The sequence below is a fragment of the Podarcis cretensis genome, assembly GCF_951804945.1.
Source record: "Podarcis cretensis genome assembly, chromosome: 6".
Lineage (NCBI taxonomy): Eukaryota > Metazoa > Chordata > Lepidosauria > Squamata > Lacertidae > Podarcis > Podarcis cretensis.
In genome coordinates this window covers 15200077-15344255 of record NC_137175.1, presented here as the reverse complement: position 1 = coordinate 15344255, position 144179 = coordinate 15200077, and the positions used below count along the sequence as shown (strand labels likewise).

Sequence of the window (144179 nt, the reverse complement as noted above, 5' to 3'; positions counted from 1 at the left end):
GCTATGACCATTCCCTATACAGTGGTACCTCTGGTTGCGAACAGGATCCGTTCCGGAGGCCCGTTCACAACATGAAAAGCCCGCAACCTGAAGCGCCGTATCTGCGCAGGTGTGTGGCATGATTTGGAGCTTCTGTGCATGCACAAAGCGTGATTTAGCGCTTCTGCGCATGCGTGAGCAGCGAGACCTGGAAGTAACCCTTTCCGGTACTCCCGGGTCGCCGTGGGACGCAACCTGAAGAAACGTAACATGAAGCAAACATTGTTAGATAATTGGCGTAGCTAATTGGTTTACGACCCCAATTAGCCACAGCTTTAAGCGATCTCAGCCCGGCACGTTTCCCTCTAGCTGTGCCTCCTGCTGTTCCGATCCCTCCTTCGCCACGAAGTGCAGAGTAAATAAACACAGCGGAGCTGTTGCTTCCCGGTGTCAGCTTAGAAGCTTCAAACACACCCAGGCGTCTGTGTGTTTATATGACAGTGTTTATTCAAGCAGTAAAACAATAAATCAGCACTTTACAGTCTTTCCCTGGACTGCTAGCGTTCATGGCTACCGTCTCCCTCGAAAGAGACAAACAGGAAGTGGAATCAGACCACTCCCTCAGTCACGCCCCAGGAATTGAGGGACGTCACACAGAACTCTTTAACCCTGTGAGTTCTGAAACCATTCACAAACATAACATGAGGTATGACTGTAGAAGCAACTTGCCTTCTGGAAACCGAGGCAAAGGACTTTAATACTAGTGAAAATGCAGCTCCACTTGAGAACTGAGGCAGGATATTTCTGGGAGTGGGCAGTTTGTTGTTTTGAGAGATGCAGCTCTCCCTCTGAGAACTGAGGTAGTACCTTCCCAGGAGAGGGCTATACCACCTTGGACAGTGAAGGTGCGTTGCACTTTGGCACATATTGGTGACTTTCCATATGAGGATTGAAGTTGTGTGTTCCTGGGAGAGCAATCAGGCTGCATAAGGCCTTTGGTTGTTCCGTAATGGGCAGGGGATGAGGCCATTAATGCTTTTGGTTGCTTAAAGCTTGACAGCTTTGTTATTTTCTTCTTCTTCGGCAGGCACTAAGTAAACCTTTGCTTCTAGCCTCTGTCAAACAGAAGAACTGCTTTGTCAGTGGATTCGTGACAAGCTAATTACAGAGATAATAAATCTCAACAGAAATGAATATTCAAATATACACGCCATGCCCCCCCCCCTCAAGTGTACATTTCAGGGAACACATTCCAATTCTGGAAGCTGTTTTCTTTATATTACACACATTCACACGTACAGAAATCCTTTCAGTTTTCTTTGTGCCCTGTTAGGGTGAAGGTAGGGTTGTTCCGAACCCCTCCAGACATAAATCCCATCAGCGGAGACCCCACTTAAGAATATCTGCGAGTTCATGGAAGCGAAGGCTCAGAAAAAGCTCAATATGGAGGCCAATTGGCCGAAATATTGGGAAATTTTGGAACAAGACGGAGACAGACTAAAATTGCAGAGTTTTGAAAAATTAAAAAATAGAGTGCGAGATTGGCTTCAATATTACCAGATAATGGAGGCATATAATTTGGACAAAAAAATTGGCTTCCAGGTGGAAAAATCAAAATTGGAAATAGAACTGTTAGATCCTAAAATTAAGAATTTGTCAAGAATGTATAACTTGCTGTTGAAATGGAATACTCAGGATGAAACGGTGAAATCTGTTATGATTAAATGGGCACAAGACGTTGGACATAATATTATGATGGCTGACTGGGAACAGTTATGGACCACAGGTATGAAATTCATGGCATGTAATGCCCTACGAGAGAATATAATGAAAATGATATATAGGTGGTACATGACACCAGTCAAGCTTGCAAAAATCTATCATCTGCCCGATAATAAATGTTGGAAATGTAAAGAGACCGAAGGTACATTCTTTCACCTTTGGTGGACGTGCCCAAGGATTAAGACCTTCTGGGAGATGATCTATAATGAAATGAAAAAGGTATTTAAATATACCTTTCTGAAGAAACCAGAGGCCTTTCTCCTGGGCATGGTCAGCCAATTGGTGCCAAAGAAGGACAGAACTTTCTTTATGTATGCTACAACAGCAGCAAGAATACTTATTGCAAAGTATTGGAAGACACAAGATTTACCCACCTGGGAAGAATGGCAGATGAAGGTGATGGACTACAGGGAACTGGCGGAAATGACTGGCAGAATCCGAGACCAGGGAGAAGAGTCGGTGGAGGAAGATTGGAGGAAATTTAAAGACTATTTACAGAAACATTGTAAAATTAATATCTGTTAGAAGGATGTTGGAATAATATTATATGATTTTAGCAGGAATGATATAAAGGATTTGGGAATAACTGACTGTTAATTGGTGAAAGGAGGAAAAGTAAAATTACATTATATTAAGACAATTTACAGGACCAAATTTTTAAAAGAGGGAAAGGATTTGCTGAAATGGATATTTGACCTAGAATACAAAAAAAGGGAGGTGTGAGGAGGTCAAGGAAATAAGCTAATGAAAGATTAGTAATGAGGAGATCTGATGTATTTTTCTTTGCGTTTTTGTTTTTGTTTAATGGGTTTTATTTCTCTGTTTTTTTCTTTTTTTATATTGCGATGTGTTGTTTTTGTTTAATGTGGTATTTTTACTTTTTTCTTTTTGTAATTTTTGAAACTTTAATAAATATTATTTTTTTTAAAAAAAGAATATCTGCGAGTTCAGTGAAATGCCAGAAAGGGAATCCTACACAAAAGGCGTTCTCAACTAAGTGGAGAGCCTAAGCCAGGGGTCCCCAAATTAAAGCCCGCAGGCCAGATAAGGCCCGAGGGACTCTTTATCAGGTCTGCGGCAACCCCCACCGCCCGCTCTTACCAGTGCTGCGCTGCATGGCTGCCCACTTCCGGGTCGGAGGAGCACTGGAAATAGCTTGTGCACATATGCAAGCATTATTTGCACATGCGCCAGCATTATTTGCGCATGCGCAAGCGTGGTTTCCAGTGCACATCCGGGTCGGAGGAGATCCGTGCACATGTATACAAGCTATTTCCGATGCTCCTCCGACCCGGAAGTGCACCGGAAACAGCGTGTGTGCACGCGTATGGGCACACGCTCTCCCGCCCTCCGGCCCGCCACAGGATTAGCACTGGAGACACCAGTCCGAGGCACGATAAGTTTGTTGACCCCTGGCCTAAGCACATACTGCTGGGTGTGCAGACACACCCCTTTCAAGATGTCACACACAATTGGGTGTTACTGTTAAATGTTAAGATACCACAGGAGGTGGGAGCAGTGGGGATGAGAACTCTGACTCCATCCCAACCCCTCACCACCCTCCAACTTAGGAATGGTCATCTTGTGAAGTGGGTAGCCTTTTGTATTTGTTGTGGGACGTTTTTGCAGTCAAACCAACAATTCATGCTTTGCCAGATGGGCACATGAAGGGGCTGAAGCTCACAGAGCTTTCCTGTACAGATTGCTGGAGAGAGAACTCTGTGAGATCACTTCCCTTTGTCTGTCCTGGCAGGAAGTTGCAACATGACTTCCTTCCTTCCTGCCTCTCTCTCTTTCTTCATCATGCTTCCAATTTGAGCTCTGCAGCTCAGACACCATTTTTGAACTTACATTTTGTACTTTTGTAACTTGGATAGTAGTTACAGACTTGCCTTTATTTTACTAATGTCACTCCTGCTTTGAGACCTAGATTATGTAAGTACACACCTCTTTTATTTCTTCACAAAACAATGTCTGTGTGATTGTTGTTTTAAGCCTTAAGGGGAGAAGGTGGGTAATACTAGGGAAAATCTAGTCTGCCTTAAAGCATCCTGGATTATTGTTTCTAGAAGGTTAAATCAACCTTGTCTTAGCTTCCAAGTTTAAGCTGCTAAGGATGATATTTTGCTGATCTCACTCATGTGAGCAAGGAAGGATAATAACTAATCAATATATCCTCTTCTAGTGTCTAAACTCATTCCTATGCTTGTGAAAGCTCTTCATCATTTTACAGCCCCGGGTGCAACAGAGCAGCTTAGTGGTGCATGGGGTACATGTAGATGATAGCCCAGTTCTCCAACACTACACTGCCTTTCCCCACCTCAGCCCCTGCTGCCTGAGGCAGCTGCCTCACTCTACCTAATGGTAGAACCGGCACCGTGTGCCCTGACACTATTATATCCCTTTCCTGTGTGCATCTCGCCTGTGGCAGTAGATTGCAAATGGGAGATAAGGTCTTTGTGTATTGCATAACATTCAGAAAAGCATCCCTGTATTCTTTTATACATCCATAGGTGGGATACAGGTCACAACTATAGGGTTGAGATTTTTGCTCACCATCATTTTCATCTTATTATCATTACCACCACCTGTTCAATGAGCTTTGTTTGGGTTATTTTGCTTTATGTGGTTGCAGATACAATCAGCCAGCTTCTTTAAAAGCCCAGCTGCAGAGTTTATTGTATTTTTCATATTTATATAAGACGCCTCTCATTCTCTTCCGTTAGGCACCTGAGCAATTAACCGAAAAACAAAACATCAACAATAATTATCTTACTTAGCTTAATGCCAGGGAGACAACATATATGGAAGGAACAACTGGGGCAGGCCAGACATGCCATACTCTGCCTTAATTTTCAGGAGCTCGACTGGGCAGTACTAGCATTTCAGGGGGAAAGAAAGGTGGCCTGTGATTAGGGCTGGATACACACCAGACCTTTGAAAGAACATTTGATGCACATTGTTTCTGCTCAAAGAATTCTGGGCACTGTAGTTCAGCCCTCACAGTTATAATTCCACGCAACCCTTAACAAACTACAGTCCCCAGAATTCTTTCAGGGGTTGGGAGGATGTGCTTTGAGTGTACATATGTTTCCGAGCACAATTCAAAGTGTTGGTGCTGACCTTTAAAGCCCTAAATGGCCTCGGTCCAGTATACCTGAAGGAGCGTCTCCACCCCCATTGTTCTGCCCGGACACTGAGGTCCAGCGCCGAGGGCCTTCTGGCAGTTCCCTCGCTGCGAGAAGCCAAGTTACAGGGAACCAGGCAGAGGGCCTTCTCGGTAGTGGCACCGGCCCTGTGGAATGCCCTCCCACCAGATGTCAAAGAGAAGAACAACTACCAGACTTTTAGAAGACATCTGAAGGCAGCCCTGTTTAGGGAAGCTTTTAATGTTTAACAGACTACTGTATTTTAATACTTTGTTGGAAGCCACCCAGAGTGGCTGGGGAAACCCAGCCAGATGGGTGGGGTATAAATAATAAATTATTCTTATTCTTATTCTTATTATAATACATAGTTTGTATGCAGCTTCAGCTTGTGTACACACAACTCATTTAAAGCCCATGACTTGCCCGATAGTCCTGAACTTGTAGTTTATCCCTCACAGAGGTACATTTCCCAGAACCCTCAACAAAGTACAGTTTTCAGGATTCTTTGAGGGGAAAATGTGCCTTAAAGGTCAAGCGCGTACCCAGTCCAAATCCAGAAAGCTGATACCTCAGAGTTTTAGCCACACTTTGGCCCCTTTCACGGCCTCCTGAAAACAACAGCTATGGGGACCACCACAAAAGATGTGGGAAGGTCCAACCCCACACCATCCCCCCTGTTGTTTGAGGGCTGGGACTGGGGAGCTACTTGGTTTTCCTCTGTGATTTCTGTAGAGAGTAGTGGGAAACATTCCCATTTGGTGAACTTAAATGCTACCTAACGGTTCCCCTGGGGTGAGAGCAGCACACTGCAGCCGTGACTAAGTACAAGTAATGCATCTTAAGGTGCTCTTGCCTGGAGCAAGCTGACCCGGACTGCAACATAGTGAGCTTACAATGGAGAGCTAATAATACCACACTCCCACTGTGTGCCCCTGTCAGTGTGTTGACAACATGGCCTGTCAACACCACGATTGTGTTGCCTCTTTGGAGTTAGCCTCGAAAAGACCTTGGTGAGACAGCCCACTGAAAAACAGAATCTGCAGGGGCTTCATAGGGACACTTCCTCAGCATGTTGTGTAGAAGCTCACAACAGCATGTTGTGAATATGGCACAAGGCACAAGACCTTTAAAGCACAATCAAAGCACATTTCCCGCCCTCACAGAATTCTGGGTACTGTAGTTTACCCCTCATGGAGTTAACAATTCCCAGTAACCCTTAACAGTCCCCAGAATTCTTTAAGGGACTAAATGTGTTTTAAATGTGCTTTATAGTCTGTGGGTGGCATAAGGCAAAACTCTCTGCGATGTGCAGAGGCACCAGCTTCTCTAGCTGATCGAGGGGGCCTGACACAACATTGTGTGAGGCCTGACCCCCTCAAAAAAATACATAGGGGCAAAACTGTCAGGAGTTCAGCCTACACTCGAGTAGGACCCTGGTAGAGACACAAGCCCGACTGGCATGTTCTCTCCCTCCTGGTCGATCATTCAGGAGCTTCATAAGCTTTCTTCAGCCCAAACATCACAGCGACCGATGCCAACAGGCATCGGCACACTTAGGGACCCACAGAGTTTGTGCATTTCACGTGACAGACCTCAGCACCTCAGCGTTTTGGCTAATCTACTTTAGTTACATATTTACACATGGAGCACTGCAACATGGCTCCCTCTCTCTCTAGCATCAGACAGCAAAGAGAATGAACAAAGGACAATAGTCCCACTTCACAGAACACAGTAACACCAACATCCTGTCTCTGTCACTTCCCACTCTGTGGAGTCAAAACATACACCGTAATGTGATAGACGAAAACCCCATGACTGCAAGCATGGAGCAGGAATTCTAACAGAAACTGCCTCAGCCCCTAGGAGTCAGTACTTATCGTGGCATGAGAGAAGTGTCTCACTTTTGTTATCTGTGTTCAGGCTTCTGGCTGAGTGGAAATGCAGTGTAAGATTTGTGTTAAGGAAGTGAACGGCCCTCACAGGACCTCCCCAACTCCCTTGGGAATGGTGTCATCTGTTGAACCTTGGCTACTGAATTCAGACGGTTGCCAAAGACTTCATAAGTTATGAATACAGAATTGATGCAGGGTTTCTCCTAGGCCGAGGGGAAGACTCAGATAGTGCTCAGTGACCTCCACTGTGCTGGAACACAACAGAACCATCAACCCAAGAGCATGAAGAAGGACCATTGAAATGGCTCCAGATTTTTGGCAAGCCTAGGTGCTCCCCAGTGATTATTTGGAGGACTGTCGGTGGGTGCTCTGGTGATCACACAGGGTCCCCGGATGTTTCACCCTGTGCCACCACTTTATTTCTCGCTGCCACCACCCAGGCCCTACCTGGGACAATACTGAGTCCAGTCAGGGTTAAATTGAAACATAAACTTTTGGTTATTTATTGCAGTTTAACAAGCATGTGGTTTCATGAAGAGTATCAGTCAATTACATTCATGGGGTGCCTATCCAGACCTATAACTTCCGCTACCTGCTCTCACTCACTAAACCACCTCTCAGATATTTACTTGTCTGCCTAGCCCCTAACTGTTCCTGACTCAGCCTATTTCGCTACACTAACTCAACCTATCCACAAACTCTATCCCAATTCACTCCCACTCCAACCAACCACCCAACTCCCAACGAACTCCTCACAAACTCCTCCCAGAGCTGGTTTTATAGTCCCTCTGACTCCACCCCCCTGGGTCCTGATTGGGTAACCTGTTTAACTATTTCACCTCCAGCACTCTCATGTTAACGTCACAGGTGCTCTCTCCACGTTGGGGCTATCTTGGAATTTAGAAGTACAATCGACTTGGAGATTCCAGAGTACTAGACTGATTTTATTTCAGGGCTTTTACAATGGGGCATATTTTGACACAAGAGTATTCTTGAGATTTGTTAACCCCTGAAAAAAAGGACCTATAACTGACAGCTCCACCCCACCCACCACCCACCGATATGCAAGCTATAATATTGCTAGGACCCTTTCAGCCCTTTAGACACTACAGGTAAAGTCAGTGTTCTTTGCGTTGTGCCATTTCATCTCTTTGATACTCAGCCCCTTTTCTTCTCCACCACTCATCTGTTAGGCCGAGTGGGGCACTGTCCCACCAAGCTCAGTCTGTCCCACCAAGCCAGCCCTCACCTGCTTGCCATCTTACTTACAAGCATAGAGGAGAAGTGAGGCAAAACTAGAATGAATTGGCTCTGCCTCTCATCAGCGCCATCTTCTTGCTGTTGGGCTCCCAAACCAGCCTCCACTGGACCTATTACAACTTCTGCTTAAATCGTTTTTTATTTCCATTGCTCACCCTTTGCCACACACATATGGTTCTTTCCTTTTCCTAAACATGGGTTGAAGGGTGGTGCACTTGTGTAGGCTCTGTGCAAGTGTGATGTGTGAACGTATGTTGGTTTGGGGGCAGAGCCTGGGAGCACGGCCCCAGTGCGCCCCTCCGCATGCTCACATCTGCTTACACTGGAATATGGCTCACAAGCACCAGAAGCCATGCGCCTATTAATGTCATGCTAATTAAAAGCAACAAATGCATTAGGTAAAGGTAAAGGGATCCGTGACCATTAGGTCCAGTCATGACTGACTCTGGGGTTGCGGCGCTCATCTCGCTTTATTGGCTCATCTCGCTTTATACTCTCCTTTATAGGGAGCCGGCGTACAGCTTCCGGGTCATGTGGCCAGCATGACTAAGCTGCTTCTGGCGAACCAGAGCAGTGCATGGGAATGCCGTTTACCTTCCCGCCAGAGCAGTACCTATTCATCTACTTGCACTTAGACGTGCTTTCAAACTGCTAGGTGGGCAGGAGCAGGGACCGAGCAATGGGAGCTCACCCCGTCGCGGGGATTCGAACCGCCGACCTTCTGATCGGCAAGTTCTAGGCTCTGTGGTTTAACCCACAGCACCACCCGCGTCCCTTAAATGCATTAACCAAATGCATTAACCCATGCTTAAAGCGCTACTTTGTGGAACAGTACCCATAGAGATCAAGATATGGGGAAGGGTTTAATATCTGTCCCTGACAGAAGCTGTTCAGCTCAAATATGGTGGCTGAGGAACACATAGGCTAAAGCCAACCTTCTGCTAAAACCTTCAGCTATTTCCCCCTGCTGCCTCCCCCCAGCCCCAATCCTTCCCCCACTCCCAAGTGGCCTGCACCAGCTTCTGATTGCCTTTCCTCCCCACTGGACTAAGCAGAAAAGTTCTCAAAATAATTGAGGTCAAAGAGCCAGCAGTCTCTGAAGCCATTAGAGGGTAGTGTAGCTGCGACCTGGAAAATAAATCCATTTCCAAATGCTCGCGGTATTAAAGGTTGCAGATGGAGTTTATGTGTTTGCGTAAACATTTATCCACTCCTGGCTCGGCTGATTTGCAGGGATATTCTACCTTTATGTGATCTGCACAGGTGATCCATTCACCGATGCCTTGTTCTTCCACTTCGCCTCTTTTCCGTGTGTGGTTCTTACAGGTCTCTAGGTGTTCGATTATGGCAGGGTGCACAGGTTTTGGGGGCCCTTGGGCACATTTGCAGACTGAAGAAACTGCCGTGGGCGCATCTCATAAGCACGGGCGCATGTGCTGGAACGATGCAGGTGCCCACTCATCCCCCCCCGGGGGGGATATGCCTGGAAATAAGTGTTTTTGCACCACCATCTGACCTAATCATGGGCAGGGGGTTGGACTTTATGGAAAGAGTAGCTGGGGAAGACAGAGTTAACCTTCCCTTCCTAGCCCACATCTGAAGTCTCTAGGAAAATCAACACACACACACACACTAGACAATAATTAGGCTTTGAAAAAATCCTTCTACTGCCTATAATAGGATGCTTCATTCAAGCCTAATTCCAATGCAGGGAGGAAAGGGGACCTTGCAGGTGTGAGGAAAGGCCTCTTTGGGTGCATGTTGGTCACTCATGTATGCCATGTTGGTCACTCATGTGTGCCATGTTGGTCACATTTTATGGGATGGAATCTCTCTCTGGTTTCATTTTTGGATTGTGATGGCCTTCTAAAGTCCAAGGTCTAAGGTCCAGCTATCTTGATGTGGCTCTGTAGAATATCAAATATAATTAATATTCAATCTTAATATGTAATAATTAATATATCCTCATATTAATAGCCATCAACATGGTTGCCCTATCTGTAACTAATTACAATTTCAAGAAAATGCATTTCTTCCCCTTTGGGAGGGGAAATAAAAGTTACCTGGAACTGTTTGTAACATGTAGTTTGGCCTTTACTCATCTCTTTGTGTAGAACCCAACACAAAACTGAATACCAAACTAAGAATCTGCCATGCCAGATATCTGGACACAAAGTTTCTTGGCTTCCTTCAAAATGCTGAAGTTGTGAAACACTATTAGGAGCAGAAAGTCCCTTTGGTGCAGGGTAATGTAATCAAGAAATCGAAATGTATCAGGCAGAAGAATTTTTGCTGTCATTTAGCTCTATAAGCATGATGTGCAGCCCAGCGATACTATCCAAGAGGAATTTCAATCATCTCTTTAGCAATAGCATTAATTACTGCAAGCACTTGACAGTCAATATCACTGATATGTAGGGTGAGGGGAGAGAAGAGAAAAACCAATTTCCTACGCAGACATTTTTAAAAGTCACCCAAGAAGACTCTTATGAACAATTTAACATTGCACATTATGTCTTCACCAGAGTAGAAAGAAATATCAGGGTAGACTGGATGTTTTTGGAGTCTCTGTAATCATTGCTTGGATTTCATTTAAATCAGGGATAGGAAACCCATTGCCCCCCAGTTGTTTCTGAACTACAGCTCCCATCATCCCTCGTCACTGGCCACAATGGCTGGGTCTGGTGGGATTTGGAGTCTGTCAGTATCTAGAGGGCCCCAGGTTCCCCACGTCCCATAATATTTGTAAATGTACAGGTTGAGTCTCCATGACAGGTACAGAGACATAAACACTTGGTTAGATCCTGCAGATCCCAAGGCAACAGCATTCCTTCCCCTGAAACCCTCCAAATCCAAATCAACTGGTCTCTCAGACAAATCTAAACTGCTGCGTATTGCACACCCCATGCAAAACTGGTTTGGAATCTCACCTTGCTGTAGAGTGGCTGCTCACTCATCACCTAGAAAGAGGAAAGACATCACCAGAAAAGGAGACGGAAGAAAATGGAGCGTTGCATAAATGTACATAAGCAAATTTAGAAAAAGTGCTAAATTTTTAATAGAAATACAAATCTCACCATGGTTTAGAATACATTGAGTCAGTGATAAATATCTATATATCTTTATCTAATCCATATCTACATGTGGTGGTAGCTCCATGGAGCTGTTCTTGGCTGTCACTATGACAGAGAATGGTCCAGCCAAAGTTAAGTGCTTTAAAGTGTTCAGAATTCACAGATGGATGGTTGGCTGCATTATGTAGCAACATTTAGGGCCTCAGGTGCCATGAAGTCCTTCAGTGCCATGAGTAGAACCTCAGGTTTCTAGGATACAATACATAAAGTATTTGGGGCAAGGGGCAGCATGAAGGTTCACATTTGTGGTATGAAAGTTGCAACAGGGTCTGAAGTTTCTAGTATTCCACATGTGCCAAATATTGTAAACTGCTTTGATATCTGTTCCTTTATTCTAAACAGCTCTGATGTTCTTGATGATGAAGTGTCGCAGTCTGGTTGGAGGCAGAGGAATAGTGGGAGGAACCAACTGAGCAACCCCCAAAGGAAGAAGGCTCAGAGCCCAGTAGTGGTGGTGGGACAACAATGAATGGTCACAGGGAAAAGACTGGGAAGAGGGGGTGTCAGAATCTGAAGAGGTAACAGGCCTAAGTGAGTGAGGAGAGTCTGTGGCAGAGAGAAGTCCAGAATCGGAGGCAGAAGCTGAAGTAGGAGAGGAGGGAAGCCAAGAGGCAGAGATGGCTCAGGCTGGTGAAGAATCACAGGTGTCTTTGCCTCCTGCTGTGACACGTTCCCCTTCCTGCTGGTCTCCTAGAACCAGGAGAGGCATGAAGAGGGCGGAGAAGTTAGCTTCACATAGGCACAGTCTCAGATTGCTTCGGGGGAAACCCTGGAGAGGAGGGGACTTAGGCAGTCTCAGCAACTCTTTCATGGGGGCAAGACCTGGAGGAGCTGAGTTGCTGTGCTCATTAGACCCGACACTCCTGTGCAGAGTCTGTTTTTGCTAATAAAGAGTTAACTCCAACTTGCTCAGTGTGATTTACTGCCGGCTCTCTCCTGTCATATAGTGGTATATGAAAAATTATGAAATACAGTTGACTTGTACCAAGGCCCTGCATGCAGAACCACTACTGAAGAGTCTGATGTTAATTCATTTCAGACCTTACATGCCCTCTGTATGGTCTGATGTCCAGCCCAAATAAAATCACATGGGGTTGGAGATGTCCCTACCTGGGACATTCAACAGGCAAATGAGATGCTCTTCCACTGAGCTACTTCCCTAATTAATGCCCACAGTCTGCTTAAGTAAAAGGCTCCCTTGTTGCAAATCAGAAATCCGTCAGGACGCTCTAGAATCATCCCAAATGAGGAAGCGCCAGGCCAGCTGCCCATTTCAATGCTGATACCCTTACCTGATGCCAAAGGAGGATTTGTAATCATTTGCATGTGACTTTTGAACATGTACATCTCTTGTTATTGCAAAAATCAGCTAGGAAGAGCCATTAGTTTCTGAGAGCATTGGTTGAGAAGAGCAACATTAGTTCAGAAACATTAATTTTGGACAAATGTTTACAATTAACACATAATTTCATTTCTAATCGAGTTTGGAATGAATACACACCACATCCCGTCCAATCCAGAGCATAAGAGAAATGATGCTAGAAATTCAAATCAGGCTACAGAAGGAAATGTCTCCCAGGTGACTAGTTTATGGTTTTCTTCTTTCCAGGAGTGGAATTAAATCCCTTTTGCAGGTGGAGAGTGGGCAAAGGTGGTTGTGATAACTTGCATAAGACCTCCAAAACTGTTATGCAACACACCTGGCTGGGGAGATGAGGGAGAAATTTGATCCTGTTCACATTTAAAAGTAAACCTACCAAAACACTACGCGAACCCAAACCCAGCCACACTTTGAAAGTCACACTTCTCTGAATTTTGCAATGCCGTTCTCCAGCCATGTAATGTGTAAAGAAAGAAAAAAGTATATATGGTGGTACCTCGGGTTACATACGCATCAGGTTACATACACTTCAGGTTACGGACTCTGTTAACCCAGAAATATTACCTCGGGGTAAGAACTTTGCTTCAGGATAAGAACAGAAATCAGGCTCCAGCGGCGCAGCGGCAGCAGGAGACCCCATTAGCTAAAGTGGTGCTTCAGGTTAAGAACAGTTTCAGGTTAAGAACGGACCTCCGGAACAAATTAAGTACTTAACCCGAGGTACCACTGTACTTAAGTGTGCAGAAAAATGTCTCTATTAGTCAAAATAACATACAAAAATGCATTACATTCTGGAAAATATAAATATTAGGGAAAATGAGGTTTATTTCCCACACCCCTCCCCTCCTCCCACTAATTTGGCCACACCTGCTGGGGGGGGGGAGGGAAACATTCCTAAGAGATGTGTGCTCACATGTGTTCTCCAGGATCAGCGGGAGCTGATACCAGGTCCTGAGTTGGCATGTATTTTGCTGTAGCTCCTGGGCTTCACATGGGCATCTGGTTGGCCACTGTGGGAAAACAGGATGCTGGACAAGATAGGCCTCTGGTCTGATCCATCATTCTCTTAGGAATTGTCTCTTCCTATACAAGCACCTTGGAGGGATGCGGGTGGTGCTGTGGGTTAAACCACAGAGCCTAGGACTTGCCGATCAGAAGGTCGGCGGTTCGAATCCCTGCGATGGAGTGAGCTCCCATTGCTTGGTCCCAGCTCCTGCCAACCTAGCAGTTCGAAAGCACATCAAAGTGCAAGTAGATAAATAGGTACCACTCTGGCGGGAAGGTAAACGGCTTTTCCGTGTGCTGCTCTGGTTCGCCAGAAGCGGCTTAGACATGCTGGCCACATGACCTGGAAGCTGTACGCCGGCTCCCTCGGCCAATAAAGCGAGATGAGCATTGCAACCCCAGAGTTGGTCACGACTGGACCTAATGGTCAGGGGTCCCTTTACCTTTATACAAACATGTTAAGAACTTTACTCAGACTCCAGGGCCAAACTTCATCTATCTCCTGTTAGATCTAGCTATCTTCTGAGGGTGAGAGTAAGAAAAGAGGCATTTCGCATCATGGTGTCAAGACCATGGTATGATTATGCCAGAAATGCAAACCTGCTCCTCCCTCTTTGCCAACATTGAAGCAGGCTTTGAAAACTTTATTTATAGAAGGGCTAGAGCAGGCTTTCTCAAACTTGGGTCTCCAGCTGTTTTTGGAATACAAGTCCCATCATCCTTGATCACTGGTCCTGCTAGCTAGGGATGATGGGAGTTGTAGTCCAACAACAGCTGGATACCCAAGATTGGGAAACCCTGGGCTAGAGACTTGCTTTATTTTTATTTTATTTTATTTGAAAGCTTAGAATCTGGCTTCCCTGTTCAAGGGTACCAGTGAAGCCCTCCATGGGCACTTGGTTGGTGACCCCCCCAACTTAATGGATCAGTCTCCCCTGAATTGGACTGGGTATTGAGAGAAATGAAGGCTAGAAACAGTGCAAGGGATAATAATAATAATAATAATAATAATAATAATAATAATAATAATAAATTTTATTTATATCCCGCCCTCCCCAGCCGAAGCTGGGCTCAGGGCGGCTAACAACAATCAAAACAATCCAACGAATCTAAAAACATTTCATTATAAAAATTAATTAAAATCAAATTTATGGCAACCAATAAGCAAAAGTCTGCAGATTGCCAGTGGAAGGGGGTCAGGCTGTGCCCTGACCAAAGGCCTGGTGGAACAGCTCTGTCTTGCAGGCCCTGCGGAAAGATGTCAAGTCCCGCAGGGCCCTGGTCTCTTGTGACAGAGCGTTCCACCAGGTTGGAGCCGCGGCCGAAAAGGCCCTGGCTCTAGTTGAGGCCAGCCTAACCTCTCTGTGGCCTGGGATCTTCAAGATGTTTTTATTTGCAGACCGTAAGTTCCTCTGTGGGGCATACCAGGAGAGACGGTCCCGTAGGTACGAGGGTCCTAGGCCGTATAGGGCTTTAAAGGTTAAAACCAGAATTCAGAATATTAGAATTCAACAATTCATTGTTTGTAACCACATTTCAAAGATAATCTCTTGGTGAAAAATGGATAGCAATAATTTGAGGAGGCCCTCAGATGCAATGGGTCCTAATTCTGTGCATACCTATGACTCTACCACTGCCCTGAGCAGGAGCCCAGGCTGCCTCTGTTACACAATTGGTCTAAAGTGCTTCTCTCTGCATCGGAGAGGGTCCCTTTTCTCACATCTCCTGAATGTCACTCTAATTTTGCTCTCCCTCAGTGGCTGACAGAGAACTTACACTCTCTGTTGGCAGAAACACATCGATTCTGTCACTTGGTACAAGGAGCATCATCCTTTTTCTGACGGTGTAAACATCTTTTTGTCCCCCGAAGGGACCAAAACTCTTCTGCAACCCAACTTGACTGACAACGTGACCTGGATCCGAAGGATTTTCTTCTGAGGAAAATCCACAGGGATGCTGTGCGAGGAGCGCTGAGGCAGAGGCTCTGTTTAATTCTTTGCTCACCTCAGCAGAAGTGCAGAGTGTCTGAGGAAATTCCTTGTGCCCCAGGAGAAACTCTTGTTAATCATGACCAGACTGGAGAAGCACTGCCTTTAGAGGAAAAGAGCAACGGATAAGGCTCCTGGGTGCTTTGGTGGAAAAGACAGAGCGGAATAGACATGATGGGTGCTTCCAGGTGACCTGTTTATTGAGCATTCATCCTGATTTGTTTGCAGGTTATATGTTGTTGGCTAGTTAATGATCATTCATTCTGATTTGTTTGTGGGGAGGTCAAACGAGGTTACATCAAGCAAGTGTTATATCCCAATATATATTTTCCAATCATGCTCCTTATTGCAAAAAGTCTTATGTTTTAGGGAAGCAAGTTTGTTGCACAAGACCTCCAAATCAATGGTAATTGCACAACCTGAATTATAAAAAGGTAAAGGTAAAGGGACCCCTGACTATTAGGTCCAGTCGTGGCCGACTCTGGGGTTGCAGCGCTCATCTCGCTTTAATGGCCAAGGGAGCCGGCGTACAGCTTCCGGGTCATGTGGCGAACCAGAGCAGCGCACGGAAACGCCGGGAACGCTGGAGCGGTACCTATTTATCTAGTTGCACTTTCGAACTAGTAGGTTGGCAGGAGCAGGGACCGAGCAACGGGAGCTCACCCCATCGCAGGGATTCGAACTGCCGACCTTCTGATCGGCAAGTCCTAGGCTCTGTGGTTTAACCCACAGTGCCACCCGCGTCCCAACCTGAATTATACTGGATGCCAAAATTAGAGGCTGACCATGGTACAAAGCCTACTAGAAGGGGTTTGCTTGAGATATGTCTATATATTAAGTCACTTCAGAAGAACCCTGCTAGAATATGCAGGTTCACCTAATCAAGCATCCTTGTCCCACTAGCCAGGTGTATCTTGTAAACGTTGGAATAGGAAGGGCTGGGGGAGAAATTTGGTTTATTCAGTGTTAAAGGTGAGCCTACATAATTGACTCTTTCCAAGGTGGGGGTTGGGGGGACACACAAACCAAAACACAGCCATCCTTTGAAATGTGCACTTCTCTGAATTTTGCAATGCAATTCTCCAGTGAAGAAATGTGTACAAAATTGCACATAATAAAGTGTTCATGAAAATAACATACCAAAATGCATTATATTAGGGGAAATTGCATGCAATAATGTCTGTATTAGGAGAAATTCACAGGAAGATGTTGAAGAATTTTCACGAGGACTTTTTTTTTTTTTTACAAAATCACAAACTTAATGTAGAAATGTGGCAAACTGAATTTTAGATTGCAAAAGTGAGCAATGGAGAGAAACAGAAATTGGTTCATCCAACCATACGAGCACAATGTAAAGCCTTCCTATTCTGACCCCCTACAAGTGGCATTCAGAGCTAAACTGCCTCTGAACATGCAGGTTCCATTTAGCTAATAACTCCCTGAAGGCCTTATTGTCCATGAAGTTGCCAGTCCCCTTTTAAACCCATCCCTGGGCTCAAGATCACTCAGTGAGCTTGGCTGAGTGACAAAATGAACCTAGGTCTTCCCAGTTCTAGTCTGACACTGCAACCATCACGCCATTCTGGCTCAAATGTGTGGGATATTTAATGCAGACAAACCAACAATTCATGTTTTGCCAGATAGGTGCTGAGGCTCACAGAGCTTTCCTGTAAACTTGCTAGAGAGAACTCTGTGAGATCACTTCCCTTTGTGCCCTGACAGGAAGATGGCATAGCCATATATGCCTGCCTGGACACACTTCTCTTTTCGCCACCATGCATACAATGTGAGAACACCCCTAGACTAAGTAACCAAATTACTATTTTGAGCCTGCTTGGACAAAACTGCTGTATTTGCGGTATACAAGAAGTATACTGAGTGAGTAAATGTTATTTTTAGCCTTTTCAAACTGTTTGTGTGTGACTGTTATTTTAATGAGGATAAAATAGAGTAATACCAGGAAAATCCAGTCTGTCTTAAAGTATTCTAGATTCCTAAAACTAAAAGGCTAACACTAGCCTATCTAAGGTTCCCTTTTAGGCTACAAAGGAGTGGCACCCTGCTGATCCCACAAACGTGAGGAAGGAAAGGTACAATCTATAAATATATCGTCTCTTGGCATCTAGTCACGTCCCAAAAGAATGCAGAGGAAGACAAGACAGCCACAACTACTCACAGCCCTTTCCTCTCTCATCCTATCACAATCAATGTTATCGCTCATCAGCAAACCTGCAAAGCAGGTGAAGAAAGGTGGGGCAACAGGTCAGTGATTAGCAGCACGGTCCTATCATTAGGCAGAGTGGAGCAGCCACCTCAGGTGCAGATAATTGGGAACAGGAACAGCAGCCCAGCTGTTCCTCCTGAGCCCCCTCAGCCATTTCGCTCTATGGCCTCACCTGGAATTGATATACCGCCCTATACTCAGAGGCCTCAGGGCAGTTCACAGTCTCAGGGTGGCTTCTATATGTGGGATGGAGAGGAAGAACACTTTGTCCTTTGCCACAGGTGGCAAAATGTCTTTGGCTAGCCAATGGTTGGACACAGTATCAGGTAGCTTTCTACTTTCCTATGCAATGGGGGATTGAGAGGTATGCATCTCTTTAAACATTTTGTCTGGTTTCAGTAAAATTAAAGGGGGCAGGAGAAGAAAGTGAATCCTGGGGAGGGAGGGGAGAGTTACATCAACTTTGAGCTAAAAACCTCATGAAGTAGGCCATGCGACCAGAGGAGTCAGCAAAGAGCTTCTTAAATCCGGATAGCAGAAACTTCTTTCCCCCTTGCCTGAAGCCAGGAAGCCTCCAGGAATCAGAGGTGATTAAATGCAGGCGAAGACAGCTGTGCAGAGAGAAAGTGAATCATAAAGAGATCTGTCAAGAAGCTGTGGGAACGAGGATTAAGCCCAGGCCTGAGGAGAAAGCTACAGAATTGGAAACTCTGCCCAACAACAGCAGCAGCAGCGGCGGAAAAAAGTTTGGGTTTGTGAGAAGGAGAGAAAGGAAAACACACACTTTGAAAAGACCAAAAGGAAATTCTAAGTAAGAGTCAAGAGACTGAAGTGTAGCTGCTTTCAAGTCAAAGTATGCACCTTCCAGCAAGTGCCAACTGGTGGGGAAGAGAGGAGAAACTCATTAAACTATAAAGAGTCCTGTGGCACCTTAAAGACTTGCACAACTTTATCTTGGCCTGAGCTTTTGTTGGAAAGCACCAACTTCATTATTTCCTGCAACTGTCAAGCCTTTCAGAATTCTCCTCCTCCTCCTTCATTAAATGGTAATTATCCACACCAGGCAGTTGTCAGTCATACTAAACCTCGGTGTTTATATTTCATATGCGTCTCTCACGTTTCTTTTTTTAAGGGAAGAAAGCAGCCAACACAAGCAGCAGCAGATGCAATTGTTCTCTTCAATTGGCTCTTCGTCTGCTACCAGTGGAGTCCTGGGTGATGGCCAACTTTTCAGCCAGCCTCTGTAGCAGTGGCTCCGTGGAGTTAGGGTGGTCACGTGCCCTCAGGGTCTGCAAACAAATAATCTTTAGAAAAAGTACTTAAATGGAGGAGGACCCCCATAATGGCCCAGTGGCTGAGTATACAGTGGTACCTCAGGTTAAGTACTTACTTCATTCCGGAGGTCTGTACTTAACCTGAAACTGTTCTTAACCTGAAGCACCACTTTAGCTAATGGGGCCTCCTGCTGCCGCCGCGCTGCCGGAGCCCGATTTCTGTTCTCATCCTGAAGCAAAGTTCTTAACCTGAAGCACTCTTTCTGGGTTAGCGGAGCCTTTAACCTGAAGCGTATGTAACCCGAAGTACCACTGTACTCATTGGCCACATAATTCTGACTAACTGTTGGCTGATGGGAAATAGAAAACAGGAGAGAGTAATGGAATGAAGTCTCCTAAGCAGGAGCACTCCATACTGGAACAGGCACTGTTTGTCATGAGTAGAAGGCACTGATGATTTCATCCTTCCTAAATTTGTCTAATCCCCCTTTAAAGCCATCTAAGCTAGCAGACATCACCATCTCTTCTGGCAACAAATGCCATAAGTGCTGTGCTGTGCAAAGCAGTGCTTCCTTTTGCCAACCCGGAATGTGATTCTTCTTCAGCAAGGCTTGTTCTTCCATATGACTCATAATCCTATAACAATGCTTTCCATCAAAGTATCTGGAAAGAGTTTTTGAACTCAATGGGCTATTAATTTCCTGGGCCTCCTCCCGTCTTGAATCTCCCTCCCCCTTTTAAAAAAACAAATGTTACATTGTCCACACGTTGTTTATTTTCATGTTTTGAAAAGCTCCGCCTGTAAATTCTTGCATATCAAGCAGCTGTTACACAAGAGCTGCAAACTGGGAACAGTTGTGTTCATGTCATTCAGCAAATCCTCATTCCATCGTTCAAATAAAGCATGTCACATCTACTGATTTCCAGTACGGATGGACCAGTTTTCCCATATGTGGTCACAAAGTGGTTCACACAACAATCACCAAAATAATCTAGCAATCAAAATGCATTTAAAAACAACAACAGCACAGGTAAAAACTGTTATGTGCTGAAGTTCTCACCCTGGGCCAGCAGGGGGATACTGTAGATAGTTATGCAAATGAAGGATCGAAAAGTGACGTTCAATGATTGGATAGTTTTGTATGCAAATGAAGGATCGAAAGTGACGTTCAGTGATTGGATAGTTTTATAAAGTTGTTACAGTAACGTGGTACTGGAGGTCTATATAAGCAGGCTGACTGAGCCCTTCAGCTCAGTTCTGTTCTGGCCTCTGAATAAACAAGAGCTGTTTGAAGAATCGCTTTGTCGTCTGATATGTTCACCCACAACTTAACAAAAAGATAAGACGAAAACATAGGAATCTGCCTTATACTTTGGTCCATCTTGCCAAGTATTGTCAACATTCACTGGCAGGGTTCTCTCCCAGACCTATCTGGAGATGATGGGGATTGAGTTAGGGACCTTGTGGTTGCAAAGCAGATATCCTAGCAGTGAGCCACAGCCCTCCCCTCCAGTTCAATAAATAGGAGCCACACTGCAGCAAGAATGCAACCCTCTGATCCAGAGCAGACTAAGAAAATCCACCAGAAGTCTAGGTGACATTTGTCTTGAGTTGGTCACAGAAACTCATCAAAGAAAGAGCCAGCCATTCAAACCTCTGGGGGGGGGGGTGTTCCATAGCTTTGTGTTTGGTGCATGCGCAACCACCAATAAGGTCCCCACATGGCCAACACCACTCTCAGTATGATATGCCCTCTCTGCTGGTATGGTGTTGTAAACAAAAATTGCCTTTTTCCCTTATGGGGTATCTAAGAGCCCATATAGAGTCCTTACATAGGTTCCCTATTGGTAGGAGAGAATAACAGAGGCCAACCAGAGAATACTGAGAAGCAAAGCAGCTAGTAAGCTTGTTCTTTATTGATCTGTTGCAACAGGGTGCTCCCCTCATCCACAGGAGAGAGGAGGAACCCCGAAAAATGGCGTGCAAGGCCTTATAAAGACTTTTGAAATTGCCACACTGTAGATCAACACCACCCCCAGAAATATCATACATACATCACAGAAGGGGTGTAACCCAAGACCTCAGATACATCACACCTACATCACAAAAAAGGCAGTCTAAAACAGAAATTTGAATATTGTTTTTCTCCTGTTGTTGTTTATCTCCTGTCTGGCAGGTTACTTGATTGGATTGCCTGGGGAGCCTGGCCATTCTTTTGTAGTGATAAATACCTAGTTCCTGGGCCAGGTCACAGGCTCACACCCTATTCATATCTTAAATGTGTCCTTGAGACAGGATTTGTGAGGAAAGAGACAATGGGGAGGTTTCCCACTTTGACCTTGCAGAGAAAACAGTTGGTCAGTTAAGGAATCAAAATGGTTCCAGGTTGGCCTTCCTGTGCTGATCTATGTACGTGCTTGGTTGGTACACTTATGAACATTACCATATATCTAAAACCATAAAATTCCTATCACAATGGGTAGAGGCGTTACATCAGACACATAGGTTCCAAGTCGTTAACACCTTAAATTGGGCCCAGTAATATATAAGTAGCGAGTTCGGATCCTACAGGACTGTTGTAATATGGCTCCACAACTGACAGTCAGCATTCTAGAAGTTGCATTCTGCACCAGCTGCAGAGTCTGGACCCTCGTCAAGGGCAGCTCTGCACAGAGTGAGTTGCAGTAGTAAAGATAATCATCTCAATTATCCCCACAGCTCTGTAAGACAGAATGATTATTCCCATATTTGAGATGCAGGGGTTGACTGAGAATGAAGGCTAGTGACTTTATAGAGCTGATACGAGATTTGAATTGGGGATTTCACAAATACTTATAGCTACATCACTTTGAGGAACTGCATTCTCTGTGTAAAGATAGTGTTCTGAAGTTATAGTTCTAGCACTGCAGAACAGCACAGGAAGGGAGCAACTTGAATGTGTGAAGGGAGAAACAGGAAATTTTGAAGGCAGAAAATGCAACAATTGACCAGAATAAAGAAGGAACTCTCCAAACAAAATATTACCTGGCTGGGCGATTGGATCACACAGTTCACTGCCATCAACAAGAACTATGTTGGGAATAAGGGGCTAACATGGAAGAACTGAAGTACAGTGGTACCTTGGGTTACATAAGCTTCAGGTTACAGACCTCGGGTATAGTACCTCGGGTTACGAACTTGGGTTAAGAACAGATATAGTACCTCGGGTTAAGAACTTTGCTTCAGGATGAGAACAGAAATTGTGCTCTGGCGGCAAGGCAGCAGCAGGAGGCCCCATTAGCTAAAGTGGTGCTTCAGGTTAAAAACAGTTTCAGGTTAAGAACAGACCTCTGGAATGAATTAAGTACTTAACCCGAGGTACCACTGTATGTACGTACAATGCACCTAAAAAAGCAGGATAAACGATCAGCCGGAACAAAGAGGCAATACAGAAGCAGGAACTCTTTTTACAGTCTGAGCCAGAGAAGAATTTCTGGGGGAAAGGGTGCTCAGTTCATAATTCATCCGAGCATTATGAGTTTGTATTTTGAACTGGGTCACTGTGAATGGCAGCTGCATCTTGACTTATTCCTCATCACAAAATCTAGCCTTTCACCACCTTTCCACAATATCAAAACAAACTTTGCCACAATGCTTCATTTTGTCTCTCCTTTTCTCTCTGTGCACGTATATGTGCAAAATGAAACTATCGGTCCGAATATAAGACGCACCCACAAATGAGCCGCACCTTCAAAATTCAAGGCTTATTTGCGGGTGCTGCCCTTCTCCCGGCTCTACCACCCTAAGTGGGGGAGGGGAGGCGGCGCTGGTGTCCTGCTCCCCAAGCCGGCACTGGCACTCAGTTTCAAGCGCCCTACGTACCTGCTTCCCAACACTACAGCATCTCAGCACTACCTCCCCAAGCCGGCACTGGGGGAGGCTTGGGAGCGGCTGGCGGGCTATGCACTGTTGCCCCGCGATCCTGGGCTGCTTCCTGGGGGGGGGGATCCCCGCCGCTTTGCTATTGGCCTCCTCTCCCTTCCTTACAGCAGCATAGGGGAGCCTTGGGAGACATGGTTGGGACAGATGCCGTTGTCCTGCACCCCGAACTGCTCTCATGGTCAGCTGTTTCAGCAGTGATACCGTAAGGTCGTGAATATAAGCCACACTTTAACTTTTCGCAACCATAATTTTTTGGGGGGGAGCGTGGCTTATATTCGGGCCAATATGGTACATGTCTATAAAGTGTTCTGAAAACCCACAGGGTTAGGTAAATAAACACCATAGGGATAATTATGATGCGTAAAAAAATAAATTATAATGGGAAACCTAAAAAGTATAACTAGGGGACCCTGCAATTCCTACATTCCCCCTTCGCTAAAAACAACAACCACTTGTTCTCGTGGGCTAATTGGATGTGCTCTGAATGTGGAAGAGAAAAGCATATACCCAAATATGACAATTTTAGCACCTCCCATCTTTCCTGATTTAATGCAGCCCAAGGGAAGTTCTTTTGCTTCTTTATTAGTGCTGTAAATCTAAAGGACACAAGACTATAGCAGGACATACCATCCCTACTTCCCTCTATAAACTTTTATAGTTTTATATTATAGAATAAAAAATGGATCTCAGTCACTCAGTCGCTTCATTTCTCAACCTTTTGCCTTTTTGGCCTGCAAGCCAATCCCAGGCATGTGGAGATTCCTCAGGAGTAGCACCCATTATTGTGTTATCAAAGATCATCTCATCCCTTAAAGGCCCAACTGAGCCTTGCGTTCCGCAGAAAAGAGCCTCCCGCAGATACTACCCCAATCTGAATTCCTAGTTATCTCCTTAAAAGATATTACAAGGGATAGATATCAGGAAACAGGGAATGACACTACCACTGTTGAGGGGAAATATTTTTTAAAACTATGGTGGTGGGAGAGGATGGTGTCATAGGCTGGTGCTTGGAACACTTTGTGCTGCAACACTTTGTTGCTCTGCTTGCCTCTCCCAATGCTGAGTGCTGAACTCCTTTGTGTTCTTGTTGCATGTGGCACACTCAGCAAACGCTGGGTGCCCTGTAAATAATGTCAGTGTTAGCCTGACCCACATACTCAGCTGTTAAGTCACTGTGACCCAGAGAAACACTCGGACTCAAAATACGAGAGTCTTTTAGGCACCCAGATATGGTTTGTGTTCCTCAAAATAGCTCTTGATGGGGTTCAGACTGTGGAATCGGAGTCAAGGGTTGAGAAGTTATTATTTAAGGGATTTGGAGCAGCATAAATCGAGTATATAATAAGTGTGTGTGTGTGTGTGTGTGTGTTTACAGTGGAGCCTCTGGATACGAATTTAATTCATTCCGGGGGTCCATGCGCACCCTGAAAAATCGGTATCCAGAGGCGCCGCTTCTGCACATGCGGTGGGAGAAACCCAGAAAAATACTTCTGGGTTTGCTGCTTTCGCAACCCGAAGTCTACGTTACTTGAGAGTAACGTAACCCGAGGGTCTACTGTGTGTGTGTGTATAATCAGGGGTTGATTAGTATTTTAAACAACCAGAGGCAGGAGTTTTGTGCCTGGCTGTTTGAAAGCTTAGGTCTCTCAGTGGTTGCTCAAAAATGGGTAGGGGCAGCACTGAGGGCATGGTGCCATGTTGGGGACCCCAGAACCAGAATTTGAATTATTTATCAGATACAGTTTAATAACGATCCTCTCTGATTTGTAGAACCTCTGGTTTTCCGTTTCATCGTGCTTTTACTAAATTGATTTACAGTGGTACCTCGGGTTACAGACGCTTCAGGTTACAGACTGCTAACCCAGATATAGTACCTTGGGTTAAGAACTTTGCTTCAGGATGAGAACAGAAATCGTGCAGCGGCAGCGGAAGGCCCCATTAGCTAAAGTGGTACCTCAGGTTAAGAACAGTTTCAGGTTAAGAACAGACCTCCAGGACGAATTAAGTTCTTAACCTGAGGTACCACTGTATATTTCTTGCATTTCTTGCTTATTGTAACCTGCTTTGAGGGCCCCCTAAGTGGTAGGGAAACGGCATATAAAATAATGCTGTGATGGTGCTGGTAACCAAAAACCGAGAAGCAGAAGAAAACCAACCATAATGTTCGTTTGCGTTTATTTCTTTCATCCGTACAACCTCTTGAAATCATATAGGATATTCTTTTAATTGCTTTCATATATGAAACTGTTTGGAAGTGTTTCGTTTTAACTGCTGGCATTTGCATTGCTAAGTTGCTTGAGGCGATTGGGTCCATCAATCTCAATACTGTCTACACGGGCTGGCAGTGGCTCTCCTGTTTTCCAGACAAGGAGTCTCTTCCAGACTGCCACTACTTTGGGGTGGGGTTCAATCACATCCTGGCAATTTGAGGTTGCCTGCTTTAAGGTTGCTTTGGTGGTCTTGTGCAACAAACCCACTGCCCCAAAAGTTCATACTTTTTCATGGGGAAATGCATTGGGAAATGGTGGGGTAAGAACACTTGCTTTGACACAACGTACTTCCTGTGGATTGTGGAAGTTTTAGTCCAAAGGAAGGTGCCAGATTGAGCCCCATGTTGACACTAAGACAGGAGGAGGAATCTGAGGCCTATGGCATAATGCAGACATATGGGAGATTGGGACAGGCTCTGGAAAATAGATTTAAAACTTCTTGCATGTTGTACGCTGAAAGAAAATGATATGAAAACCATGTATCGGTGGTACTTGACTCCTACTAAACTATCTAAAATGTATAGTTCAAATATTTGTTGGAAGTGTAAAGAAAAGGAAGGTACTTTTTCACATGTGGTGGACATGTAAGATAACAAAATCATTTTGGGAAATGGTATATAATAAACTTTTGAAAAATGTTTAAAATAACTGTTGTTTAAAAAAACCCAGAAGCTTTTTAAATTTGGGAATTACAGGTAAAGAAAAAGAAGGTACTTTTTTCATATGTGGTGGACTTGTAAAATAACAAAATCATTTTGGGAAATGGTATATAATAAACTTTTGAAAAAAAATTAAAATAACTTTTGCTAAAAAAACCCCAGAAGCTTTTAAAATTGGGAATTACAGGTACTGAGATTCCAAAAGACCAGAAAAGACTTTTCATGTATGCGACAACAGCTGCATGGATGCTACTAGCCCCAAAATGGAAAGGAGCAATAACTCCGACGAGGGAAGAATGGCAATCCAAACTGCTGGACTATGCCGAAATGGCAAAACTAATGGGGAGACTCAGGAACCAAGAAGACAAGGACTTGGAATGGTGAAAAATTATAATTTACTTAGGAGACCATTGTAAGCAAATCAAAACTTTAGCTGGACTATAAGAATCACTTGTAAAGTAACGGAGATAATGGATAATTTGGAAAAATGAAAATAGTGGAGAACGTATTGATACGTAGTCTTAATCATGGTAATAAGAACCCATGTAGGGGATAGGGGGGAAGTCACGAGATTCAGAGAATCTCACAAAATGATTACACAAATTGTTCGATTGTAAATTTCTACTGATAAAACTAAATTATTATTATTATTATTATTTAAATGCAGCCTCAGCTTGGAAAAAGTTTTGCAGTTTGAACTGATGTAGCTTAAAAGCTAATAGCCAAAACAGAGGCACCTGGGGAATGTGGAGCTCCTGAGGAATGCACTGTGCTCTGCTTATATACTTGTAAACAAATCAGAGACACCATGGATTGGATCTACATTTAGAGGAGACCTACAGCAAGCCACAGATCTACTCTAAGAACGGATGTCCAATGCCCTCTCACCCAATGCAAGTACAGTAATTTTTCATGTTGTTTTTTGGGACCAAAATACTTCCTAAGGGCTGTATCCAAGCAAGTTCAACTGAGAGTAGATCCACTCAAATTAATGTACCCAAGCAAGTCATGCCCATTAATTTTAAATGGTTCTACTCCTGAGTAGAACTAACATTGGTGACAACCATCAGTAGCTCAAAAACAGCAATAAAATTAAACATTACCAATCCAGTCATTAAAACCACGAGCACATTATACATGTTTGAAAGCAGTACAAAAACAAAAACAGCCTAGATCGTAATTACATTCAAGCTATGCATCATCTGCTACCATTACGCTAACAGTGAAAGAAGTTTAAGACCATACCAACCACGAAAGAAAGATTGCAGAAAGAAACATAAGTGAAAGGGAACCAAATGAAGCTTAATAAGAAGGGAGCCACCATTAAAAAGGCCCTTGTTCCCGCCGGCCCAGTCATACCTACTGCAGATGCACAAGGCAGATCTCTGAGGCCAGTCTTAGGTATTTCAGCACCGACCCTAGAACTACTCACTGTGAACAGTATGCATATAGAGTGGGAGGAATGTCCAGGTGGTCTGAGAAAATCCAAAAAGACGTTTCAAGAAAACCCTGCAAACAGTTGAGTTTTTCAATCATAACTTTAATGTGATCACTGCAATTCGACCACAGCTTCAGAGAGGAAAAGAAAGTCTCGGGTGATCTGTGCTTAGGACTTTAGTCAATCTGAAACCGTTATTTGAGGCAGGGTTGTGACATGTATACATTTGATGCAATAACGCAAATCAGGAATATTTCTTTTGTTCAAAAGAAAATAAATACTTCATCTGCATGTGTGTGCAAAAGCACACACACACACACACACACACACACACATATTCCAGGAATGAGATTAATTTACTTGAAGAAGAAAAACCCACACACTTTGTCATAAATTGTTAATTTTTGAGAAGGCTTCGCTTTTTAAAAAAATGAATGCAAAGACCCAAATAGAGGGTTTTCCCCTTCCTTTTTCAAAATCTGAGTGTTGCGTTTCCAAGACATAATATATTCGTGTTAAACAAAGCAAGAAGGTGAAAACAAGCAATCCAAAGTATTGTAAAATTTATTGTTTTAAGTATTGCAGCTTTTAAAGAATAGAATGACATATCATTGCCACCATCGGTTACTGTTACACAAGAAGCGTTTTACAACGGAGTTGTGGAAATTGGCATCAGAGTACATATTCATACTAAAACAGCAAAATATAGATAAGTACTGCATTGCATGTGCTGTCTATAGTTTACATAAGTTTTTTTTTATCTGAAGAAAAAAAAAATTCAGGATACAGGACTGCCTATAACAAACTCCAAAGCCAAAAGCAATCCAACTGGAAATTGAAGAAAATATTAAAATACAATGAAATGTGACTATAAGGCAGGCAAATTAGGACTTTTAATGTAGTCCTTCATGAGCTTCTATATTACAGCAAAAAATTGAAAAAAGCAGTTTATGGAAATTTTTGTTTTTTCCTCTCCAACCCCTTTTGTTTTGTGTAGTACACGGGAGAAGTATAGGTCTATATATATATCTGAGTGCCACACAGATCATACAAGAGAATACAAATTAAGTCTGTTCTTGGCTAGTATGTTTATGCTACAATTCTGGCTTCTTTAATTCAAGAGAGAAAAAAGGGTGGTTTTTTTTTCTTTCCGTTAGACATAGCATTTAGTGCAATTTTGAAGAGAGATTCAGATGTACTAAAAAGAAAGAACAATGTTCTCAGAACAATATTGATTTTTTTTAATTATTTTTACCTATGACCATCCTTAGTCTTAAGTGAATTGTGGATCAGATTTCTAAACCCAACGCTTACAAGAGTTGAAAGCAAGAATCATGAAAAAGAAACTGGACTACCTAAGAACCACTTGCAACCTGCCATTATTATTTTCAAATACGAATTCATACCTCAGTACATAATATTTTGGTGGAACTGGTTTTTAAGAATTCTTTGTTCTACTGTAAAAGTACAGCACAAAAAAAACCCCTCCAGATCTACTGGCTCTTCACACTTCTAGCAGTTAGAAAGGAGTTTGTCAACTATAAGTGTTGCCTTGTTTTCTCCCCATAATTTTTGTTTTTTTAAGGTCTTTTCTGGGGCTTGTATCTTCACTCATTTAGTCAGGTGCAAAAACGTAGCTTTCATCAATGAAGGTCTGTCCTTCCATCTATTTTTTTATCAATGAAGGTCCGTCACTCTGTTTTTATGAAGGCCCACAGATCTCCCTTTGAGTTATGGGGGCAAGAATGGAATTATGATTAATACTGACTACATACAATCCGCTGTGCACAAGTGTGTCATCAATGCTAGCAAGATTCCTAGCAGAATTTCTGTAAAACTGGCAAATGGTAAAGCCAGGTTTGCCATTCAGAAACCATCTAAGAACTTGGCTCGTTTAAACAGCCAGCGTGACAGCGTACACATGTTGCAAAACTATTAGTGGGGGGTAATTATTATAAGGGGGACGACATATTTCTCACTGCAAACACTTAAGCAAGTGTGAACAAGCTACCTGAGAAACCCCAATGGCGGAATGACTCCTTGATTAGTCCAGGCTAGCATCTGAGTTCCTACTGGCACAATTCACTTAAGGTTGCCACTTTTTCCTGCTGGAGGGGCTCCTAGGTCTGTAACAACTTCACGTCTGGCAGAAGCTCAACAAGCACACCTTTCTCCTGGGATGGAAGTGCTATCAGGGGGAAAAACGTTTGCTTGCGGGTCTTTCTGCCTTCCACCCAGGCTGAAAAGGCACAGGAGCCCTGGTAAGTAAAAGGTGGCAACATTAGATCAAAGTTGATGAGTTGTCAACATCATTGATGTATCTGAATGCCTGGAGGCTTGGGATAAGGGAGTTCTCCCAGTGGCTCCTGCTTAGACCAATACTATCTTTGATAACTACAACTGGCCATTCAACAAGTTGATTAGCAAAGCTTAAGAAGGATGATGGCATTAAACACACACACACACACACACACACAAACACACACACACACACACACACACACACGGCTATTTTGGTCAGGCAGAGACTCTGGTGGAAAGAGGGATGGGAGTGGACAACAGAAGTGTTATGTTGTGAGTTAAGAAAGGCAGGGAAGAGGGTGGAGCATTGTGGGAAAGCCTCTCTGTTTGTGGATGCACGTCAGCCTTTTGTTAAAAGCAGAGGAGCAAAGCCAGGAACAAAGTTGGCAGCCCAGTGCCAGCTCTAGCGCTTTTGTTGGTTTGTTTTGGTGGGGCGGAACAGAGGATTGGGGGCAGTGGGCCTCCCCCAACAGGGGTCTCCTCCTCACCAATGTCACTGCTGACCCTGTTTGTCTTCTTCCTTTGGGACCGGACCACCCGGCCGCTCGGAGGCAAGGCTAGTGGGGCAGCTGCAACTCATCCCTACTGCTCCTACATGGACATGGTCAGGTGTAGGACAGTTACATGGCAAGGAGTAACAGCAGCAACAGCCAAGCAGCTGAAGGTGGGGGTCATTCACCCAAAAGCTATTGAGGTAAGCATTTTTTTTGTTTTTGTTTTGTTATCTCTCTCTCTCTTTTTTCTTTCTGTAGCAAACACACTAGTTAAGACCATAGAACGGAGAAGAAAAAATAATGACGACGACCAACAAACAATTAAAAGACAAGAGAACGTTACTAGTCACTCGTTTTGGCTCAAGAGGGCGGCAGATATATATATATTTCGGTTTCGTCTTTTGGTTGGTATTCTCGGTTTGCAATATCCACCACAGTTTTAATACCTACTGGAGTAGGATATGTGCATACAATGTATTTCAAGTTACCTCACAAACAGTCCCAAGAAAAGAGGCGGCAGAAGACGACAGGAAGGGAGCACCTTAAGCAGCTAGGCACATCAGACTGGGTATATAGGGGGCGTCACGGGTACAAGTTCAAAGAAGTGGTACCCCCACCTTTTCAGAAAAAACAAGTAACTAGGGAAACCAGGGATCTAAAAAAGGGAAAAGTGACCAAACCCTGGAAGTTTCCTGATTGGATTCCTCCCCGCCCCCCTTTTCTAATTTATTTCTTCAGAAAGGGAGGTTTACTGTTTTCTTTTTAATAAGGCACTAAATAGACATGTTACATAAAGGAAAGATACTTTTTTTTCTTTTTTAAAAAAGAACTTCTATAAATTCATATACTTTGTACCTTTCGTAGGAAGCAATATTTATTCCTTTTAGTTCACTTAAAAAAAAAAAGGTAAATCGCAGGTGTCGTAAAGCTATCGTCAAGGAGCTATGGGTGGGAAAGGCAGGTTACAATGCTGTAAATAATAATAATAATAATAATAATAATAATAATAAAGGTCCAGGAACCTATCGCTAGGCAAAAACAAAAAAAAGCACAAAAAATCCTTAAAAATGGTGAAAACTTCAAGTTCATCTCTTAGTTGTCTCTATTGTCCTTTTTAAAATATATATAAATAGTGTTGCAAATGGTCAGAACTTTAAAAACTGTTCTCTGGTTGGCTGCAGGATTGCTGTTTCCTCCCCCCCTTCTTTTTTCTTCTTCAAGTAATAGAAAAGTCGCATAAAAACAAGAGTTATTGCCTTTATATCTTTCATTTATGTTACCTTACTAGTTAGCATCTGGCAGAAAGCAAAATTACACCTCCTTGTAAAAAATAAAATAAAAAAATGGTCACTTGGTACAGTTCCCTCTTCTAACCATTCCCTATTACTCCAACATGGAGCTCTTGCATCCCCCCAGCTTGGTGGAACTGTGTAGGCGTGAAGGTTGCCAACTTTTCAACTAGCCATTGCAGCTGTGCCTTTATCAGCAGCTAAGAACACGAGACCAAAAGAGCAGAACTAGTTCCACCTCGTCCAGCTTCCCAAAGTGACCAAATTAGATGCCTCCAAGAATCCCACAAATAGGATGTGAAGGCATCAACTGATATTTAGTAGTGTACTGCATGTCGTGCCTAATAGCCACTGCTAAACCTGTCCTCCGTGGTCTGTGCAGACATGACATGCACACACCAGCAGGCGATCATGTTTGTGTCTCCGTAGAGTTTGGGGGCGGGGAGGAAAGCTCCACTTGCTAATTTCTCACCATCGTGCTACTGTTAAAGACAGAAGAACAGGCCAGGCTGGTTTGTTTCCGTAGAGTTGGCAACCTTTGCAGCAACAGATTAAAATCTACGCACAAGATAGGAAAAAAGCGTTCCGTTCCCTTAGACATGCATCTATTTCTTCCTCTTTCTCTCCATAATTTACATCTCTCACTCTCACTCTCTCGCACAGTCAACGTACAAATTCACCATGAAGGTTAAAGCAACTGATCAGGTCTTTTTTTTTATACAATATAAAAAAATGTAAACAATAGCGTTGTAAGACAAAATGCTTTATGAAACAAGAGAACGAGACAACACTCGAAAAGAAAAGATAATGATGACATGAGCTGTTTCAAAGGAGGGTTAGCGAGCGGAACCTCGACACAGAAGGATGTTGCAATGGTTAGGTTTTGAGCAAAGGCCAACTTTCAGAAGAGGTAAAGGTTTTGCTTCTCAAGCATTAAGCACAACTCTTTAGCCTTTAATACATCACAGGAGTCAACATGTTTCCATCTACATTTGTCCACGACCCACTCCCAGCCCCTCCCCAAATCAGAACCAATTTATCTAGAATAAATAAAACACAGTTAATGACCAGAGGAAGCTGAGCAAGGCCTGCCAAAATGGTTGCCCTCATCTTTCAGTCTGCAGGTGGGGCACATGGATGGATTGAATCCCAAGACCAGGGGTCAGCAAACTTTTCCAGCAGGGAGGCAGTCCACTGTCCCTCAGACCTGGGGGGGGGGCAGACTATTTTTTTTTTGTGGGGAATGAACGAATTCCCCTGTCCCACAAATAACTCAGTTGCCTTTTTGATAAAAAGCACACATTCTATTCATGTAAAAACACGCTGATTCCTGGACCGTCCGCGGACTGGATTTAGAAGGCGATTGGGCCAGATCCGGCCCCCGGGCCTTAGTTTGCCTACCCATGGTTGAGGAAACCAGCTGAGAGGTTTTATATGCTTGGCTTACCACATAGCTGGGGAGTGGCATTTGGCTTGGGGCGAGTGGGTAGTTCTGCAGGCCCCAAAAACTGGGAGCAAAGGAAGACAAGACTCTTGCAATGTTAATACTTGTGTAAACAGAAGGGGTGTCAATGGACCCATATTCTTGCCCCGACAGAGCAAACTGCACCTGTTCGGCCCTTCTCTTCATTTACACAAGTATTAAGTGCACAGGGACCTTATCCTTTCCCATCTGGTCAACCTTCTTTTAAGAGTTTATTCAAAAACTTTATGGAAAATGGAGCTGTCCCAAACCAGGTTTGTACAGAAACATCCATAAGGCAGGTTTGTGGGATCTCCCTGCTTTTATTGCCTTAACTGACAAAAGAGAGCCAGATTGGTTTGGGAGGCGGGGGAAATAACCCCAACAATTAGAAGTCATCACCTGATCATTCAAAAGAAGGCATTTTAACGACCACTTATGCTTTTATAGTCATCCTGAAGTTAGTGAGACGGTAGCAGCAGCAGAAGGGGCCGTTTAAACTGCTCTCTCAAGGTCTTGGCTTTGCAAAGCTCTGTTTAAAGAAGACGATGTCTGTGCTCTTCTTAGCTTTGCTCAAAGCAGGGGTTCCCCACCCATTTAAATTTCAGCCATAGTTCTGCATTTTGCCGGCAGGGTCTGTACAATATGCATAGCTATCTCCATATCAATGAGAGCCAGACAAGTCTTGTACCAGGGCAACTGTGAAATCATGCAGTGAGGCTCTTTGTTGGGGCAAGCTCCAAACTTTGCTTTTTAAAATATATATATATTTGTCATGCTTCCAATAACCATAAATGGCCAAACAAATGCACAGTCAATATTTTATTTGTTGATTTTTGTTTAAAGTCTTTATTTCCAAGGGAATGTACAAGAGTGGAATCTTGTGGTGACTTAACATCCCTGGGAACAGACACCTGAGTGCAAAAAAGAAGGGAAACTGCGTCCAATTTTGAAAGGTGTATACACGAATGTATAAATGACCTCTTTCCTTTTTAAGTCGAAATCATACCATACCAGAAAAGAAAGGGTAGTTTATACACATGCATTAAACACTCTTCAGAACGGATACAGTTCCGTGTAAATTTTGCAGTCAGGTATCTTGAGGGCACCTGTAGTCAGGCGCCATAGATGTGATGATCAGGTTTGAGACATGGTCAAGTGACTATGGAGAGCAAAAATAGGAAAGTAGGAAAATGTACAAGATGCAGTCTTCACATGATGTTCCTTACTGGTCTGTGGCTTTAGTTTTACAGGCATTCGCTCCCTCAATTTCTCTTTTTTAGTCCTTACTTCCGCTGCAACCCTATACACATTTACCTGGGAGTAAGTCCCATTCAACTCAGTGGAGCTTACTTCTGAGTAGAAGCATACAGAATTGCCCTGTTATAAACATGTTTCCCTTAACAGTTTTGTGGTAGATGTGATAAGAGGCTTTAGACCAACACAAGCACTGACACATTTATATTAAAAAATAGTGCAAAATTTCAACATTTATATAAATAACTCTAAACCCCTGCTTTTTTTGTTTGTTTTTTTGTTTCGCTTTTTTTTACAATGTAATACATGCTCTTTTGAGTTGCCTCACAAAAATTGCCATTTTTTTTAATTCTAGTTCAGAAAAAAACACAACAAAAACTTTTCTTCTTCTTTCCCCCCTCATCAATAGTCTCTTCTAATATAAAAATACCTGCTTCCCCAACACACATACAGTTTCTCTTATTTTTTTTAATATATATTTATATTTATATTTATATATATATATATTGCAGATCTTTAAACAAATGTTTTTGTGCAAATATTTTTGTCTTTTAAAGTTAAGTGAAATAAACAACAACAACAAAAATATTGTAGCGCCGACACACGCAGCTCAACTAGAAACAAAAAAGGGGGCCGGGGGAGGCGCAAAAGGTGGCAGGTGGGGTGCGGGGGGGGGCAGAGAAAAAGGATTGGGTATTTTTCTTAAAAAAACAAAACAGAACACATAACCCCCCCCCAAAAAAAAAACAACCTTTCTAGACAGAACTCAACAAAGAAATGTTTTGCAAGCTTGGTTGGCTTGTGCATTGAGACCAAACATAAACATGTAAATATTTATATGGAGACAGGCGTTGCATTTCATACACAGCGCCTCCGCCTCTCGATATCTCCCCCCCCCCCGACCCCCCACCCCACCCCGGTTAACAAGTGCAGAGTGTTTAATATCATTCTCTTTCTCTCGCTCTTTTTTAAAAGGGGTGCCCTTTCTGCTTCTCTTTCTCTTTGTTCCACACTGTTGTGCTCTCAAGGCTGCCGAACTGCGACGAAGGGTGGAGCCTGCCCCCTTCCAGTATGGCGGTCACCCCGCCGCTGTTCTGTTGGTGCTGGTAAAAGGTCGAGCCGGGGAAGTGACCGATCACCTCGCTGTACGTGGGGGGCGGCCCTTCCATCCGGCCGCTGCTCCCGTAGCAGGTGGCGCTGATGCCAGAGTTGCTGCTGGGGGGCCGGGGTCCCCCGTAAACCGAGCTGTCTATCAGGTCGCTGTCAAAGATGGTTCGGTTGGGAGGCGCCCGGACAGACTCCCTGTTGAGTTCCATTTGCTGCTCCGGGTCTCGGAGCTGCAGTGTGCACGGCCCCTGGTAAGGCGGGGGCTCCTCCCCGTCCGACAGAGAGATGGTGGGTGGCAAGTCGATCTCGTGCTGCATGTAAGGGTACGTCGGCTGGAATCTGTTGAAGCGGTCCCTCTGCAAGAAGGACGGGACGGCAAGCCGGTCCGTAGGCCTCGGCGTGTAGACTTGCTGCTGGAGACAAGAAGGGAGACGGGCGTAAGCGGCGCGTTCCGTGTGCGAGCCCACGAAATCTGGCCTCTGCTAAGTTTCGACTGTGTGTCGGGCACAGGCTGGGTGAAGAGGAGTAGTGGGAAGCCCCAGAGGGGGAAAGCTCAGAGCCAGGGGGTTGGTGGTAGGACAATGAGGAGAGATCAGAGGGAGAGGATTGGGAGGAGGGGCTGGGTGCTGAAGGGGCAACAGGGTTTAGTGAGCAGGGAGAGCCAGTGACAGGCAGCAGTTCAGACTCCGAGGCTAAAGCAGAGGAGGCAGATAAAGAGGCTGCTGCAGAACCCAAGGACTCCCTCTCCTACTGGTCTCAAAGAACATCATGGGGAACAAGAAGGGCAGAACAGAGACCAGAGGTGCACAGACACAGTTTAAGGCTTCTTGGGAAACATCTGGGAAATGTGGAGCCTTAGAAAGGGTAGAAGGGGGGGGGACCTTCAGTCTTGGCAACTGCAAGAAAGTGGTGTTGGGAATTAGGGTTGCTGAGCAGTGCTCTAGGGTTGTTGTACAGTGGTACCTCGGGTTACAGATGCTTCAGGTTACAGTACAGTGGTACCTCGGGTTACAGACGCTTTAGGTTACAGTGTCCACTAACCCAGAAATAGTACCTCGGGTTAAGAACTTTGCTTCAGGATGAGAACAGAAATCGCAGGCTGGTGACACTGTGGCAGCGGGAGGCCCCATTAGCTAAAGTGGTACCTCAGGTTAAGAACAGCTTCAGGTTAAGAACGGACCTCCAGAATGAATTAAATTCTTAACCCGAGGTACCACTGTATGCAGTTTCCTTGCATAAAGAGCAGACTTCACTGGCAACTGTGCCTCTGACTCCAGCCCTGACACCATGCTACTTACCTCTGTTACTCCATTTCCCGACACTGTGCTTTCTGAAGGCCACAAGCTTCCTTCCTAAAATGGGGAAGAACAGGAAAAGGTTGGATAATTCCTACTGAGAAATGCTGCTCCCCCACCCTGCCCAAACTTATTAGCGATTGCTAGTAACAACGGCAACTTCCAAAGAGCCTAGCAGTTTCGTATGATCTGAAGGAGCGTCCCCACCCCCATCGTTCAGCCTGGGGGCCAGCTCTGAGGGCCTTCTGGAGGATCCCTCATTAGAATCACAGAATCGTGGAGTTGGAAGGGACCCTGAGGATCATCCAGTCCAACCCCCCGCAATACAGGAATATGCAGCTGTCCCGTACGGGGATCAAACCTGCAACCTTATCAGCACCACCCTCTACCCAACTGAGCTATCCTGGAAAAGTGAAACTACAGGGAACCAGGCAAAAGGCCTTTTCGGTAGCTGCACCTGCCCTGTGGAACGCCCTCCCAGCAGATGTCAAAGAGTTAAACAACTATATAACTTCTCACAGACATCTGAAGGCAGCCTGTTTCAGGAAGCTTGGATGGGTGGGGTATAAGAAATATGGGAAGTCATAGAAATATAAGAATGAAAATTTATGATGTACTTAAGGATGTATTATGTAAACATTTAATAATAAGAATAAGGGGAAAAAATCATCATTATTACAAAAAAATATATAGCACAATTGCTACCTGCTGGCTCACAAGCTGCTCACAATCTAACAGGCATGATACAAAAGGAAAAAGACTGAGGAGGGAAGAAGAAAACAGCTGCTTCTTCAGTAGTCAGTTGACAGGGCAAGGTTGGTTTCCCCTTTGCCGTATGCTTCTCCCCTATTTCATTCTCACAACATCCCTGTGAGGTAGGTTAGGCTGAGAGTGGGTGTTCTTCTTGAGAGACAGGAGGCACAGCCTTTCCAGTAGCAGGCAGCAAAACCAGGGTGCAAGTGTCAAGAGTTTAAAATGCATCTTGTACATTATGTCAGTGATGTTTACAACAGCCTTGGGAGGCAAGTGCAGTCTGAGAACCTCCTATTAAATAATATGGTCTTCGTACTGGGGGAAGTACCGTAGTTCACTAGAAGAGCACACTGTTTTGTTCCATCCATCCTTAGGATCGCCAGATAGGGCTGCAAAAGGATCATGACGAAAAACTGAAAATCTGCTGCAAGCATATAGGCATTACAGAGCTACGTGAACCAGCAGCAGGCAGTATCTTAAGTAGCAGGAGTTTGCATGGGGAAGAGAAGTTGAGAGAACCATAGCTTGTCTGGTGACACCTCTAAATTATTGGCTGAACCATCTATTCCAATTTCGCCTTGCTTTGGCTTGCTGTCCCTTGAAATGCCAGCAGCCAAAAAGAAATCAGATTGGGGAGGGATGCCTGCTTGGAAGCAGAGGCCATGGAATACTATCAAATTCAGCTTAAAGGTGATGGGAAAGTTGCCCAGAAATCCCAATGCAATCTTTATTTTCACAAAAATCCTTTTTGGCAGAGGGCAGGGGGGATGCAAGCATGGGTTAAACAGAAGAAGTGAAATTCAAAGGAAGTGGCTCAAGAACCTTCGGTCTTTAGTGTGACCGGAGCATGGCCTACTATAGTCAGATCCATCGCTCTGCACACGTTTGCTTCTGGCTGCACCAACCATTACCATGCAGCCTGCAAGGGATTGCTGCCCCAGGGATTGCAGCCCTTGAGCTGAAAAGGGGCTCCTCAACCCGCGGGGTTAACAAATCCACTCTGCGTCGTCGCATTTTTGTTCCCAGATCTGCAGACAAGGTATGCTGCAACCAGAAGAGGAGGCCAAAAGTGATTTATAGGGAAATGAGATGTTGCTCCAGATGCTTCCCCCTTCCTTCTGTTTTCATAGGAAATCTTGTCTCAAAAATGTCACACATAAGATATGAGGCTACTCTGGAGTGAAAGATAACCAATGCTGGTTTCATATGGAATATTAATTGACTTGAACCATTTGGGTGATGTAACTAATAATCCGGCCGTATTTCAGGAGGCTGCTGTGTGTAGCTAGGGAACTTGTTGAGTACCCCTGCATCTTACGGTCTACTTTTAAGTCAAAAAGCACAAAAACCACAAGAAAGAAAAATTAGAGACACACATATAAATGCATCTCCAGATGGTAGCAACAGAGATAAAATCAAAAGGGCATTGTTAAGATTCCAGAGAAATGTTATTCTGTTGTGTTCTTTCTCTCTTGCTCGCTTCCTTGGTAAGGTTTCATTTAAAGAACAAACAACCATGGCAGAATTATAGATCCACATTTTTTTAAAAAAACCTTATGGTGAGATTTCCCAGTTTAAAAAAAAAAAAAAAAAGATGGCGCAAACGCCAACCCACCTAGATTGCAACTTCCCTTGCCAGGAGCAGCAGTTGCATAAGGAAACTTGGAATTAAGGCTTTACAAAGCACTTAATATGCATTTCCAGCAGCGCTTCCGAAGACAGGTTAGTGCTGTTATCTCCACAAGTGAGTTCCATGGCAGAGACAAGAGCTGAAATGGGGACTTCCTGGTTCCTCGCTGGGTCTCTAAAGTCGCAGGTCTATTGAGAGCAAATTCTGCTGAAGCCAGTGGGGGATTGCTTCTGAGTAAGTAGCCACACTCCATGTAATTTGCATAGAATGGTTAGGTCGGAGATGGGGGACCTGTTGACCACAGTCCCTGGCTGGGGTCTTTGGGTGAGATGGGAGTTGAGGCCAGAAACATTTTGGGAGGTCAGAGGTTCCCCACTCTTATATAGTAGTAGTAACTGCAGGACATCTTCGGGAGAAGAAAAGGTTAAGGAGCAGGCCCTTACACTAATCTGGAGTGCAGCCCCTAAGACGGGTGGATGGTGCCTTGTACACCTCCTTCCAACTCCTGCAGCCAAGCTGGTGCCAAACGTCTTGCTCTGCTTCCTGTTGGACCACATCAATGAGGCCAAGAGAGGAGTCTTGTCTGAGCAGCCCAGGACCTCCATACACACTGCCCAGGCTTGCGCCCCCCCGAGAGGTCACTTTGGTGCTGCTAACACAGCAAAAGCAATGAGGGAGGAGCAAGTTACTGGTCTTTGCAGCCACGGCAGGTGCTGGGATTCTCCAGCAATTTGACTTGTCCCCCGGGAGGTGCACTTCGTTGTCTCTCGAGATAAACCGATGCTAACAACTGTGGTTTTATGGTTGCATCTTTTAATGCTCAAGGATTAGCTTGCCCTAAGAAGTGGCCACAAGCCCTGGACTTTCACCAGCCTTTCAACGGCAACACTTAATTTTCACACAAGATGGGAGGATGAGACCTGTTGCTCAGAAGGGGGCAAGGAATTGCTGCAAACAGCCGCTTGCAGCAGTCGTCCTTAATCTTTGCAAACAGATTTCATCCGCATATGCCATTGCAGGAACCCACTAATTTATTTATTTTTTTACGCTATATTTGTATGGTGGTTGAGCTGCTGTGGTGGCCCACTTTAGGTCAGGCTGTGTCCCAGCAGCAGATCCCAAACCACCAGTTGAGGACAAATGCGTTAGAGCAGCATCTGTGTGCTATGCGCAAGGGCAGCGCTGCACACATGGGATTCCACTTGGCTTAGAGGTCTGCTTGATAACAGTTTACAACACTGGGCAGAGGAGCGAATCACTCCGAGACATACAAATGCTTATTTTTTCATCATCCCATAGGGCATATTTACTAAGTGGTGAGTGTATCATCACCTTATGCTCACTGGTTTATATTTAATTTAGCAGTGGGCAATGTCATTGCATTATGCCATCTGCTGCTCCAAAGTCTTCAGGCTGATGTCTGAACACTACTGCGGGGAAAGAGGTGGATGGAGGCAAGCTGTCCTGCAGCCCCAAAGCCGATGCTTTGAAGCATCTACTCCCATCACTCTTAAAATAATCATATGCCTTCCACCCTACATTGTTTTTATTCTGGACAAACGGATCCAGATTAAAATGTCCAGAGCCAGCCTTAAACTCTTCACAGATGAAAAGCAAAAGGTCAGCAGAATGCCTCTTCATTTATTAATGGATTTTTAGTCTCGTCTATCAAATAAAATTATGCCCCAGAAATCGAGATTGGGGGCTCAAGAAGAAATGGTCCTCCTGGGCCCATCCGTGCTCAAAGCAACTGGTTGCCTCGTTTTCTTTCTTTAGCCAACATGGTGCCCTGCAGACGATATTTGAAGGCTGCCTAAAATCATACTTCCAGGGCATTTGTGCCTCTGCTGCTGGTTGCAGATCTCAGATGCCACCGTCCCCAGGACCAGCCCAAGATACGCTGCTGCAATGCAAGGCGGTCTCCCCCACCTTCCATGTACAAAAGGCAAGCCAACCTGCAGGCGAAGATTTCTTCAACAATGGCAACAAGGCAGCTGAGAAGACCAGGGTAAACTCAGTGGGTGCCGGGCAGGCCACACACAGCCCTGTGCCTCAGCATCTGCCTCTCTTGACTAATGGGAGGGCCGGCCCTGCTGCTCCACTTCCCAGTCAGCTATGGTGCTAGACTCCTAAGACCCTGGTAGTCTATCTGGATGCCATGCTCATTTTCAAGGCCGCTAGTTAAACACCCCACACTTGATTTTTGATCCAACTGAAGAGATAAGGATGTGAGGCTCCTAAATGCAATACAGCAGCAGGCCATGCCAACAGGAGCTGAAGGGACTTGGAGTCCAGCAACACCTAGAGGGACACAGCTCCCTGCCGAAACAGTTGTTTGAAGGGGCACATCACACATTACACAGAGGCAAACATATGTTCGGGAGGGAGTTGCAGCTGGTCATGTCTCCCTGACAAGCATGTTTGAATGGTGCATTCATACTTCACAGCTCCTTCACACTTTAGATTTATATAAAGGTAAAGGGATCCCTGACCATTAGGTCCAGTTGTGACCGACCCTGGGGTTGCGGCGCTCATCTTGCTTTATTGGCCGAGGAAGCTGGCGTACAGCTTCCAGGTCATGTGGCCAGCATGACTAAGTCGCTTCTGGCAAACCAGAGCAGCACACGGAAACGCCATTTACCTTCCTGCTGGAGCGGTACCTATTTATCTACTTGCGCTTTGACGGGCTTTCGAACTGCTAGGTTGGCAGGAGCAGGGACCGAGCGACAGGAGCTCACCCCGTCGTGGGGATTCGAACCGCCAACCTTCTGATCAGCAAGTCCTAGACTCTGTGGTTTAACCCGTAGTGCCACCCGCGTCCCATTAGGACATCCACCTAAATAAAACAATGTGAGCTGCAAAGCCATGTGCTCTTGGTTTTACCCACTAGGGGGAGCTTTGCTGCCCCTTATAGGACTGCACCCAACATAAGCAGGCATTGCCTTTATTTAACGGAGAGAAACTGAAACCAGGTTGCAACTCCTTCATTACTTTCAGATTTTGCACTTTGGCGTGACACATGACAAATAAGCTCCTTCAGTTTCATCTTCTGTGGCTAGATTGCATATGCTGAAAAACCGTGTGTATGTCAGGGGGAAACTTCCCCACACATTGGGTGCAGGATAGACTAGTATTTTTGTTCCCTGATGTGCTTGGTTTGATCTTGCAGAGTAATTATCAGTGAGCTCTCGAAAATGGTAATCCCTGTTTGCTGTTTGGAATGCAGCAAGCCACAGTATCCCCCCAGTCTACCGCCTCCATTTGCAGCAAGGTCAGGTAAAAGGTAAAGGACCCCTGGATGGTTAAGTCCAGTCAAAGGCGACAATGGGGTTGCGGCACTCATCTCGCTTTCAGGCCAAGGGAGTCGGCATTTGTCCACAGACAGCTTTCCGGGACACCATGAGAGAAACCAGAGCGCATGGAAATGTCGTTTACCTTCCCGCCACAGTGGTACTTATTTATCTATTTGCACTGGTGTGCTTTCGAACTGCTAGGTTGGCAGAAGCTGGGACAGAGCAACGGGAGCTCAGCCCGTCATGGGGATTCAAACCAATGACCTTCCAATTGGCAAGCCCAAGAGGCTCAGTGGTTTAGACCACAGCACCACCTCCGACCCATTGCACAGGCTAGACTAGGTGGTTTCACCTAGTCTAGCCTGCTGTAAAGTAACAAAATATTGCCCTAGCCAGGAATGCACAGCTTTGCAGGCACATTTCAGCACCAGGTTTGCCCAGAGCAGAAGTGGGGAGCCTCTTGAGATGACACATCCATTGCTCTGAATATTCATATTGGTTTTTAATTGTATTTTTATGGCTTCTTTTGTTTCTTATATCCGCCATATAGTCTCCTATTGCAGTTTGAATTCCGTAGACTTGAAATTGCTACCACAGGTCAAAAAATCATTAAGCAGATGGCCAAAACCCTCAGCAATTTTCAACTGGTCTGGGGCAGAAAACATTTGGGAACCGCTGACCTTATGTGCTGCTGCTGCTGCTACCTGTATATTTATCGTTTAAAAAGAATTATACTGCGGAGTATGATTTTCAGCTGTTATCTTAAACAATGCATTGTTGCTTTGGGTTTTGTTACCTATCTAACTTGGGGGGCTTTCCTATAGAACAGTGGGATAAAAATACTACTACTACTACTATTATTATTATCATCATCATCATCATCATCATCATCATCATCATCAATTATTATATAACAGGAGTGGGGTAGGGGGAAGTGCCGCAACTTCCCTAGTGTACAGTATAGTACAGTTTTGCCTCTAATCTACTAAGCTGGGGAACAGACAGCAAAGCATCATGGGAGAACTGGGGAGGGCCACAGGCCTGATCTTAGGCCACAGACAAGCCCATGGATCCTAAAACTTTCTAGGATTATCACAGGTCCCCGCTGCACATGACACCATTGCCAGATAGATTGGCCACACTGGTGGACATTAGAAAAGCTTGCAAGACTATCAGCCCACATATATTTATATATGGACCACTCCAAGTGAGATTGTGAGGGATGTAAAAACCAGGTCAAAGTCCTCCCACCATGGCTGTTCCGAAAGCACCCAGGGTCAGCTGGTGAGCACAGCAAACAACATGAACCAGGCAGAGAAGCAGGAAAGCGTTCAGGGAGGCAGACACGGGCTACTTACTGATGATAGGTTCTCCTCTCTCCTCCGTCCTTGACTGTGCCGATTGATGAAGGACCGTGCAGAGAGTTTGTAGTGATTCAGCAGACACGTGATGACGACCACCATGACCATCATCACCACCACGATTATGATTATCTGTACAAACTCCAACTCCGCTACAGGAAAAAGGAGACAAGAAGGAGGGGGGGGGGGAAATGCTTATTTTGAGATCCTGGGAGGAAAAGGCACCAAATCAAGAAAAAGGTACTAAGTGATGCTGTGTCACAAAGCAAGAGGAGAAGTTCAGGTGCCACCAACACTTGCGGCAGGGCCGTAGCTCCGTGGCAGAGCAAATGCTTTTGCACACACAAGGTCTCAGGTTCGATCTCTGCCATCTCTAGGCACGGCTGGGGAACACCCCTGTGCAAAACTCTGATGACCCACTGCCAGTTACTGCAAGATGGAAATGAGCTAAGTGGACCAGTGTCTGGACTTGGCACAAGGAAGCATCCTATGGTTCTAATGGTGGATTTGGCATTTGTCAACGCCTAGGCATCTGCTTAAAGGAAAAGAGATGCAATGCAAAAGGGATACAAACACCAGCCAAGAAGTCCCATGAGTGAGCAGAACAGTCCAAAAGTAAAAGATGGAGCATCCATCTCTCCCAACCCCAAAACAGGTGTGCGAATCTTTGCCCATTTGCTCATTCATTTAAAACATGGGCTAAAACTCAAGTGGAGCTTAAAAATAAGAGCAGGTTGCAAATAAGACCGGGGTGGGTGGTGGTAGTTCATACTAACCATGTTACAACCTGGCTCCAAGAAGGTCCAGTCACTTCAGTTTTGGTACAGTTATTCCGTAGCCAGGCAAAAGAAAACTGAACACTTAAAACTAAATATGCCACAAACAAAAAATGCCCAAAACACATCAGATGCACACGCCGTGCCATCTCTAAAGGCAGCAGATTTATAAGCCAGTTTCTCTAAAACATGCCATAACCACTGTGACTAAGCAATGAGCATCTAGTAAGATGCACACTGTGTTCTGTGGCCCCTAACTATTCTTCATAAGCTGCAACAATCTAGGCTGCCGAAAGCAGTGTCGGCATAGTACATGGCTTGTTAGTGCCCTACAGAGACTTGCCCTGGGCTCAATGGGGCAGTAGCAATCATTCAGCCAAACTGGTCTTGCATAGGCTCCTGCCTGCCAACGTGTAATTAATTTCTGTCAAAAGAAATGCATGGATTCGCATCATAAGCGAGGACTCTAAAGAGCTCTGCTGGAGAGTGTTATTTGTATGGAAGGTATGTGGAGGTCTCACACTGCGTCATGGGTACTTCAGTGCAAGAGAAAGCACCACCGAGCTGCTGCCTAGATTGCAATGACAGGCGGGTGTCACTCTGTCTTCTGAAACAACCAGGAAACAAGGCAGGTGAGGAAGCAGGTCAGGTGTCCTCTGGCAACCATCCTTTGTCTCACCTGAACCAGTTGAGAGCACTTACTAGTTCATTTCCAAGCACCGCCAGGGCATCAGGTAAAGAGTTTTAAAAATTAATTGGTTGTCTGCAAGACTGTTGTCAAAAGGTGGGGATTTTTGGAGACAACGCTGAGAAGACAGACCTACTCAGGAAGGAGAGTCCAGTGAGGACATCTAATATGAGAACTCTCCAAAACCTGGAGTTGGCAGTGATCATTGGCAAGTTAAAGGAAATTGCATATTGCCAGAAACTTGATTATAGGTGCTTTTGCAAGACAAGTTGGAATGCAATCAGCAAAGGGCGCCATATTTGCTGCCAGAAGGAAAAGCCCACCTTTAATCTTTGCTCTGCTATCCGCTATTACTGTAACACACCAGAACAAAAATAGTCCTTAAAAAAAGAAAAGGAAAACAGGTGTGCTTTGAACTGCTTCAACCTTGCTGCCTTACCAAAAAGCCAGTCTGCAGTAAGGTTTTTAAAATACCTCTCAGGGAAACATTGGGCAACCGCAATAAAGTTCCGAGAAACATACCTTGCACCCCTTCTGATCCCCCCCTCCAACTCCCCCCACCCCGCATGGCATTTCTCAGACATAAACTTCCCATTGACGCTGAGCAAACCCATTGACTGACGCACAGCTGATAGAAACACACAGAGACACACAAAGCGTGCAGGCTTTTCTTAACCTACGCTGATTCCAAACCATTCCCAGTGGCATCCGCATACCAGACTTCCAGACGTAATTTAATTCAGTGCTCAGTTCAGCCAGCTGGCAGTGGCAGCTTGAATGGCTTGAGTTGGCACAAAAGTGTATTGCACACAAAAAGGGGGGGTAGCTGGGGGTTGAGAAGAGGAAGAAATGCAATCCAAGCCACCAAATAAACAAGAGCAAGCAACAACAGGCTACTAGTTAAAACTTCATTTGAGAAAGAGAGAGAGAGATAGAGAAGGCAGCTTTCGTCAGGAATAGCTCCACGAGCTTGAGGATACAGTTCCCCACACTTTGCTTGGAGGGTGGCGTGGTTTTGGAAGGGATAGAATTTGATCCCAGAGACACAACACAGTTATTTGATAGAGACTATTATTCCCAAACAGCTTAGCCCAGGGAGGGATGTACGGTCCCAGGCAGACAGCGCAGTGCCACTCCTGCATAGCTCGCTTTTCTGTCTGCCGGCCAAGAGATTAAGGGGGGGGGGAGCCGCAAGAGAAAAATGCTCACCTGTGCTTTGGGCAGAAAGGAGGAGCCAGCCTTTCCCTCATGGGCTACATTTGCCAGACTTAGGAACTTTCTTGGAAAGAAATGGAGCCAAAAAATCATCAGAGCCAGGGCTCAGAAAACAGATACTTAGGGAGACCCCTTATTACATTAAACAGGTAAATTTCCCTTGCATGCCCACTGCAAATTACCCCTCCCACCCCAAACTTCTATTTGGACAGAAGTTGCAGGTGGGGGATGAATATTATTATTATTATTATTATTATTATTATTATTATTATTATTATTAATTCCGTGAGTGAAATTCAGATCTCCCCGTCTGACTTGTCTCTCCCACCAACAAACAGAACGGACGGCTTCTCCTGTCCCTGGACTTTGGGTGAGCTTCCCCCCTCTGTTATAAAGGGCTACTGACTGATACTTCACCCCTCTGCCTTGGCCATCCCTGTGAACATCACAACTTATCCCAGAGACTCAAGGCAGCTTGAAGGTGATGGCCAGATGAACCTAGGGCATGTAAGAGAATGCATTCATCCATCTATCCATCCATCTATCTATCTATCTATCTATCTATCTATCTTCCATCTACTGTACCTACCTACCTACCTACCTACCTACTGATGTATAATAGCCTACCCTTCATCAAGTTCCAGGGTGGGTTAAAGCAATCCAAAAATCAGTATTAAAAACAGTTAAAACAAACTGCAGTCACAGGAACAGAGTAATGGATAAATTTCGTCCCACTTGGTGTATTTTTATCCAGGGGAACATCAAGTGCCTTCTACCTACACTTATGCGAGCTCAGGTGTAAGAGAATAATAGCGCTGAACTTTACCATTTTATTGCCTGGGAAACTAGGAGGGTGGGGTAGCAGTGCTTAAATCAGGATGCTGGAGGAAGAAATGGTCCTTTTTCTGGGATCTGGCTATAAAATGAAGAAAGGGGTTTGTGGAATGAATTCCTGGGCTCCCTGGGTGGTTTTTAAAAGAGGATCTGACAAATTTACTGGGCATAAGGCTATATCCATGGCTACTAAGCTTGATGGCTATGCTCTACCTCCACTCCATCTCATTATTAGGTGAGATTGTTCTGGCACACATAAGCTAGAGTTGCCATACGTCAGGAATTTCCTGGGATTTCAATGGCGGAATTAGCTTCCGGGGGATTTTTTGGAAAATTGGCAAAATGTCCGGGGGGTTTGCCAACTGAACAAGGAAGTGTGTGTTAGAATATCACTCTTTGCTCTCCTTTGGGGCGGGGGGTAATTCCCCCCAAAAGCTCAAAACTATTATGCTGATTCCCGCGCCCCCCCCCCCCCAAAAGCAGAATAACTTTTGTTTCCGGATTTTTACTTCTTGAAATATGGCAACCCTACATAAGCACGCCCAGAGAGCACACTTCCTCTTCAAGTCGCTGAGTCACTGCAGCCAGTTGCCATGCAATGGGGATTTAGAGAGCCAGGTGTTTAGAAGATTTGAAACCTGGAGGCTGGGTGTGCCTTAAGCAGGTAAGGAGAAATCAGCATCGGGTGGCGAGGAGCACTTTTCGAGAAGGCATCGAACACCACTGCAGACTGTTTTTAATCCGAAACTATGTTCACAGACAAGCAGCCATGGAAACCATTTTTCAAAAAGAAGGGGGGAAAGATGGGGTGTGTGTGTTATTCTCTCCAAAATCTGCTCTGAGTTCCAACGGTGTTTTTAGCCAAGAAAGGAGCAAGCCCTTGGATCAGGTAGTTGGGAGGGAGACTAGATCACTCTTAAGGGTCCCTTGGAACCCTAAAGTTCTATGATTCTATAATTTCTTTTATGCAATTGGTTGCTATGTGCTGAATTTAGTGGGGTGGGTTGTAGGGAAGGGATAAGATGATTGGTGAGAGTTCCTTCTGGCTTCCACACGTGGTTCAGCGCCAGCATAAGCAAACAAAATGTGAGGCAAACCACCCAATCTTGCCAGTTACCTTGGAGCAGAGTCTGCAGAGTCGCAGCTGCTCTGCCAACCACTAGATATTCCCTGATGTATTACATTTCCTGCATTTCTTCCCAAGGGTGCCCCAAAGAACTTCTATAACCACGAACCAGACCCTTGTAAAAACTTTTATTTGCTTGCTTAACTTTGAATTAATTAGTTCGGGTTCAACAATATTCCCTGATCTGGCCTTGTCAGCTGAATGCAGTGTGTGTGTGTGTGTGTGTGTGTGTGTGTGTGTGGAGAGAGAGAGAGAGAGAGAGAGAGAGAGAGAGAGAAGTGGAAGGGGAGGATATGATATTATTTTATGATATGAAATTATTTATTTACAACCTGCTTTCCCTATCATAGCATACACCTCAAATCAGCTTACAAATTAGAACAATAAAACAGCAACTGTATAAAAACCATGATCTCCCATAACCAGTTTCAGCAATAAAACAACTTTTTAAAAAATACCCAACGCAATTGGCCAAATAAAAAGAAATGAAAGAATAAAGCCTCGAGCTGCAGCGATGTGCTCAGTTTGTGGGGTTTAGGCTGCACAGCTGTGTGGTGTAGTGGTAAGAGCACTGATGGGCAACCTGCACCCCTCAACCTAATTTCTTGAACCTCCAGCAGCCTCTGGGGACTGGTGGACAAATCTACCACTGGCTTTGGCCCTACAACTATTAACATATGGCCCTCCACAGAGAAATGTGGCCCTTCGTTAAAGTGTCAAGCTAAGTAGGACTGCGGAGACCCAGTTTCAAACCAGCCTTAAAGCCCACTGGGTGATCTGGGGCCAGTTGCTGTCTTACTACTACTGCTACTACTACTACTACTACTACTAATAATAATAATAATAATAATAGTACCCCGCCCATCTGTCTGGGTTGCCCCAGCCACTCTGGGCGACTTCCAGCATATAGAAAAACATAATAAAACATTAAAACATTGTAAACTTCCCTCTACAGGTGTCTTCTAAAGGCTAAATAGTTCCTTATCTCCTTGACATCTGCTGGGAGGGCGTTCCACAGGGCAGGCGCCGCTACCGAGAAGGCCCTCTGCCTGGTTACCTGTAACTTTGCTTCTCGCAGTGAGGGGAACCTCTGGAAGGTGCTTGGAGCTAGATTCCTACCTCTCAGGGTTGTGATTCCCCCGCAACACCATGTTTTTTTTTTTTTTGGGGGGGGAGAATCATGCACACTGCCTTAAGCTCCTAGGAGGAAAAGCAGGATGTAGATGTGATAAACAAGCAAGCCTGGCTACCAGAAACAAGGAACGGGGGTGGCTTATATGAGACTTACAAAAAAGGGGGCAGATTTGAGCAAAATGTGCATTTGTCGATTTCTATGTATATGCAGGACACGGATGGCGCTGTGGGTTAAACCACAGAGCCTAGGACTTGCCAATCAGAAGGTCGGCGGTTCGAATCCCCGCGACGGGGTGAGCTCCCGTTGCTCGGTCCCTGCTCCTGCCAACCTAGCAGTTCAAAAGCACGTCAAAGTGCAAGTAGATAAATAGGTACTGCTCTGGTGGGAAGGTAAACGGCGTTTCCCACCCATCTCATTGTGGTTGGTAGTGATACCTTCCTACCTGCCCAGTGGTTGGGCAACAACAAGTATTGAATGGGGCTGGGCATCTTCAGGTTTTGGCCTGGTATGGGGGCCTGAGCACGTCTCAGACACACCTTGAACTGCATTTGGGAATCATTAGGAAGCTAGCATAGCCGCTGAGTAAAAAAAAGGGGTGTGTGTGTATGTGTGTGTTACTTCTGCCACCCCACTTCTGCCAGCAGCCAGCCCCCTAAATTTGACGCCAGTCTTCAAGGGCAGCCCCACGTAGAAAGCACTGCAGCAATCAACCCTGGGGATTACTCAACCAAGGTTTTTGATGACAGTGTCCTTGTTCTCTGCAAGGGAAGGTTGCTAGTCAATATGTCAAACGCAACCGACAAAGCTCGTCCTTCGCCAAAACCCTTGAACTCAGAAAACCTACAACAAACCCGAGAGGCACTTTACTTAAAGAAGAAAATCAGTAAGAAAAATGGCCAGCAACTGGGTACCGTGCCATGCTCCCCGTTCCTCAGCACCCATCCTTTCCAAATTTTCCGGGGTGGCTTGCCCTTTCCCACATACCCCCCCCCCCACTAATCAAAAAAAGATAAATAAGGACAACCTTAACGCACCACACATGTCAACTCAGCCTTATTTACCGTTTTCCACAATGCCTTCAACATATATGAGAGCAATCGCTGCCAGCGAGAGTTTCATTGGAACCAAAAAATTTTAGTGGGGGCTGGAGGATAGAAATTTACCCAGCAACAGTATCCAAACTCTCCTCTCTGGCTCCCTGCTGCTTCCCACTCTTGCTGGCTTTTGGTGCTTGAAGCAGAAAGGGAGAGGAAAAAGCGCCAATCTCCATTCAGCGAGCGCAGAGCATGCATATATATGTGTATATATATATATATGTGTGTGTGTGTGTGTGTGTGTGTATTTTGTGTGTGTGTGTATACACACACACACACACAATACACACACACACACACACATATATATGGCGTGCATATTGTCCCAACCATCTCAATCCTCACCACAGGGAATTGTCTAGAGAGCCTGTAAATAAACAGAGGCCTTTAAATCCCCACCCCCAAAAAAGAGGGGTTGAGGAGAGGAGCAGGGGGGCTTTTCTTTGTATTGTAATGAGATACATGTCCAGAAAAAATGTGGCTCTGAGGAGGTTGGGGCAGCGGGGGTGAGGGGAGAAGGGTAGCAACAAAGGCCCGTCAGACGCAAGGCCCTCCACCTCATTTGAATGTTGGGGGGGGGCGAGAAAGGGGGCATTCAAGGGCTCCCTTTGTAAAGAAAGCCTTCCCCGCACAACCAGGAGGTGGGGGGTGGGGAAGCAGGAGGCGCTGGGCCCTTTTTGTTTGGCTGCAGCCATAAGGGGTTAAAGGTAAGAGCAGCCCAGCTTGGGGGGGGGGGCCGCAATCCTCTTGTCCTTGTGTTAACTGCTTTCACCCTGGGTACGGTTGGCTGAATCCTAGACAGCTTTAAGCACTCTGGCAGACAGACAAGGGAGCCTCAAGGGTGGAGTTCAAGCAGGCAGCTTTTGACAGTCACATCACGAGCCCCAGAAGAGGCCGCTCTGCGGTGGGAGAGTCGCAGGGGGCCCGGGAGAAGTTCACAGAGGAGCCCATGGAATTGCTCGCCTCCCCCCCCGCACCCACCCCAAACCCTGTCCTGCACAACCCCTGCCCCGCAATCTTCTTCTCTGCACCAGCCCTGTTTTAGGAGCGCTCGTCTTCCAGAGCAGAAAAGGGTTCCCACCGATGCAATTTTGCGCAGCGCATGTGTGGATGTGGGGCCAGCGTGTGTGTATGTGAGTGAGGGGGGGAGTCTGTGTTTTAAGATTTACCGCAGGGCAGAAAATGCCCCTCCAAAAGCAAGGCCAGGCATTCTTTCTGCCCCGCTCCCACAAAAGCGCCTGTTTTGTTAATTCGTTTGATGACATTTGCAACGCCGTAGATGTGATTTGTACATTACCTTGAGTGTCTCTCTCTGTTTTTAATGTCAAAAAGAAAGTCAAGGGAAACAAAAGAGGGGAGAGGAGAACTAAGCTAATTTCAGATGCATATTCCCAGGTATTTCATCATGTGCCCCCCCACAAAACATTTGTCAGCGTTAGGAACAGTAAGAGCAATATGTGCCTTATGAAAGAGAATAAGCAATGTCAATATAAGTTGATTATTGGAACCCAGCAGCTGGCAAGTCCCACAGCTTGGATGTACATTTCCCTAGAATCTGGAAATGAGATGGGAATACACAAATATTGGTTTGTCTCTCTATATATTTTTTCTGCCAGGACCCCCCAAAAGTCTTCTGAATCCCTTCTTAAGGTCCCATTTCCATCTGATTCCCAGACAGGGACTTTTCAGTGATGGTGCCCCATTCTCAGAAAGGGTCACCTGGCACCAACTTATTGTTTGGGCACTAGGTGAAGATGGTTTGGGGGTTTTGTTTTGTTTTTTTTAGTCAAGAAATTTTAGGTATTTTGATATTGTCCAATCTGACTAGTATGTGGTGTGTGTGTGTGTGTGTGTGTGTTTGAAAGAGTGTTTTTAACATTGTTAAAATGCCCTGCTGTTCTTTTGTTTTACCGAGGTGGTTATTGTTTTCGAATTGTTGGTTTTAATATTTAGCTGCCCTAGAAACTCCTTTAGAGTTAAAAGATCAGAGTAGAAATGTTGGCAAATGAATTAATAAAATCACATAGTCAGATAATTTAATTGCTGTGATTTTATACAGGAGCACGTAATGGAAAAGTCATTAAATCAAACGGCAAAACAAACATACTACCATCTAATCAATCAGTTTATTAAAAGGTCATTAAATCATCTTAATGGTACAGAAAGATGTCGCTCGCCCAGCCCTATCATACAAGGAGGCACCTTGAAGATCCAGGTGGCTTGGGAGCACTGATAAGCATCACACCCATAACCTTGGGTGATCAAGTTTCTATCCCTGAGTTATCACTGGGTATCTGTCCCCTTCACTTCTTCTTCCTTCCATTTGACTGGGGTTATGCAATTATCATGCAACCAGGGAGAAGGGGTTCATTTTCTATAACCAATCAACATCTTATGCATCAATAGCTTTTAACTCACACACACAGGTGAGCTTCATCAGAAGCTGAGAACTCGCAGGAGGAGGCCAGGCCCCTTCCCGCCCCCCAAAGTGATCCTTTGGCTCCACCTCTATAATTTAGAATCAGTGCAAATACAGAGCAGGAATATTGATGCCTTTGCTATACAAGAGGCCCTTCTCACTTGGATAGAGTGGTACATGAAAGCTTAAGGAGCTCATGGATATATTTTCTTGCAATCCACGTTCACAAAGTATTGTTTTTGAGAAGGAGGAGTTGAATTCACTGGGTCAATTCAGTCCGCTAGTCAGACCTGTTTGGGGAGAGGAACCCCTCAAAATCTAATCTCTGATCAATATATTACTACTATAGTAGTGCTAGTAACCCAATAACAGTGCGTCCCCCAAAAAATCATTTGAGGAACAGAAACAAACTACACAGATTTACCATTCTGCTCATGCCTATTTATGTATTTTTCATATATATGCATTTTGTATTTGGCTTCCTAATCATTGTCACTTTTCAATTAGAGGAGACCTCATTCCATTTTCCCCCCTTTGTAATTCTCCCCAGGGAAGAGTGATGGATGCACCAAGCTTTACGCGACGGACAAATGTGGCTTCGAAATGCAAAGTAAGGTCACACTAATTTAATTTAGCATAATTTTTTTTACTCCTGCATACATTTCAGAGGCAGGTTCAGACACTGTGTTGGAGTGACACAACCTGCTTCTTTGTATTTTCTGTCTAGACAAACACAGACGCTTTGGGAATCCGGGCAGCGTGAACAGGGAGCAATGCATAGATTGCTTTTACAGATAAATATCCCCACTAAACACACACACACACACACACACTCCCATAAGCGCTATCAGTTTCAAGGACTGAGTGAAAACTTAGTGACAGGTCACTGAGGGTTGTCAGCAAGCCTACAAATTGTCTCAGGAGTTTTGTTTTTGGTTTTTTTGCAATAGCCAGTTTTCTCAATTATGGCTTCAAACCATATTCTAGTGGGACTTGATGTGGCCTTTTGCAGAAAATGTGGTTCTTGCCTAACAGCAGAGCATACTGAGCACAACTCCAGTGGTGTGTTGGGTAGAATGATGAAAGAGCCAGTGCACAAATGAAACACCGCAGGTGTGCATCACCCAAGTTTACAAAACTTATTAATGGAAAAAATAATAATAACTAGCACTAGCCCTATTCAGTTGTTCTGCACTCTCAAACCCATGCAGTGATGGTTGAACAAAGGGGGGAAATGGAGACCAACTCATTGGACCGTCTCCATCCTAGGAGCCCCTTCTGCAGTCCCACAGCCCCCCATTTGCTGGTGGCTGTGGAAGGAAGTCTGCTGAACTCAAGTAGGGTCTCTGCATGATTAAAGAACCCTGAACCTCCAGGCTTTAAAATAATGCAGGGAGTCTCCTCGAGTAGAAACAGGCTTTGCACTACAGAAGGTCAGTTGGAATGGCAATGGGGATGTGTGGAAGAGGGCAGGGCCTGACAGCTCTATCTTTCTGTGTGTCTCTGCGTTTGTGTGCAATGCAAACTGAATGGGACTGAAATGGATTTGCTCTCCAAAAGTCCCCTTTGTGGATTCTGGCAGCAAATGTTACCTGGATATATTCTTAGATTTATGGCAGGGATGGGAAACCTCAGGCCCTGCTGACATCTCCAGACGTCTCTGCCTGATCCTTGAGACTCTTCCCAGGCTGCACCCCTTGCTTGGCACCCTCCTTGAGCGCCTGTCCTTGAACTCCAGAGATACTTCTTTGCTTGCCTGGATAGACATGTGCAAAGGGGACTAGGCTCACCCTATAAAGGTTAAAACATTCCCTTTTGTTGCTCTGCTCGTTCTTGCCTCTGGCCTGCCCACTATGTGGCCCCCTGAAAGGCAGCCCATAAGAGAATGTGGCCCTTAGTTTATGGGTACCAGTTAGGTATTGCCACTTAGCGTTAGCACTTGGCACACAAAATATCCCAGAATCGAAACAAACTTTTGTTTTGAGGGCACCCGATAAGATTCTGAGAGCTGACATGCAGAAGGAGCCAACATTTGACGGTATTTAACATCTCAACAGTATTGACAGTATCGAACAGTGGATATGCCGCAGCAGACAGAATTTTTCATCGTATATTTGTAACGTCACAACCGCTGTTTAACTGTACAATATCTCATAAGAGGACTTGCAAAAAGCACATAGTTACTCTAACTCAGTTTGACAAACCAGGGAACGTTCACCGAATCGGCACAATAGCACGGAAAATGCCCCCCCCCCCGCCGATGTTATCAAGTTCTAAATTTGGTGAATTTTGGCAAAGATTAGGAAACGAAACCTATATTTCACATTTTGAGGATTTGATTTTTATTATTTAAAAAAATGTCTTAGAATATAATCTCAGTTTTTTTTTTTAAATTCTAGAATCTTTGGAAACTTTGGTATTCTTGCACATAAGAAGTTTTGTGGACCATTTCATGGCCCTTTGGAAGAGAAGCAAGAGTAGCAACATTTCAAATTCTGGAGATAATTACCATGTTTCAATAATCGAGCTACATACTGGAAGGGAATGTTTCAATGCTAGCTCCCTTAATTACTTCGAAAATAAATAAATAACCAGGGGATTTCTGGAGACCCAGAGAAACCCAAACTTCCTAGAAGCCTGTGCACTCTTCCATGAACCATCTTTTTTTTAAAAAGCAAAAAAAAAGCTCTGCCCTACTAAATCTCCCTCCTCCCTCTTCTCTCAGACACACACCCTTACTGGCTAACAACCAAATATGTGCAAGACACATCCATGTCTGGACTCCTGGCTGCCCACAAAGATATGAGGGAGGGGGGAGTGTCTCAAATTTATGAAAATCTAATCTTGTTAGTCAATGCAATCTGTGTGACAAGGCAGAGCGAAACTCATTGTCATTCTCACCAGCAACCCCCATGCGGCTGACTTGCACCGGGCATGCAATTTCATTTATCTCTGCTCCAAGCGCAAGCCTAGCCAAGGTTTCCTCCTGATTTGAATGAAGACCTGCTTCTTTAGAATCGCAAGCCAAATTGAAGCAGACATTTAAAGGAATAACTTTGCAAGGGGGAGCCAGGCGCTTTCAAATGCTGTAGCCATCGAGTGTTCGTAGACATAAAGAATGGACAAAATATGTTCCTCTCGCTCTCAAATATTACTTCTCGCCCTTCATCTAAGGAACTTGGGAAGGGGAGTTCCACAGCCCTACTCAAGAGATGCCAGGAATTGAATCTGGGACCGTCTACAGCAGCTGCTTTAAGTCTGAGCTGCAGTTCTTTCCACAGCAACATGGGAATATGGATCAGAACCCAGCCCAGGTCTCCCTGATCCAAGAACTTCAGCCATTTTCAGGAAGAATTAGTACTATGTGTGTCTGTGGTTAAGGGAGGATTTCAGCAGCAGTCCCACCACTAATCTATACACATCCATTATAATATTTCAGATATACAGGGCACCCTACAGCCATCCTAATGGACACAGCTAGCTCAGGAGCAGATCCTGCCACTCCTTTCATTCCCTGCAAATGAACAAACTGAAAAAGCCTCCACACCAGGCAAGGCTCTCAGTTATAGCACATCAACCGAGAAGGGAGCATGCACATATAAGTTTTTTGCTATTTTATTGTACCTGCAAGAGTACACAATAATGGGATCGGGCTTGCATGCCCAGTGGTACCTTTGGTTACAGACACTTCAGGTTACAGGCGCTTCAGGTTACAGACTCCGCTAACCCAGAAATAGTACCTTGGGTTAAGAACTTTGCTTCAGGATGAGAACAGAAATCGCGCGGCAGCAGCGGGAGGCCCCATTAGCTAAAGTGGTACTTCAGGTTAAGAACAGTTTCAGGTTAAGAACGGACCTCCGGAACGAATTAAGTTCTTAACCAGAGGTGCCACCATACAGTTTTACCTCCCAGTCCTTGTGGTAAAGTCAGTGACAAGCTGCGTTTCTGAAGAAACAAGCAAACAAATTGATAATCTCATGTTGGCGTTCTTTTGAGAACTCTTGGGTTTGTGCTACCCATATCAGGAACTTGTGAATTAGTTTGTCAGTCCTAATACTTCACTCCATGTGACTGCAATTGGACTTAGTTCTTCAGATGCCTTCTCCAAAATAAGTTGTTCAGGAGTGAGCATCCGTTCAACATCTCCCACAGCGAAAAGTGATGCAACAAATTCATTAGGCTTCTTCACTTCCACCCTCTATTCCTTCAAACATCTTTCTTGTCTCATGGCCCAATGGCCTCTGTCCCCAGTTTGACATACATAAAGGCATTTTAATTGATTGCTTTTATTGATTGATTAAATCCTCTTCCAAAAATTGCTTGCCTTATTGTCAATTCACAGTTGTTTTGCCAGAGTTTCTTTCTGTTCTCATTTATGCAAGATGCCCACCTTTTAAAGCAAGGCTTCTTGCCTTCTGTAGCTTCACTGACTCTGCCCATTAACCATGCTGGCATCCTCTGAAGACATGTCTGCACCTTCCTTATATTTTCAGTGGGTTTTTGCAGCCAACCGCACAGGCCCCTGAAGCAAACTGTTTGCACTGTGTGGCTCATTGCTCCGCTCTCTCCAGGAGTCTTCCTGCCTAACATAAACCGAGCAAGGCCTATTTTCATCTGGGGAAAGGGTTTGAAAAACCAGGAAACGAGTCACTTTTTACAAGGAACGAGGTTTGCCTAATAAATATGGAAATTTGTAGCAACTTCCCAGTGTTCCCAAGGCCAAATTTTAGCAAGGTGGGGGCAAAAATGGGCATAGGAAATGGAAACTGGGTAGCGGTGTTATGGAACTGCAACTATTTCTCCAATTATTATATCACCAGCTGACCAGATCTAACTGGCTTGGGAAAGAGCAGGGAGAAAAAGCAATCAGGGTCCAGGACGCCAATGAAGTTAGTAGGAAGGAGCAGCAAAAACAGAGGATCAGGCCATATAGAGATGATAAGGACAGAGTTGGGTTTTCAGGGCTTGGCACAGGAGCTTCCAACATTTTTAGGCCTGTAGGCACATTTGGATTTTTGAGTGAGTGGCATGAGCTCCAACCCTGTGGTCTTCTTTTCTCCCTTGTGTGAATAAGCCCTCTCCCCTGGAGAGACAAGGAAAGAGAAATTGCATGCAAAGTTCGTTCTTCACACCTTTCCAAGGGGTGTGGACATAATAATTAATATGAGCCTTGAAAAACACAACAGAGGTGAAAGAGGAAGTGAGAAAGAATATCACTCTTCCAACTTCCTCCTTCAGGTCTATGTACTTTTCACAGGGCTCTAAATATTATTTAGCATAACTCCAGACCACTGAGATATGTTTTCAACTGGGCTTTCGCCTTTCACACACTGCCAGGCATTTCCACACAACCATTCAAAAGGCATTTCACCATCTAACAATGCCATGATACTGTTCTGCATGAGGTATGCAGTTTCCCTAACTGGCAACACTGGCTGAGATCCATGCATACATGTGTGTGTTTGTGAAGAACAGGGGGAAAAAACCCTGGTCTCTCTGGGAACACAGATGCAAACGGCAATTTGCACAGACTTGTAGAGCATCCCAGGAGACAAAACAGAAAACCAGGAAGAAACCTGCAGTGTCCTGTTTCCCCCTCCCAATGGTGCACCCTCAGAGGATGTTTCTTTCCAAAAGGTACGGTATCTGCAGAATGTAATCCTAAATCAGCATCAGTATGGTCCCTCCCCCCTTTGCTGACTGCATTGCTGGAAGCTATGGGGGGGGGGTTAAGCTTGAACGCTAAGAGCTTCTCAGCTAAGCACAAACACCTGTGTTGAATTCCAAAGATTATGCTGGATAGTTAGCAGAGAGGGGAGAAAAGCAGAGGGATAAAAGGATTAAAGGAAGATTCACAAAATATACATGAGTTGCTGGGTGGGAGAGATACAAACTACATGGCAGCAAAAAGCTCGGTCAGGAACATTTGTGAGTCAAGCTTGGTGCTTTCCAGATATTTTGGAGACCACTGATCTAGAGGGCACCAGATTTGGAGAAAACTGCTCTAGGCAAACTTATTTATTGTTGCATTTATATCCCACCTTTCCTCCCAGGATCTCAAGGTGAGTTGCATAGTTCTCATCCCCATGCCATCCTCACAACAAAGCTAGGTTAGGCTGAGAGTGAGCGATTGGCCCATGGTCACCCAGTGATTTTCATGACCGAGTGGGAATTTGAACCCTGGTCTCCCAGTTCCTAGCCCGGGAACTCTGACCCACTACACCACACTGGCTCTCTTGGGAAAGCGCCCTTCGGTTGTCCATTGCTTAGTAAACTGCAGCTTCCACCAGCCCTAACCGAGAGCACTAGGTTGGTGAAGGGCGAGAGCGGGTGCCAATTTCACAACTGGAATAAGCCATGTAAATTAGTCACATTGGCATCTACCTACCACTCTGAGCGTTGGAACTCTGTGGGGACAACATTAGGAAGTTGCTCAGTGAATGGTTACTCAGCATAGAATTTTGCAACTGGATAGATACATAGATAGATAGATAGATAGATAGATAGATAGATAGATAGATAGATGATATAGATAGATAGATGATAGATAGATGATGATAGATAGATAGATAGATAGATAGATAGATAGATAGATAGATAGATAGATAGATAGATAGATGATAGATAGATGATAGATAGATATAGATAAATAACAGGGACGACCTTGGTCTTTCCGATTTCAGCAGTGCCCTGTGTGAAGCCAAAATTCAGCCCCCCTGCCTTCTGTTAGGTTCAATTCACTAGGTCATAGCTGCATTGCCCTGTGATGTCCCCTAGGCTCAGCACCCAGTGTGGTAGCAGAACTGGTGGCGCTGCTCTGATAACAACAAAACCTTGAACTCTCGGAGACATTGGTTTTCAAACTTTTCACGCCCGGGGAACCTTTACTACACCAATTCTAACTCTTCTATATCCGCTTCTATATCCGCTCAATGCTCGCCGCAGAACTCTAGCACTGCAAACTCCAGAGGCTCCTGGGCTGAGTAGTTCAGTGGGTTTTGTTGGGTGGGGTTGTTGCTGTTGGCTTTTGTTTTTGTTTTGTATCTTAATTTTAGACCTTGTTTTGACTTACGTGGAAATTGTTTGGTCTGTTTGTGCCTTTTTAAAATGTTTTATTTGTTGTTTATTGCTACTTTCGTTATGTTGTAGCTATGTGGTCTTTTTCCGTGTTGCAAGCTGCCTTGAGCTTGGTCTGAACTGTGGAAAGGTGGGATACAAATAAAATTATGTATGTATGTATGTTTCTAAGGTGCAGGGTTTTTCTGGGGGGCAGGCTGGGGCCTCTGTTATTCCACTTATACAGAGAACATTGCTTAGAACACAGCTAACAGTCACTTGCAACTTCACATTTCAGGGGTTATATTGGTGATTGCAGGCTAGCTGTCTTTCAGGAACATCGGTCCACTACTGCCAGTTTTGCCATCAAGAAATCCCTGATAGGCTTCTGCAGAATTTCAGGGTGTCCTCAAACATGGTTCAATTTTTTTTTTATCAGAGCAATGAAACATTGTGCTGTTTCCAAAGATCTCACAGCCTCCACCCACCATAAGAGAGGGCTTAGGCTGAAGAAGTTTCTGTGTTGTAACAACCTCTCAAGCAAGCCGGACGGAAAACATTATTGGTCAACCATTTGCTGTTGCATTAGTCATGGGCAGCAAAGCCTAAAACTAAAAGCCAGGACTTGCTGTGGCCTTGTTTTAGATGCATGGTTCTAATCCTAGTGATGATAGGGAAGAAAGTGTCCTTGACTGTGTCGTGTGTGTGTGAAGTTCTGAGATGGTACAAGGGGCCATTACCACCAAGAACGCTGGTGCAGGTGGGCAGGCAAGGTTTGTTTGGGTTGTAGTTTAAGGCTGTTGTTGTCATTTTTCATATTTTCAATGCTCTTCCCCCCCCCCCATGCTTCCTGCAAGTAGAAAACTAGCAAAGCAGGAAGTAAACTAGAACCTTTTCCCGTAACTTTGCTATCTTTCTGTTTTCAGTGAGACACACACAAACACATCCCCAGCTGCAATCTGTTTTTTCCAGGTCTTGGAATTAAAGAATTCAGAAATCCACAGTGAGTGCCCTCATAGTTCAAATTGCCTTACAGTGGTACCTCAGGTTACATACGCTTCAGGTTACAGACTCCGCTAACCCAGAAATAGTGTTTCAGGTTAAGAACTTTGCTTCAGGATAAGAACAGAAAACAGGCTCCGGCAGCGCGGTGGCAGCAGGAGGCCCCATTAGCTAAAGTGGTGCTTCAGGTTAAGAACAGTTTCAGGTTAAGAACGGACCTCTGGAACGGATTAAGTACTTAACCTGAGGTACCACTGTATTTTCTTTTTTAGAATGTTGCTTAGCACCACCCGCACCCCCCAAAAATCAACACCTCTGATATCCTTAGAGCTGCATTTGTAGCATGACTCACAAAAGAGGACGTGAACACTGGCGAGAACTGTCCCCAATTCTATTTCAATCTCAGTTTTCCATTTGTGTGGCACCGGATCTCGCTCCCTTCTCTGCTGCAACCCCAGGTGTTTCTCTCCTCCCCCCCTCCTTTTTCCTCTTTTTTCTTTGGTGGTGGTGGAACATCAAACAAGCTCTTAAGAGCTTCTGCTAGCAGTGCTGATCATGCGATCCCATCACATGTGCAAAAAGGCAAAAGATGAAGTTTAAAAATGTAATGAGCAGCTTTCTTTATTACATAAACCGAAAGAGGCAGCAGAAATGTAAAGGCCCTTAAAGAAGCAGTACAGTGGAACCTCGGGTTGCAAACATGATTCGTGCAGGAGGCACGTCTGCAACCCACAGCATTCGCAACACGCAGCGCAGCGTCTGCGCACGCACGGATCGCGATTCGGTGCTTCTGTGCATGTGCCGAAACCCGGAAGTAACCTGTTCCAGTACTTCCGGGTTCAGCACAGTGTGCAACCTGAAATCACGTAACCTGAAGCGCCTGTAAACCGAGGTACCACTGTACTGGGAATTAGGAGAAGCAACGTGCCTCAAAATATACCCTATTTTTTGCTCTATAAGACTCACTTTTTCCCTCCTAAAAAATAAGGGGAAATGTGTGTGCATCTTATGGAGCGAATGCAGGCTGCACAGCTATCCCAGAAGCCAGAACAGCAAGAGGGATTGCTGCTTTCACTGCGCAGCGATCCCTCTTGCTGTTCTGGTTTCTGAGATTCAGAATATTTTTTTTCTTGTTTTCCTCCTCCAAAAACTAGGTGTGACTTGTGGTCTGGTGCGTCTTATAGAGCGAAAAATAGGAAAATGCGGTATTTAAAAGTTGGCTCTGTGCAATTAGGAACCCATAATTGTTTGGCCTCTTCTCCTGTTCTGTGCTATGCACCTTCTCTTCCTTTTCTAAGGTCCTGCTTCATTTTCGCTACCTGACCCATAGTTGACTTGAGGTCAAGTCCCTTAGGTCACAACTCTTGGAATTCCTTATTTAATGGTAGCACAGCTACATTAATAGGGTGACTTCAAAGTATAGGGTGCTTTGAGGATTATGATGTTCACAGATGGTTCTGCGCTTCTGAAATGTTAAACAGCAGTAGGAAACAGAAAGACACACACACACTGCAGGTAATTGTAACTCCTAAAAGCATTTGAAGATTGAATGAAACGAAGTCTATGGAGGCCAGTCTCTTCTGTAATGGGTTTCTTCCATGGAAGAATATCTGTGGCAGAGTCAACCGTCGCAACATCAGAATTCAAATCTATGTGGCTTTTTGTAGGAATGAACGACAGACAGGGATCCCGTCTCCTAACCTCTGGATCTTGCAGTCAACATCTACTGTATGTCAACGTTAGCCTGCCACATATTTCACCTTTATCCTCAGCTTCAATGCTAAGTAGCACAAAGCAGTATCAAAATGGGTCAGATCCAAGGACACCCTTTTGCAAGCAGGCAAGAAGTCTTGTATTGACGCAAGAGCTGTTTTCACGTCTCTCACTACAATGTTGCCCAAGAAAGGTAAAGTTAAATCCACTGATGCTACTCTGCTCTGTCAAGAGCTTGCACAAGTGCCCACACAGCTTGTGGTGCAACCAGACAATGAGAACTAGCTATTATAGACACCTTGTATGTGCAGGTGTTTGTGGAACAGCATTGGTGGCGATTTTCCTTCTGCTCGCAGTTCTTTCAGTCCAACCCAAAATATTTTAAGGTGTCTAGAGGAGTAACCTGCTTTGGGGAATATCACACACACACACACACACACACACACACACACACACTGCCAGAGCTTTTTAGCACTCTTAGAAACTCAGGTATATAATCAAATAATCAAATGGCACCTTAAACGTAGCAGCCACAACGGAATGTCTAGGTGCTATCCTCCCTGCAAGTGGAATTAATTAAATTATTATTATTATTATTATTATTATTATTATTATTATTATTATTTATATACCACTTTATATTTTAAAGAACAAAACTCAAAGTGATTTCCAACACATTAAAACATCAAATAAAACAATCCAGAATAAAACAAATTGAAGCTTCAAGGAAAATATTTACAAATCCTTTCCCGAGTGACATTTTGCTTTCCTGCAAAATGGTTGTGCAAAGTGCCTGGCGCCGGGCTAATTTCTAGTGCTGCTTTTCATGCACCCAGCCATCAAGGTCAGCAGCAGTGGTGCAGGTCAGGAGGTCATCTTACAAATTTAACAAAATAAAAATAGATACCCTTGAGGAAAGTCCAAAAATGCAGACAACTCTGTTGATCCATCATAAGCACAACTCATTCATCCACCAAGGAGCAGCAGTGCATAGCATAACAATCAATTTTATTTGGATCAAATGACTGCAAAAAGCTTCAGTGTTCTGTTTGCAAGGTCTGTGGCTCACCACCTTTCGCATTTCCATAATGTTTACACACTGACACACACGTACATACATCTGGTTGGACCCTCCACAACAGTGATAAATTTTACTATGACAAAAGGTCAGGCTATGGTATTCGGTTTTGCAAATACTTCCATTATAAAAACAGGAGTGCTTCGGTTAGGGGCTGGGTGGGGAAGAATGTTCAGTCATTTGTAAATGACAATGGTTGGGTTTTTTCCCCAGCCTTCCCTTCATGCAAAATTTTCATTGAAGAGAAAGGAAATACAAAGCCGAAACCAAAGAGAGATTCCAGAAGCCAGGAGCCCAAGGCAAAGATGCCAAGACATGAAGCATTAAGACTGACCTAAAATTCAGGGATTGGTAGGGCTGGGTCAAGGAGCACCTTCAAAAGTTCCTTATACGTAGCCCAGCCCTCCATAACATGGAGACACAGGTGGTGCTGTGGTCTAAACCCCTGAGCTTCTTGGGCTTGCCAATCAGAAGGTCGGCGGTTCGAATCCCTGCGACGGTGGTGTGAGCTCCCTTTCCTCTGTCCCAGCTTCTGCCAACCTAGCAGTTCGAAAGCACACCAGTGCAAGTAGATAAATAGGTACCACTGCGGTGGGAAGGTAAACAGCGTTTCCATGCACTCTGGTTTCTGTCATGGTGTTCCGTTGCACCAGAAGCGGTTTAGTCATGCTGGCCACATGACCTGGAAAGCTGTCTGTGGACAAATGCCGGCTCCCTCGGCCTGAAAGCAAGATGAGCGCCACAACCTCATTGTCACCTTTGACTGGACTTAACCGTCCAGTGGTCCTTTACCTTTACCACACACACACACACACACACACACACACACAAAACCATGCACAATGCCATCCAACAGCCATGTGCGGTAACCCACCACAGGCTCAGCCACTTCTTCCTGCCTGCCTGGGACATCAGAAAGAGCTAGAACCATAGAATTGTAGAACTGGAAGGGGCAGCGAGGATCATCTAGTTTTTGTGGTATGGGCCAGTTCACGGTCCTGCAGACGCCGCAGTTGGTCGGAGTGTGTGTGTGCATGCGCAAGTGGGCCATAGTGTGTGTGCAAGCAAGCATGCTCAAATGCTATTTCCAGCGCTCCTTCCGGAGCTTCCTGCAGCCAATGGGAAGCCGGCCAGCGTCGTGGAAGGCGATCCATGCTCTGCTCCGCGCCGGTTTAGCACGGTACATGGGAGCCGACCGAGTGGGCGGCAGGGGTCCATGGGCTGGTTAAACGACCCCTATGGGCTGCTTGTGGCCCTTGGGCCTTAGGTTGGCGACCCCTGATCTAGCCCAACCCCCTGCAATGCAGCAATCTTTCACCCAAGCTGGACTGCCAATCCTTGGGCTGGAGGCCTCCGGTCAGTTTAGAACAGGTCCTGCTCTCAGACATGGCTCCTTTTCAACTAAAGGCAGAACAAGACACAAAAAGTCTGCATTCAACAAAAGCAAGTCTCCTAGTTACATTTCTTGCAAATATTCTCTACCTGGAAGGCATTGTAGGGGTCAGGGAGGAAGCATCAAGTGACAGTCTTCAGTTTATAGGTGCAAGGAGACTTGCTTGTCCGCCTCCCTGATGTTCGCTCCTATGTCCAAAGCCAGGTTTTGGCAGGGTTTTAAAAATAAAAATTAACAATGGAAGGTTTCAAACAGCCTGCTACAGGACATCTGTACATTTTCTTCATGTGCGCTTTCATATCCCAAGGCATTCAGAAGCCTATAAGAGTGGGAGAGAAAAATTCCGAACTGGGCATTTGACATCCTTCATGTCTTGAAGACAGTGTTACGTTTCCTTGAGAAACACTGGTGAATACTCTGCAGAGTGAAGCAATGGAGGTCTGTTCTTGGCCAGGGTGCATGTGGGTTCTAAGGGAGCCTGGAGCACTTAATTTACTTTTCACATTACCCAGGATAGTACAGTCGTACCTCGGAAGTCGAATAGTAATCCGTTCCGGAAGTCCATCAGACTTCTGAAACGTTCTACTCCCAAAGCGCAGCTATGGATTGGCTGCAGGAAGTTCCTGCGGCCAATCGGAAGCCCCGTTGGATGTTTGGCTTCCAAAAGAACATTTGAAAACCGGAACACTCACTTCCGGTTTTCGATCGTTCAGGAGCCAGAACGTTTGACTCCCAAGGCGTTCGGGAGCCGAGCTACGACTGTACAAGTTTCGCATGACATGTATTTTTTAACTGCCCCAAGAGTTCTTTTTGTATCTGGTTCCCCATTTTGAAAAAACAAGCCCTGGGTTGGTGGAGCACACGCCAAATTCCCTTTTGGACGTCGCTCAAATCACCAGTTCGAGACCCAGTATGTTTGTGCCATCGAGAACTGTTCTAGGTAACTCTATCACCTAATAGCTCTTCATGCGCACAGGGTATACCCCAAGCAGGATCAGAATATTAGGGTGAGGTCAGCTAAGTAGAGGAAACACAGATGTAATTTGCCAACATGTTGCAGTAGAGTAATTTCTTAAAATAAATAAGGAATAACAGCCCTGGCAGAAGCTCTTCAACAGTGCATGGAATCCGTAAGCGAGGCATCAGAATCCATTTTCCAAAGTCAAGGACGTTTTTTATTTTTTTGCTTTCAATTAAATAGTAATAAAATAAAATGCCATAAGAGGCTGGTGCTATGCTTGCATGGTTTGCAGAATGCAGTCTTCTTCCCCAGCCCCCAAGCCGTCTGAAACTCATGAGACCACAAAGCGTGCTTCACTCTTTTTAGTTTAGCTATAGGATACTTCTGCTAACTGCCATTTAGGAATTTCATTTCCTGCTTGATCAAGTCCTACTGAAAGAGGCAATTACTAAATTTGTTTCTAGTTATAGAAATAGATGTTTGTTGTTGCCCAACCACATCTGTCTCGCCGGCAAACTGTCTGCTCTGGGCTCCCCAAATAATAAAGAGAGAGAGAGAAAGGAAAGCAAGCCCCATTCCATGGAGAGCTTGCTACTGCTGCAGAACATCAGAGCTATCAGTTGGGTAGAATTCCCACTTCTTTTCTTTCTTTCTTTTTAACACCTTGTCCCAAGTTTATATGCTTTCATATACATTTTTAAAATGCACTTCTGAAAGCACTTCTCTTTGATGGCTGATGCAGTAACTTTATATTTCATTGCCAGAAAACCCTTCAGAAACCAAGCCACATTTTTGCACTGATCAGCCCCCTTGCCTCCAGCAGGGTGGCATCTACAAGGTGGGCATTAGGGGTGTGCTTCCATGGGCACCTGTCAAGGCCCATGCCTCAGGAAGGGCCCCACTGCCAATCCCTGGAGCCTTCTGAGCCGGCTCATGATTCTGGACCTCACTGTTTCTGCCTCTTCGCCTTCAAAGAAGCAGGAAGAGGACCAAGGAAAAGCATCAGCAACTTGCTCCTCGCTTGGCCTCGCCCTCTGGAAGTGTTGCGGATCGGGGCCAGAGAGAAAGGCAAGGAACAGCACAGTTGTGGTGAGGAATATGAGCAGAGAATAAAGTAGTTATGGGGAGAAAGAAACTAACAATACTTTACTGATGACAAATGGAACAAGGGCAAGGTATAACTTGGGAAGAATCATATTTAAGATTCCTGCACTGAAGGGGGTTGGACTAGATGACCCTCATGACCCTTTCCCAACAGTTATATGATTCTATGAGTCTAAGGCCCAGTTGAGAACAGGGAGACATATTTGACTACACATCCCAAGGTAAACCACCTTCAGAACAACTTTTCTCTCTTGCTCCATCGACTGTCAAGTCTCAACTGTCTTCCTCGTTGACATGCAGACCAAAAAACCCAGAATTAACCCTGAATGATCTCTGCTGTTGTATATCCAACAAGGATGCACTGAGCCAGGAGAGCCCATGGAGGGAAACTTGCCTCCTGCAATCTGGTACTAGCTTGCCATCACACTCCACCAGGTGGATAAAAGGTGAGGGGGGAGACCCATGAATGTCCCTCTGAGCATATCCTATGAAGTTGGGGGGGGGGAATAATTCAAGGTTAGCTCTGGGAACCTTCAGGACTGCATTTTCTTAGTCTTTCTGGCATGGTACACAGATCACCGCATGGCTGCAGATCAAAGACCAAGTTCCCATTGAGGTGGGGAACATGGTGCTAATAGAATTGAATGTTCCTCCATATGAAAACCTCCCTCCATAAAGAAATCCAGGTATCAAGGGGAAGTGTTCTGCCTAGGCTCCATCTGCACTATGCATTTAAAGCAGTATCATACCTCTTTGAAACGGTAATGGCTCCCACACTGCAAAGAATCCTGGGAAATGTAGTTTGTTAAAGGGTGCTGAGATGTTTGGACACCCTTATTCCCCGCACAGATCTACAGATCACAGAGTTAGAATCACAGAACTGTAAGCAATCTTGCTCGGTATTGATCTACTACACTGACCAGTAGCAACTCTCCAGGATTTTGGACAGGGAATATTCCCAGGCCTACCTAGACACACCAGGATTTGAACCTGGGACCGGCTGCATGCAAGACAGATGAGCCACAGCCTTTCCTCAAACAGCAGCCATTTTGATGTGGAGTGTGTGTGTGGAAGGGTGGCGGGGACCTTATCCAGCATCAAAATGAAAGAAACGTGATTTTGCACAGCCAAATTGCGAACATGATAAGGACTCTGCCTTATTCCTGGCCACGATATCTGTCCATCTGGGCCAATACTGTCTACTCTTTTTGGGCAGAAGTACTTCATTTCACTTGCTACCTGATTCCCTTTCTTTCTTTTTATACTGGAGGTGCCAGGGATCAAATAATCAGAATTGGGAGAAGATGCTTAACGCTTTCTCTGCCTCCCAAGTCTCTCTGAAGAAGTTAACTCCCTTTGCCAAGGTGAAATTAAACCCCCTTGGGTGCTTTCTGGCTGCAACAAGGAAGGCAAGAGCACAAATGTTGTTGCTTTTTAAAAAAGAGTTCTGTAAGGTAAAGAGCCATCCCACCCTCAACCCCAAAGGTTTCTCTTTGAAGCAGAAATATTATACCAAAATTCAGTTGTCAATACTTGTGTTGCATTGAACGCCTGTTAAGGCAGAAATGGGGCACTTCTTTTACATGCACGCCCATGAATTTGGCTTTCTTGTTGCTCCTATTTCCATTGCCTCAGAGTCCTCTTTCACCATAAACCTGAAGGCGGATGGATGGGTTGGGGTGAGGGGGCGGAGGCAAATATTTATGGCTTTTCAGCAAGGTCAACACCAACAATAGCTCTCCCTCCCCAGTTGCCCACAAGGAGGGAAAGAAAAGAAAGCAGAGGGGGCTCCCTCTTTTATGGCAGACTAAGAAAGCTAGACCCATCCCCTCTCTTCACCCCATCAGCCTTCACAAATGTAACCTTAGCTTTGCTGCTAACAAGCTTCCAGGATATCTTAATATTCTCTCTCTCTCTCTTTTAAGATGACTATGGTATGAATGAACTCCCCCTTCTCCTTTTCCTTCTAAACCTCTTAATTTCATGCATTCAGTCGTGGCAGAGGAAAACCACAACATTCACGACCTAGGCAATTTTGTCCTGAACAGGGATGGCATAAGGGTGATACCCCCCTTTTTTTGGAGGTGGAGAATTGGGCATAGCACAGCCTGTCCCCCTCCCCCCCTTCTTAAACAATAAAGTAGCAGCTATGGCAACAGAGCTAATTAATGCAGCTCATTTGCATAACTAAAACCCTCCCAAGCCCATTCACAGTTCCTTGTTGTCTCCATTCTTAAAACCTGGTCGGAGGAGTTGTATTCTTACCAGCCACACAAAAATGAAAGCAAAGGAGGAGAGAGAGGGGGGGTTACAAAGAAGTGGCTATGTTTGAATATAAACACAGCTTTAGAAATGTGATCTGCTTAAGTAACTCCAAATGAGAGCCCTTTTTCCAAGCTCTATATCCCCTCCAAAAAGCTTGGGGGTGGGGGAAAAGAAAGCCCCTCATGACACCAGGAAAACACAGCGGGGGGGGGCACCCAAAATACAACTGAAACAGTCAATTGGTGCACAGTACTAATAATACGATTGCTCGGGAGGGAATACAGGGATAAAATCCATTCTTAAAAGAACAACCAGGGAGTGGGTTAAAAGAGAATGGGTGAAAAGGGTTCTGACTATATCATATAACCAGAAGGAGGGGATACGTCTTTTCACTGCAAACACGTATCTGGATGATGTCTAGACAGTCATAAAAAGGGCAATTAAAGGGAGGCAGGCTGCAGTGCGCTAATGTCTCCTTCTGAGAAATGGAACAATTTTATAAACACACAGGGTTGGCTTTTCTTCCCTTCCACCTTTAAAATAAGCAAAAGAGGGCAGGCAGAGTTTGCCAGATAAGAAGTGGGGAGGAGGGAAAAATCATTGCAATCCGTTCGTAGATGAAGCCAGTCAAATTCACCTAACCCTTGTCTAGTTGTCTACTCCACCCTCCCTCTGCCTGCACCTTAACACACACACACACACACAATCAAATATTCCGCCTGCGTCCTGTCTAGACTGTGATAACAAAGGGCATTTCAGCCCCACAAGATGCGCTGACAGAGAGTGGCCATTTAAAGAGGCAGCATTGCCTTTCTCTGATGACTACCATTTGTCAGGTGGCCTTCACAAGAAAATAAGCCATTCTGGGGTCCTGAGGCCACCTTCCTTTCTAAAGTCCATGGTTCACGATGCAAAAAGAGATACCTGAAACAGCCCTGTGCTTTCAAAAAGAACAAATATTCTAACTTGTATATTTTAAAAATAATAATAATAATTTGTTGTTGTTGATTATTATTATTATTCTGTTCCCACAATGAAGACAGGAAAGCTTGCAATTCATTACAGAAAATAAAAAATATGCTGTAGAAAATTTTAAAACTCGCAAATGTGCTCCTTAATTTACGATTTGATAATATTATATCGTTTGTGGTTATGTACTGTACTCTGTAGGGTTGCCCCTCCTTAGCTTTTAGCACTGAATTGCTCCTATGTCCCCGCCCATGACCTTTGCTCCCTCCAGAATCCTGGGTAGCTGGGATTGCGAAATGATGGGTTTGGAGGGGGGGGGCTCTGACCTGCTCTTGTAACTTTAACAGCAGCTTGATATGCAGAAATCTGGAGCCTCTGCAGGCCCCTCCTGCCCCAGTAGAGAGTGCATATCATCATCAACTGCCAATGTCTACAGAAGGAGTTGCAAAGCACTGGAGCAGGGCCTGTTAAACAAGTTGGCAGTCCTATCAACTACCCTCAAGGTCTCCTCCTAACTTATATGGTTTCTTAAATGAATTAAACTGCTCAGGACGCCATCTCTCTCTCCCCCCCCCCCCAAGTCCTTCAACTTAACTCTTTAGTTCTCACATCCCCACCAGAAATAATGTGCAGTTACTTCTCAACGCCTTTCCCCAGCAGTCAAGGAAGCCATCTCTGTGGCCAAAGTCATTCTGCAACTGTGGGGTCCTGTGTATGTCTACTCAGTCGTTAGTTCCGTGACACTCATGGACAAGCAAATAAAGAATTGTGGACAATATAAAGTTTCATTTATACTGATAGCCTTACATTAATGCTTATTAATGGGTTTTTTTATATAAAAAAAATAGCAGCATGAATGTTGCGCATGATGAGCGCTGCAGCACAGCTACGTTTTCACTTATCTGCACTTCCAGGAGGGTATGGCAATTGTCCAGAACTGTTGCGAATCAAGTACTGTGCAAAATTCTGCAAAAGCAAAGGATTCTGTTCATATAACAGATGGACCACATGGCAGCAATTCATAGATAAACCCAATAAATTAAAACACTGGCGTCCTACAGCGAGAGAAGTGATCGGCATTGTATAAATGCGTCTCCCGAAAGATATTGCAAGTGAGCCCATCCACATGCTTTACAGAAAGACCCAGTTCAGACATAATATCTCAGCCGTATAAACCATGCTTTACAGAACCAAGAGCAAGTGCTCTCTGCCTGCATGCTCCCTCTTATCGTGCACCATAATGCAAAAATGTCCAGGGTTTGCCAAACCACAGTTTCCCATTATGTCTGAATTAAAACAACAACAGTGGTTTGATCTCTGACTGCAAACCAGGATTTGTGGGAGGAGAAAGGATGTGGGATCATGTGCCCCCGACATGCTCATTCTGAGTTTACAGGACCAAGTACAGTGTACTTTAACTGGGTCAGAAATAGCTCTCTCTTGACACCCTAACCTTACCCCGTTTGCTAGCTGATTAAGGAAGAGAAAAATACTTTAATCCAATTCTATTATTTGATATATGATCCTAGATTGGGAATGATTAATGTGCCTAGCTTACCTTCTTGCATTACATATTGCAGGCTACTGTGCAACGTTCAGATTCTTAATAGTAATGGGGGGGAAACACCAAAAAAAAAAAAGCCCAATTGTGTTGTATGCACAGATCTAGTGGCAAACCAGGCCGCTTCCTGTGCTGTTTGTGTTGTGTGTTTTCTGTGCTGTTTGCACTGTGTGTTTTCCAGCATGAATCCCTGCCCATTTTGCATGGTGCACTGTTGTCAGAGCACTTCAATGATGTCATGCCAAGTGTGCCCAAGACTCATACCGAGATGACTCAACATAAAAAAGTTGCAGGCTGGAGGCGCAACAGATGACATTGCTCAGCACTAGCGACTCACGCGCAGCTTCGAACCTTTCCCCTTCTATTTGCTCAGCAATTAAAACACACACACAAAGAGTTAAGTGGTGCCTCAGCTCTCTTAGAAACACCATGTTGCCTTCCAAGCTGCCTACTTAAAAAGCAGCCAACTTTCTAAATGGTAGGCAGCAAACTGATCTTAGCAACTACACCAGCTTTATAAACAAAAGGGCAAATTGTGGGTGATGCAAAAAAAAAACTCTTGAAAAGCTGGGCCAGTACAGGAAACATCCTTCCTTCTCCTAGGGTTAATGAGCAGCGGAAGACTTAAAATATCTTGAACCACACACAAAATCTGGCTTAACAAGATTTAGGCTTATCGTGCTTAAAAGAGACAGCAAAGGGTCCTTGGTTTTGGGGAGCGGGAATGAGTTTTTGAGGGGTAAAGTCTCCGTGATCAATTTCATGGCATGTTCACCCGAGATCTGCTCTCGGCATCCCTAGGCAATTGGTTTAGGAGCTGCTGTTTACGGTAAGTCCCCGCAATGCTCTGGGGGCAAATGTAGCTAACGTGGTGGTCCTCAGATTTCTTGAGTCTACAGCGCTCATCTTCCCTGGGAGCTGTAGGTTGATGGGAGCTGTAGTCCGGCACCATGTGACTACCCCTTTTGGGGCACTGTGGGAAATTTACATTCGGCTGTATATTGATATTCTGCAATACAGCCCTTGCTCTGTTGTGTCAGAGCAATGGAGCTACAGTAGCAGAGGTGACCAAACCTGATGAAGGGCTGTGGTTCAGCGGCAGAGCATCTTGATCTGTATGCAGAAGGTCTTGGGTTCAATCCCCAGCTGGGAAGGACCCCTGCCTGAAACGCAGGACGGCTGCTGCCAGTCATTACCAACAAATACTGACCTAGAAGGACCATATAATAAGCCAGCTTCCCTATGTCTCTTATGCTGAAGAGCTCCAGCCATCATTCAGTCACATGATAAAACTGATAGTTCAGAATGGAAGAGTATGCTCCAAACTCTCTCTGTATTTTATACATGTGGATTTCCACAAGTGGCAGTTGACCTGACAAGTCTAAATGCTACTGATATTTTCTCTCTTCACCACCATTTCTGCTTCTCTCTCTGGACTGGGTACAACACAGGGTCTTTTCTTCATTTTTTTGATAGGTTTGGTCTCTTAGTGTGTTGGTTTGGGCTTTTTTCTTTTCTTTTTAAGGCTATGAAGAACAAGGGACTTGGGGGCAGGGAGGAGAAAGAGAACTGGTGAAAAAGAAGTGTAGCTAGAATATTGGGGCCAAGACAGCAGGCCATAAAATGCCCATGTGGTTGCCAAAACCGTGTCTTCCCAAGGACTCACGGCCACCTTTGACCATTAGCTCTTGCTGTAAACAAGAGTTGTCTTCAGGAAACGCAAAACAACTATTCAGAATGAGTATGACATCTTGTATCTTGTGTCTCACCAAACCCAACTGTCCCCATTCCTTGTATTGTGGGCTGTCAAGATACTTAAAAGTTTCTTTTCCTTCCTTCCTTCCTTCCTTCCTTCCTTCCTTCCTTCCTTCCTTCCTTCCATCTATCCATCCCAGGAAGGCAGCAGACACAGCAGTCTATCAAGCCTCTTAAGGGGCTGCTATACCACAACAAGAACGTATTCACAAAACACATATAAATGTGCAAAGTACATTTTAGAAATAGCCGTGTGACATAAATGCGTAGGGCGTTAGGCTGAGACTGCGGCCTGGTTCACATGTCATGCTAAGCCTATGGCCTATTCCAATGGCCATGCCAAGAGGAAACGAACCAGAGTGTTGGCTTAGCATTACCTGTGAAACAGCTTGTGTTTTATTTCTTACCGAACAAGCCAAGAGCAAACCACCAAGACTACCCAATGAGTCCATGGCACAATCATCCACATCTAGTCCCAGTTGTACATGCTAGACCACTCAATCCTGTGCATGTTTTATCAGGTTTAAGTCCCATTGGTAAGTGTAGCTCTGCACACTTGAACACCATTGGAATTGAACACCATTGGAATTACTTCCAAGTAGACATGCATAACATTGCACTACTACTCTTATTTCCAAGATGGAAAAGTGGGATCAGTAACTTCCAACCCTCTAGCCTTAAACTGCATCATGCAACTGTTGTTACGAGTGATGTGGGAGGCCTGAAAGTTTGTCTCTGAAATTCCAAATTGGGTTTGCTACTGTTTATCAACATTTATTGGGCTGTATGAGCATCAATAATTCCTCTCTTTTTCTTCCCCACCTCCCTTGTTCCTTAATTATTATTTTAATAAGACTGCTCCCAACTTCACTGCTCATTCCACAATAGCCCAAGGGCTACAACTGTTCATTAGACAGAATTTCTCTTTTAATTGCACTGACACAGAGGCGTAGGTTATCTGAAAGAAATTGCTAAAAGGAGCCATGAAGGATAGAACCAGATTCTTTTCTTTCCCTGCCCTTTGGAAGGGTTTGCATTATCGCACTGCCCGACTTCCAAAAAAAACACTTTTACGTTCTACAAACAGCAAGTCCTGAAGTCTACACATGGGATTTTCCTTAACATATGTGGCCATTTTAAATCCCAGTGAACCCTTCCTCATAAAAAGAGGCAGAAGGGCTTTATGGCACCACTGTAAGAACATAAGAACCATCTGCACTGAATCAGATCAAAGGTCCATGGAATCTGTCATTCTGTCCCCAACAGTGGCCAGCCACTGGCCCCAGGATGGGCAAAACAAGATGGAGGGTGTCAGCCGGTGTTGCTTGCCCAAAAAAGCATCTGGTAATAAAAGAGGCGGGGAATCTGCAGATGTCATTGGTTGGCTCTAGCTCCTATCAGTCCCAGCCAGCATGGCCAACATGAGCAGAGATGTAGTCTAGCAACATCTGAAATGGAGTTCACATCCAAAGAGCCATTGCTATAGCCACTTGGGGCCTGAGCATTTATTTACAGGGCCAGCTTGAAAGGTGCAAACTCTAAAACCGATACTTCCAAGCGAGCATGCTTAGGCTTGCAGACTTACTCCTTGTGACAGCCTGGTGGATGAAGCAATGGAGTCAGCATGGACCTCGATAACAAGGGGAACAGATGGCCTCACCACAACAATTGCAAAGTTGGAGCATTGTTTGAATAACTGGAACACTGTTTTGCATGGTGTGTGTGTGTGTGTGTGTGTGTGTGACTTTTAAAAATAAGATAAATGCCTTACTATTAAAAAGAGAGAGAGAGAGGGTTGGGGGGGGGGAGAGAATATGTACCAGCAAAAGTATTGGCTCTGCTTTGTTGCTAAGGGAGTTGTATTTGCCTAGAATCCAACAAAGATATTTAAAATTCTGTTAATGTGTTGCAACAACACCCCCTTCCCAAAAGACCGAACATCTTGTGTGTGGAACGCAGTGGAAAGAGGGACGTCAATTGTACCCTTTCCATGAGGCATACGCTGCTGAGACCTGACTGCAGTGTTTTAGCAGTGGAGGGGTTTTTATTTTTTTGGGGGGGGGGGATCTTGGTCCTCAACGCTATTTGGCAGCTTGCTCGAGACTTATTGGCATAGGGTAAAAGGTTTTTATTTAGACTGTGTCAGCTGAGAATCTGTGCATGTAAGAACTGGAGTGGGAGTAATCTTGACTGCGTTTCAAAAGCACGTTTCTCTTCGGGAGCTGCCTTGGTAATTATAAAAATTGAGCGTGCTTAAAAAGAGGGGCCTGCTCTCTGCGGACGAGCCCTGGCTTTATTTCCCAAGCACAACCCCCTATTGTGGGAAAACATCCACTGTTCGGGAGAGAGAAAATTGGCTGGGAACACTATCCTAACCCCGTGACCCCTCTGAACAAAAGGTAGAAAAAGTGTCTAGACCTCCAGTCTGAATGCAGGAGAAGGCAAGTATTGTATTATCGAGATACATGGCTTGCTTCAGAGAACAGAGGCTGGCATATACTCTTCTGGGGTGGGGGTGGAACAGGAGGGAAGCAGAAAACAACTTGGAAAATAAGTCTGCATGGAGATTGGGGAAAGTTAAAAGACTATGCCCGATCCAGTTTCATCATTTTAGAATGCAATTTTGCAGGACACAGTGTAACGAGAGAACCAAACTGTGCTGACTTTTGCACTTAAAACCATTCTGAGAGCCCGGAGTGTGCAGAGACAATACTGGCCTTCACTATGGAGACTGCAGCACACCAGACAAAACATCTTCAAGAATTGCTGCTCTCTTTTTGCTGTTGTTCTGAAAGGAGGGCTGTATGATTTTCAGATTATCCTCGCCATTTTTGTCATATACTTCAATCCAACCGTTTGAAGGCAAAAGTCTATGTGCGTTCCCTTTCTCTCTCTTTTTGCAGAGGGAAGGCATCCCACTGATTTTAGTGGACCCTCCTCTCCAGTAAACAAAGATAGAATCAGGCTGCATAAGCATCATCTGAACATGCTTTGTGCCACAATTCATCCAGCTGAAAGGAATTCGAACCTGCCTCCTTCCATAATGCACCCTGGGCGCTGAATTGTAATACTTTTGGGAACTTTCCTAATGAGCAATTTGGGTTTCTTTCAGAGCAGGTTATTACAAGAGGTGTATTTCACATCGTCCCCTGGAATCGTGAGCCTAGGAGGACTGCAGCCAATCGGTATACCCTATTGAGACCACTGGAGTTTACAGTGGTGCCTCGCAAGACGAAATTAATCCGTTCCGTGAGGCTCTTCGTATAGCGGTTTTTTCGTCTTGCGAAGCAAGCCCATTGACAGCTTAGCGGATTAGCGCTATTAGCGGTTTAGCGGCTTTTAGCAGATCAGCTGATAAGCGGCTTAGGGCTTAGGAAAAGGGGGGGAAGGGGGGAAAACCCCGCAGGAACTCGCAAGACATTTTCGTCTTGCGAAGCAAGCCCATAGGGAAATTCGTTTTGCGAAGCGCCTCCAAAACGGAAAACCCTTTCGTCTAGCGGGTTTTCCGTCTTGCGAGGCGTTCGTCTTGCGGGGCACCACTGTACTTTCAATAAGCAAATGCTACAAAACTAAGACAGGATGCAGCAAACAGTTGCTCACTATTAAAAGTATCAGATCCTATTTTGCAATCTCACGCATTAAAAATTGTTAAATGTGCAAACGGCCTAGTCCTGAAATCATAGAGTTGGAAGGGAATCCAAGGTTCATCATTGCAGGAATCTCAGCTAAAGCATCCATGACAGATGACCATCCAGCCTCTGCTCAAAAACCTCCAAGGAACACACATTGGAAGTTGCTGGCAGGAGACAGATGCCTGGGCTTTGTCAAAATACACTGAAGCTTTGTCCTTGCAAAGCTTAGGGAGGTCTAAGTGCCTTGGCTGTGCAGGGCATAAAAGAGTTGTGTGCATGTGCCTCAAACCCCTCTGCCCATCCGGGAGTGCCACAAACTCTTGCTGCCTGTGCCACTTGTGGCACACTGGCCACCCATCACCCAATTTGGAGGGCAGAGTTTTCTATAGGAAACTTCATTATACCAGGTCAGACCATTTGTCCAGCTACATCAGCATCGCCAGCATTTTATTAATTGGAGATGCCAGGAATTGCGTTCAAAGCGGGTGTGGTCTACCACCAAGCTACAGCTTGTGTCCACAGACCTCCAATGAACTCACAGGAATTTGATGCACCTCAGGCCCAACAGGCTCCCCATAGAGAAGACCAGAGTAGCCACAGTGGAAGAAATAAACAAATAATTGACTGCAATGGAAGACCTATGATGGAGGTCTAACATCAAGATGTCTGCAGCAGCTTCCACCGCGTGAAGCAACCCTGCTACTGTTAGGGATGTAGTTGAATGGAGGAAGAAATCCCTGACCCGATATAAGCCCAGTTACAAGGTGCTTTGCTGCTTTCCAGTGGCAATTTGCGTGAGTGCAGAGAGTCTTTTTTTTCTGCAGTCACAGAGGCAGAACCACCACTAGGAAGCAGCAGCTGGAAATGGAGACTGGGCTTTCTCAGATGTTCTTCCTCCATGTGGAGGTTTCCTTGGGAATTGTTGTTGCCGTTGTGTTATACTTGGGTAGCAAAATCCTGAACTGGGGTGATGTTAAGATGTGCCACAGCTGCTGCCAAAGATGAGGCAGAGAAGAAGAAAAGGCCACATGTTGCCCATCTCCTTTGGAGAATGAGCTGCTCCTTTCATGAGATTTAGTAGGTGCTGCTACTAATGTTTATTGTGCTTGTATCCGCAGACAATGGCCACACATCAGTGTGTAAGTCCCATTGAGTTCAACAGGATTTACTTCCAAGAAAACCTATTTTAGATTGCACAGCAGCCTGAGGAGGCTCCTCTCCTAAGAAGAGGTGGAAGCTGGAAGCTGTGCTCTGCCTGTTGTGCATTGCGTTTACTTTGCAGCTGCCTCTAGTTTAAAAGCAAAGGGGATATTAGTTCTTTTGGTTAAAAATACACTAGGGGGAAAGAAACACCCATTGATCTACATTATTTACACATAAGTCTCAGCAGTGTGTGAGAAATGGCCGGTTATGCACACCATAGTGCCTTAGCGGTCATGTGTGTGTGTGCATTAATGTGCATGCACAGTTGACACGAGATGCTTCTTTCCTCTCCTAGTTAGGGATTTACAGCACAATTCCATACATATCTATTCAGAAGAAAGTATAATTGATTTCACTAAGACTTATGGGCAGGGATGTTGTTAAGGATTGTGGCCTTAACTTTGTAGGCTGCGGGGGAGGGGGGGAGCAGCAGCTGTACCCTAAGGAGCAACTAACAAAAAGCAAAGAGTCTTGCATCTGATGGAGTGGGTTTGTGCCCATGAAAGCTGAATAGCATATTTTTTTTTCATTGCCACCAGGCTTTTTGTTGTTTTTGCTGCAAAAAGCTAACATGGCTACCCATCTGTGAACTGAGCAAACTCACACTTACAGCATTTTAGCAAGGCATCCCTAAAATCTCTCTTAAAGTCATCTAAACTGAGGTAGGAATTTACAAGGAGTAAGTATTAGGATTATTAGGCCTATCCCTGGTCAGTAAGGATTTTTGCACTATCCACCTGCTAAAATGGAAACCATCGGGTAGACTCTTCCATCTCCTTATGTGAGAGAGTTATCAGTACAGCCCTCTGCATAACCTAGAACACAAGGTTCTAGTGAAGATATACACAACTGTGAAGCTGCCTTATATCTAGCCAAGACCCACTGGTCCATTTAGCTCAACTGGGTGATGGGAGCTGTTCAGGATCTCAAGCATATACAGTGGTACCTTGGTTTACGAACTTAAGTCTGTTCTTAAGCCGAGGCGAGCTTTCCCTAATGAGGCCTCCCGCCACCAGTGTCCTTCTGCCATTCAGCTTCCGTTCTTAGACCGAGGTAAAGTTCGCAAACCAGGACACTACTTCCAGTTTTGCGGAGTTTGTAATCCGAATAGTTTGTAAACAGGGCAGTTCTTAAACCGAGGTACCACTGTATCTCAACCTGCAAGCAGGGATACTGGAGGTCCCAGACACTGAACACTTAACCTTCTGCATGCATCACATTGTGTTATTCCACTGATCCTTTTCCCAAAGCTTTGCTCTAAGGTCCACGCCCTCCTGGCATGTAGAAGGGTGGTATTCAAAGTCATTGCTCCTAAAGGTCAGTTACTGAAATGGAACTACTGTACGCAGGTGAACAGGGAACTGGAGGAAGACCAGGCCACTGGCGTATTAAGCCTCAGGCAGGTGCCCGATGATGCTGACCCCTGGTGCCCGCCTTGCCATGGCATCTTAACAGCTGTAATCTCCGTAAGGGCTGTAATTCTTCCCTTGTTCCTAGGAAATAAAGCAAGAAATGCCTAATAATGCTGCAAGGGTATGCTGTTATCTTTTGGAAATGTGTAGAGCAGTCCCCTGGGAGGAAGCTTGAAACCTCACAATAATACTAACAAAGCTTGTGAATAAAAAAAGAAAGAAAGCACTTTTGGATTTGAGAGAGCGGCTTTTTTCCCCTACCAATGTACAGGCTGAAGCTGCAGACAAGACCCAGACAACAAAGGCTCCAAGAATAACTATCTGATACAGGGAGGTCTGCCTTAAACCAGCTTTTTGTTAAAAAAAAAAATATCCTCAGAAGCTTCTTATTTTGCTATGCTGTACACTTGCTCCCCTTTTTGTCTTACATGCAATTGGGGAGGGGGAGAATTGGGAGGTGGGGAAGCAAAGCAAAAAAACAAAACACCCCCAAACCCCTCGGACAGAATAAGGAAAAGACAGGAAGGGCAGATTTATGCTATAGGAAGTCTCAAGAATAATTTGGCTCGGGAAAATGTCACTGTGAGGGCCTTTTGTTGCTAAGCGCTCCTTGGAATCTCACATTTCCTTGCAGACCCCTCGTCTACTGCCATGTTTTTAACACCTAATATTGAAGATCACAATGCATGGGGTTCTTTGTTGTCCAGAAATGAGAAACTGGTCAATGAATCCAACATCCTCTCAGTGGATGTTCAAAGGGAAGTCCATGTTCTCCGTACAAACTTTCCCAACCTGGTGTCCTCCTGATATTTTGGACCAGAACTCCCATCAGTCCCTGCTAGCATGCCCCTGTGGGCTAGGAATGGTGGGGTCTGTGGACCAAAACATCTGCAAGGTTCCAAACTGAAGAAGGCCACACTACTGAAGGGGCGATGCACAACTAGCGAAATCTCGAAAATGCTGCATATAAAGCCTTAATTGCACTTATTGCCCAGAATCTGCCTCAAGCATCTAGCAGTCTTCTTGAAAAGCGGCAAGCATGCAACTGTGAGCAGCACATCCAAGGTAATTTCAAACCATTTTATGAGTCCCGACGATAGCAGCTCTTCATACACGACAGCATGAAACACAATTTGGTTCTGGCAGCTCCCGAAATACTTAGCCGAACCAGTTTACCTGGTGGGAAAGTTGTGTGGCCAGACATTCAGCGCCTGAAGACATTTGAACGAAAAACAAAACCACCACAAAACAAGCTCGTCTGTCAGCACACCCATTATTTCTGTCTCAGCAGCACATGCAACAACTTCTTTATAATGTGGTTGCCAAATAAATACCTCGTGTGTTGTAGGACATCCTGTTCTGTTCTGGACTGGGAGTGGGTGGGTAAGATAGAGAGAGAAGCCCATGAAAGAGATATCTCATTTGCTAATATTAGAGAAAGGCTGCATATACACACAGGCAAGGAACTTATCGCTTGCTACCCATACCTTCCTGAACAGTTAGGTGAACAGGGTCTTATCAAACTTCTCATTCACTAATACTTCAGATACAGCTGTGCTTAAGAATGCAAAGAGTTGAAACTGGCATCTTCTTCTGCAGTCATTGCCTTTTTTAATGAACATTTTTTTAAAATCCAAAAATTGAAATTGCATCTACAAGCCCTCTCTGTGGGGCAGAAGCAAGTGCTCCCACACACCCCAACAGCAAAACTTCTGAAACTAACTTTTGCTTTCCAACAGCTCGTGTGCTCCTTCCTGTGAGAATACTACTGGTTTTCTGTATGCACAACAGTGGAATTAGCTGAGAAAGAATTCCTTTGCTCAAGATAAAAGGGTCACAAAACTAAGCTAACTTTAGAGGGCAATTCCTCTTTCATTTAGCAGAAGCCAGAGCAGACAGAACTCTAAGCTAATGAGTCATAATAAAGACAGAGGTTAATTATTTTCTTGTTGTTATCAGCATGTGAACAATATTGGCCTTGCAGACAAGTGCACAGACGTTCCTAGTCCTCAACATTTCTTGACCTATTGAATATCATTTGTGGGACACCGGAAGAACCAACTCATCTACTTTACAAAAACTGCCTCATCCGCTGTCTCTAGAGAAGGGGTTATTTACAAGCCAGCATAAGACGTAAGGAACCCAGCCTAGTAAATTAACAGCCCTGTGAAGATACTGTAACTCACAAAATGTGAATTATGGCAAGCAGTGGGCACCAGCCTGCCAAGTGTGGGATAGAAAGCAAACTCTTCAGGTTTGCTAACTCCCAGAGGTTTATCCTTAAATCTCACTATTTGACAGATATTTCCAAGCTTAAATTCACAACACCCATGATAACGATCTTAGAAACCTAGGGTTTAAGGAAGAAGAGAGGCAATTGTCAAGCGAGTTCCTCCTGGGAAGGTTCTGGAAGATGACACCGGGATTTCCTGTGAGTAAATAAATGTTTCGCAGTCAACTTGCAGCCTTGCCCCTCAAAACCATTTCCTGGTGAAGGTAAGTCCATTAAAAGCAGTGGAGTTTGGAGGCAAGCATTCAGAAGACCAGCTCACAACTTTTCTGGTCTTCTGGTTAAGTATGTCTCCATGCCAGTTGCAGATGTTTTTCTCTGGCAAGCTCTTTGCCACCGTTAACTGCAACTGACCATTGTTGGAGTGGGTAAAACCCTGTGTTGTCCATACCTCATCTCCCTATGCTGGAATAATCGTGGCCTCCAGTTTGGCTGGGCTGAGATCAGTGAAGAACCTGGCAGGTGGCAGTCAGAGAGTGACAGGCTTCTAGCCCAGTGGAGGAAGGACTGGGAGTTGCAAGGAAGGGAAACAGAGCCCAATTTGGCTGTTAGGCAAACAAAAAGAGGCTGAACCTTCTTCCCCTAGGTGAGGGGTTCTCAAGTGCTTTGCATACTCAAAAATCAGTCCAAAAATGTGGGACTCCCTCCCCATGGAGGTAAACCTGGCATATATGCTGAAAATGCACCTCTTTATTCTGACAATAGATAGTTAAGGCATTTTATTATGCGGAACCCACCCCTTTTGCTGAATTTATACTGTTCTGCTCCATTTGGAACACTGTTCACTGTTTTCAGTTGTTTTTATAATTCTATATTGTATTGCTTGTAACCTGCCCTGGGGTCTTATGGTGAATAGCTGGTAAGAGATTTCAGAAGTACAGTAAATAAAAATATGGTCTGGATGAAGTATTAATAAAATAAATTTATACAATTTAACCAGAAGGATTTAAATAGATGAACAAGGCTCGGACACCCAAAAACAAAACCACAACCTTTTCTCTTGTTCAGGAAAAAATGACAATGCTCCACAGACTTCCTGTGAATTATCAGCCTGGCGCCCTCAAAGTCTTGTTTCAGATGAGCTGCCAGTTTTTTAAAAAAAGTAACACTGATGTACAGGAACGCTTTTGAGACAGGTTGCAAATAAAGCGAACATGCAGAGCACGCATTAGAACATTATCTTCTGGGATGCACAAAAACAAAGCACGTGAACTTCCACTGAATAGCGTGTTAACACTAGACTGCGTGCCTCCGATAAATCTTTATTTAAATGCAGGACCTTGGACCATTTATCAGGAATGCCATGACAGAAGTGAAAAATACCACTAAGATCAATGCCAACAAGTTTATTACCGTCCCTTGCCCTTGGTAACCTACTAATCAGAGGGTGGGAGGAGACAGTCAATTTGTTTAAACTTTCTAATGCCAACAACGGTGTCAGGGAACTGCCATCAGAGCAGGTGGTGGAAGGGCTCAAGGAGGTTAGGAGAGACTTAACAGCAGAGGAAGGAACCAGCAGGGGGAGAGAAGGAGCTCCGAGGGAAAGGGAGTCGGAAGAAGGGCTCTGGAATACTTCCAGCGAAAACAGTGAGGTTTCAGGACCTCCTATAGGGACACCCACACCTTGCCGGAAACTGTCACGCCGAGAGTCCAGAAGACGCGTTTCCGTTAAGGAGCTTTTATGTTGGAAGAGATTCCGCAAACGCCCACTGTCGGATTCTGCCAGCGACTGAGGGAGCCATGCTTAAGGGCTCCGCTAAAGACAGAGTTTTGCTAAGCTGAGCAAACCCTGAGGCTTTTACACACAAGCAGCTCATCATCCCATCACAAACGGCAACAGAAATCTACCCATAGATATTCCATTGCAACCTGAGCCGCGAAGGGCAAGCAGCAAAATGCATCTACGTTCTTCATTTTATAAAGGGTGTGCGTTTGTGTGGGCCACAGCCTATTTCATCAGATGCACAATGACTTTTGAAATCAGCAAGTTCTAAATTCATGGACAACGTGATCCCATTTCCTAGAAGATGGTGAGATAACTTGTGTGGGACTTTTGCGGCACTGCAGGAGGGAAGCTGAGACCAGACAGACCTTGTCTCTGTTGAACTTCAGGAGTTTGACAAAGACTTCTCTATTTCAGCAGGCATTTTAAGGAAGTTTTATATTTTTTGTGATTAATCTTAATTTTATCCACTATGTACTTTCTGTAATTTTTATGCGCTCTGCTTAGAGAATTGGGTAATTAAGTAGATATTAAATAGATAAATGTTCCTGGGGGGAAAGGAAAAGATCCAGCGCTATTAGAATGGGGTGCTTCTTTTACCTTTCATCAAGCGCTTTGCAAAGTACGACCAGGACAAACAGAGCCTAATTCAAAACTTGGTAACTCAGAGAATGGCCTTTTACTTCAGTAAAACTCAATGCAAAGTAGGTATGATCCTGATAGTATAGTTAAGCGGTCTTTGCAGCTGAAGTCTGAGGAATGGATTAATACGGGAAACAGTGCAGGATTCAGCCAATTCCAAAATCCTTTCCTTACAATAAGAAAAATGCACAGAGTTCCTTGGCTGTTCTATGCATTGGGCCTGAACTGGGATGCAGAGAGAGGGGCAGGGGCAGAGACTTAGGGTGCACTAAGGCAAGGAGATCATTGTGTAAAACTTCCTGGTTATCATGCTAGTGCTTCTGTCCTGTTTTCTAACATTCCTTTCACACTGCACTTCCTCTTGCACTATGGAACAGTACATTTTTAAAGCAATATTCCACCAGGTCATGCTAAATTTCATTCACACCGTTGAGTGTGGTTCGACACAATAGCAGAGGTCATCGGACACCTTTTACGTGCATAGGCACTTCTGTCCCCCCCACAATTCACCCATGGAAAGAGTGGGGCAAACCTGTGTGCCAGAATACTGCCCCAAATTTCATCACGTGAGCGGCAGTGGTATGATCCATGAAAACCATATGAACATCACAGTGCAGGACTCCTATGATTTTCCAGGTTAATGGGGTTAACTACAGCCTAAGATTTCCAAGAGCTAATTTGTCGTTGCCATCAGTTGCACACGCAGAAGCATTTCCTGTTCTCAGTTTGAGAATCAGTGGTAACGTCCCAGTATTGTTATTTCTAGCAAGTATTCTTATTTCTGTTTTTGTTCTCCGTCACATTTCTGCTACCAAACATTACAACCCAAAGAGGGTCACCACATACACAACTGAACTCATGCAAAATAATACCTAGAGCATGTTCACAGCACACAACCATCGTAACCTAAGCAAAATACGTCATGCAAAGCTACAATATTTTGAATTTACTTCCCTGGAAACGAGCACAGAATCAGTGGAATCAATTGTAGAGTTGAAGGGAGCCTTGAAGGCCACATCCAGTCCAACTCACTTCATGTTGACAGAGATCCAAATCTAAGGCATTCCCAACTGATGTCTTCAAGCAAACAGCAGCCAACCACCCCTCTCAGTACTTGGTTATGTTGCTGAATTGGAACATGGCAAGCTGCCTTTTAATGTCAGGCTGTTGGTCCATCCAGCTCAGTATTGGGCCAGTCAGTGGCAGCAGCAGATCTCCTGGATCTTCAGTTGGAAACCTTTACCTGGCCTACCTGGAGACACTAGGGTTTGAACCTGGAATCATTTGCATGCAAAACATGTGCTTTGACACAGAGCTATGGCCCTTCACACAAGGAAGACCAGCAGTGGCAGGAAAGCTTTCCTGAAAACATTAACTGATCCAGCTTTCATATACATATCCCTGAGAGTTCCAATGGTGTGGGGCCACCACTGAGAAAGCCATATCCCTAGTGCCTGCGTGTGTGTTATACAATTGTGAGGAAACCAATGCCACCCAAAATATCTCGCTCTTCCTTCGAGGAGTTCAGGGCAGAGCAACTCTGCAATGCTGTGAGAAAGGGACTTGCCCAAAGCCATCCAATCAGCTTCATGGCCAAGGAGAGACCCAACCTGCATTTTCAAGTCCAAGTTCACCTCTTAATTTGCCATAGGCAAAATTGGAAACCCAGTTCAAAGCAGTACCTGGAGAGCAGACCAAGATTCAGTGAGTGTTACTGCAATGCAGGGAGTCTACTTTCCCATGGTGATGCATGGAATCTGGATCAGCAAGTGCTTCATTATGACAGTGGAGAAGTATCCTAGTTTCTAAGTCGTGCAGAGCCCCACCCCGCAAAAAAATGGCTGGGAATTTATGTTTTCCACATGAATCTGTATGGGAAAAGATGACAAAAAAGGTGGGGCCACCCTTGCAAGATATTCCACTGGAGCAATAAAATGCATGACAAAATGGTCAAAATATGTTCATCAGCATCTGCAAGCAGTTTCTCCACTTTCCTGTATAACTCCAAACCCAGAATAGGATATCAAAGCGATTCTTAGCACATCTAGAAAGAGTCACAGCACAGATCTTATTGAATTCATTGTGGGTTTTTTAATGGAGCAACTACAGCTGAAAAATGGTGGGGAAATTATGATTTGATCAAAGTGGCTGACCATTAAAGGATAAAGAAAATGAGAGCAAAATGCCTGTTCTTGGTGAAAGAGGAAGAAAGAGGAAGAAAAAGAGCATAGATTGTACTATGTTGAGGCAAGGCCCTTCCACCCATAGCTGTCAACTTACAGATTTGAAAATAAGGGACCAGCAGCCTCGAAAATAAGGGATCAGCAGCCAAAATAAGGGATTTTCCGGGCACAGGTATGTTCAACTTCTGAGCCCCTCTGAGCCAAAGGCAGGAAGCCCAGCCAGCAGCCAAACGAAGCCTCATCAATAAGGGACAGCAGCGGGACATGGCACTGGGATAAGGGACTGTCCCACCAAACAAGGGACGCTTGACAGCTATACTTCCACCACTTGCAGAAACCATAACTGAGACTAAGAACTGGGAACTTCTGGCCTTCCAAATGTTGCTGAATGCCAATCCCCATTAGCCCGAGTCAGTTAGGCCAATGGCCAGGGATCATGGGAGCAGTGTGAGAAACTCAGATATATAAGTTAGGCACCAAACGGCTCCTTAAACCAAGGTTACAGTCGCCAAAACAGAACGTCTAGTTGCCATTTGGGGGCAAGATGGCTCAAAGTCTTATTTTTCAAATGATGGACTGACAACGTTTGGCTATTTCAGATGACAATCTTGAGAACTTTGAGAACTTAAAGAAGAAAAGTCACTTGATCCAGGGACAGCCCACATATATACTGGCCCATTCCTACCTCTTTTCCTTAATAGTGACACCGATTATTCATAACATAAGAATATACTTCACAACTGTGAGCAGGGCAGTGGGGTGGGGTAAATGAAGACAAGTCACAACAATTACCGGTAACTACAAGGCTGCTCACTGCTCCTGCTCAGGCTGCACAGAAAAGGTATTTTGATTCCTAAAATTCATTCTGATTGTTAAGTTGTGGGTGAACATATCAGACGACACAGCGATTCTTCAAACAGCTCTTGTTTATTCACAGGCCAGAACAGAACTGAACTGAAGGGTTCAGCTGGCCTGCTTATATAGAGCTCCACTAGAATGCAACAGTAACTATTTTCTGTAACTATCCAATCACTGAATGTCACTTTCAGTCCCTTATTTGCATATGTGGACCTGAGTGAAAACTATCTACAGTATCCCCCTGCTGGCTCAGGGTGAGAACTTCAGTACATAACACTGATTGTGAAAATAAAACATAACTGATAACAGGATGCAGTATCAGTGTGTGGAAACAATCAAGATCCAATGAACCCCAGATATGCACCTCCAGATGGTGGAGATGTCAGATGCTATCCTGGCGCCCAGGCATCTTCACTTCGTTGCAGGGGGCTGATAGCCAGGTGCAAAATGCGCCTGGCGCCTGGCTAATTTCGAACAGTGAATGGGAGCTGTCATTCAGCAACACCTGGAGGACCACAGGCTCTCCATCCCTGATTCAGACCTTCTTCCCTGAATTTGAAGTTCCCACTTGGAAGCAGAGTCTCTTAACAAACTGCTCACATTTTAATATATCTACTTGTATAATAACTCTTATTTCTAAAAACAGATATCCGTGAAAAGCAACAGGAATAGAATTCTTCATAGCATAATATTATAAGACAAATCAGTTCTTCAGCTTTGTTTTCTGCTCAGTTTGCCAGTTCTAATCTTAATATGTAGTTAACCTCTTGCAAAGCATATCTTCCAGATCACACAAGACCTGCACAGAAGCTGAAAACACATGTGGGTTTTTGCCAAAGCATTTCCTGCTGAGATTGCAGGCCTTTTGAAGAGCTCTGCTTCTTTTGACCAACATGCTTTCCAGTAAACTTATTCTGCTTATCTAAATTAAATTTGCAGTGCGCATTTGACATCTCAGTTCTGGCAAAGCTCATCCTTGCGAGCAAGATTCTGGTTGAAGAAACCACAGTGAGGAAACAAAACGTTGTGTAGAGGAAGTTGACTTCTTTTTAAAAAAGAAAATGTATGGACAGTAGATCAAGTTCAACAGGAAGTCCATCTGCTTTTACATGCAGAAAATCTTGCATGCTTTGATGAGGGAACGAAATGGCTAATAAAATGCTATTTCGTAAGCAATTTCAATAAAGCCACAAACTTTGTGCACAGCCTTACTCCAACCACTTGAATACAAATCAACGCTTTTTTTGCTAGATCTTACAAGGATCCCCGGAGGCACACCAGCTGCAACAAGCTTTGTGGGCCTCACCTTCAACTATTTCAGAAGTTGTCCAAACTTCTTCACATATGGTTCAGTAAGAAGTTTTGAGGTTGATGACTGGGTGCTTACTCATAGTATCAAAGGGACACAGAAGGCCTGCCTTGCTCAGTTGCCCTTCTTCCAAAGAAAAGGGATTTATTCACAGTCCGAAGGGATGGAAGTAGGGACAGAATTGAACAAATCAGGGCGGGGGGGGGGGGGGAGAGATGGTGTGTGTGTGTGTGTGTGTGTGTGTGTGTGTGTGTGTGTTTGTTTGTGTAAAGACTTCAAATGAGAATTCTGTTTGCACAAGGTTAAACTATGCAGGAGACTTCAGTAAAAATTCCTAGACGGGTAGTCAAAAAGCACACAGATTCTGACTCGGCCTACAGCAAAATAGGAGATGACACACACTTCCTTCAAAAGGCTTTTCAGAATAAAGCACATGCACCTTGCCAAGCAGTAAAGTCTCACAGCATGGAAGAAAAGAATGGGCTTTCACTAGTCACGACGGTTGCTACCATAAGCATTCAGCATCAGCCAGGGTTCAAGGTGCATGTTTAATTTTACAGAACGTAGAAGTCGGCTTGAAAGGAAGGAGTCGCAAGTACCAAAGTGAGGAGATCTGTTCCTGCTAATGTGCAATCTGTCTGCCATAGGGGGCTTTCCCAGTCCGAGGGCCACAATCCCTTCTGGGCCCACATGCTGGTGGCGGATGGGACCAGAGGCAATGTGGGTGGAGCGATGTATGTGAGTTTTACCTTTGCTTACCCTCCAGCATAAAGGTAAAGGTAAAGGGACCCCTGACCATCAGGTCCAGTCGTGACCGACTCTGGGGTTGCGGCACTCATCTTGCTTTATTGGCCGAGGGAGCCGGCGTACAGCTTCCAGGTCATGTAGCCAGCATGACTAAGCCACTTCTGGCAAACCAGAGCAGCGCACGGAAATGCCATTTACCTTCCCGCCGGAGCGGTACCCATTTATCTACTTGAACTTTGACATGCTTTCAAACTGCTAGGTTGGCAGGAGCAGGGACCGAGCAACAGAAGCTCACCCCGTCGAGGGGATTTGAACCGCTGACCTTCTGATCAGCAAGTCCTAGGCTCTGTGGTTTAACCCACAGCGCCACCCGCGTCCCTCTACCCTCCAGCATCTTCTCACCCAAATCCAGGGCATCCTGTCCCCACACAAAACGGCTTTCACATCTAAGAAGAGCAGGGGGGGCGGAAAGGCAGGGCCATACAATGGTTGCAAGCAGGGCCCCTCCATCGATGGGAGGAGACCTACCTCTATATGGTTGCACACACAGAGGGAGGAAGGGGGGGGGAGAGAAGCTCCTTGTACCTCAGAACTGAAGGATGGGTGTTCAATACTCTGCACAAACAACTGGGACAAAGCAAGTCTCTCACAAAACAGAGAAGAAAATTTTGTCTCCTACCTCAATTTTTTCAAATGCCAGAAGCATACAATTTTTAAAAAAGAAAGGAAGGTGGGGGCGATGGTCCTTCCAGGGGAAGCGGCAGGTCTTACCCCCACCCCGATACCCAAGGGAAGAGCCAACGGGGTCTCATGTATTGTGTATTTTTTTTGGGGGGGGCGGCGAGATATTTACTGGGACCACTTGGGGCACCATAGAAGGTGCTGGTGGGTATTTCAAAAGGGTGTATCTTCATTCCACTGATTTCCAGGAGGCTCAGTCTAACCAAGAACACATCATATTCTGAGGGGGGAGAAATAACATAGCAGAACTGCCTCTGCTGAAGACATCACAACCAACTGCAGTGAGGGTTTCCCTGCAAATTCAAACGAAACCCACCCACAGCTTAGGGCCTCGCCTCTGTCAGCCCAGACCAAAGGAATGTTTGGAAGAAAACCCAAAGGCCCATGACTAACTGTTAGTGGACATTCACAGGCATCTAGTCTCTGCAGCGGAGCGTGGAATGTGGAACAGGTGTGGCAGGAATGGAAGAGGAACAAGCGCTCTGGAGTATTAGTTAGTTCCACTCCCTGCATCGTACGTTGCATTCCCCAACTAATAGCCAATAAGTCCACTGTGTAGCATAGTAGTCAACAAAGCCCTGCTCCACCATCCTGGAGGATATTTGGACAGGTGGGAGGGGTCGCTCTACCTAGCCCTACAGAATATTAGAAATACATTAAAACATAGAATCATAGAGTTGGAAGAGACCAAAAGGGCCATCGAGTCCAACCCCCTGCCAAGCAGGAAACACCATCAGAGCACTCAACATTAAACATTAAAATCTTCCCTATACAGGGCTACCTTCAGATGTCTTCCAAAAATCAGATAGTTGTGTTTTTCCTTGACATCTGATGGGAGGGTATTTCACAGGGTGGGTGCCACTACTGAGAAGGCCCTCTGCCTGGTTCCCTGTAGCTTCACATCTCGTAATGAGGGAACTGCCAGAAGGCCTTTGGAGTTGGACCTGAGCATCTGGGCTGAACGATGGGGGTGGAGATGCTCCTTCAGGTATACAGGGCCAAGGCTGTTTAGGGCTTTAAAGGTCCACACCAACTCTTTGAATTGTGCTTAGAAATGTACTGGAAGCCAATGTAGGTCTTTCAGGACCGGTGTTATATGGTCCTGGCGGCTGCTCCTAGTCACCCGTCCACCTGCTGCATTCGGGATTGGTTGCAGTTTCCAAGTCACCTTCAAGGGTAGCCCTACACAGAGCACATTGCAATAGTCCAAGAAGGAAATAACCAGAGCATGGACCACTTTTGAGAGACAGTGTGGGAGCAAGGTAGGGTCTCAGCCGCCGTACCAGATGAAGCTGGTAGACAGCTGCCCTGGACACAGAATTGACCTGTGCCTCCATGGACAGCTGTGAGTCCAAAATTACTCATGGTTGATACTGATAGCCAGCCAATAATGGCAGTAGAGCTTGCACAAGCTGGAACCACAACTACTTTTAATTATGGGCTTATAGCATCTGGGAGGGCACTACAGTATATAGTTTTGGCAACTACACAGCAACCGTAGCAAAGGGCAAGTTTTCCTTGTCACATCAGTCCGGTGAGGCAGGTGTGATCTACAAAGGGTATATGAGCTAGCTGTTTCCAGTAAGCAAGAGAAAAACAAAGAGAAACAGAAAGTAATTACAGCGTCTAGACAGAGCTGTTGCCACATAGGCCATTGTGGAAGTAGGACCAGGCATGACAAGGCAAAATCTTGTTTGGGTTTGCTTAGCATGATAACATTTCTAAGGCACGGCTGCCTTCTTTGGAATTGTAGGCTAGCCTAAAAGCCCATTAAAACCCAGCAGGGCATACATATTCCTTTGGAGAGAAACCAAATGAAAAATCCAACTCTGGCAGCAACTCCAAACCATGTGTATTCCAAGACTGCAAGGTGTTGGGTGCATGAAAAGTGCTGCCGTGTGCAGGATCTTACATAGGACATTAAAATTACGCAGTGCTCCAGTGGTATATATGCAAGTCCCAAGCCAAAGAGATAAGTAACTACAGTGTATACAATATACAACCCTCAGAAGACACCTTAAGGCAGTCCTGTATAGAAACCGTTTTTTAATGTTTAATTATGTTGGAAGCCACCCAGAGTGGCTGGGGCAACTCAGTCAGATGGGCAGGGAATAATAATAATAATAATAATAATAATAATAATAATAATAATAATAATAGAGCGTTCCCATTTCCATTGGAGAAATATTGGCTGGGAATCCTTATGATTGTACCAAGTACTACTCCTACACAGAACAAGCCCATTAAAATAAATAAACATGACTAACTTAGGTCCATTAATTTCAGTGTGTCTACTCTGAGTAAAACTTAGTTGGATACCAGCCAAGGGAACAGGCCTATTGATTATGGCACTTTTAAGTAAAATGCTGCATAGCATGGGCAGACGTTTTTGTGCATGGGCCCTGCATAAATGAGTCCTTTGTCTTCAAGATAGAGATGCATATTGTTGTATGAACATTACACTTTCACGGTTTTTTTTGCCCCTGATACGGTTCCAAATTAGCCAGGCAAGTCATGTGACTGACAAGGGTCCAACTATGACCACATGGAGATCTCTGGATGCCAAGGTGGCGACTGACATCTCCATCTTGATGGCCCCTCCAGCTTTCTTAAGCAGGTAAGTAGAAGGGCCTATTTATTGTATTTATATCACACCCTTTCCCCAAGGGGTATATGTTTCACACACACCCCAGGTAATCCCTACAATGACCTTGTGAGGTAGGTTAGAAGCTGCGACTGGCCCAAGATCACCCAGTGACCTTCATGGATTTGAACCCTGCTCTCCCAGGTCCTAGTGCAACACTCTAACCACTACACCACACTGGCTTCCTAACATACTTCTGCTATGGGACAGCTATATAAATTAAGTAGGTAAATAAATATAGGGAAAGCAAAGTATCATTTAGAGAAGGATCTGAAATATTTTCCTTGAAGCTTGGTATATAAATGAAACGAAGAAAAATAAAATTCGCTGGGGAAAATGGCTCCTGGACATTCTGTTGTGGTGACCGTAAGCTAGGTTTAAGTTGGCATTTGGTGACTAGCTTATATATCTGAGTTTCTATCACTGGTTCCCAACAGTCAACATGTGTCTTTTGTATGGAATATAAATGGAAGGTCTCAGTTAGCAGACTCAGGCCCTGTGGGCACAATGAAGCTAGAAATTTAGCTATTCTCCAAGAAAGGAAATTAATCAAAAGCACTTTAGAAAGATAAATCAAGGAGATACAATCACGTTTGAAAGTTATCCTTCCAGAGATCACTACCAACATGCATAAAAAGAGATTTATGTAACGGTTGGCATTACCTAACTGGTTTATTCGTAAGGGTAATTGGCACCTCTTCCATCATCATTCATACGCCCACCTCTTTCCCCGGCACCATAAATAGATTTCAAAAGTTTCTGCAGATGATCATGACCCTGTTTGTTAGTGCACTTAGCCATGTATGATTCATTCTTGGCTAGTAGCAGCTTTCTGGAATTACTGAAAGATAACTAGTCGACAGACAAACCAATAAATGAATCATGCTTTCCACCAGGCCATACCTTTGGCCTTCTGCAGACAGCAATCACAAAGTTTTATAAAAGAAAAGGGGGGGGGGGGGGGGAGAGAGAACAAAGAAATTACTCATGCTCTTTGCACAATGCTAATCACAGTTGATTCATGAGCTGCAGATTTATTACTAGAAATCATGTGTGTGTTGAGCCAGGAGGTAGCAGAGCAAATCTGTTGACTGGGAGGCTAGAGTGATTCAGGGGCACGCAGTTCTGGTTGCCCCATCTCAAACAGCTGGGAGCAGAGGAGGGCAACCAAGATGATCAAGGGGGCGGGAGCACCTTCCCTATGCAAAGAAAGGCGAAAGCATTTTGAGTGTTTGGTTAGATACGCGTTATAAAGGTAAAGGTACCCCTGACCATTAGGTCCAGTCGCGGACGACTCTGGGGTTGCACGCTCATCTCGCTATATAGGCCAAGGGAGCTGGCGTTTGTCTGCAGACAGTTTTTCCGGATCATGTAGCCAGAAACACTGTTTACCTTCCTGCCAGAGCGGTACCTATTGATCTACTTGCACTGGCGTGCTTTTGAACTGCTAGGTAGGCAGGAACTGGGACCGAGCAATGGAAGCTCACCCCAATGCGGGGATTCAAACCACTGACCTTTTGATTGGCAAGCCCTAGGCTCTGTGGTTTAGACCACAGCGCCACCCGCAAAGAGATGTGTTATATAGGTTTATAAAATCAGGCATGGTGTAGATTGTAGTGAAAGTGGAAAGAGGGTTTATGGTTTTCTCTCTTTCTTTCTTTCTTTCTTCACAATACCAGAGCATAAGGGCCATGCAGTGAAATGGATGACCGAAGGCAAAAGAGACGAAGTGCTTTTGTGCAATGTGAGATTAGGTTGCAGGATTCACTGCCACAAGATGTGATGGGACAGCCATTTTCTGGATGGCTCTAGAAAGGGATGGCTCTAGAAAGGGATAGGCTCTAGAAAGGGAATGCTTATTCCTCATGACGACAATGCAAAACTTCCATGTCCAGAGAACAACAGGGAGAAGAGTGGGTATTGCAATCAAAAGCCCCCTAATAGCCCATATGCTCTTAGAACAACTTGATGGGGACTTTTCAGCATGCAGTAAATGCTCCCTTGGTTGTTGCAGGAGATCTAGATACCTTTCTGCAAGGTAACACTCCTGTTGCACATCACCTGCTGGCTGCAGCATGAAGTGACCACTTTCCTCTGTGAACTGGCCATCACAAATAAAATGACACAGAGGAAACTTTTTAATAAGTTGGACCAGAGAAGATCGCACCAATGTGACTGTTAGCTGTGGATCTGGGAATGCTTCACACTTCTTATATTGGCCATGTACATATTTCTTCCTAGACCGTACAGAACATTCAAGTGCTGTTTCTGGAAACAGGTCTTGAGTGTGCTCCTTCCTTGTCTCACGCCTGTGAACTAGTTTTCTCTTGCCCCACAGCTGTGGTTATCTCAGTGGAAAGCAAGAGTGACTTAGGGCCATGTAAGCAACTAACACAGCGATCCTGAGTATTAAGATGCCAAAGTAACTTAGGCCAGCATGGTTTACACTGGTGTAACTTGCCCTGTTCCAAACTCTGTTCAGGAACCTCTGGGAGAGGCTATGGCTGGCTGAAATGGCAAGTAATTGTAGGTTCAAGTTTTGAGGCCAAGTTGATCTGGGTTTGCAATAGACTCAAGTCTCTCCTTCCCTAACTCCTGCCATGCCCCCTTTTGGGGAACTTATGCCAGCAAAGTTCTGCCAGCTGAGCCCCAGCTGAGGGACTTATACCCACCTAGTCCTGGCTCAGCCATGATAACCCAAGAACTTCCAAATTCAAACTCTGTCTTCCTGGTGGATCTTGGGTTTAGATTGTGCTGTAAGCCAGTTAAAATCACAGTGTTGTTTTTAAACAGAACAGAAAAGAAAAACCCAATATACACACAACTCATATGAGCACACACATAGTCCGATGGTTCTTTTTCCACTGAAAAGAAATCCTTGTTAACCAATTCTGCAACCTGGCCAGAGGCAATTTAGCTCACAAAGCATAATGTCAAGATGACTCCATGGAGCAGGATCCTAAAACTTCTGCCCTTGTGCTATTATGGAATATTTCACAAATAAGTGCAATTACTGGGGGGAAACCAATCCTTTAAAAGAAAAGGGGGGGGGGACTTGCCCTGTAAGCTGCTGTCTTAGCTTCTAAATTTTAACCTGTAACCTGTATACTTGCCCTGTAAACTGCTGTCTTAGCTTCTAAATGTTAACAGTATTCACACCCAGAAGGCTTATTCCAACCAATAACATTGTCCAAGAAACTAAATTACAATGACAAGCAACCATTACACTTAATGTTCATAGCAGACAGTAGCCCTCTTCAGGCATCCATTCCCTACATGAGTCATATAGAGGAAAGCGGGGATGACTTTGCTAAACTTCTGTTTCCGTGAACCTCCGCAAGTTGAAGAAATTTCTGAAACAGGGAGCCTCATTTACGTGGAGGCTCCCGTGTGATTTTGAAAACGGATCTTCCAGAGATCCAAATCCAAAACGTGCAGGGAGCCTCCAGGAGTACAAGACGTTCCTTGCTTCAGACTTTCACTCCCCACCCCAGTCCAGACATTCATAGAGGGTGATAGTGACAGGGGCACAGGGCTGAATACACTCCCCCTCTCCTCCCCCCATAGAACGCTACCAATAAATTAAACTGCGGATACCGTAATGCCATTATACAAATATATATTTGTGTACATTTGAAACACCACTGAAAAAAGCCTGCAAACACCCCATTCCACCCCACCCTGCTCCGCTCATTTTTGGGATTTTCTGGGTCACTTCTGAGTTTGGCGTATTGAGCGTGTGAGCAGTCGTACACACATCGGACACGCCTAAAACAGTTGCTGCCTGTACCAGTTGCTGGAAACCCTAGGAGGGGAGAATGATCTTGTGCCCAGGTCCTGTTCTTATGTAAACATCACAATGTTCAAAAGGGTATCAACCTAGAAGGAAGACTGGGGTATTTACAAAACCTGCATTTACCATTCTTTATCAATCATACATTCTGCAAATCTGCAGGCACACTCATACTAACACCTTAACTTTACAGTGTGTCATGGGAAATGCATATAAAGGTGTTTAGAACCAAAGTACTAATCAAAGAGCTATCCAAACCACTTTCAACCAAAGTAGCCTTAGGCTTGACTCACACATGCATGTACCTAGAAGGTCTCTTAACTGTGTGATAAAAGTTGATTGGTTGACAGAAGTGCATGCTTCCTGATGCCTTTTGATTACTCAGCGCTATACACTGCAGTTAACTATGCGAGATGCCTCTACTGGAAAGGCGTTTGGCCCGAGGTGATGTACGGATGCTCAGCTTGTCATGTTTCGTCACTGACAGATGTCTACACATGTAAGCCGTCCCTACTTGTTGCAGTCATCAAGCGACGAGGTTGCATGCCGAAATATGTGAGTGCTGCACAATGTAACATCAGTAACAGCAACATACAAACTACTGCCCTTGAGAAGCCATAGAAACAAAGCGCAAGGTGTCCTGGCAATACTGCAAGGGAATGGAATTCCTTTTTATGCCAGAAGTGGGAACTGACCCTGAATTCTGATGCAGGTGAGCCAAAAGGGAGTTGTGCTCCTGGTGTAGGTCAAAAATTGTGGAATGGTCAAGCAGGGCAGAAGGAACTCAGAAGATTCTTGGAACGGGAAGGAACCCGGTAACAGGTACACCAGATAAGAGGATCAGGTAGCACGAAAGGAAAGAGCTGGAGCTGTTGCTGGTCAAGATAGACAATAATAGGCTAAATGGATAGATATATACCAAGTCAGGCTATGTTCCATTCTGAAGGCCAGAGGTACATGTGCGTCAGAGAAGCACAACCAGAACAAAATAGGGACAGAACACTGAACAAAGAGATAGAAAAAAAATCAAGAACTTTGATGGTGGTGGTCGGTTACTAAGCTCAGCCTCAGTCTGATAAACTCAGCTTCATTTCCATCTCTAAATCAGCGGGCTATTCCAAAGCACAACTATTTCACTGTTGAGTTAATCTTTTGAGACAACCCTATCCCTATCTAAAACCACAACTTGGATAAGAAGTATTGCTTACCATTTGCCCAACAACTGATAACCTACGAGGCTGTACTCGTGACCATGCGTGATGCTGGTCAGATGTGCTGTCGACTGCAGTGAAAAACATTTCAACACGTCCTTGCTGTGTGCTATTCCTAATCTCTGATGCGTACAGAGCATGGCAGCACCAGTTCCCCCATGTCTATGCAAATTTGGATATTCCCTACCCTGATAAATGGCTGTCTGTATTCCCCTTTGGTTGTTGTGAGCTGTCCCACAAAAGCCCATCGGAATCAATTCCAGTGTCTCTGGCCCAGTGTCTCATTTCCAGAAATGACTTAGTCCAGGTCCAATGAGCAGGATTTAAATTTGGAACGCTTTAAGCAAGTTAGGAGACAAATCAAAGACTGAAAGTTGTACTATCGGTCTGCTGCAGATCAATCTCATCCTAGAAGTTGAAAATCTGTAATAAGGATTTCTTCTTCTTTTTGCCTGAATGAGTATTTGTGGCACAGGCTATTCTTTGATACAGTTGTTTTCAGCAATATTGACTTGTTTTTTACTTCCACACTGATAATATCTGGTATGGGATTTGTTTCTGACCCTATTGTAGCCCATAGCAGATCCCCATAGATTTCAGTGGAGCCTGAACTGCTATCAACTAGCTAGCAATTCATGAGTCTCTTCAATATCTACTACATATATGTTCAGGAACCCACTAAAGATCCAGCACTATAGGCACATGTGTATCAAGGGGAATTTAATGTATGGTGCTCTCTCTAAAAAGCACCCTGGGCCTATTCACCTAGACAGGTCCCTCAGGTTAACAACCCTTCAACTTCCTGCTTCCTGCTAATCAAAACAGCAAGCACAGTTGAAGAGAGAGAGTGCAAAGGTATAAAGACATTGCTTGAGGTCTTGAGGAAGAAATTAATATTTGACCACAGAAAAACTGCTGATGTGCATGTGCTCCAGAACAGCTATCTCAGGATATTACAAGCAACACAGAATACCCTAAGCACAACTCTATGTATGTAGTCAGGGCTCAGAAAAGACCTTGAGAAGCTGTAAGGCTTTGCTCTGAAACACAATAGCCTAATTTGGACACAGCGCTAAATGCCAAAGCAGTTCACGTAACCCAGTAATGTTACTGGCCTTGTTACGACATAATGCTAAACTATGGTTTAGCCTTACTGAATGAACATAGGGCACTCCCCACTTCTTTCCGTCTGTATGGCTACAGAGACAGAGATAGGAAGCTTTTGCTTCCACTTTCAATTGGCTGAAGTTTAGCATTGCATCTGAGGCTGTGATCCAGTATGGCCTAAACTATAGTTAGGCGTGACCGATGGTCAGGGGTGATGAGAGCTGTGGTCCAACAGCTTTTGGAAAGGCACATATTAACCACACCCAGTTTATTGAAACAAGCCAGCTTCATAAACCACGGTTTGAAGTTTGATTGTTTGAGTAAACCAAAGCCAAGTCTAACCACAGTTTGCCTAGGTTCAGTCGTAACACTAAACTGCAGTTAGTTAAAACGAAAGTTTCTGATCTCCCTCTCACGGCCATATCAGGAAAAGGTGGCTTATTCATGTATTGCTAAGCCACAGTTACTGTATGTCTAAATGAGGCCAATGAATTACATGAACTGCTTATTCAGGCTCCATTTAAAATAACTCCCTAGTGTGTGAACACAATCAACATGTGCTTCTTAACATGCATCATCACCCATGTCCACATGTCAGGGGACTGAGCCCTATTTGGATTGACCCACATGCATTCACTAAATGCAGAATGGTTGTTAGAATAGAGTTGCTATCTGCTATATATATATGGTTTGCTTCCTGAGATTTTGGAAAGAGTAAACAAGACAGCAATGATTGAGACTGTATTCTCCCTACTCTATTATGAGAACCAATTTATATTCTATTGTGTTTGTGGTGGTGAAGCCTCCAGCACCAAAAGGCTGAGCTGGTGAAGCTGCGTGGCGTGTTCAGTTGCTCTTGAAACTGAACCAGTTGTACTCCAGCTTCTGTGAGAGAAGGGGGCATTGTCATTTAAGGTTAAAACCTTGTGGGGTAGAAGACCAGGAAGAGGTCCCAGGACACAGAAAAGCCAAGGGAGATAGAGGTCAGAGACGAGAAAGGAGGGTCAGTGTAGAAGGAAGGCTGCAGAAAAGAATAGAGGAGAAACGTGACTTTTAAAGGGGGAGGCAGAGAGGGAGCTCTGAAGGGATGTCAGAATGCTTACAGTCAGGAGGGGCCTTATATTATGAGCAAGAGAGGAAGAGGAGTGTTAGGGAAGCTGGGTAAGAGACAGAGCAGCTAAAGGAAATTGGACAATGGAAAGAATGCTTTGAAAAGCAGGAACCAGAGAAAGCAAGGAGCGGTGGAAACATGGAACTTAAAAAAGGAAGAGCTCAGATGAAAATAGAATTGGAGCTGTGTATATCACTGATGGGACGCGGGTGGCGCTGTGGGTTAAACCACAGAGCTTAGGACTTGCCGGTCAGAAGGTCGGCGGTTCGAACCCCCCCCCCCCCCACGACGGGGTGAGCTCCCGTTGCTCGGTCCCTGCTCCTGCCAACCTAGCAGTTCGAAAGCACATCGGCCAATAAAGCGAGATGAGCGCTGCAACCCCAGAGTCGGTCACGACTGGACCTAATGGTCAGGGGTCCCTTTACCTTTACCTATATTACTGATATGAAGGATGTGAGTAGGCAAAAAGGGGCCGAGGACTGTGGGGAACATAGCAAGTCTCCTGTCTAGACCTGAGAAGAAAATTGTACCATTTGAGCTTCTCCTATCACTGTGGCATGGTGTCCTGGCAACCCTGATGAGGCCAAAACGCAAGGTAGCGCAAGTACTTTTGGGATGCGGAAGGCAAAGGGCGAAACTGAATTTCACTTCTGTTTTGGACCAGTCATCCAGTTATTTGGCTGTATGCTTCTAGTGTAATATCCCTAAGTTACTAAAGGCAAGCAGCTATAATGAAATGGGAAAAGTATGAATGGAGACAACATTTGGGGATACGGTTAGTTCATTTATGCCAGGGGTGGGGAAGCTGTGATCCTTTGGATGTTGCTCAACTACAACTCCCATCACCCCGGGCAATTGGCCAAGCTGGCAGGGGCTGATGGGAGATGGAGTCCAGTACCTGCAGAGCCACAGGTTCCTTCATCCCTGCTTTATACCATGAGCACTGCCATTTAATTCTTCTGAATTTGCACCTGCAAACATTGCAGCAGCACATAAAGAGTATAGGATGCCTCCCCATCCCCCAGTATCCTTAGACAACATCACATTGGGGTACCCAGACAGACAGGACCACCTGTTACCAAAACCTGATGAACTTAAAAAGGTCAGAAGTCTCCAATACCGCCCAGAGAAACCGAGGCAGAATGCAGGAAGGCTAAATTGTTACGGATTTGCAGCTCTGCTTTACCCAGGCCTCACAAACTACCTTTCAACAACACACACGCTTCTTTAACCCCCGGGAAAACAAACCCATTGACAACACCGAGCAGAATTAACTGTTTTATAGAAATGATCGCAGCAGATGAATGAAGAGTGCAACATTACTCTGCCGATCCGAATGATTTGTTATTTACAAAACGCAGCCAACAGTGCGATCTCCCTTGACCTCATTTCACTCCGTCTGACTGATTAGGACCACATCGGGGATGTCTGGCTGTCTCAGAGAGTGTCACGGTGAATGGTTGCTACGGTGGTCAGAGTAGTCAAGACTTTGAACTTGGAAGAGGGGGAGCGGGGGGGGGGGAGGAGAGAGAGGAAGGCCGAAAACAGACACTCTGTAATCCTAATCCAGGGCTGAAGTGCAAGAACCAAGTTCCTCCTCTATTTCAAATCAGATCTTGTAAGCAAAGATCCCCCCAAATCTTCAAAATTAACCTAAGTGTGGATTAACATGCATATACAGTAAAGATGGGCATTTTTAAAAGAATATTTCATTCCCCATTGTGGAATCCTCCACCTTCCATCCGTTTGCAGAATTACAGGTCAGCATCTCATCGAAATGTGCTTGCAGCTAGATAATTCATGCCCAAGATTATTCAGTGTGGCTCAGTTACCTCTTAACACACTTGGGCTCTTAGCTTTACAAGGAATCAAATAGCCTATTCACTACTCTTTCCAATGCATGCCTAAGAGTGGGGAATGGGTTTTAATTCTCCTTCGAGGTGGGATAAGAAACCTGGGTGTAGGAGTATTTTAGATTAATTGATCTGGGGTAAAAGAAATGGTACCAATGACTACATGCATTCAAACATCGAACAGGTGGAAGACGACAGGTACAAAAATCCTCTCCTGGGGTAGGTATTTCAGTCCCTAAAGAGACACCTCACATTAATCACTAGTTCAAGAAGAGTTAAAAGTTTTTAATAGCTTGGGTTCCACAATATCAGATGATATCGTCATTGAGATTTAGCAAGGTGTGTTAGAAGCAGGCAGTGCTTCTTGTTCATACTTACCTGGGAGTAAGTCCCATTGAAGTCAGTGAAGCTCACTTCTGAGTAAGTGGTTGCACTCTTCTTAAGAGAGCCAATGTGCAGCTCAACTCTATGGACTTTTATTCCCCAGAGGTCCCACTGGTTATTCATAGGGGTTACTCTCAAATAAGTGCATAGTACTGTTGAGTAAAGCAGACACTCCTTAACGGATCCCTACCTCATTATTCATAGCTTTTTACCCACAGACTAATTCACCTCTACAAAAAGCAAAAGGAATATTGAAAATTCATATATTGAATAACATTGTAAACTGAGCTCTGTCTTAAAAGTGCCAAGGAATCATTTGAAAGAGAACAAATTGTTCCAAACAGGAAACTTTTCCTGTGTGTCATACGAGACTTTCTCTTCCAGCAGAATGTTGAGAGCAGATACTTATCCCCCCATTTTTTTTGTTATACCTATTTCTATACTTTTTCCAGTGACTATCAATTAAAATAAAAAGTTTTACTTTCTCAGATGTAGGGTGGGGAAGATGGGTTTGGAAGTCCATTCATTTTTTGTGTCAAATGAGAGAATCACAAAAAACTACCCATATTATCTGCAGTATGGAGTTTGCTCAAATCAGGATAGATTAGATTCAGTAATAATAATGTTAGGATAACCAGGCAAATCAGCTTTGTACTAAAATATACGAATGTTTGGTTTTATATGGAATCAATGTTTAAGTCCTGTTTGAGTTCCAAGTACAGAGAAGCATGCCAGGTTTCTCAAAATAGCAAAATATAGCTTAAGAATTTTCAGACCTAATCAGTTAAACTCTCAAGTAGTATATGCTGCTGTTAGGAGCCCAGAAATAGCAGAAAAAGCCAGGTATTCTAATATATTGGCATTAATAGGTAGTGGTCCCATTACCTTCCATACAGCTGTATGTTTTGTTATAAAAATGGAAATTCACTTTGTTAGGAAGACCATAGCCTGACCACTGTAACATGCTTTACAAGATTTTAAGATTGATGCAAGATACTTGGAAGTAGGTCTAAATGATTTTGATGGGGCTTACTCCCAAGCAAGCATGGAATACAGTATGTACAAACTGCAGCCCACTTATATTTTGCCAATAACTCCCAAAGTCCCATACAGTTTAAAATTAAAGCAGATTCTAGCCCTAAAAAATAAATAAATCCATGACACATAGAACTGTCGGGTTTCTGAACAGTCTGAATATCTAGATAGAACATGATAAGTTTTTAAAATAAGACTTTTCCTTTTGAGCCAGACTAGGGTTAATAACAAACAACAAAAAGGAGAAAATGTCACAGGTGATTTAATTCCTACAAAACGTTTTTAAAGAAACTGCCCATCAAAATAAGTTTGCTGGGATATTCCCTTCCTCATTTCACTTTGGCCTCTAAAGAACTAAAGAATGTATATATTTTGTATTTTGAATGCAGTTAGTACTGAGGCTAACCCTTGCAGGTCGAATTGCCCTGAGTATCACTACTTCAGAGGTGAGAAATGAACTCTATTTGGAGCAGCAGACAACTAAATTAACAAGACTGCCTCCATGTCAGCCAAAACATCATTATGGCTGATTAGCTGAGAGAGTAAGGGACTGAAAATAAAAGTGATGAATCTGAGACAGAAAGAAGAAGAAACAACCATGCATTGAGGGACATGGGAATCTGGCATCCTGTTACACAGTAGACTTAAGTCCCACACGTATTTTTTTATGAGGTGGGAATTTTCCAGCAGGTGAATAGTCCAAACCCCCAGTTTAAAGATCTGGAATGAGATTTGGGAGGTGGGCAGTGGAGAATCCATCTTAATTGCTGCGGTATTAAGAGAGATAATCAAATTTTCTATGGACATTGATCTTTTTAATTTACGGAAACCGTTTCAGCCTACACCTCCAGTAGGAGGAGAAAGACCCCTCCCACAATCATTATTAGGAAAATGACCTGCGCTGTCTGGGAGTCTAGCTAGCTTACCACCAAGGGCACAGGCACATTCACCAGTAATGAGGATATCAGGATCATGTGCTGCTTGGATCTTCTGAACAAGTTCTGTGATTTTATTTATATATATATAAACACTTGCAAAAAAAAAAAAAAAAAAAAAGAGGGGGAGGTGGTAATCATCAGAAAAGTGGAACTGTCAAAAATATTCCGGACCTGGGAGTCTCTCAACATTAGAGAGTTTAGCTCTTGAGTGTAACATTGCAGAGTGGTAAGGACAATCCCCAGACTGTACTGTATTCTACTGCTTAGTGATTTAGTTCGTTTCTCCCACCCAGGCACATAATAAAAAGATTCTTCTGAAAACTGCCATCTCTCTCTCTCTCTCTCTGAGATACTTTAAGGTACCTAGTCCATAAATACAGGGGCAGAAATCATGCTATTTCATTTGGTATCACTACCTCTTAGACAATACATTTAGTTAGCCAGCTTTATATGCACTTTATAGACAGAGACACTCAGGGAGTGGGGGGGGCAACTTTGTCTGACTTACCCTTTCTAAAGGCTAGACAGAGCTGTAATCTACTTCTCAGACCTAGCGATTACTATTTATAGGCACAAATTCTAGTTCGCTGGACATAACATTTGCATTCTTACCACACAGACAGACACACACACACACTCACACACGACTAGGTGATGAGACAACTTAATTGCTGAACTATTATCCTGTAATTTCATGGCGGGGTGTGCCGCTGCACCGTTCCACTAACGTTGCTAATTCACCACCGTCCTCTGCTGTGGTTCAAAAGGCATCACAGCAGCCGATTAAACATTTTGGAGCCGGTATATGAGAGTTCTGCGTCCTGCTGGATCAGACCAAAAAGGGCCATCTTAAACAACACCCCCCTTCCCCAGTATTCTGTTTCCAGCCACGTACAGTTACCCGCAAACTCGCATGCAGAACACAAGCACCTGGTTGCCAGAGGTAGACTGCTATTCGACACGGGAGCTCTATTTAGCCACAATGCTCAGCCGCTTTGACCGGCCCTCCATTATGATACGGTCTAATCTTGTTTTTCCTTCCTTCCTTTTCAAAGGGTCTCCCGAAAGAGCCTTCCGAACCGTTGCAAAAGGCGGGTGCCAAATGCACAAATGCAACCGGAGTAAGGAAACGGGCTCAAAGCTTAGGGGGGTTGGAGAAGAGAAACTGGGATGTGAGGAGCGTGTGTGTGATTGCTTTGAGGGGGGGGTGGAGAGAGAAAAGGGGTCCCGATCTGCAGCGGATTGCAGCAGGGCAATAAACCGCAGGGCAGCCACGGCGGTCATAAGAAAGCGGAGCGCGTCGGTGTGTTGTTCTGGGAGGAAAGGGCTCCCGGGGTTGCTCGCTGGATTCTCCAGCCGAGCATGTGCTTTAAATAGCCTGAACAGGCTGTTTCACCGTCTGGCTTAGGAAGCAGACAAAAGCTCCTAGGGGCGATGGAGCTCACTGGCTGGGATCGCGCGGCCGCTTCGCTCCTCCCCGGCCCCCTTCGCCTCTCTCCGAAGGGGAGACCCGGCCGCGCCGCCGCCAAAGCCGGAGAAGAGGCTGCTCCGCCGCCCGCACCACTCTGGAGGTGGGCTTTACGCACGCGGAACGCGCGGATCAATATTGCACCGACTTCCCCCCGGGTCTCCCGCCGCCCACCCCCCTCCTCACCCCATCCAGCCGGTGTCCCCGTCCCCTTCCCCTCCCCGGGAGCCTCGCACCGTCCCGCCCCGCCGCCGGCCAAAGGAGAAGGGCAAAGCTAAGACGAGAGGAAAAGATGTCGAGTTGAAGTTCAGATCCGGGAGAAAAGAAGCCAAAAGCCAGCGAACTCCGGGACTCGAGAAAGAAACTCTTTTGAGGTCCCTGGGAGAGGGTCTCCAAATCGCATTTTTGGGAAGCTGGAAAATTTGCAGGGAGCCACGTTACAAGGGGGGGGGGTCTTTTTTTGCAACTGAATAAAGGAAAATAAAACTTTGGGGCACCCGAACACACACACACACACACACACACACACACACACACACACACAAAGTGGGGAAACAGAACATACCCGCAAGTCTTAAAATATCTTGTTTTCAAAAAACACAACAACAACAACCCAACCCTTCGATTTTTTTTGCAGCGCGAAATGAAATAATCGCCCAAAGCGCAGAGAAGGCGCCGCGTTTGGGAACCCAGCAAAGGCGAGCGAGGAGAGCCCGAGACGCCGCTTCTCTCTCCGGCCCCAAACAAGGCGACAGGAGGAGAGTTTTTGCACACATGCAAATACACAAAGAGAGATACAGAATGGGAAAGAAGTACTTACTGATCTCCATACTCTGAAACAAAGACCGTTTGCAGTTGCATGTACAGGAGACATTGGGCTGGCTGGCTCCGGTTGTGCTGTTGAGACCCATCAAGTTATACATTTAAAAAAGAAGCGGAGAAACAAAGGACGGGAAGACTTCAGGAGTCTCTCCGGGCAGCACAACATAAAGACGGGATCTTCCTTCGAGGGGTTCGGCGGCGGAAGAAGAAGAAGAGTAGTAGTGGGGGGGGGGGAATGGGAGGGGGGCAAATATAATTGATTAAAAAAAAACCCTTTGGAGAGGAAGGAAGGAATGGGGGTGGGGGACACGCACCCTCCAAAAATAAATTTCACAGGGTGCGGGGGGGGAGGGATTCAAGTTTAGGGGAAAAAATGGGGAGCACTAGAGAGAGGAGATCTCAGCTCTCAGCTCTGCGGCTGGCCCCCTCCCCTCCATTGCCCCCCAGCCCCAGAAGTTCGCGGACAGAGCCGGGTGGGAAAGGGACTTGCTACTTTGTTTCTCTCGGTGTGTGCCTCCCTCTTTCTCTCGCCTGCCCAGGCAAGATCTTAGTAACTCCCTCCTCCTCCTCCTCTCCCCCCCCCCCCCCGCACTCCTCCTCCTCCTCCTCCTCCTGCTGCTGCTCCTCCTCCTCCAACCCCCCCCGCCCCCGCCCTTTGCTCCTCATTCAAGTCCAAGGAGATCCAGTTTCATAGGGGAAAGAGGAGGGGGGAGAGCAGACAGACGGGGTGACGTCAGCGCTAGACTGGTGCTGCCCTTTCCAGCGGGCGGGGCGCGAGCGGCGCAGAGCGAGGGGAGGGGGCGGAGGGAGCCGTAAGGGAAGAGGCGAGGGCGGGCGGGGGAGGTGGGCGGAGGCGCGGGAGCGACAGGGCCTGCTACCCAATCGCAGGAGGCGTTTGCCTTTCAGCCCCGCCCCCCTCCCAGGCTCCGCGCCCCGCCTCTTAAAAGCAAACGCGCCCCGAGCTTTTCCCCTTCGGAAGGTGCTTCTCCGAGGAACCGACAGAGGGAGATGGGCTCCTCGCCGGTAGAGCAGCGATAAGGTCCTTATTAGTGAACGGCGGACGAGGCTTTCTTAAGCCGGTCCTGGTGCTCCAAGCGCTCACCCCCGGCGTCAAGGAGGCACAGTTAATAGATGCTAAGTGATGTGAGCGGTTTGCAAGAGCTGACCATGCCCGGAAATTGGGGATCCTCTGCAAAGTGGGTTTTTTTTTTTTTTTGCACCTCTTCTTAGTTTATGTTAATGAAGCTGGTTTCCATCGGGACCAAGCTGGAGTGAGTGAGCCTGTGCGTGTCTTAGAGCGACATGGCTCCTATGCATGCAATCCTTGTCTTCTCAGAAGTCAGTTCCCTTGAGCTTAGGTAAAGGGACCCCTGACCATTAGGTCCAGTCGTGGCCGACTCTGGGGTTGGGCGCTCATCTCGCTTTATTGGCCGAGGGAGCCGGCGTACAGCTTCCAGGCTGTGTGGCCAGCATGACTAAGGCGCTTCTGGCGAACCAGAGCAGCGCATGGAAACGCCCTTTACCTTCCCGACAGAGTGGTACCTATTTATCTACTTGCACTTTGACGTGCTTTCAAACTGCTAGGTTGGCAGGAGCAGGGACCGAGCAACGGAAGCTCATCCCGTCGCGGGGATTCAAACCGCCGACTTTCTGATCGGCAAGTCCTAGACTCTGTGGTTCAACCCACAGTGCCACCTGCGTCCCTACCTTCTGGGAAATGGGTATGGGGCTAGGGCTATTGCAGCAGTAGCAAGCGAGGCTCTTCGGATGGGCAGCCTCCGTCAGCTGGGTTTCGTTTGCAAGGGAGGGGAGGGGAAAAGCAGTCCCGAAAGAGGTTCAGTTGTGACGAGTCAACAGGCATCATGGCCCTTTCAGTAATAAAAAAAAGGACAAGTGCGGAAGAAATGGGGGGAGATAAATATTGCACTAGCGACCTGTCCCCCTGCGGATCCAGTTGCACTTGTCCTTATAAAAGCCTTGATCCAGCTTACCTCTAGCTGTTGCTTTTGTTCCTTGGAAAGGCACCCTTTAACTGACTGCAGGTCCTGTATCTTTCTTCCCCCACAAAAAAAGCCCCACACCATACATTTAAAGTACATATTCAACACACATTTAAAGCACAAGCCTTCCTCCAAAGGATCCTGGGAACCTCAGTTTGCTAAAGGTGCTGGGGATTGTAGTGCTTGTGATGGGGAAACTACAATTCCCAGGGTTCTTTGGGGGAAGCCATGTGTGTTAAATTAATGCAACGCTGCCTCTGAAGATGGTTAGGAAACTTCAGCTGGTGCAGAATTCAGCAGCCAGGTTGCTCACTCGGGCAAGACAGTCTAGAAGCGCACATTACGCTAATCCTGGCTGCCAATTAGTTTCTGGGCCCAATTCAAAGTACGGGCTTTGCATGCAGAAGGTCTCAGGTTCAATCCCTGGTATTCCGTCACTGGTAGGGCTGAGAGAGACTTCTGCCTGGAACTCAGTAGAGCTACTGCCAGTCAGTGTGTGCAGAGGGATCATTAATTTGACTTGGTGTAAGGCAGCTTCCTATGTTTTGCATGAAGACTGAGTGAGTGAAAAGCTGAATGAAAGCTCATGTCACGGGATGTGCATTCGTTTTATGCTGCCGCGTGACTCTTTGCTGTAACAACTTGCATGATGCCCCTTACAAGACATCAGAGTATAATTAATGAGGGCAAGTAAAGGTAAAGGGACCCCTGACCATTAGGTCCAATCGTGACCGACTCTGGGGTTGCGGCGCTCATCTCGCTTTATTGGCCAAGGGAGCCGGCGTACAGCTTCCGGGTCATGTGGCCAGCATGACTAAGCCGCTTCTGGTGAACCAGAGCAGCGCACGGAAATGCCATTTACCTTCCCGCTGGAGCGGTACCTATTTATCTACTTGCACTTTGATGTACTTTCGAACTGCTAGGTTGGCAGGAGCAGGGACCGAGCAACGGGAGCTCACCCCATCGTGGGGATTCAAACCGCCGACCTTCTGATCGGCAAGTCCTAGGCTTTGTGGTTTAACCCACAGCGCCACCCGCATCCCTTGTAATGAGGGCAAGAGGACCTCTTAAAATGTCTCATATTTCAAAAAGAATTTTGAGCTCTTCAAATTATAAAGTATGCATTTCTCTGTAGCCTAGGAATCGCATTTTCATATTTGGATGCCATAAATGTGTGCATATTTTTTTTTTGTCATACAACAACTCACAACCAACATGCAAGTCAAATGTTCAGAGTTCCAACAGCATGGTGCTCATTGAGAGATCCGTTTTCTAAGACAGTTAGCAATGGGCCAACTATGTAGGTATGGCTGGCTGGCAAATATCAGAAGGAAGGTAAATTTAATTCAGTGGCCAGCTAGCACACTTTGTAGCACACCAGAAACTCCTATCTAGCACAACAGGTACAAGTGATGGGCTAAAGTCCAGCTGTTGTCAACAGCATTGGGTCACCCTACAGCACTTTGGGTAATATGTGAGAGCCAATCTATGCCTGAAGTAGAATGAGGGGATAGACTGGAGTGGTAGAATTCTGGGATGAACAGATGAGATGTCATATTTTTGAATCTCCCTGTGTGTGTGTTCTGAATTGTTTTGAGTGGTCTGAAAGTTTATAATGGTGTGATTATATCGTTTTATTTATAACTAGCAGCCACATGCCCAGCATTGCTTGGAAAACTAAGAACCCCCCAACCCCCCCCCATCAGTTCTGTTTTGAAAGGTTCAGCCTGTCATCTTCATTCAAAATGGGGTCCATTTGTATCCAAACTTAAGATAGCAACCTGCTCTTGATCTTAGGAACCATTATGCAAAATTTGGTGACAATTATCTTAAGAGTTGCCTAAATGCACAGGGAACAGACAAACAAACTTGCAAAATATATAGTAGATAACGGTTGGATGCCCTGGGGAAAGCGGTATAAGTAACAACAACCACCACCAACACCTTTTGGAAGCCGCCCAGAGTGCCTGGGGCAATCCAGTCAGATGGGTGAGGTACAAATTAAAAAAACAATTATTAATAGTATTTTCAATTTAGTATTCATAACATTTCCCCTGATATTTACTATATGTGGGGATCATAGCTGTCAAGTGTCCCTTATTTGAAGGGACAGTCCTTTATTCCAGCGCCATGTCCCGCTGCTGTCCCTTATTGATGGATGTCCCTTAAATGTCCCTTAAATGATGTCCCTTAAATTTCAAATGAAGCAGCTCCTCTCCCTCCCTCCCTGCCGGCCAGGGAGGAGGGAGGCTCCAACTGTGTTGCTTGGCTGCGTTGCTCACCCAATAAGGAGTCTAAGAATGACTGGGGGGTGGAGCTTGCATGCCATGTGCTGATCAAATTGGCTGCGTTCCCTGGGGACTCGCCTTTGCTCAGCGCTTCCCAACGGAGAGGTGACAGTGGTTTTTCTTGAGGCTTCATTTGGCTGCTGGCTGGGCTTTCTGCCTTTGGCTCAGAGGGGCTCAGAAGTTGAACATACCTGTGCTGAGAGCTCGGATCAGAATCGGATGGATATGTCATCGACGGCCCACTCACCCTTGCCGGAGAAAAGTTCTGTCTGGAGCTGGGGCACATGGTGGGGGGAAAGGAAAGGAGATCTTGTGGGAGGGGGGGAGGTTGTGTGTGTGTGTGGCTAGTTAATGCAAGCTGAGGGGTTTTTTAAATGCTGGACGCCATTTTGTTGCACGTGCTGCTGCAAACTTTGCAATGCAAAGCCAGGCCGCAGAGCCATCTTAAGTTGAGGCTGCATAGGCCTTGTGGTGCATGTGATTCATATTCTATTCAGTTGAACCTCTGGTTACAAAGTTAGTTGGACAGTGTTCTTGAAGCTACCAGCATGAGTTTGACCAGACTGCAGGAGGACAGGAAGACTGGAGTGCCTAGAACAGGTGAGGCTGCAGGTCCCTTATTTTGGCTGCTGGTCCTTTATTTTCAAATCTGTAAGTTGACAGCTATGGTGAATATGTTTTTTTTAAGGGCGCAGTCCTATACTCACCTGAAAATGAGCCCCCATTGGTCTCAATAAGGCTTACTTCCATGCAGACATATACAACATGGTAGTGTAAATAGGTGTGCGTTTTTAAAAAAATGCAAACTCCCACCTACAGCTTTTTTAGGTGGTGCAGTCCAGAATTCTACTGCCTCAGGCTACCAGCTCGTTCTGTGTAATGTGCAGGTTGGTCAGGGAAGCTAGGGGCAGAAAACTACTGGGACCAGTACTGGCATGGGGTCCCAAAATGCTTTTTCTGGGTGGGTGGGTGTGGTAGAGCTGTGTTACAGCCTGGTGACAGCCACAGATCGCTGGCTGGAGACATGGGGAGAGAAAGACTGTAGAGAGACCCAGTCTCTTCTTGTAAGTTTAAAAAATAAACGAAAACAACAACAGAAGCAAACCACAGTTACCTTGCTCTTAGCAGACAAGTGCACCCGGGATAAAATAACCCCGGAAATGATGCCTATCTTTGTGCTAAGATTAGTCCAAAATTATTTCTGTCCACCCCTAGCTGAGAAATAAACCTGTCGGAAGAAAGGCATGTATAATAATAATAAAAAAATGCTGATGCAAGCTCAGCTATAGCAGTGCGAACAAGCTGCTAAAATACTTGGCAAATCCTGTTATTCAGAGATAAAGACAGCTTTGGGTTCTCTTGTAAAAAGAAGGGAATGGCTCCTCCATAATTCTTCATAGCTATGATTTGCTGCTTGCAAATAGTTAAAGGGTCTTTATCTTGCTCCTGCTCCCCCTAGAGAACCAACAATGCCAAATGTGCAAAAGTACAAGGTGATTTATTTTTTTAAGGGCTCATAATGAAATGGCATGAAAAAACCCCCAAAATTACTTGCAAGCCTACGGAAATTATGAAGCACCAAGCATGGTCTTTCTTAATGTTAAGTGTGAACTTTCATTGCCTTCCGTGGAAAATGGGATTTAAAAATAGTATTAAACAAGTTTCTAACAGTCTCCCAAGTTTGTTTGGAAACTGGCTCTCGCTGATGAAAAGGCTTTTTTGAACATGAACAGGCTCCCAGAAGATTGTTTAATCTTCACACTTTTGCCACCTGACAGTCTATGCCCAGCTTCAACAATACTTGATAATCCGGTGGGGATGAGACGAAAAGTCTTGTATCACAGAGAACAAATGTGATTTAAGAAGCTTAGCAGCTGAAAGGTTGTGAATTATCTTAGGGCTAGAGAGCGAAGAGGGAAACTTACTAGGTGACTCTTAACGGGCTCTCAGGTGATGTTCCTCCACCATCCCTCTGCGGCAAAGCTGAACACCGACTGAATCGAAAGCAACTGTTTGCAGTTAAGGCAAAATGTTGGCACTCACATCCACCAACGCTATGCCAATTCATTCCCAACTTATAGACACTGAGAATTAATGGGACATAAATTTGTCAATGCCAATTTGAAATCTAGATTTGATTTTTTTTAAAAAATGGGAAATGTTTGAATTTGAAATTTATTATTTTTTAAATTGTTGTTTATGGGTGGACTTAAGTGCCACACTATTACAAATACTCTGTGTAAGCATATCGGCTTTCCAGACTGAATGATGCTCCCCTTCCACCTGCTCAGTTTTAGGGGTTTTCCTGACACACCCCCCCCCCCAGGCAAGCCAACTGTGTTTGGCACAGAGGGAGGAGAGAGGGGGGAAAGCCCTTTTGCACAAGCAGAAGCCCTTGCAAGGGGCTTCTGCTTGATGGGGTTCATTAGGCAAATTCCATCCATGTTTCTAGAAAAAAAAACCAATCCGTGAACAGAGTTCAGAAAAATGGCAACCAAACTGATCACAGGGCTGGAGATACTTGAAAGCCTGCAACGTATTGGAGCTTTTTCACTTAGAGAAAAGGCTGAGAAAGAGGAGACCAGATAGAGGTGACTAAAATTGCGCATGATGCAGAGAAAGTGTGTACAATACGCAAGAATTAAATCCAGAGAATGTGGAAAGATTCGTCATTAAAATGGTTGAGGTATATTTGGATCCTCTGGCTCAGGCAATGAAAGGTCTTGGAGCTTCTCTGGTTAACTGGACATACTCATTTCAGGCAGAGAACAGAGCATTGTAAACAGGAGCACACAACTCTGTCCTCCCAACAGCTTCTCTGCTGCCTGAGGTGGTTGCTGCACCCTGCCTAACGGTAGGGTCAGTCCTGCAGCATGCCAGAACTGCAGGTGCTTTAAGTAGCAGGGTCCGCTGCCCCCCCCGGGGGGGGGGGAAACTAGGCTTTATTTCACCTGGGTCAGAGACCCAGTTTGGCACACGCCACCATGGGCAGAGGGGGCAGCTGCCCTCTCAAATCAAGTAACTAAATAAAAATACTGAACTGACCAATTGTGTCGCAGATAGCTTGGTTCTGCCCCCCCCCCCAGCATAAAGCCTGCCCTCCTAAAATAAATCCTGCCCACACACATTTGCATACACACACATAGAGGCTGGGAGCCTCAGTGGTACCCTTCTGTGGCGTCACCCGGGCCAAAAAATCCAGCTAGTCCCCTTGTATCTATGGCACCCCAAAAACATCCCCATGACAAGAGACGGAAGCTGGTGTTCTCTTTCTGCATTGGTTCTCCACTTCTCAGGACTACTAATTCTTGGAAGCCATGTTGAAAATCTACCAAGAACAATGGGAACAGGGATTTGTTTCAGTTTGGGGCCAGCTCCCCAAAATGATTTCTTCAGGCTTGTCCTCTGTGACCATCACCACTAATTATACTGAATTGTACCATTGGTCTATCTCGCTCAGTACTGTCTACACCAGGCATCCCCAAACTCGGCCCTCCAGCTGTTTTGGGACTACAACTCCCATCATCCCTAGCTAACAGGACCAGCGGTCAGTGATGATGGGAACTGTAGTCCCAAAACACCTGGAGGGCCAAGTTTGGGGTGCCTGGTCTAGACACTGACTGGTAGTAGCTCTGTAGGGGCAAATTGAACCCATGACCTTCTGTGTTCAAAGCAGCTGCTGTTCCTCTGAGCTACAGCACACTGCTCCGTTGTATGCAAAACTCTCCCCCCCCCCCTGCACCCTGTCCTTCTCCCCTCCCTGGCCTTCATCCTTGGCTTTGACCCGGCACCTCACCTCTTGGCTATGCTTGCAATTTAAAGCAATTGGCTGCCCAGAGAGCCCCAGGCTAGAACCTTAGAGCAATCGTGTTCTGAGCGAAATCCAAACCATATTAATTCATATACCGCCAGCACATGGCTTCACACTTACAGTATGGGGCTGAGTCATAAATAAGTCACTGTGTTAACAAGACACATTTGCTCACGTTTCATCGGAAACCATTAAACGGTGACCTACTTACACTAACCTTGCCATTAACCATCGAGAAGGCCTCTCCGTCTTCTGTGTGGGGCCTTGTTGCTATTACGCGTGAAACAGGTCCGGGTCATGCTACAGACTCTCTCTTGCTCCTAAATCAGTGGCAATCCAGAGGTTCAGGCAGCAGCATTTCCCAGTCTTATTTGGAGATTCTGGGGATTGAACCCAGATGCACTTCCACTGAGATATAGCCTTCTTCCTGCTTCATCAACCTCTGCAGAGGAAAAATAGAATAATGGGAGCACTGCTATGTTTGAGAGGAGGACGTGCCCCACCCTAGTCACCCCACCACTGTTACTACGCTTCCTTTTGCCCATGGCCAGGGCCAGATTTAGGTTTGATGAGGCCCTAAGCTACTGAAGGGAATGGGGCCCTTTATATGTCCAGCTGTCCTTTGTCAACAACAAATTGTTGCTGTTTTTTGTGTTGAATATATGCTATATGGTAATTTATGGACCTAATATATATCTAAAGCCATTTGCAGCTGTTGCTGTATGTAGATTTTGTTTTATTCATTTTTATCTCATATTTTGGAAATGTACATCCAGGGTTTTCTTCCTTTAAATTTTTTTGGGGCCCCCAAGAGAGTGGGGCCCTACGCTATAGCTTGTTTAGCTTATACGCAAATCTGGCACTGCCCATGCCTGCCTCACACCTTCTTCGCCCGCCCCACTTTCTCCCCTTCCCACATTGCCCCGATCGCTCAATTTTCAGGTGACAGCAGGGAAGTGTTTTCTTTTCCTTTTCTTTTAAGGACCATATTTCTTCCACATGAACCAACCTGGACCCAGCATTCACCATCTGAGGCCCTTCTCTGTGATCTTCCACCAAGGGAGGCGCAAAAGGTGACAAGATCCAAATGGGTCTTTTTAGTGGTGGCTCCTCACTTCTGGAATGCTGTCAACAGGGAGGCATGTCTGGCACTATCTATCTATTTTTAGGCACAAGACAAAAAAAAATTATGTTTCTTTTTACTCAGATTTTTGGCCCTTAATTCAGACCTCTTGCTTGCTTGTCTTTTAGTGGTTTGTGTTGTATTACCTTTATATGTGTTTGTGCGTTATGAATGTGGTTTTAGGTTTTCAGTTTCTGTTGATTTTTTTAATATTAGTTTTAATGTTTGCATCATTATTGTAAGTCATACCGCATCTACACCAGCGCATTACAGTTGCTGCAACAACCATAAAAGCCATTAAGTGGTCAGGCAAGACCCTCAGCAATTTTCAACTGGTCTGTGGGTAACAAATCTAGACAATAAGCGATTTCAGACAGCCGGTCTGTTCAAAAACACTTCTTGACTAATTTTGCTACGTTTGGACTTGGGAAGATGATGAAATATTTCAAGAAGGGGCTGTTTTATGACATCAGAGAAAGATAAACCCACATTTCCTGTGCTTCTGTCAGGTGTGGTGGGACAGTCATTGGGTAGCAGATACTGGCAGGCAGCAATCTCAGACAGTTCATGTGTCCAAACACAGAATAGCTGAACAGACTGGTGGTGTGAAAGTGCCATATTTCAGAATCTGCTACTCCTCTGTGCTTTCCCTCCCTTTTCTTGCCAGGAGTGGAAGAGGCAGATGTCATATGTCTTAGTTGTTGTTGATGTTTAGTCGTGTCCGACTCTTTGTGACCCCATGGACCAGAGCACGCCAGGCACTCCTGTCTTCCATTGCCTCCTGCAGTTTGGTCAAACTCATGCTGGTAGCTTCGAGAACACTGTCCAGCCATCTCATCCTCTGTCGTCCCCTTCTCCTTGTGCCCTCAATCTTTCCCAACATCAGGGTCTTTTCCAGGGAGTCTTCTCTTCTCATGAGGTGGCCAAAGTATTGGAGCCTCAGCTTCACAATCTGTCCTTCCAGTGAGCACTCAGGGCTGATTTCCTTAAGAATGGATCGGTTTGATCTTATGTCTTAGTTACCGACTGATAAAGTCTACAGTATGTACATGTCAGTATCTTTCATAGGAACATAGGAAGCTGCCTTATACTAAGACCATTGGTCCATCAAGCTCATTATTTTCTACCATTATTTTCTGACATCAGCTCTCTAGGATTTCAGGGAGAAGACATTTGGAGATAGAAGAAGAAGAAGAAGAAGAAGAAGAAGAAGAAGAAGAAGAAGAAGAAGAAGAAGAAGAAGAATTTGTTGTTATTTATACCCCGCCCATCTTGCTGGGCTTCCCCAGCCACCCTGGGCAGCTTCCAACAAATTATTAAAATACAGTAATGCATCAAACATTAAAAGCTTCCCTAAACAGGGCTGCCTTCAGATGTCTTCTAAAAGTCCGGTAGTTGTTGTTCTCTTTGACATCTGGTGGGAGGGTGCCACTACCGAGAAGGCCCTCTGCCTGGTTCCCTGTAATTTGGCTTCTCGCAGTGAGGGAACCGCCAGAAGGCCCTTGGTGCTGGACCTCAGTGTCCAGGTAGAACGATGGGGGTGGAGACGCTCCTTTAGAATGCTGTGGATTGAACCTGGGATCTTTGGCATGCCGAGCAGCTGCTACACCACTGATCTAGTTGAATCTCAGCGGGCTGACACAGAGTGAACATGTGCTGTACCACTGAGCTATGACCAGGGCCACTGTATATATTTATTTATCAGGATTTATAGACCACTTAATCACCAAAAATCTCAAATCCATCTACTTAATGGATGGATGGCGGCTAACAGATGGAGGCTGAATCCTGACAAGACAGAAGTACTGTTTCTGGGGGACAGGGGGCGGGTGGGTGTGGAGGACTCTCTGGTCCTGAATGGGGTAACTATGCCCCTGAAGGACCAGGTGCGCAGCCTGGGAGTCATTTTGGACTCACAGCTGTCCATGGAGGCGCAGATCAGTTCTGTGTCCAGGGCAACTGTCTACCAGCTCTACCTGGAATACAGGCTGAGACCCTACCTGCCCGTGGACTTTCTGGCATTCACCAATAGCTAGGCAATAGCTTTCTATTACAGTGCAGTTTCTGAACAGTCTTCAGGGCTACGTAGCCCCACATGGAGTATTCCAAGGTTCGCCAACATTTTTAGGCCCATGGGCATATATGGATTTTGGGAGGGATGCCATGCACACTGCCCCTTCTGGCCATTTCCCCTCCCCCCCAATTAACCCCCTCCCCTTCCTAAGAGGCAGGAAGAGAGAATGTGTGTCTGCAGACTTTGGTTTTCCAAGGGTTCTGGGTAAAAGCCAGGTGCAGAATTCAACTGAGCCTTGAAAAGCCCAGAGGTTGAGGGAATAGGGAAAGAGGGTCACTTTTCCTCAACTTCCTCCTTCAGTCCTATCTAGTTCTCCAGAGAGAGAGAAAAGTAACCAATTTCACCCATCTAATGACCAGTGAGTGGTAAGAAGTGCTGACCCCTGTACTATTTCATCACACGGGTAACCATCTCTCACGAAATACGGTTGTCAACTGAAAGTGGATGCCTTCTTCCCCTGCTGCCGCGTCTACAAAATTCAGGGTTTTAATTCTATCTCCGTTTAAAATGGAACTGCCAGATCTAGGCTTTAGATCCACCGACACATCTGCACCACAAATTAAGAATGAATATTTAAAAAGCCACTCTAGATGCTTCCTGTGAAACCATAAAGGCCATCAGAGGATCGTGAATGATTCATTACTATCCTTGTCATATTTCTAATCTCTTGCCCTCCAAATACACAACTGCAGTCACGCCAGTAACTCCGTCTTAAGTACACAGTTTTTTCTACTTTTCTTGAAGTCAAAAGTCTGAATTGTATTGCACTGTTAAAAAAACCTCAGTTCCCCCTATGCACCGCAACAGGAAAAATTCTGTGTGTCTTATTCTAATACATATTGAACTTAGCCCCCCAGTTATGTGTGGAGAAAGGTTTGTGTATGCAGTGGGGTTTCTGCCTTTTTATTTCTGTTACTGTTGGTACTGCTTGTTGTTGTTTAGTCGTTTAGTTGTGTCCGACCCTTCGTGACCCCATGGACCAGAAAACTTCGTGACCCCATGTTTAGTCGTGTCCGACTCTTCGTGACTCCATGGACCAGAGCACGCCAGGCACTCCTGTCTTACATTGCCTCCCGCAGTTTGGTCCAGCCATCTCATCCTCTGTCGTCCCCTTCTCCTTGTGCCCTCAATCTTTCCCAACATCAGGGTCTTTTCCAGGGAGTCTTCTCTTCTCATGAGGTGGCCAAAGTATTGGAGTCTCATCTTCAGAATCTGTCCTTCCAGTGAGCACTCAGGGCTGATTTCCTTAAGAAGAGGTTTGATCTTCTTGCAGTCCATGGGATTCTCAAGAGTCTCCTCCAGCACCATAATTCAAAAGCATCAATTCTTTGACGATCAGCCTTCTTTATGGTCCAGCTCTCACTTCCATACATCACTACTGGGAAAACCATAGCTTTAACTATACGGACCTTTGTTGGCAAGGTGATGTCTCTGCTTTTTAGGATGCTGTCTAGGTTTGTCATTGCTTTTCTCCCAAGAAGCAGGCGTCTTTTAATTTCGTGACTGCTGTCACCATCTGCAGTGATCATGGAGCCCAAGAAAGTAAATTCTCTCACTGCCTCCATTTCTTCCCCTTCTATTTGCCAGGAGGTGATGGGACCAGTAGCCATGATCTTAGTTTTTTTGATGTTGAGCTTCAGACCATATTTTGCGCTGTCCTCTTTCACCCTCATTAAAAGGTTCTTTAATTCCTCCTCATTGCTTTTGACAATTCCCCAAGATTCAGGAGCAGCTTATGCTGCAGCGTGTGGAGCTGCTATTAGAAGGGGCAGGGAGAGATCCCCCCCCCCACCAAAAATTAGATACTGTTAGATACTGATTCCACAGTGCATCACTCTGGCTTCTGTTCTGATCTGCTGCCCCTGGTCTGGTTATTTTAAACATAGGAACAAGCATTTCAAAAAAATAGTGCTAACCTTTCCACAACAAAAACAGAAGATTTTGACTTATTTTTAAGGAAATTCATAAAAAAATCAAGACTTCAGACATGGGTTGCCATACACCTATGTTTTTCTGGACATTTCTGTGGACCCGGACATTTTCAGAAATTCCACAGGGTTGCTATTTCTGACAGATATGTCTGAGAAAACCCGGACGTACAGCAGCCCTATCTAACAGCCCACCGGTATCTGTAGTGCAATGCACTAATAGTAATAGTAATTTATTATTTGTACCCCGCCCATCTGGCTGGGTTTCCCCAGCTACTCTGGGCGGCTTCCAACAAAGATTAAAAATACATTAAAATGTCACACATTAAAAACTTCCCTGAACAGGGCTGCCTTCAGATGTCTTCTAAATGTCAGGTAGTTGTTTATCTCTTTGACATCTGATGGGAGGGCGTTCCACAGGACGGGTGCCACTACCGAGAAGGCCCTCTGCCTGGTTCCCTGTAGCTTAGCTTCTCACAGTCAGGGAACTGCCAGGAGGCCCTCGTCGCTGGACCTGTGTCCAGGCAGAACGATGGGGGTGGAGACGCTCCTTCAGGTATACTGGGCCGAGAATAGTTTTTGTGCAAACAGTGAAGTCTCTGGAAGGGATTGGGTAAGCTGCTTTGGTGTCAGAGTTGGGCAGAGGAAACAGAAGAGGGAGTAGAAGAAGTCTGAGCAGTGGGACCCTAGAAAAGGAAAAACGGAAGAGGGACTTAATCTAAGAGGATTTAGGTGGAGGCCAGAAAGAAAGGCAAACTGGGAGAGATAAATTGTCTGACTATGGTGCTGAGGGGAGTGTGGCTCAAACCAGAACTCTGGATCTTCCACCAGCCAATCAGATAAAGCCCTAGAGGGCAAGGGCGTCCTCAAGGCTGCAGTGCTGGCCTGAGTGCTGTCAGTCAGATTACTGTCCATACTGGTGTTGGGAGTTGTAGTCCAACACCAGCTGGAGAGCCGTAAGTTCCCCCACATCCCTGCTATAAACCCTGTTCTTCCTAGTTTGGTCTGGCAATCTGAACCGCTTTTCCTCATTAACTGCAGCTTGCCTTTATCTGGCTGGAAGTGTGGGGATGGGATTTAGCTTGCTGATCAGATAGGAGGTGGTGGAGAAGGCCGCCCTGCTACCACAATGGAGACCATCCTTGGCAGATCCAAGGTTTTTGTCTCCTAATGATCCTCGGCACCCTTAAACTATAGTTCCCAGGATTCTTTGGCGTGGCGGGGGGGGGGGGGAGGGATGACAGACCATGGCTGCTTAAAATGGCATGATAGTGCTTCAAATGTACAGGGCAGATGTAGACTCAGCTCAGTGGTAGGGCATCCGCTTTGCCCACACTAGGCCCCAGGTTCAAATCCTGACATCTCCTGGTAGGACTGGGAGACCACCTGCCTGAAACCCTGGAGAGTGGCTGCCAGTCAGTGTTGACAATACTAAGCTAGATGAAGCATTAGTCTCCGTGTTGATATAAGGCAGCATCTTAAGGAGGTGGGAAAGATAGGAGACCCTGGAAAGCTGCTGCCCGTGCAGACAGTTCTGCGGTAAGTGGACAAATAACCCGACTGCATCATATTAAACAGGGGCAGCTGCAGGTAGGGCGAACGTGCATCTATGGAAAGCCTTCTTGTCCCAACCTTGCAGCACACTCAGAAAATGAAAAACGGTGGCACTTCTGAGTCACTCCCATTTGCTAACATATTAAAATACACGCCGCTACAGCTATTTTCAACAGGGATCCATTATCGCTGTAGGTAGGCTGCTCTTCCCCCATTCAGCTGTGAAATTCTCTTTGTAGAAGAGGAGAGAGGAAAACAAGGTCCCAAATTGGCAACGGGTACTTGTCGCGCACACCTTTCCCTCCTGCTTTAATTAACAGCCTCGGCTTTGCAACCCAAGCGCCAAAGAGAAAGGGTGGCGGGGGGAAACTGCGGGGCTCTCTTCTCTTTGCAATTGTCTGGGGCAGCTTCTCAGAGGGCAGCTCTCGGAGCACCGCGCTCCTCCTCCGGGAGTTATTAATTTAAGCGCCGGGAAGGTGCGAGCGTTAAGTTCAGCTTGCACGGCTGCAAACGGCCTCCTGCAACTCCTCGTCGGTTTTGCACGGGCCCTCGATTTGCAGCCCGAGGGGCTATTCGGAGTTCACGCTGCTCTCGAGGGGGGGCGGGGGGGCTACCAAAGACACACATCCCGCCCCAAACAAAAGCAAGCGAACTCCAAACAAAACAAGTCTTATCTGTGGGTGCTTAGCGCGCAGTTTCCTGCTGTCTCCTCCTAAATACCTGGAGAGGAAATAGCGCAAGGTAAACAGTGAGATGGCTCCTCTTTGCACCATATAATTAGGGCTCTCTCCATATCCAAGGGGGGGGGGGCGGGGGCGGGACTGGCGGCGGGAGAAGAAGGAGGAGGAGGAAGCGGACCACAATGTCGTCTGTCACTTTAAGGCGTCTCCAGAGACGGCGCAGCGGTGGATTCCAGACGCGGTTTAGATATCGCAGACGGGGCTTTTCCGTCTGGACATGCAAATAACACCTTCTCTGCCCGCCCCCGGGGGGGCCCACCCCTCCGCCAATCGAAAGTTCAGATCTTTCAGGTGGAAGGTTCTCTCCCCCGCCCCCCCCCCCCGCACGAGCAGCAAAGGGAACTAATCAGCACCGCCGGAGAATGGAAGGACTCAGCTGTCTGCATGCGGGGATTTTGCAAGCCACGTGGTCGAGGAGGGAGACAGCGGGGGGGGGGGGCGTCTACAGAGGCAGACACAATTCATTACCCAGGCAATCAGAACGGTTGTAAAAAGAGGAGGGGGGGTCTGCTAACCTCAGGTTGACCCGATGCTATCACAAAGGAACAAACAGCTTCCCTTTCTTTCTCTCTCTTTCCCTGCCCCACGAGAGCCAGGCACGTTAAAGGGCCAGGCCGCAGCGATTTGCTTTTACGTGCATGCAGAAGCTGCATTCTCGCTTTTGTTTGCTCAGCAAGAGAGTGAGAAGGGGGCGGCAATGATTTCCCCCCCCCCAAAAAAAAAAGCTACGACGGTTTCCCAGCTGGCGCGTGAAGTTCAACGCACGGCTGGATCTTCTCGCCTTGCCTTTATTTAATTGGAAAGGAAACACCGTTGGCCTTCTTTTAATACGTCGGTCTCTTTTCTATCTTTAAGGTGCACCACCAGCCACAAAAGAAGTCGGTGCTGCTGCGCCTTTAATGGCCTGTGTAGCAGGGGGGCCTTTGCAGCAGGTGTCGTTTGCATGGCAAGCTAGACCTGGCGGAATCCCTTCTTCTGCAGAACTAACTACTCAAGGTTCAGGAGCATCGCTCTCTTTTTGCATTTGGCCACCTTGCCCCCCCCCGCCCCTCTCTCTCTTGTGTGTGTCAGAGAGAGTGAAGGAGAGAATCACAAACATACACACCAGGTGACACCAGGAATGCAATTGCACCAGCCCACCTACCATACAGATGATCTAAGGGTCCTCCCCATTCAAAATGTATGGCATTTCCGTTTTATGTATGTATTTGAAAAGAATAGTTCACCCTGCCTTTCATCTCATAGGTTTCCATGTGAGAGGCAAGGCGTTTGTTTTAACATAAGAAGAGCCTGCAGCAGGATCAGGCAATCTAACCCTCTAGCCCAGCATCCTGTTCTCACAGTAGCCAAACAGAAGATTCCTTTCCTGTGAAAGCTCAAGACCACTTTGCCCTTCTGCGCTTTGATGTTGGAGGCAGAGCATAGCCTATTCCCCCATAAATTTGCCTCTTCCCAAATTGATGGCCTTCGCTGCCTCCTGTGGGAGTCTAGTTTAACTAAATTCTCTATCTCTGTCTCTGGTCTGTCTTGAATCCTCTCCAAAATTCAGCTTCCGTTGGATATCCTCAAGTTCTTTCAATGCATTGTGTGTGTGGAAACCCGCCCCCCCCCCTTTGTTGAAAAACATTGTGTGAGGAGGTGATGTGGTATGAAAGGGAAGGGACTGTTACTGCTGAGGCATTTGCTCTGCAGGCAGAAGGGCTTAGATTCAATTTCGGGCATCTCCAGTGAGAAGTATACCTGGAGATGGCAGGGGTGGGGTGGGGGGAACCTTGCTGGAGACCCTTGAGAGCTGCTTATAGTCAGGGACTAAGTTAGATGGGCAAATGGGTTACATGGACTCTCCTTGGAGGTTTTTAAGCAGAAGCTGAATGGCCATCTGTCATGGATGCTTTAGCTGAGATTCCTGCTTTGCTGGGGGTTGGACGAGATGACCCTCAAGGTCCCTTCAAACTCTACAATTCTAGGATTCCATAACTAGCCTGAGCCTGGCCTAAGCAGCTTCTCAAGCAGGGCAACCAGGAGGCAGGTAGCTTAATTTGTTAACAAAAGCCTGACGAGAACCTGCTCGCCATCCGTAAATAATCAGTCTCACGCCAAGATGGGTTGAAGAAGTCTGGCCGCAGCTCTCTCTAGAAGCTGCTGAAGCCCAACCTTTATTGTGTGTCCACGAAAAGATACAAATTCAAGGAAAGAGCTTTGCCTCAGTCAGCAGATAAAAGACAATACAATACATTAGTCTCATGTTCTCACACCAGACCACGCAGTTGATCATGCTATGCTACGTGGACCAATCATTGGATGGCATGAGCTGTCCACGCGCTGCTCATTCTTCCAAGCAATGCTTTCTGCTTATGAAATCATCCTTGCAATAATGAACTTTTGCCCATGCTCTTATGGACAAATGACCATATTCCCACATCCCCTCTTTTCTTGTTTATATTATAAGACCCTTAATCATATACTTCATTACATTGGGAAATCAAAGAGGGTAGGCATTGAATACAGCACACCATAATAAAACCAACAATACATGCAATTACAATCAATAATATTTTTCTTAACTATGCTCTATTAGGTAGCCAAGAAAACAACCATTCCATGGATCAAAACCTTCGGGTGGATTCAAAGGATTATGGGCTATCATTTGTTCCATATAATCAGTAGTAGCAGAGATATTAGTCAATTGATCAGATATATACATACAACAATGAAAATGAATCAAGGCACAAACTCCATCTTAGGAAGCAAGGATTACATAAAAAATTTGAAGCGCTACATCTCTTATTTCTGACATTTATTTCAAAATCATTTTTCTCAGCAGCCAACTGGCACTAGCCAAGCATATCCCGCTTGCTGTAACTAAAAAGATTGCAACAAGGTAGAGAACAGAGCCCATTGTCTTCTCAGGCCCTGCTAAAGAACCACATTGCAACTTGCTTTCTGTCCGGGAACCATGCCAAAGCACAAGAATGAAACAACTGGAACACACTGAAATCCCCTCATCCCCTGTCCTGCCAAGAGTCCACAATAGTTCCAAGACAGCTTTCTGTACATGCTCAGGGGAACACACCACGGGGCAGGACTCCTGAGGGAGGAGAGAAGAAGAAGAGATCTGGGGGGTAAAATCCAAGCGATGCCAGTATAGCGAGGGCATCCTTCAAAGCCAGGCTCAGTTCCCAAACAAGAAGCAGCAAAACTGTAATGATATTTGGTGGTTGAAGTGGCTTCCCAGGGAAAAAGGGGGGCCAATGCAGTAGAGATGAAGATGGCCTTTCAACGTTCCGGGAAACACTGGAACAGCTGTAGAAGGTGACTCCATCCAGGGCACGTCAATATGGCGATGTCTCCAGCTGCAGGGCGGGTTGAGGTCAGAAGGCAGATTCCCACAGGCAGACAGCGTAAAATACGGTTGCAAGGCGCTGGTGTCTCCTTGGGCGAAGACGAAGTGAAGTTCAGCAGGCGTAAAATCCTTTCTGCCAAATACCCAGGGTGGCCAGTGTGAGATCTAAGATGTGCTTCATAAAATTGACAAGTCCTGGCCTGTATCAAAGATGGGGCACTTTGTGCTGGGGTGACATAGCTGTGTGGCAGATCTGCACTGCGCATGAAAATGACCCACTTCGCCACATCCAAAACAGGTTTTATCCTTGGCAGGATTCTGAGACATGGTGGTGGACAAAGCCGTGGCTAGCAGGCAAGCTTTATGCGTCTCAGTGCCCACTGACTGGCAGGCTTTAAGCATATCTGCAATGGCTATATTGGGAGTTGTCATCAAAGGGCGTAGTGCATGCTTACAGTCCGCATTCGCATTATCAAACGCAAGCTGGCGGACAATCACTTCTTGGGCTGCCATGTCTTGAACTTGCCGCTTAAGGGTGTTATACAAGCGATCGACAAATTGTCCAGAAGGCTCTGTAGGATCCTGTCTGACGCTGCCCCAATGGCCATCTCGCTCATTTTTGTCATCAGGTACAGAAGACAAAGCTTCCTTTATGAATCTCAAATCAAACTGTTCGTGCCGGGCTGGGCCTCCCCCCGGGGCGGCAGGAGCAATCACAGGAAAGAGATTAGGAGTTGTAGAATCAAAGGCCAACAACGGAGCGGCGGCGCGAAGGGCCTCTTGAAGTGGGGTGGAAGCGGTGCCAGATGCCTTGGGCAGAGGAGGTGGGGGCTTTGGAGGGACATAAACCGGAGGATTTGAAGAAGGCAACGTGGGATGCAGAGGCAAAGGAGGAGCCAAAAGGACAGGTGAAACAGGCAATGAGGCAGCCAGGAGGATATTTGCAGGAGTTAAGCTCGACATAGCTTTGTAGACTTTACACCAGGCATGTAACACTTTGACATCAATTTGAGGATGGTTCTGGAAAAATTGCCCTATTTTTTCCCAGTCCTTCAAATTCCAAGTGCAATCCTGGGGATACCAGGGACAGTGGGTGTCCAGGGCTTCTATGAGTGCCTTAAGATCGGCATCCTGGACAACAAGGTTGTTACTGGCCAAGAGAGACTTAAGTTCATCAAAAAACTTCTTCTGTGGTGCAGAAAGAGATAGCCCCATAATAGCAAAAAGGGCGGGAGCACTCACCGGGGATCCAAAGTGGATGAAAGACGCGTCTGAAACCCATGCCGGAAGAGGTGAGTGCTGAGGGCCGCAGCCCTGAAGTCCGAAATCAGTCGAAGTCCGAAAGAGACTGCCCCACAAAGGCAGAAGGACAGGGAGCGCTCACTGGGATCCGAAGCGGATGAAAAAGGTGTAGTGAGCGCTGGACGATGAGAAACAACGTGGAGTCCGAAGGTAGTCACACGGGGCACCAAATGACGAGAACCTGCTCGCCATCCGTAAATAATCAGTCTCACGCCAAGATGGGTTGAAGAAGTCTGGCCGCAGCTCTCTCTAGAAGCTGCTGAAGCCCAACCTTTATTGTGTGTCCACGAAAAGATACAAATTCAAGAAAAGAGCTTTGCCTCAGTCAGCAGATAAAAGACAATACAATACATTAGTCTCATGTTCTCACACCAGACCACGCAGTTGATCATGCTATGCTACGTGGACCAATCATTGGATGGCATGAGCTGTCCACGCACTGCTCATGCTTCCAAGCAATGCTTTCTGCTTATGAAATCATCCTTGCAATAATGAACTTTTGCCCATGCTCTTATGGACAAATGACCATATTCCCACAAAAGCCGCTCCTTGCAAATTAGTAGATTCAACTGCTCGTATTTGAGATCTATGTTCCTGGTGATATTTAATAGATATTAACACATGCACACACTTGGGCTTGAATGTTCTAGATAGTGCAGTTGGTAAAGAAGAAACCACTGCTTTCTCCCTCTGAAGCCTCACGTGGGGTATATTTTTATTTCATTGGCATTCTGCCTTGTATCTAGAGGTGCCAGGGATGGAACCGGGGACCCTGCACAGGTGAAGCAGCTTCTCTGCCACTGCGCAACATTCTTCCCTTGGATCCACCACGCCAGGCTCACAGTGATAGTCGCTGTTCCACCACCACCATCCCTCTCCACCCTCACTTAAGCCTGACATCAACAGACGGGTATTGAAATCCACCAAGTGGAAGCTGGATGGACTGGAGTTGACAAGAGAAGATAGCTAAGCCAAAAATTGCCTTGGAGTGTCATCTGAACCCAGGTTCCTCTGCTGCTTAACCATGACCTATAACCACAGGACAAGCCTTGGCTGCAGAGCATGGTTAAGACCTGAACTGTGTCCCTGGGTTATGGACGACAGGCTGCCACCATGGACCAGCCCAGGATGTTTTGCTGCTGGAGGCAAAACAGAAAATGCCGCCACCTTCTCCATTGCGTGCCCATGTACCTGCTGCATGTGCATTTGCCACCTAGTGGTGGTGGTGGCTACACAGTGGTGGGCAAACGCGCAGCAGACAAGGAGGAGGCGTCTGACAAGCACAGGAAGCGGCAAGCAGCACACTCCTCGGAGGCTGGATCCGCTGCCCCTCCCAGATGTTCGGAGCCTGCTGCCCTGAGGCCACTGCCTCACATGGCCGCATGGGTGGGCCGGCCCTGGCTGCCACGCTGGCCTAAGAAGCCTGAGGAAGGAGCAAAGTAGCTGAAATCTCCTTGGAAGCCAGTGTGTTGTCCTAAGCTTGGTGTGACATGTGAATGCAGCCATTCTCTGATGGCCACCTTCCCATCTTTCTTTTTTTGAAATCGTTTTTATTTTATTTTACAAGTGTAAAGTACTCAGCCCGCCAGATGTTTTGAGACTACAATTCCCATCATCTCTCACCACTGGTCCTGCTAGCTAGGGATCATGGGAGTTGTAGACAAAAAACATCTGGAGGACCGCGATTGAGGAAGCTGGAGTTACCGTATAACAATACCAGATACATATCCATTTAAAGAGATTTCTATGAATCTCAGGACTTCCCGCCATCCCCTTCTTGGGTCCTATTGTCAACATTTTCAACTGCATATTATTTCATAATCTATATTTTGTATCTGTCCATATTGTCCACAGTGTTTGTTACATTACAAGTGTTATTAGATTCCTGCTGATGTTTTCCCAGTAGTGATGTATGGAAGTGAGAGCTGGACCATAAAGAAGGCTGATCGCCGAAGAATTGATGCTTTAGAATTATGGTGCTGGAGGAGACTCTTGAGAGTCCCATGGACTGCAAGAAGATCAAACCTCTCCATTCTTAAGGAAATCAGCCCTGAGTGCTCACTGGAAGGACAGATCCTGAAGCTGAGGCTCCAATACTTTGGCCACATCATGAGAAGAGAAGACTCCCTGGAAAAGACCCTGATGCTGGGAAAGATGGAGGGCACAAGGAGAAGGGGACGACAGAGGACAAGATGGTTGGACAGTGTTCTCGAAGCTACCAGCATGAGTCTGACTCATGTTGCAGGAGGCAGTGGAAGACCGGAGTGCCTGGTGTGCTCTGGTCCATGGGGTCACGAAGAGTCGGCCATGACTAAACAACAACAATGTTTTCATCTGCTTACAGTGGTCTCCTAAATAAATAATATTTTTTCCCATTCTTTCTTACAGTTTTTGTCTTCTTGGTTCCTGAGCTTTCCAGCGTAGTCCAACAGCTTGGTTTGCTATTCCTCTCTGGTAGGGACTCTTTCTTCTTTCCATCTCTGGGCTAGCAGCATCCGTGCGGCTGTTGTTGCATACATAAAAAGTATTTTCTGCTCCTTTGCGATGTCAGTACCAACAACTCCTAATAAAAAGGCTTCTGGGTTTTGTTTTGTTTTTACAAAAGTTATTTTAAACATCTTTTTCAATGCATTATATATCATTTCCCAGAAGGCTTTTATTACCTTACACAACCACCACATATGATAAAAGGTACCTTCTTTTTCTTTACATTTTTAGCAGGTATTTGTACTTGTTTTATACATTTTATACTTTTCCCAGTCTGAAAGCTGAATATTACACCCCAAATCCCTCATCCAGTCCAACCTTCCCATCTTTTCTGTTGCTTCTCCCTTGTCCTTTAAATCATCTAGCCTTCCTTCCTTCACCCTTGCTTGCACCTGCATATATCCTGCCAGTGTACGTCATGTGTATTGGATAGGAAGGCTTGCCCTGGCAACCTTGTCTGCTGTTCTTTGGTATGCGCTTTCCAATATTTAAATCCAATATTTAAATATTTTTCTATGAAGAGCAGTAAAATTAGCAGCATATGATTCCCCCACTAAACATCAGGCTAAGCTGCTGCCATAAATCTCTCATCCTGCTGGTTTGGGAGACAGGGGGAAAAACGCCTAATATTTCATTGGGAACATTTGGTTAATGTGCTTTGCCGTTTTCTCAGAAACATCCAGAGATAAAAAACTTTGTCTTTAATTTTACTGGTTGTGTAGGATGAATTGACCGAAATGTCAAGCTTGGGGAGTGGGGAGCAAGCATTGCATTGTATATAAGCATATGTATTTAAAAATACAGATAGCTCTGCTGAATCAAAGTGGTTTCAGGATATCAGCAAATCCTTATTGTAAATAATGCATTCCAAAACGGGTGCTTTTAGGATATAATAAAAGAGGCAATGTCTTATGGACTTGAATAAAATCACAGGTATTTTTAACGGCAACCTCAGGCTGGATTGTCGGAATTCTACAGCAACGGTACAGAAGTCATCTTTTTAGAGACGGCACTATCATAGAGTAGAGGTGATCATCTTGCATGGCGGATGCTGGAGGACAAGGACTTGCAGCAAAGAGCTGGGGGTGCCATCTGTGGGTGCCCTGCACACCCTAATTTAATCTGCTGCTCTCTCTGGGATGGTGGGGGGGAAACACTGTCCCATCACCAATGTTGGAAGTAAGACTTTACTGTCAGTCTGGTGAACATCTGTATGTGGAATTGGGGTGCAGGTGGGGAGCACTGTCTTCTGTCGGGCAGCAAAATATCTTGAGCATTCTCAAATCCTTTCAAAGTCACATTGCAATAAACTTTTTTTAAAAAATGCATTTTTATTAAAGATTTTCTTGATTTACAAAAGTGTGTGCAATCTCTCTCTCTCTCTCTCTCTCTCTCTCTCTCTCTCGTATTCCCCCCCCCCCCATGCAACATTTTTACAAATCAGTTTCATTTGTTGAGACATTAGGAAGAAAAGGGGGAAAGAGGTGGGGCGGGTCTGGTGACGATGTTTCTGTTTTACTTAATATATGTAGGGTTTTTGAATCAAGGACTTGGGTTGAAGGCTGCACCCTACCATTTCTTAGAACATTTTTTTTTCTTCCTGGCTTTTGTTTTGTTTAAATCATCTTCAAATAACAAGTGATTGTTTTTCAAGGATGAGGAGAGCTTGCAGAGTGGTGGGGGATAGTTTCAGAAGGCAAACATTCATCTGGTTTTAAAAAAAAAATTAAAAAATTATAGCATTGTCTGAGGCCAGAAGGCTTTACTTCTGGAAATCTCTTTTTGTATATTTGATACAGCTAATACATTGCCAATGTTTCCAAGGAAACGAATATGCTCCTACACTCTCTCAGAGCCAATGTTAAAACAATTCAGAACTTAATCCCAAGTTCTGTTTTTTTGGGGGGAGGGGGTTCACCATACACGTAATTAACATAACAATTCTGACAATTTATTTATTGTTTGTTTATAAACAATAAACCTGAGGTAAACCTGAGGCCAGCACTTGCTAGTTACAATGTAAATCTATTTTCCAAGCAATTGGGTGGGGTGGGGTAGTCTCGATATGAAATAATTGCGATAAATCTGTTATATCTATTATTCATTTGTTTATATTACTCAGCCATTTGCTCATACTGAGATTTAAATGGTTGACTAAATCATAGAATGGAAGAACTGTAGAGTTGGAAGGGACCCTGAGGGTCATCTAGTCCAACCCTCTGCAGTGCAAGAATCTTTTTGCCAACATGGGGCTCAAACTCACAACTCTGAGATGAAGAGTCTCCTGCTCTACTGCTGTGGGTAAAATATTTCTTAAATGGGTGGTTAACCATGGGTGACCTTAACCATGGACAGGCTTCAGGGGGTCTGTGAACAGTGGACACAAACACACACTCACATCTTCCTGTTACTTTGAAAATTGTGACAAAAAAAATCTGGTAAGGGGGTCCATAGCTTTCATCAGATTCTCAAAGGATTTTCCTCACATGTTTAATTGGAGAAAAATCATTACTGACATTTGTTAAGGATTGGAATTTTTTATATGGACTTTTTGCATGAAAGAAAATGAACTGGTAATATCAGGATTTGAAGATTGAAATGATACTGGTTTATAGATAACAGAATGGTTGGGTTTTAAGGAATGAATATTATATGTAGCTGCAGAACAGAGAACTGGAAGTCCTTTTACTCCTTTCAATTTTTCTTTAGTTCTTCTTTTCTTTCCCTCATCTCTCCCTCTCTCTTTTTCGGTCTCTCTTTTTCTGTTTTTTTCTTCTTTATGACTTTTTTTTTTTTAAGACTAAGGAGCTGTTTTATCTTAGCTTATTATTAAAAATATACTTTGTAATGCATTTGTATTTTTCTATAGCTATGAATAAGTATCTATCCAGTGCTTTTTTTTTTCTAAAAAAATGTTTAGGGGTACTCTTATTTTGACTTAAGAAAATCACCATTTTATAGTTCAAACCAGGAAAAATAAATACAGTAAATGGACAAAAGTACAAAGATTCACAAAATGTTTAGGGGTATGCGTACCCCTGTAACCCCCCCCCCAGAGAAAAGCACCCTGTCTGTCTGTCTACCTTTAAAGATTCTCAAAGGGATCCATGACAAAAAAGGGGTTTAAAACCACTGGTCTAAATTATTCACAGCAGAAATATTACTGAGAAGTTTGGTGCACACATAGATTAGTCTGACTCAACTTCCAAACATCCTTACTAAACCCAGCCTAGCACCCATGTACTGTAGCCCATTTGGGACTGAATATACCTGTTTTTGGTGCTTGCAGGAGAATGCAAAAATGGCGAAGAGATGTAGGAGCTGGCAGGCCTTTACAAATGGGCAGGGAAGTGTTTCTGGCAGGGATGGAGAACTATTTTCATCCAGAGGGCCACATTTAATTTTGGGCAGCCTTCTAAGGGCCGCATGCCATTGGTGCACAGGGGCAAAAGTGCACAGGGCCAAAACAGCTGGAGTGCCAAATTTGGCCATGCCTGCTTTAGACTATTTGTGGGAAGGAAAGTGATGGGGGAAATGTACCTGAAAGTGTGGGATAACCGTTATTTGATGTGACATGATATAACCTCCATGCAAACAGATCAGAATGGCTTTTCAGTAAACAGCTGGTGCTATATAACCTCCCAGTGAACTTTGTTGCAAACATTTCAGGATTAATGCTCAACAAACAGCTAGTCTGGAAGCCCTGATTTTGCTTTACCTGGGAGAGCTACTACAGGAGACAACGTCGTCTCGAGGACCTTGTTTCTCTTTTTGATAGTGCAAGCCAGGCTGTGATGGGATGATGTCTAACAGCTGCCTTCTACCCTCCCCCCCAGGGGACATCATTGTTACATCTGCTCCAGCTGTGAAGTTAAAACTCCAAAAGGGATATTAAAGGAATGAAATACATCATTCTGAAGGTACCTGGGGTTTCTCCCCCTTCTCTTTTTGGGAATGCAGTTTGCAAAATTCTTTTCAACCATCTGCCTCACCAGTGCGGTGAAATATTTGGAATACATTCCAGTCCCCTAATGAACGTGCAGCAGTGGGCTTGAATCAGACAAGAAGGAGAAAATTTTTCTAATGAACAGCAAATGCTGTCCAACTACTGTATTGCCTGGAGCAGTGGGATGATGGATGTAGGCAAAAAGAACGAGGTGTTTTCCACTGCAGGCCCGACTTCAGAGAGAGCACTTGTGGAATTAACCAAGGTAGTCTTATTTGGAATTCCAACAAAGAGCAGAATTGTATGAACTTTGGTGTCGGGGTGGGGTCTGTGGAGGGAAATATACTGGGAAGAGCCTGGGCACAAGATCTCAGGTTCAATCCCATGGCATCTCCATGAACAATAAATCCCAGGTCGGAGTCAGGGAGGTGGGGGGAGCCAACTTAAATAAAAAGCTGCTACAAGTCAGAACAGACAACAGTGGGCAAACACAGGGCTTTATTATAACACACGGGCAGGTGGTTGCAGTCAAGCCTTCTAAGGGAGCAGGTAGAGGAGATCCTAACTGCTGCCTCTTGCCTTTGTTTTTGCTGTGTTTGCAACAGTGAGGTGACCTCACCGAGGAGCAAGCCTGGGCAGTGTGTATGGAGGTCCTGGGCTGCCCAGATGATGTGGTCCAAAGGAAATCAAAGCTATGCATTTGGCACCAGGAGTTGTCGGAAGGAGGCGTACAAGGTGCCGTCCAACAGCCATAGGGACTCTACTTCAGATAAGTCCAGGATCAGCAGAGAGCCCCACATTCTGAGCTTTCTAGTCTTTGTAGAAGGGCTATAGGTGACCCAACCAGGGTTGTCTCAACCCAACTCAATGGAAGCCTGGATAAACCTGAATTGCTGTGATTCCGTTTGGGATTCGGACTTTGGCTGAATCTGGTACACAGCCAGCTCTGATTTGAAAGGTTCAGTCCACAATCTTGGGTCAGGGACCGTGCTGAGGAGAGCTGCACTGAGGAGGAATGGTGGGAGCCTCCCCTCCCCCCCTGCTCCTGATCAGGATCCTGAATCTTCCCAGGAGCAGGAGGACAGTATAGATTTGGAACAGTGGTTTGCAGAGGGACACAGTTCCGAAGGCAGAAGCTGAGAAATACTGGATGGGGAAACAGCTAGCAGAAGAAGCGGGGGGGGGGGGGAGAGAGAGAGTTAACAAATTCACTATCTATGGAAAGCATTCCTCCGCCCAGCCCAAGGACAAGAAGAGCTGATAAGGTGGCGGAACAGAAAGCACACAGAATACGAGCTCAGGTTACAAAACGCAGTAGTGACATGGGTGACTAAGAAGGAAGTGGGTGGAACCCTTAACTGGGAGCACCGCCATTCCCTGGAAGGGATTCTTTGTTCCCTCGCTGTGATCATTAAAGCTTCTACCTGCTAAGAAGACTCCTTTCCCTTTGTTCTGCTTATCTACTGCCAATTGGGGGGGGGGGGAGAGAAGAAAGTTGATTCCCTGAAGCCTGACATCTTGATTCAAAATGGCACCCAATGGTATCCAAATATAGATCACAGCCTACTTCTTGATCTCAGGGACCATCACACAAAATTGGGTGACAATATCTTCAGAGATGTCCAAATCAGTAGAGTTCTGAGTGGTGCTGTGAGAGACCACAGCTCATGTCAAAGCTCCCAGTTCCAATCCCTGAAATCTACCGTTAAAATGATCAGGTGAGGGGAAAGTCCTCTGCTTGAGACTCCAGAAACTGCTGCCAGTCAGAGAGCCAGCGTGGTGTAGTGGTTAAAGAGACAGACGAGGACCTGGAAGACCAGGGTTCAAATCCCCACTGGGTCATGAAGCACAATTTGGTGACCTTGGGGAGGTCACTGCCTCTCAGCCTAACCTACCTCACAGGGTTGTTTTTGCTGGGGTTAAATGAGGAGGGGAGAACCATGCCCACTGCGCTGAGGTCCTTGGAGAAACAGGTGGGATATAAATGCAAACAAGCAAATGTAATAAGAGTTGAGATTAACAAGCCGTCCAATTCCTGTGTTCCTGTGACAATAAAGTCATGCACTGCAGGGGGCTGGACTAGATGACTCTAGGGGTCCCTTCCAACTCTACAATTCTATGAACGCTGAATGTAAGAATCGTATCCACTTTCCATTTATATTTGTGTATGTAACATGACTTTCATATTGGCCCATCGCAAGCATGCCTGACATTTCACCAGTGCTATTATGCTGTCACAAGACTACTTGATCATCCAAGACTACTGCAAAAACACATCTGCAATGGAGACTGTTTCCATAAAAACACGCAGTTTCATCCCAGCAGTGAGCATGACTGGTGTGTGTGTGTGTGTGTGTGTGTAGGACAGCGGGAAGGGGGAGGAGAGGAGGTGGAGGGGGGGTAAAAGGAGGAGAATATGGAAAATGTAACATATGTGGGGCAGTCGCAGCCTGTCAGTATTAGCTAAATCTGTTCCTCAAAGAACACCGTGGTATTCTATCACGTTGTCAGTATTTTATGCATTTATTCTGTGCTGATCAGCAGCCGCAAACCTTGAATACTTAAAAAAAACACCCAAATCCTTCTTCATTGACAAGGAAGAACTCAACCTCTCCCCCCCTCCGAAAACTGTCAGTCTTTCCCCTAAAATAAGTCTGAAGTGTGACAAGACCTTTCAGCCTCTTCACTTGCCATCTCAAGTGATGACTTGCACGTGGGAGTGGACCATTGCAGGCTTAGCACTCACAAAGCGTTTGACTCGCGGTATCTTTCCCCACCTCTATACCGCCAGCAGATTCAGCTCATGCATTCAGCTGCCAGTCATCAAGGGTACACTAAACAGGGACACATGAAGTTCTGCCCATGCATGTGTGACCCGCAGGGCTGGCAGAAGACATCTCGCCATCTGTGCAGCATCTTCCTCGACTTTCTCTTCCTTCCTCCTCTTCTTCCTCCTGGCCTCTTCTGCCACCTGCTGCCTTTGGGGCCATTTTGCTCTGAGCAACAAGAGACCCTTCTTCGCTGCAAGGCAAGGCGGCCTTGGAGAACACCGGCAAGACCTCACACCCATCCTTTTGCAGCAGCAAATACCGTTTAAAGTTTTGCTGCAAAGTTTTAAGCAAGTCCCCTCTGAGGAAGTGCTCTTCTTGAGACCAGAGTTAAGTGCTGAAGACAGCTCTTTAGGAGCACAGCTGCCACTCTGCTGCTCTAGCAAAGGAGCCATGATGCTCCCGGAGGCCTGGGGAGCTGCTGCTAGGCTGGTAGCATGGTGGCTAGTTGGCTGGTAGCAGCCACTCATTCATCCAGAAAAATGGCAACGGGCAGCTCTGCAGGTGAGAGGCAGCAGTGGGCAAGCCTAGGGGTGCCACTCCTTATTTAACACCTGAGGCCAAGGTTTCACCTTGCCTGGTGGGTGGGCCAGTCCTGATTGTGGGAATGTTAAGGATAGTACAAAAGGATATACAGTGGTACCTCGGGTTAAGTACTTAATTCGTCCTGGAGGTCTGTTCTTAACCTGAAACTGTTCTTAACCTGAAGCACCACTTTAGCTAATGGGGCCTCCTGCTGCCGCCACGCCGCCGGAGCATGATTTCTGTTCTCATCCTGAAGCAAAGTTCTTAACCAGAGGTACTATTTCTGGGTTAGCGGAGTCTGTAACCTGAAGCGTATGTAACCCAAGGTACCACTGTATTGAATAAATATTATCCTTCCTTCACACTCACTAGTAAGTGATGTAGCAGAGCAGATTCCCCTTAATATAGCTGGAAGCTAGTTTGCAGATTCGTTTGAATCTCTTAGTTAAGGTTATTTCCTGGTGTCCCCTTTAATCCCTCTTAAAAGAATAAAGACATGAGAGTCTTTCTGAGTAAAGCAACAAAAAGTTTACTCACATTTCAGTTCACGATATGATCCCTGAAAGGCAGGCTTTACTTAATAGTTACACAAAGAAAGAGTGAGTTTATCTCATAGGGAGACTGAACTCATGTGCTGCTGGCTGAGAGCCAGCAGACAGAAAAATTACATTAATAGAACAAAATGGCTGCAGGAGAGCAGCATGGCAACAAAAGATAGAACAAGACAATAGAAGGGCAAAACAGTCAAACTGAGAAAATGACCGCATGACTCGGCTCTTTTAAGGAGTCAGCCAGAGCCAAGTCCACCTCCCAGGTCATGTGCAGGGGGAGGAAGCTCCAGACCAGTGGAACAGGAAGTTACCTCAGGGAAATAAGGAATGTTGCGTTTACATCCCACACTGATGATCCAGTTCTGAATGTGGAGTGGACATATTTGCAACTTAGACGAGTGCTTCACTTTTCCTCTTCTAAGCAGTCGAAAGTCCAGGGCAGCCTTTGTAGGAAATGTGTCCAGACAAGGGTGACAAAGATGGTGAATGGCCTGTTAGGAAGAGTTAAGAGGTGATATAAAAGCCCTCCTAGGATCTAAAGAAAGTTTATCACATAGGCCAGGGGTGGGGGACCTTTGGCTGCCCAGATGTTGCTGAACAGTGACTCCTATTAGCCCCAGGCCAGTGGCTAGGGATGATGGGAGTTGTAGTTCAGCGACATCTGGAGGGTCAAAGGTTCCCCACCCCAGACATAGATGATGGAGAAAATGCTCTGGGGATAGGACCCACAGGGAGCAATTGCCAGAAAATGGGATTTTGTTGACGTATTTGGAAGAACATTTTCATGACAGCTGTTGGGTAGTGGAGCTGACTGCCTGGGATGGTTAGGGGCTTTGAAAGAGAGACTGGAGAGTCAGCTGTAAGGAATGCTGTAATCACATGAGATTAGGCAGTTTTACTCAAGCCTCTCTCTCCAGCAACTATTGGTGCAAATGACAGCTTTCTTCCTGCGTCAAACAGCAGCATCAAGGTGGGGGTGGGAGGTCAGACAATTTTGTCAGGACCACAGTGCAGAGGGGGGGGGATTATAAACCCCCTCCCTGCATGCTGTGGTCCTGATCCTTACCCCCTGCAACTTCATGGCTGCTATTTAAATTCATCACATCAATCATGTAAAACTGAAACAACATACAGTGGTACCTCAGGTTACATACGCTTCAGGTTACATACGTTTCAGGTTACACACTCCGCTAACCCAGAAATAGTACTTCAGGTTAAGAACTTTGCTTCAGGATAAGAACAGAAATCGTGCTCCGGCGGCGCGGCGGCAGCAGGAGGCTCCATTAGCTAAAGTGGTGCTTCAGGTTAAGAACAGTTTCAGGTTAAGAATGGACCTCTGGAATGGATTAAGTACTTAACCTGAGGTACCACTGTACTTAACATAATCATGCAATGCAGCCCTAAACTGCAAAGATACAACATTCCTAGTTACTTGAGTTTCCCAACTGAATTAACTTTAACCCTAATTAACTGTTTATGATTTATTTGAGCATGTGTTCATCTGTATCTCTGCAATATTGGATTGTCCTCCTGTGTTGCACTTTTAATATACGGCATTTTATTTTCTTGCAATAGAGTCATAATATTGGTTCACTACTGGTCTCATTTTTCCCATAAAAAACTGAGGGGTGAATGCAGAGTTCTGCTTCCCACCCTCACTATAAACAGATGGCTTTTCTGAACCACACACTCTTCTTATGGGGCCACAAACTTCCTCAATATGCTACTTAAAATTGCAACTTTATTGGAGGACAGTTCCTGCGACATCTTTTTCCATCTGAGTTGGGGAAACAGCCGAAGAGTCAATTACGAATGATGCTCCGGCGCTGGAGGATGTCGGCAAATGGAGTGCATAGCCTAACTAATGCCAAGCAAATGGGGCACAGCATCATAGAGATATGGAGACAGAGCAGCTCCCTCTAGCCACTTTGTGCTCTGCAAATGACGGATTGCAACTGGGACGTGGGAAATTCAAAGCTGCACTCTGTCCGGATGTGGGGGAACTTTTTCACTCTGGGAGCTGCATTCCCTTAAGAGCAGCCTCCTGGGTTGTCAGTAGTAGGCAGGCAGAGTGGCATAACAACAACAGCAGCAGCAGCAGCAGCAGCAACAACAACAGCATGCAGCCCATCTGCCTGGGTTGCCCTAGACACTCTGGGCGGCTTCCAACAAATCATAAAACCACTGTAAAACATCAAATGTTTCAGCCATGCAAAAGTCACAAGTTCATCCTCCATCCAGGTACCCAAGATGCATTTTCACAGGGGTAGGTAGGTGTGACTGTGCAGAAAGCTCTGACTTTTGCATGCCTACTGGAATTACACCTGCTGCTCTGAGCATTGTTTGCCTTTGGCTCCACCCCCCTCATTTGCATGTCCTCCCCCCCCCCCCCGGTTGCTCAGGCTAAAAAATACCACCCTACCCAATTTGGATCACAACCTTTTATCCACTGGAGTGTCTTTTCTGATTGACTCTATAAATCTTGCCTTCTCCTGTTGATACCTCTTGCCTTGCTGTTGCTTTATTTCCCCAGCAAGAACACAGGACATCATATTCCCAGCACTTTAACTTAGACATTTGTCAGACTGCGATGTTTGAAAAAAACAAAAACAAAACCCAACCTCCTGTCTCCATCACTTCTTTATTTAATGGTCTGACCTAAGTATGTTTGCTTCTAAATATGTGCCAAACATCACTTCTGCTTATTTTGTGGCTTCTGACTTCTTCTCGCTGTGATTTTGTGTTAGCACTTCCATCAATCTTCTTTTTACCTATATTTACACAAGTATCAGTCATATTTTATATGAACATGTACATGTTATTCTAATCCTGAACCTGGTTTGGTGCTCAGGAGGGAGTGTGGCTTGCAGTTCCAGAGCTCTGTGGGATCCCTGCCTCCAGGTCCTGAACTTGCTATAGATCTAAATCATGTCTGGCAGGCACTGGCCATTGCTAAACTCTGGCAGGAATGGGGAATTTGTGGCCCTTCAGATATTGCTGGGCTCCAGCTCTTAGCAGTCCCATACCTTGGCCAATGGCCAGGGATTACTGGAGATTCCCTTCCCTGTTTGATGGCAATGAACCACACTCAATGGAGCAGGTTGCTTCTCGCAACAGGAGCTTTTACAAGTATTATCTATTTTCTTGATGTTCTTTAGAGATCACAGAGATTCTTTTTTGCACCTATATCACCGATCGCAAATGAGTGCTGTTTGTATTATTAACAACAACAACGAAAACAGTCATGCTTCCTGTAGCCTTGAGGATACAACGCATTAAAGCTCTATCATACTATACTGTATATTGTTGATGTGCAGTGTCTGTGAAGTCTTGCTCATGTCTTCAGCAAGATGGCAAATTTACAATTATGCATTGTTATGGAAAGAGAGGTGGTTTCACTGTACAAATCGGTGAATGGACCAGCATTGGAGCATCCTATTGAGCAATGCAACTTGGGCCAAGTATAGAGGTTCCAGCAGATCATCAAACTTGGCAGTGCTTGCAAGAAGGCAGACCTGTGGAGTATATTGTGGCATTTGATGGATTAGATTACTGTATGCAATCCTAAACAGGTCTGCCAATCACCCAATCCCACCACTCTTCTGAGTAATACCCCTCCCCACCTTCTCACTATATAGAAGGGTCTGGTGACTTCTGTTTCAGTGTATCTGAAGAAGTGTGCATGTACACGAAAGCTCATACCAAGTACTAACTTATTTGGTCTTTAAGGTGCTACTGGAAGGAATTTTTTTATTTTGTTTTGACTAAACAGGTTGTATTAGTCTTCATGGTTACAGAAATATAGTCTGTACAATCACTCTTTGCCATTCTGAAGGTTATTAATCATATAGAAAATATTCTTTTGTCTGGTTGGCGTATCCTGTTGCTATCAATTTGCAAATGAATGACACAATAGTTACAACTGCACATACAAAAGTGAGTGCGGGAGAAACCTTGTTAATGGTTACATCCTGATCTGCTCTGCTTCTGGATGCAGGTGAATCTGGCTATTTTGCAAAGCAGTTTAAGGAAGCTTTGCATGTCAAAGGGGCAAATGACCATGCTTGAAAAGGTGCCTACTAGATTCTCCAAACTAAAGAGTTTTGATGGTTTTCCCTGGGAAGAGAGAATGCTTCTAGGCATGATGAAATGAAGTTCAACTGAGTTCTTCTCCCCAGTTTATCCTCACAACAACAACAACAACCCTATGAGGTAGGTTACTCTGAGAGTCAGTGATTAGCCTAAATTCACCCAGTGATCTTCATGACTGAGTTAGTCTTGAATCCTGGTCTCCCAGGAGTGACAGTTCCACCTTCTCCTGCCCCAATCAAACCCCATCTGGAGTCCTATGTCCAGTTCTGGACACTGCACTCCATGAAAGGATATGGACAATGGCTACTAGCTATGATGCCTATGTTTTACCTCCACTATTGGATCTGGAAACTAATTGACAGCCAGTGGAGTCAGGTCAGGATCAGTGTAATGTGCTCAAACCATATTTCCCCAGTGAACAACCTGGTCACTGAATTCTGCACCAGCTGAAGTTTCTGAACCGTCTTCAGAGAGTAATCTAACCTAGAGGTTACCAGAGCATAGACCGCAGACGTTAGGCTATTCCTCTCCAGATAGCAGTGCAGCTGGGCCACCAGCTGAAACTGATGGAAGACACACCATGCCACAGAGGCCACCTGAGCTTCAAGCAGCAGCAAATGGTCCAGAAGTCTTCCCAATCTGCGTATCCACTCCTTCAGAGGGAGAATAACCACATCAAAAGCAGGCTGCCTTCCATCCATTTGGTTTAGGGAACCATCCATGATGGCTTCTTCTCAGAGTTTGTTGTTGTTGTTGTTGTCATCCACTTTTCCCCCCGACAGGGACTCAAGACAGCTTACAGATAAAAATAAGAACAGCTAAAGACATAGGGAAAAAATAATTAAAAATCAATTAACCATTTGTTCCATTGGAACAGTCTCTCTTGGAAGTTTAAGCAGAGGTTGGATGGGCATCTGTCCTGGATGCTGTAGCTGAGATTCCTGCACTGCAGAAGGTTGGGCTAGATGACCCCTGAGATCCCTTCCAATTCTACAATTCTTCTATGTTTCTATGATTTTATTATTATACCTTAGCCTCGTATATCAGAGAGCCAGTGCTGTTTCAATTCCTGCCTCTTCTTTAAACTACAATTGGGCTGTTTTTCTCTTGCCACCCCATATTTCTGACCTTGTTCAAGCAGAGTGTGAGGCTCAATGCTGTTATTACTGATAAATGTTAGAGGTGGGGTGAGTGAGAGTGAGAATGAGAATGAGAGAGAGAGAGAGAGAGAGAGAGAGCATGCACACAAGTCGAGGTGTCCTATAATTTGCTGCAGACGTGAATTACAGCGTGCCTGCCATCCCATCAAGCAAACATCTGTATCACATTTGCATTGGCACCACAAGATACCTGGCAAGATACCCAAAGCAGAATGTTTAGCTACAAAGATTTTGAAATATGCCACAATTTCCTAGCGTGTTATCTTCTGGTACGTTCTCCTTTTGCGGGGCGCTGGGGGACTATTTTGCCAGTGGAATCCCTTCTAATTCCTTTTTTTTTTTTTTGCCTCCAGGCCCAATAAAGAGAGAGGAACCTGAACAATTCCTGAGGCTCATTAAGGAGCATCCAGGGCGGCGTGTCCAAGGTTAAATCTCTGTTCCTCGCTATCCTGTAATCACAGGCGGGAAGGAAGCCAGGAAATTTCCACAGATGAATACGGCTGAACTGGAATTTTGTTAAGAGGGCAATTTATGTAGCTGGTTCTTGAAACCCCAGTTTAAGAAGCATATTTATAAATCTCTTCAAGGCATTGGCTTTCGTCCAGCATACTTAGCTCTGCTGCACAGTCGTGGCCATTGTGGCTTCTGTGGCGTGAATCCCATGCACAATGGTGGATGCTTGCAAGCGCCACAGCCTCAGGGAGGCTGCCTTCTTGACAAGGAGGAGATTCCCACAATTCCAGAGATCTCTTTTCTTCCACCCTCCTTATTCCAGTGTCTCTTTCCTACGGTTTGTGATGATGTGGAGAGCATTGCTGGGCCCGTGAGTAGAATAATAGAATCACAAAGTCGGAAGGGACCACGAGAGCTATCTACTCCAACCCCCTGCAATGCAGGAATCTTTTGCCCGGCAAGGGACTTGAACCCACAACCGTGAGATTAAGAGTCGCGTGCTATATATATAATGTTCATAACTGTATGTATGAACCACATGTCTGAAACCCCACCGATTAGGTCCTGAACAAATTGACCTCAAATATTTCTCTCCAAGGTCAAAGTGGAAAACCTCCCCATTGTCCCTTTCCTCAAAAGCCCTGTCCTCACAAATCCTGTCTTAAGGGCACATTCAAGATATGAATAGGGTGTGAGCCTGTGACCTGTGACCTAGATTCAGGAATTAAGTAGTTATAATAACAAAAGAGTGGCCAAAACCCAGATAATGCAATCAGGTAACTTGCCAGACAGGAGATAAACAATGCACTCAGATTTCTGTTGTAGACCGCCTTTTCTGTGATGTAGGTATGATGTATCTGGGGGTGGTGGTCTTGGGCTACATCCCTTCTGTGATGTATGTGTGATGTTTCTGGGCGTGGTCTTGGACTCCAGGGCGGGCAATTTAAAATGTCTGTATAAGGGCAGGCACACCTTTGTTCTGGGTCCTCCTCCTGGGTGTGGGGAAGCACCCTGTTGCAACAGTTAATAAAGATCAGGCTTACTAGCTGCTTTGCTTCTCAGTATTCTCTGGTTGGTCTCTGTTATTTCTCCTACTGACAGAGACCCTACAAAAGGACTCTATAT

At 45.3% G+C, this 144179-nt stretch overlaps 1 protein-coding gene and 1 long non-coding RNA gene across 7 annotated transcripts; one reads left to right on the top strand and one right to left on the bottom strand.

The window, feature by feature from the left end:
• Positions 1 to 27903: 27903 nt before the first annotated feature.
• Positions 27904 to 115392, bottom strand: PMEPA1 (prostate transmembrane protein, androgen induced 1). 6 transcript variants are annotated; one of them, XM_079979926.1, is made up of 4 exons: positions 115166 to 115392; positions 43597 to 43751; positions 36566 to 36619; positions 27904 to 35680 (listed from the first exon to the last, which is right to left on the bottom strand). In XM_079979926.1, the coding sequence occupies exons 2-4, from the start codon at positions 43708 to 43710 to the stop codon at positions 35129 to 35131; spliced, it is 720 nt and encodes a 239-aa protein (XP_079836052.1). In that variant the 5' UTR covers positions 43711 to 43751; positions 115166 to 115392; the 3' UTR covers positions 27904 to 35128. The 6 variants fall into 6 exon arrangements, with proteins under 6 accessions (XP_079836052.1, XP_079836050.1, XP_079836049.1 ...); XM_079979924.1 differs by lacking the exon at positions 115166 to 115392 and adding an exon at positions 106848 to 107441 and having other exon boundaries at positions 27904 to 35677; XM_079979923.1 differs by lacking the exon at positions 115166 to 115392 and adding an exon at positions 106848 to 107439.
• LOC307218088 lies at positions 50570 to 55502 on the top strand. Its single transcript, XR_013839755.1, has 3 exons — positions 50570 to 50673; positions 53437 to 53496; positions 55286 to 55502. It is a non-coding gene; the product is annotated as an uncharacterized lncRNA (long non-coding RNA).
• Positions 115393 to 144179: the final 28787 nt, after the last annotated feature.

What these genes read in the sequence shown, in the direction of transcription:
- PMEPA1 (XM_079979923.1), bottom strand. Translation starts at nt 106,950, where the DNA reads ATGTATAACTTGATGGGTCTCAACAGCACAACCGGAGCCAGCCAGCCC. An exon ending in GAGAGGAGAACCTATCATCA is followed by an intron (nt 36,620 to 43,596) that starts GTAAGTAGCCCG and finishes TCCCCATTTTAG; the next exon opens with GAAGGAAGCTTGTGGCCTTC. An exon ending in CGGGAAATGGAGTAACAGAG is followed by an intron (nt 35,681 to 36,565) that starts GTAAGTAGCATG and finishes TCTTGTCTCCAG; the next exon opens with CAGCAAGTCTACACGCCGAG.